At 43.7% G+C, this 110,802-nt stretch overlaps 3 protein-coding genes across 4 annotated transcripts; 2 read left to right on the top strand and 1 right to left on the bottom strand.

Annotated features, from left to right (window-relative positions):
• Positions 1 to 3,458: 3,458 nt before the first annotated feature.
• CCDC77 (coiled-coil domain containing 77) lies at positions 3,459 to 18,100 on the bottom strand. The gene is made up of 11 exons (XM_035551048.2): positions 17,922 to 18,100; positions 16,371 to 16,587; positions 14,933 to 15,075; positions 13,873 to 13,969; positions 12,482 to 12,548; positions 11,614 to 11,708; positions 10,171 to 10,319; positions 9,585 to 9,825; positions 8,577 to 8,702; positions 8,341 to 8,493; positions 3,459 to 6,540 (listed from the first exon to the last, which is right to left on the bottom strand). Exons 1-11 carry the CDS (start codon positions 17,966 to 17,968, stop codon positions 6,394 to 6,396), a joined length of 1,482 nt encoding a protein of 493 aa, XP_035406941.1. The 5' UTR covers positions 17,969 to 18,100; the 3' UTR covers positions 3,459 to 6,393.
• Positions 18,101 to 20,855: 2,755 nt separating this feature from the next.
• KDM5A (lysine demethylase 5A) lies at positions 20,856 to 72,947 on the top strand. Its single transcript, XM_035550871.2, has 28 exons — positions 20,856 to 21,265; positions 23,068 to 23,145; positions 24,197 to 24,319; positions 25,183 to 25,353; positions 26,202 to 26,336; positions 31,767 to 31,872; positions 32,410 to 32,498; positions 35,481 to 35,639; positions 37,204 to 37,323; positions 38,453 to 38,611; positions 40,139 to 40,320; positions 41,940 to 42,102; positions 42,898 to 43,017; positions 44,203 to 44,397; positions 44,514 to 44,695; positions 44,962 to 45,086; positions 45,338 to 45,488; positions 49,574 to 49,691; positions 52,953 to 53,308; positions 53,824 to 53,962; positions 54,912 to 55,091; positions 55,373 to 55,534; positions 56,751 to 57,302; positions 58,092 to 58,235; positions 61,527 to 61,686; positions 61,990 to 62,210; positions 64,280 to 64,690; positions 66,779 to 72,947. The coding sequence occupies exons 1-28, from the start codon at positions 21,098 to 21,100 to the stop codon at positions 66,989 to 66,991; spliced, it is 5,082 nt and encodes a 1,693-aa protein (XP_035406764.1). The 5' UTR covers positions 20,856 to 21,097; the 3' UTR covers positions 66,992 to 72,947.
• An 8,597-nt stretch (positions 72,948 to 81,544) lies between these two features.
• LOC118250103 (sodium- and chloride-dependent GABA transporter 2) lies at positions 81,545 to 107,370 on the top strand. Of its 2 annotated transcripts, XM_035550800.2 has the most exons (14): positions 81,545 to 81,755; positions 84,749 to 84,883; positions 85,967 to 86,107; positions 86,572 to 86,656; positions 89,360 to 89,492; positions 92,775 to 92,909; positions 100,744 to 100,847; positions 102,978 to 103,102; positions 103,564 to 103,676; positions 103,798 to 103,935; positions 104,940 to 105,042; positions 105,702 to 105,802; positions 106,211 to 106,381; positions 106,878 to 107,370. In XM_035550800.2, exons 1-14 carry the CDS (start codon positions 81,545 to 81,547, stop codon positions 106,995 to 106,997), a joined length of 1,815 nt encoding a protein of 604 aa, XP_035406693.1. In that variant the 3' UTR covers positions 106,998 to 107,370. The 2 variants fall into 2 exon arrangements, with proteins under 2 accessions (XP_035406693.1, XP_035406694.1); XM_035550801.2 differs by lacking the exons at positions 84,749 to 84,883; positions 85,967 to 86,107.
• Positions 107,371 to 110,802: the final 3,432 nt, after the last annotated feature.

The following is a 110,802-nucleotide window of genomic DNA, read 5'->3' as shown; positions in this document are numbered from 1 at the left end:
AGGGAAACAAAGGTGGTGTTAGTGTCTGTCACAACAATACTGAGGAACTGAATGAATCTGGATGTAATATAATGAGGAATCTGAATAGCCTTACACTGTACTTAAATTATTTTGGACTACTTATTCATTACAGAAAGCACTGATACCCAGTGGGTAAGATCACCACTTTCAGCAATGTTTTAAAAATACCTCACTTAAGTGTTTTTATCCTCAGTCTGCTCGAGTGTCCCAACGCACACAGACTGTGTCTGCAAACCTCCACGTCTCTCATCCGAGTGACCATCCCTAAACATCAGACAGATTGCTGCCTGCTGCGGGATGTAGCTACTCTACCCTACCCTGAGTGCCCTCTTCAAAGAGGGTATTCAAGCTGATGATTTGCCAGATGAGCCAACTGGAGCACTTTTTTGCTTTGTTTGGGGTTTTGTTTGTTTTCTATTTTGGTTAAGTTTCCTCATGATAAAAGCAGCCTTTGATATGAGTGCTGCACTTAACGACGGCATCTTCTGTTCCTCTCTGGCTACATCTCTGTGCATCCCTGCCTCTTTCTGTTATGCTTGTGCTTCTAGTTATCTAACAACTGTTTCTCTGTTCTGTAAATTACTTTTAGCTTTGTGCCAACATCCTTCCTCTGTAGACTCCCCAAAGGTTCAATTATCTGCCTCTTGCTTCTTCCCTTTTCTTCTTCTTGTGTAATTTTCATCTTAACACTAATTACCAGCCCCACACCAAATACACCCAACTGTCCCTAGCTGCCACTAACCCTGGCGACTCCATAGCCTTCTTCCTGACCTTAACCATGCTCTCAAGCACAAGCAACGACTTCATCTCAACATTAATTGAAATGCCTTAAAGGCAGAAGTGCTTCTAACAGGAAAAGGCAGTCTCCAAAAATACCGTTGCCCATTCTTTCCCTTTTTGGCTCCTCAGGACTGGATTCTAAAAAGCGTTTATGTTGGAGCTATCCCCGTACCAATCCAGTTATGCTTCCAACACTCGTATGACCGACCTGAGCCTGCCATACAGGTGGCCACCCAGTTGATGGCTCCCTCAGTTCAGACTGACAGCAGCATCATTGTCTTGCTACAACTTGGGTTGAAAATCTCATTCACGCTCCCATCTTTTCACAGCATAACTCTTTTTTCATAGGTCTCGAGCCCTAGCTGTCCAGACAAAATTACACTGCAATGACCTGTCCTTCCTTCTCAGCTGTAAAGAGATCACATTTTCCCATGAACTTCACCTGATACCTCTAGGAGCGCCTCCTTACTGCAGGTCCCGCCCTGGGAACGGGCAGGAATTGCTTTCTGCACTTCCAAACTCCCTCTCAATATTCACAGCACATTTACACTTCCAGAAAAAAAAAAAAAAAAAAGAAAAAGTTTTTAACTAGTTCAAGATGAGAGCTTTCAAAACACCTTTCAGGATATAGTTGTTTACCACAAGGAAAGATATATCTAAATCTTTGATCTTTTTCAAAATCCATCTCTTTTTGAATCTGACTAAAATCTTGCCTGAACTTCCCCCTTCCCCTTCCTAAAAGCAGCAGTACTTGCTTTATATTTGAAGTGATTGTGTTCATCATGCTTACGTTTCAAGTAATTTTATTAGGGATACCACTGAACACAAAGCTGAACAGCTTTGCCTGTGATGACACTGACCAGACTTTTATCCACCCAAGCTCGCATTGAAGGAAAAAATGTTTAACTGGGCAGTGTAGGAGTGACTCTCTACTGAGATAAATGTTTACAGTGAAAGTAAATCAATTTGATCCCTAAATCAATACAGGTGAATTCAGCACATCCTGGATATGTTTCACCAGGGTAGATCCAGGTTTTTTATTAATTCATATTGAACCCATTTCAACAATGAAACCCTTCATGCCTGCATAGTTTAGCATTTTCTTGCTTTGATATTGAAACACTACTACTACGTAGAAAGCGTCTCTGGACTTTCTGAATAGAAACAGGTAACGCATTTTTTCACAGTTGTAATTTGTCCACAATCCAAAAGCACTGCAATTTGTAAAGCATGCAATTTGGTCAGTATAAGTGAATACTCAATCCCATTGAGGGCTCTGTTTATAAAGTTGTGTATGGAGCTTGAAAGGCAGCCACGCTGACTCATATTCAAAGACACCCATTCTCCAAACAGTTCATTTAGAGCTGCATGGGCAGTATCAGAAGTCCACCCCACCATTCTCAAATACTACGACATGCCAGAAGTGCTTCCCTCCAGCAAGTTAAATTCCAGTTACTTCTGATGGCACGTTTCAAAGAAAAAACCCTAAACAATCGATGATGCAACTTAAGAACTGAAACAAAGTCCATTCTTTACACTGTGCCTAAATCCTATGAATACAGCAGTCCAAAGGAATCACTGCACTTTCACCTCTCACGCCTTCTGAATCTGAATATGTTTTGGTATGCAATTCCAGTCCACATGCTAAAGATTTACTGCTAAAGCTAGACTTACAAGTTTAGGAATAGCTTTTTAGGGGGGTTAAAGGGGATATGTCTTACAACTCAAAGCAATTTAGGAATATAAAAGCGAAATGTTGCAAAAAAGTAAGGAAATCTTAAAATGTCCCTTGTATACAAACAAGCTATTATACCACTTTGAATGGGGACAAAGTGACATCTTTATTAGGCTTTTGAGCAGGCATGAATACATTCCGGTGTAACGGAATTAGATGCATTTGTGAGCTGTAATTAAAAGTCTGAAAGACATAGCTTTCCATGAATATGTATAGATCTAACAAAGTACACAGGGATGTTGCCTCTAGCTAGTCTCAAAAAAATGTGTCTCATTATTTATCAAAGAATTACTTCCTGGCCTACATACACAGTTTACGCTGTCCAGAGAGTCCATCCACACTGGCAAAATGTGTGCATTTCTGAACAGACACTTTTGCAAGCAATTTAAGTACAGCTACTGCATACAAGCATCTGTTCCTATTAGTTAGATCCATTCTAATAGCTGTCAGAACTGTTGTTACAGTTAATTTGCCTAAGCACGGTCACAGCTTCAATTCATTTTGGAATTGTTGCAAGTCGTGGTATAGGGAAAACATGAGGTTTTGTGGTGTGTTTCCCCCTCTTGTGTAACCTTGCTGTGTAGTTTGAGCTGACACAGTATACATTCCTCCTTCTATTAAGCAGCTGCACGAGTGCCAGAAATCTCCTACCAATATTGCCTATGAAAAAAATCATAGGTTTAAAGGTAAAAGGGACCATTAAATAACTTCCTGTCATTTCATGTCATATTTTATTAAGTTCTAACGTGTCGAGCCTAGTAACTTATTAAAACAAGCTATCTTTTCCAGAGGTGCAATCATTTTTTTTTGATTTTAAGATAAAGTAGGAAATGTTCTCTCTGCTAACAGTTTGTTATAATGAGGGAAAAAAAACTATTTCTGATTAAAAACGTATGCTTTTTTTGTTGTGTTTTTTTTTTTTAGGCTCCAGGTTTGGGCTACTGGTTTTTGCTCGGCCTCTTTTTGTTTGTGTTGTCACAATACATGTATATTAATAATACATGTGTGTTAATCAGTTCTAATGTAATACACCATGAGCTCTTGCACAACCTTTTCTCCTCTGCTGAATCATCTGTAGTTCTGCGCCTTGCCCAATATTTCAACACCCTTTCTGAAATGCATGCATTCCTTCCTTGCCTAAATAATGCTATACAATTAGTTTTCCCTTTCTCCTCACATTTCCCCTACACAAGAAACCATTTACCATCCTGTTGCACAATAAGAACGTTTATCCAATTCCAACCTTTAATCCTTGCCAGTCTCTGTATTCCAAGAATCAGCCATTTTAGAGATGTCACCAATTCCTCGTACCTACGTATATAACATGGCATTTAGTTGTGTTGAAATGACACAAGTCACAAATTATTAACTTCAGTTAGCAAAAAAGAATCTCAGTCTTTAAAATGAATGACTTTTTTGTTTGTTTTCTTGACAATTGTGGAAGAAAATTGACTAATATGGGTCTTGGAACCCTTTTCAGGAAACCTTTAGGAAATGCCAATAGTGCCTTACTGACATCTTAAGGGCAGTTGTCAGTGGCAGAAAGCAGTTGACTTTTTAAAGCAATTCTTGGCTCGAAGGTCCCCGTTTGTTTTGGCAACATGAAAGCAGCATTTCACATGATCACGTGATATCACAGAAAAAGCACGTACAATACCTTGCACTTCCTGCCCTCGGACATATATTCAACCTTCCAAATAAAATGGATTTACAGATCAGCACTACCATAATTTCCTCCCCTCCTCTAATAGAAAGAGTTCATAACCTAATGACAAATGAAGAATAAAGTTCAAGATGCACTTTGATGTGGAAGCACCAGCAGATATATTGGGAATGTCACCATTTTATTCTGTTCAGTCTTGCAAGTTACAAGAAACAACAGTAAAGAAGACAGGAAATTAAACATTTACATCCTTCTTCCCCCAATACTTCCTCCCAGTCTTACAAATGTGAATGTCCAAGCCTACAGCCTTTGTCCAGACACACTTTGTGGCTTTCAGCTGAGGAAAATCAAATTTCAACAGCAACTTCTAGCTTGGAAAAGTTGAAAATAAACAGAAGCCCATTTATTTCTACCAGTTCAAGAGACTTTTTTGCTAGCTTCCCATCAGCTGAATTTAAGGAGTGAGACTAAACGATGGATTGCACAGTTTGATAATTTTCCTCTGCTGTCCACATAGCATCAGCACCTAAGCTGTTCATCAATCCATCTCTGAACCATTTAGCATTTTCAGCTAAACTTGTCAGTGACAACACTTTCAAACAGCCTCTTGTAGTAGCAGTTGAATATCTAGGTACAGATTGTCAGCTACCCACACTGAAATCTGTGATGAATCTGACTTCAAGAATACATGTGCACAATGAAAGCCAAAGAACAGGACCATAAGGGACAGCAAGCTTTTCACAGAGAGGTTACACGACTGAAACAAGCCCTGACTTTTCAAAGAAATTTCCCCACTGCATTGTTTTAGCTCGTATTATAAAAACAGTTTTTCCCCAAATCTTCACAGCACAAGAACTGCTGTATATAAACCTCTCCCAAACACTGCATCAGGATCTCCATTGCCTCTACAACATCCAAAAGAAACTGCTTGTTATTGCACACCAAGTACTTCTCAAATGGGAAGGAACTGCTGGTACCCTATAGGTATATACTTCAGAAAATTTTTCTGCTTCCATCACACTTAACAAGTTAGGAAATGTACATTAGGAAATGAAGGCACTGAAATCACTTTTCCAACACAGATGTGCTCTCCAAGGTGGGTAAGATTTGCTGATGCTACAGTAAAAATATGAATACCCCACGTTTATAAAACTGGACTGAAGCCCCATTGCAGCCCTTTTCACAATTTCATCTGTTTTCAAGAACAGCATTGTCCTGATGTCTAATATGAAGATAATCACTACATAGCTAGAGTTATATTTATCATGTAGCAACTAGGCACTGGCTCTTCCACCCCGGTTTCAGTTACAGTTCAGTGACAGCTGTAGCAAAAGCTGACCATGACCTGTTGGTACACAGCCATGGTATAATTTAAAGCTACAAAGGTAGATAATACCATGGTTAAGGAAGATACGAGATGCCTTTTATTATGAGCTTCCTCTGTGTGTTAAGATAAACTGGGAGAAAGGGGACAGGAAGATGACATTTGATAGTGTAGTATTTCCCTCCCCTCCAGACATTCAAAGCAAGAGTAGAGGTTGCTTGTTCTTGCAGATGAGTTCTAAAAACGGTTACTTTTTCCCAACATATTAAAATCAGTCAGGTTTGTCCCAGCTAGGCTAGAAATGAACAAAGGGAAGACATTTTAAAATAGTTGTGATGTCAAGGGTAGAGTCAAATGTAATGCACTTTAGCACGTACTTTCTACACAAGGTCTTTTTCGAGGAAAATTTCCAGTCACATGCTGAATTGCCTAGGCACCATAACAGTCACCATTTAAACCATTTAAAAGTTCCTTCTCACACAGGGTAAGGTGAACCAAGCAAATTGGATTTTGAACTAGATCCTTCAATGATCATTAATAATACATCTGGTTTGTCATCTGCTCCAAATAAAGTTTAAGACCAGTATACATAGCTCCCTACACTACAGATACAAAGGCAAGAAGTCATAAGCATATTCCTAAAATACCAGTCATCTGGTACTTTCTGTATCAGTCTTATCAGGTGCCATCTCAACTGAAAGAGCAACCTAATTTGGCTCACGTACCACTGGAGCAACCTAATTTGGCTCACGTACCACTGATGGATGTTACGACACTAACTGCAGATTTCCTCAAGCCTTCTGTCACTGGATGCCATTAAACAGGCAATGTCCCCTTTCTCAAACTGTGATGGCAGCTAAAACCTCAGCTTCAGCAGACCCGCAGTTCATTCTCTAAGCCATAGATTTTTGCTTTTAAGTTTTTTAGTTCTCCTTGAATTTTACGGGTTAGCCTGTTTCCTTGACGGACCTCACGTAGAACTGCAAGATCCTGGTCTGGCCCAATACTCAGAGTCACCTGAAAAGGAACAGAGAAACAGATTAATACAAACAACATTGTACAGAGTACAGTTTAGAGAGTACAGTGAGTCTACCAGAAAGAGAACTCTAAAGGAGATGCTTTGTAGCTAGCAAAGACGATGCTTAAGCTAACATCACTGGGCTAGTGCATATCACCAACAGAAAAGTATTCCAGAACCAAAAAAAAATAACAGATAAAGCTTTCATACATTAGGGTGTTATAGTATTGGTGAGAAAGAAATCTAACAGAATATTATCAAGTTTACCCATAACCTTTTGGGTTATTTTTACTTCCTGTATTATCTGGAGAGCCACAAAAAGAGGCGAGTTAAAATACTTATCAACTTTTACATGGCTCTAAGTTTCTGTTCTGATAGGAAGACAGTTTATCATCTTTTGCGGTTAGAACTAGAAGTGGTCTATCTTCTGTGGCCAACCCACTGCCTTCTGAACCACATACGATCCAAGAGCACTTCAAGTACAATTCCTAATCTCAGGCCAGGTCATATAGTTGATACTGAGCTGACCAGAGGCTGCCAGGTAATCATAGTTCCTGATAGCAAACTAGCAAGGGCTGCCATTTCCTGTCACCCTGAAATTGGATAGTGTGCTAGCCCAGTCACATTCAACATTCACAGCAGCACAGACTTGGAAGCTGCTCTCAAAGCCCTTTTCTCTTGATCCCTTAGGGTGTCTCATTGTCATTATGTAGCTCTTGGTCAGAGTTTAATATACCATTCAAGAAATGTAGTCATCTATAGTTATTCTGACTTAAGTAGTAAGAAGGATTTAAGTATCACAGAGGAGACTTCTAACAAGCATTTTATTCTTCTGCCCTCTTGTGGCTGGAAACATAAAAAAATTAAGAATACGATTAAGAACGCACCCACAGTAACAAAATATACAGCTCTGCAGTAAAGATATCATAGGCAATTCTTCTCCCATCCACATATGGTTGAAGTTTAGTCCTTAAAGAACAAAGTTAAACCCAGAGCCAAACAACAAAAAAAATCCAAGCCTTTAGAGAAGACAAATGTATTAATCTAAATGAACTGAGCTGTGTGCCAAAAACACAGAAAACAAGCAAATCTGTGGCACTGCCAAATAGATGACTGAAAGAGTCAGTTGCACAAAAGCAATGCCTAGTGATCCTCTCAAGCATATATTAGATAAATATCACATTGTAAACTCCAGAAAACATCAAGGCTGTGGCTTAAGGCCCATCTAAGCTGTTCTGATGTTCACCTGCACATCTAGAATATGCATCTTATTTCAAAGTTACACAGCTTCAGCTTCAAGCCATTGTTTCTGCTGTGATTTTTGCAGCTACAAATGAGACATTTAAAAAGGAGTAACAGAATATTCACAATACTTAAGTCAGCATTCTACCTCTTACTGGAACAAAACCTAACGCAATGGCCCCCAGGGAAAAAAAAAATCAACATATTCTTTGCAGAATATTCTTCTACAACAGACTACTGTCCTGCCTTGGAATTTTGAGACAGCTAAGTCAACTAGAGGTATCAGATAACTTTCAGAGCTGTAGTAAAAAGATATCGCTAATGTATAAACAGGACAGTCCCCAGACAAACTTGATGCTTGACTGATTAACAATGACAAACCGTTTTTGCTGAATAAAATATATAAGAGGGCAAACTTTATCAAGCATTAGTATCTAAATGACCGTTTAGGAAAGTAATTATTTTCCGTAACTCTAGGGAAATTTTGCATTTAAATACTGAGACTACACCTCTATTGGGTAAGCCCATAATGATCTGCTTCAGCAACGAGTTGTTACCTTAAAAAGCTGCTTCTCTACATCTTTCAGCTTCTGCCGAAGCTGTTTAATGTCATTCTTAAAGCCTTCCACTTCCATGTTACGACGTTTTTCCAAAGCCTCATATCGCTGAGTCACCAGCTTCAGGCGCTTCCCCATCTTTTCTGAGCGTTCCTATGGAGATGAAAACTCAGTGGGGTAGTAGAATAGAGGCTGAAAGATCATCACATAACTAGCTGATGATTACAACTAATTACCTTAAAGAGTTCTCTGCCAACATCTCCCTCCTCACGAATCCTAGCCAGCTCACTTTCCAGGGTGATACACTGCTCTCTGTACATGTTTGAGAGCCGCTGCTCCTGCATCAGTTGCTCTTGCATTGACTAAGATGCAGAAGGAACAGAAAGAATTAACTCTAAAGCCAGTGCTCATGACATTTCCCCTGCTCTGGAAAAACAAGTGTGACAGATGGACAGTAAGATAAGCAAATAACAATAACTGGAGCCAAAGTTAATGAAATAACTAGGTAAGGACCCCTCCCGCAATATTCTAGAGCCCCTTCCATCACCAACACATCTTAATTAGGTGATCAGTTCTGCATGACAGTTCAAAGAACTCTCTCCTCTTCCCCTTAAAAATAATATCCAGCAATAGCACTGTAGTTCCTGTTTTCTCAGCTGCTTGCCCAGTACTGCACTCCGGAACAATCTGCATTCAGTGGTAGATGAAAACAATTCCCTATTGTCTGTTTACTTTCTAAGTCCTTATTGCTTATTTACCTGCTTCAGATCTTCTCACTGAAAGTGTATTAGAAGTGGAAGAAATCCTGACTACTGCAGAAGAGCTACGGGACACCAATTGAAAGGAGTTTATTCTCCCCTGACAACAGGGAGGAACAGACACTACATTCTAAGTCCATTAACTGGAAGCTTTTATACTTAAACAAGGGCACGTGCAACAAGCAGGTTAAGAACTGTTGGCCCATATATCATGTGATTTGCACTGGGCATAAGAGAAACCAATAGTGAAACACTACCATAAATATTAGCTATACCTTTTACCTGAAATTTAAAAACAACACTGCAGCAGGAGAGTTGTGTTGTTGTTGTTTTTAAAAAAACACATTAGTGCCAGCAACAATGCAACTGACAGTAAACGTGTACAACTTGGCAACAACAACTAGCTACTGCCTATCTTGTCAAGATCCAGATGCTTGCAGTTTTCCAAAGACTGTTAGAGAGCCTCTCCCTAGGACAAAAAATTACCTTTATTTCTCTACTGTGGAGTTTCCAAGCTTCATGAACTGTTTGAGGCATCTTCTTGGTATCTCTCTGCTTCTTCTCTCTTTCTGGCTCCCTGCTGATAAGCTGACCTGGATCTTTGTCAAGTTTCCTCAACAGACTGTCTTTCTCTGCCATCCATGCTTTCTCATTGGCTCGGGCATCAAACTTGAGCTGGAGAAAGTCACGGGTACTCTCATGTAAGAGATTTTGAGTCTTATGGAGTCTGTAAAAAGGGATCCCAGTGGAGTTAATTCACTTCTTTCCTAGTTCCTACCCTAATTTCCTCAGTCTTCATTGCAAGTTGGAAGAAACATAAAACTTTGGTATAGGTATTTTCCTAATACATTTAGTTCATCTAATGGAAGGAGTGATGTTCTTTCTATGTGAAACAGTATTTTTGATATGCTGACTACCCTATCTCCTTCCACATACTGTCAAGCAGATGGCTGCATAATTTGCTTTTCTGCCTGCTGCACCAAGCAACATACTGAAAGCCAACATATTTTTGTTGTTCCTCCTCTTCTCATCTCATGACTACGTTACATCATGGTTATTCTCTCACACTCACTTATCTGTTAAAGTTTTAATCTTGTCCTGGTCCCTCTGATGCTGGACCTGGGCTTCCTCCATATGAATCCGCCTGTCCTCTAGTAACGCCTCAAGCTGTTCCTTGGATAATCGCGTCTGTTCTTCTAGCTGAGCTTGCAGGGCCTCCACCTGAATAGGCATGCAGAGACATTACTGAGTAAGTTCTCACAGCAGGCCTGCTCCTGTCCTTGCAAGTCCCTTTTAAATCCCAGAATTCATGTCAAAGACTCTACCCAACAATAATTTCTAGAGTTCTAAATTCTCAATTATTGTTTTCATTTTATCATCGATTTACTCAAATAACTAAAACATTTAAAAAAATATTCATGCCACAAACAAGACAGGTATAATATACAGCAGAAAAAGATAGAAACAACAGACAACAGAAGCAACAGATAGAAGATTATGGAAAGATTTAAACTGCACACAGGATGTGACAAATCCTGTGGAATATGCAAGCAGACTTTTCTCCCTCTGCTATCAACTTCCAATGGAATGGTGATAATTAAACACGAATTCCAGGAAGGCAGCAACTCCATGTATCTTGAAGAAAAGGAATTGCTCAGCTAGAATGAAGCATTAAATGTACATGAGATGAGTGAAGGAGACAGAAGCAGTCTTGACCTGGGTCAGGGAGACAAATTGGAACAAGTACTTAAAAAATGTACATATGCTCTGTTGTAAGGCACTATTTGAAAAAAAAAAAAAGACATGAATTTAGATTGCTTATTTTATGACAATTTTCTATGATGTTTTTACTCCAGAATAAATGTTATTATGACAGCCAACTGCCCACTAGGTCAGTCACCACTGTTCTTGAATTAAAATCTTAATCTGCTCTACAAGTTTGCTATTTGCTTTTCTTGACTCATCCTTCCTCATGCTTTACATGTATCTTCTGCTATCTTCCCCAGTTCATGATTCTGTACATTTTATCCTTCATTCTGTCATGCTGTCTATACTATCTTTCACTGAAGTCTAGCACAGGGAACTTTTTTCGCTGTACTAGTGCATTTTATTGTGGATAACTAATTCCATCTCAGACCCATTCCTTTTGTCATACTTCCATGAAATACCCAAACCTGCAGATTTTCTGTGGACTTAATGTAAATTGATAGCCTATCAAGGAAATTATGAGAGTTAACATCAATTACAAACTCTGTACTTAAAGGCACCATATTCAAGTGGGCTTTACTGGAATATATTCTTACGTAAAGCTTCCAGAATCAGACCCAAGTTCTTAAACCTAAGCCATTCACCACAAAGAAACAGCTATGTAAACTGATATAAAGTGGGAATCATTACTAAGATGTGGGACTAATAAACTGGTAGAATCTGTATCTTATGTAGGCAGACAGCAGATTTGTCTAACAATTTGCTCGATAGACAGAAAATATATCCTTCAGTTTGCGAAAGATTTTACCTGAAGTAGGAGTGTTTGGTTGTCCCTCTGATACCTCTCAGGACTTTCTGGTTTCTCTCCTTTTGCTGCTCGTTTTGAAGTGCTCCTCTTGATGCCTATTTGCAGAAATCAATGAGAAGTGGAAAAGTGTACTCCAGTCTAAGTGCAGTACCTTTCCAAACACGGCGTACTGTATGCACTGGATGGCCTACAAGAACGGGAAAAAAATAGCAACTGCGACAGTTGCAAAGACTTCCAGAGGGCTACCTGGATGAAAAAAGTTTCAGAGCTTATGGTTCATATACCTTTATCCCACCCTATCACACCTCAATATTTAGGCAACCTACCTACTGATTTTCTTGGCATATTTAGAAAGTGAACTTAACACATTTTCTCAAGTAAAGGATGAATAGGCAGATAACACAGCTGCACAAGCATCAAATCTGAAGTGAGTTTTGAGCTTGTTAGCTAATCTCAGTCAATTTGGAAAAGCTAGTTCTTTCAAAAGAGAAAATCCCTATGTAGACATACAGACCCAAACTACTGTCTATACTAAAGGCAGGCAGAACAACACATCTTGGAATGGCTTTGGCTAAGACTGCCCATCTAGTTCATACCTTCATAGGTCCAGAACAGCCATTCCACAGTCATACCAGCTGCTTCTTTAGCTGAGCAGATCAAGGACATGAGACTCAGTTCAGGTTATTTTAAAAGATTTTGAAGGGAAGCCTAGAGTACTGAATGCATAAGGATGCATTACTGAATGCATGGATATGTTTAGGGAACTTAATGGAAGCATACCAAAGTACTCAAATAATTATTTTGATAAACTGGACAAACACTCAAGTATCAAGAGCTGAGCTTCTGTTAGACCCTCTTGGTACGGTACCTGTTCTAGAAGCATCATATCCTTCATGTGGATCTCTGGATTTACCTGGCCTTTGCAGAACAGTAACCTATAGAAACAAGGTTAGATACCTCAACGTCTGACTTCTCTAAAGTTGCAATAATCAAGAACAAATCTTAAAGATGAAAACCGGGTATCCAAGAGAACAGCATTACCTTACTTCTGTCACAAGAAAAGGAAGATATTCACAAGTTTAATGTACATATTGAAAAAAGTTGCCTTTGTAATGGCTAAGTTTTGCCATTTCTGCCTCTTTTTTCCCCCCAAAAAACAACTGGAAAGTAATCCTGCCGTTGATGGCTTCATTAAGATGAAAAACAGCACCCTCAACAGGAGAAAGAGCATTTGGGGACAGATGAGAAGAGAGAAGGTGAAGATGAAAACTGTTATTTCCTTCTTTCATATTCTTTCTCTTAGCAGCCCAAAGAAACATGAACCTTGATTTATCAGCACATTCACTGAAGCTACTAAACAAGCCTGGGATAAATACTAATACACCTACTGAAACAAACTAACTGTTGAACTGAAATCCACTTAAAAACAGAAGGCCATGAAGGAGCAGGTTATAACCCCAATGCTTATATCATGGCAGATACTATAATAATATGCCTAATTTTAGCGCTACTCTGTATTACGGAATTTTAAAGCTTCTGCAAGATTTTTGCACTGCTTGAGCAGTGCAGAGCAACTAGAGGATGCAGAGTCCAGCCTTTTTCCTACACCTCACTCCATGAGAAATCCTTATATTCCATCATACTCTCTGTATATTTGAATCATGTGACTTTCTTGACAAGTAGGTTCAGATACACTGTTCTTCATACGAACTGCCATTTAATCAGTTTGACATTATTTCTTTATTTCTGAAATATGCAACACAATATTGACTAGAGGGGATGGCTCTTCTGCAGTCTCCTGTACAGGAATTTGCAACAGCCATCTCAACATTGCTTTACCCTTTACTGAGATCCTAACTGCTACCTTACAGTGGTGCTCTGAGATAGCTGATCTTCACACTGCATACCAGGTGATTTTCTGCACTTCCTTTTTTTCTTTTGTCTTTGTAGTCCTCTCTCCAGCTTCTCAATGACCATTAGCCACCTGGCTTCAGACTCCTGACATTTAGGAGGCTGGTCTGTGGGTGTTCAGAAGGGAGCTGATGCTAACAAGACCTACCTTCAGTATGCTTGTTCCCATTTAATATCTCAGCAGCTATACTAAATCCTGGTGTTGTTATAGAGATACAGATCTCTCCCACTTCGGGCTTATTTAGCAACTTTTGACCTGTGGGACAGATCTGGTCTGTGGTCAGCCTCTCATGTACAGATCTTCATATTGCAATTAAAAGCACAGTTCTGTAGAAAAAATGAACTTGCCTTATGTGGCGGCTCCTTGTGAAAATATGTAACTTCTCCTTTGTCTGTTCCCACTAAAGCCAGGAGGTGCTGAATTTTTTTCCTATCCTCCAGTTCCCTAGAATTCAAAGAAAGGTATCAGTGCATTACTATTTTTAAATACATCAAGACGTTGTGACACAGTCTTTCTAGTTTATTCATTAATGTCTCCAAGTTTTCCAAACTGTTCAGCTCTTGAGAACACTTCTTTAAAAAGGAACTCCCAAAGACATTACTGATGTGGCATATCTACAAAGGAAAATACCAATTCTGTTGGCATTGGGAAGCGTTCTTCTTTCCAAACATAGCAATACTAGGCTGATAACACATGGTAGTAAAGAATTTGCATTCCGGAGTTATGAACTACCTACAAACCTTGCAGATACTTCATTCAACAGATTGTAAGCACATCGTTTTTTAAAGCAAACTAGATTAAGTGCTGTATCACACTTCTGTCACACTCTTGAGAAGTGCCACAGCACATCAACACATTTTTTGACTTAAGTTCTTAAAACTTTAACAGAAAACGTGGTATCATCTACACAAGTTCTTAAGAAGCTTGGAAACTCCTTTGCCACTGGCAGCCAGTCCAGTACAGCAGCATATACTTCAGTTCAACAGCTACATGGCATTAGAACGGAGTGGCTGCCAACGTGATCCCAGCAAGTAAGGAATACTATTCGTTTTCATCTGTGTTTTCTACTTGAGTTTACATGTTTTTAGCACTGAGGGAAGACATTGTGCCAGGCAGGTGCAAGGTCTACTTAAATCAAAACCTCCACTGGCAACTTGATTCAAACATGTTCATACGTTCAACTTCTACTCTTTTTTTCCCTGCTACTGAAAGAGGAGTTGTAAGTGGAAACATATTTAGTAGCCTGACAGATTGTATTCCACCTTCAAGACTGGTATGATTTCATAGAAGCCCTCCTTGCGAAGCGTGGCCTAACTGCTTCTCTGAAGACTCCGGATCTGGGTGAAAACTAGAACATAATGCATGCACACGCTACTGCCAGTGACCCAGTCCGCAATCCAGACACACCTGATTTTCAGCCGGTCGTTCTCCGAGTAAAGGCGGAGGACATGTTCCCTCTCCTGGAAGAGGTAGACTTGCATGTCACTCAAAGCCTTTTGCAACTCTGCAATTTCCTCTTCTCGCTGACGTACTTCCCACTGCAGTTTGTGCTACGTAAAGAGAATGAGGTACTTGAAATGATGCAGTGCACTGGGTAACCCTTAGAAAGTACAAACTGCTTGTGCCAGACCCTGAGCCTGTAACTGGAAGGTAACAACTGTCAGTTTGAGTGACTCATTGATCTCCTACAAAATTTGACCAGATGAGGGCAGTATCCGAAAATTTTTAAATAGGTTTCAATAGGGAGCTAACAGTCCCTGTTATCATCGTCAGTATCCAACACCAGTAAAAAGGCTCATGCTAAGCGCCTCCAATTTCCAATGGTTGCACTTCTGCACTGGCAGCCAGAGTGGTGCAGGTAAGAGGAGTCTGACTTCAACAAAAACCTAACAAAACCTATAAAATAGTACTTATTCTTAAAAGCAGTTACTGAAGAATAAACACTGATTTGTATGGCTTAGCAGTAGGAAATTTGTGTAGTTACTGTGTTTCATTAATGTTTGTCTACCTGGTGTGGAAAGCTAACAAGCCCTACAGAAGACTGTTCCCGTAGGACAGAAGGCACTATTTTGGAACTTCGGACCTCTTTTTCCTATATGTTGAATTAAAGAAGTTTGGATGTCTGAAGGCTTTCAGGCTGCTTCAAGCATGGCCAGTAGGTGAGGAAGCACCTCAGTGGTCATTCTGCTCCCAAAAGGTCATTCAAAATTACAAAGATGCCAGCTAGAGAGATGTATGCTGTTAAGGAATAGTAGAACACAAATTAAAGATAGCCTTTAAGATTTTTTTTCCCTCTTTAAATAGAAACATTTTTAAGTTTTTGAATTTCTTTTAAATTTCCACTTATTCACTGTGTAGTGTGTAGTACTACTGCTACGTATAGCCTATGGCCAAGCTCATGAATTCTGTTGCAATAAATACTAATTGTATCTGTATATCAAAGCTCATTAAATTTGCACAAAAGTGCACTCGTTCCTCACATTTAAGAAGCAAGGAAATTAAACAGGATGTCATCTGAACTGAATATCTAAACTCAGGCTTCAATTTAAAAATAAAAAGAACAGGAACAACCAGTATGAAGATACAAGCAAGCTATAATAAATTAAGAATAGAAGAATATCATACAAGCATGTTTCCCTTTGCTTTGACAGAGGGCAGACAGCTAGATTTTGAAATCAAAGCCTGATTTCTACTTATTTCTTTCTAGCTCAGTCCTACCCTATTACTGGTAAACCTTAAGACCAGGTGTGCTGAGCTCAGAAATGAAGAAAAATATTAACTCTTTGCTAGTCAAGGAGGTTTGTGTAACAATACACAGCCTATCAAAAAAAGATCTTTTCCTAACCTGCTCATCGTATGTTTCTTTGTATCTCTCCAGCCTTTTTACCAAATCCTCATGCTCCTCGTCAAAGTCGGCAATCTTCTTGCGGTAGTATTCCAGCAGCTCCCGGGAAGGGCGGAGGAAGGCCAGGCGCTCGTTGATGGATGGGAGAGGAGTAGAGTCCTCCTGGCTCTGAGGCTGAGAACTCGCATGTCTGGATGAGACATGGGGGGTTGCCAGCCTGGACAGAAACATTTTCTAATGACATGTAAGCTTCAGATAATAAAATAAACCATTTAAAAAAAAAAAGTTAAAACGTGAGATTTTTGCTTTTAACACAGACTCAGTTTTAAACATTAGCTTGTCTGTGCTCCAGGCATTAACGGGAAATCACTGCATTTCGGAGGACCAAAATCTTCAACATATAACAGTTGGCAGGCTTACTATGCTGCGGAGATGGGGAACCTTACGGAAAAGGGAGAAGGACAAAAACATTAGGGCAAGAAAGTCTGATGGGTTATTTGGGGAGGGTAAACTTGAAAGGCAGAAGAGGCAAGAAAAAGAGGAGGGAGAGGAGAGAGCAAAGATCGCAAAGTCTTTTGCTTTGGCATTAGAAGCAGCAGGCACTATAGGATAAAGAGAAAGACGATCTGTAATAGTTTCTCTGATAACCAGAGAGAAAAACACTTTCTAAAGAAACACTTCTGATTAAAGAGAACAATTTAAGGTTAGCTGATGCACAAGCCCTCATAACTGAAGACGTAGGTCTAGGAGTCTACATGCTTTCCTTTTTGGTGTTATCCACAGTTTGTCCACCCTAGACAGTGAAATGGAAAATCCCAAATTACTGATACTGAGGTAGTAGCAAGAGACTGTGTTGCTATTACATAAATCACATTAAGAATATGTATGTGTAACTACATATTTTAAGCAACATTGACTGCATTCAGACATTTAACATGCTCAAATAAGCACCACATTTGCATATCTAGAGCTGCACGAGTCAAAATTCTCTTGAGAAGCATTTAGTTATGTTGATCTGACACATATTGTTTTACGATACCATCAGTAACAGAATTAAAGCTAAATAGCCTCTTTAGAAAAGATATATTTAATGTCGTAAGAGCTCTCTCCAGAACCTGAATCTGGAGCCTGAACTTTGATCAGAGGGATCTGGCGGGTGACAGAGGCAGTGGTGACCCTTACCTACTGCTCATCAGGGCTTACAGCAGAGCCCAGAAATCCATGAAAACTTTACACGTGCCAAGCTCCTTAATTCCTGTCATTGTAAGGAAGTGATAATTAAAAGCATTTATCTTATGTAGGAACTTCCCCAACAGCTGTGTGGAAAAAAGAAGACGGACAACAGACAGGCTTGAAAAACAACAGCAACAAGGGAAAACAGGTGAATACTTTATTACTGGAGCAAAGGACAGCAGAAGTAGGCAGGCACAAGAATAAAAAAGCACAGCAGCGCAGGAACGGACAAAGCAGCGCCTCGCTTAAGGTAAAGCCCGGCTACGCGACACGAAGGGAAAAGGCGGGCGGCAGGGCCCGAGGTAGCGGCCCCTCTACCTTGCGGAGCGCGGGGACGTGCCGGCGGAGCGGTCCGCGGCGCTCATGGCGGCCCCGAGGCAGGGCACGCTGAGGGGACTCTGAGGGGACCGGCCGAGAGCCGCTACCGCCACCCCCACGCGGCCTCAACGGCCGCCTAACCGCCGCCAACCTCCCTCCGCCGCTTGAACGGCCAGCCACGCGCCGCCCCCTCCAATCACGGGCAGCCTTCCACGCGGCGCCGGCCCCCTCCACCAATCAGCGCTCGCGACACGGACGGCCCGCGCCGGGGCCTCTGGGAGTTGTAGTGCGGCGGGGCGAGGCGGGGCAACCCGCGTCGTGACGCGTGCCTGAGGGGAAGGGCAGCGGGCACGGAGGAGTCGCAGGGGTCGCTGGTTCAGCCGGGCTCTCAATTCGGACCTGTGGTTTTTTAGATCATCCAGGTGCTTTTTAGCCCCATCCTTCCCCTGTGTATCTCGCCATAGCCAGCAGTGCTTCTTACAGTTTATGCAACGCAGCGTTTCCTAAGCTAGGTACCACGTCTGCTAGGGAAAACCATGCACATTAATAAGATGGCATTTATTTATTTATTTATTTATAGGCTTACAAAGCTATGAAGTTCTATTTCAAGTTTTCACAGCTATTTCCAGGAAGCTACATTTTGCAGGTGAGAAGAATCCTTATGTTTCAGTGAACACGCAATACACACAGGTGATGGTTGGTAATTTTCTGGGCGAAGTCCAGAACACAGTCTGTTATTATCCTTGGTTAGACGAGCTGCTTTCTCCACTTCATATAAAGCAGTTGGAAATACACTACAAGAGGTTTAAGTCTCCTCCCAGCAGGGGAGTGCTAAACAGTTCCAGATGACCAAGAAGAACAAAGATTGACTTGGGGTTCGCAATGTCCAATGTTTCAGAGGCTAACAATACCCAAACTGGAGAAAGTAACCGAGAAAACATAATATTTGATCTCAAAAAGGAAATTTGCAGAACTGATAAAATTAAAAAAAAAGAAAAAAGAAAAAGCGTCCCTTACATGTTATTTAGAACTTTTAATCTTTTTAGTCTCAGGGAAACCTGGGAAACCTGCACTCTTGCCTGCGGTGCCTTCCAAAACTCTCCGCTAACCAAAACACATAAATGAAACAGCCTTGAACAGCCGAGAAGGAAATCAACACGGGACTGGTTCTCAAAACAAAAGTTTTGCATGGATTAAGTACCTTCTAGCATGGAGTTTTCCCCCCATACTATTCCTGGCTAAATCGTTGCTTATCTCAGAAATCAGGTATGCTAGTGATTCAGCTCTTGGGAATAGTGACTATACACATACATTCCCTCAGGAGAATCTGGTACAGCTCATCAGAAAAACAGATACTACCAAAAAATAAAAAATAAAAAAATTGGCAGGAGTATGTAGAAATACAGTTTCTAGATACTGGTGAGGCAACATCTGCACTCCACATGCTTTTGGAGTCATAAAAATACCGGGCATCCATGTCAAGAACCCCTTGCAAAAATATGTAAGGCTTTGCAACAACACAATACCCACTGGTAAACTCACTCAATGTTTTATAATATCAGTTTGCTGTTACCTATAACTTTTGTCAAAACTAACCATTTGCATTCAAGCCATTTGTTTCCCATATGCAAAATGTGGGCAACAGCTCTTCAATCTAGCAGGGAAATGATGGAGATAAATGTATTTGTCTGTGTGAAGCACATATTGTGAGCCTCACGGTAACAGGGGGAGGAAATTGCATGTTCTGAGACTGAAACGGTATGCCAGGATCAAGGCTGTGACAAAGCAATAAACAATCAGTTGAGATGTGAGGTATGGTGAATGCTGAGATCAGGGTTCTGGTTAAAAAAAAAAAGAGAACAAACACTATGCAATTCTTTTTTCTTTTAAGACTATGTGATAATAGGTAAGTAAAAGTATGCAAGTCCTAAGTTGTGAGTGCTTTACTTTGGAAGGAAAACGTTCTGCATGGGGTGAGAGTGCAGAGTGCCTGCACGTAACATGGAGGTTGGGGGTTGGTTGGGGACTCCTTCACGCAGCCTTGCCATTTAGAATCATAAAATCATTAACGTCGGAAAAGCCCTCCAAGATCATCTGGCCCAACCGCCCCCCAGCACCAATGTCACCCACTAACCCATGTCCCCAAGCACCACGTCCAACCTTCCCTTGAACACCCCCAGGGACGGTGACTCCGCCACCTCCCTGGGCAACCCGTTCCAATGCCTGGCTGCTCTTTCTGAGAAGAAATGTCTCCTCATTTCCAACCTAAATTTATCACCGACCAGGCTTGCGGGATCTTAATTAAGAAGCACCAAGAGATGCTGTGGGCTGGTAGAGCTGCCAACGGACACGTGTGTGTTATAGATATGGACACACGTATGTGTTATGCATGTGGACATACATACATGTGTTATGCATACGGACGTACATATGTGTTAGCACTGGGAAATTTAAGTTCGGGGCTGCCCAAAGCAGGGGCAGCCAGGAGCCCCCTCAGGCCCCAACATGGCGGCGGCTCCCTCCCGCCTCAGGGCGCCCCCCTCCCCCACGCGCCCCCTCCCCCACCGGTCGCCTCGGGGGCGTGGCCTGCGGGCGGGGGGCGTGGCCTGCGGGCGGGGGGCGTGTCCCGGGCCGTTCCCTGACGTCGTGCTCAGACAATGGGCCGAGCCGGCCCCTCGGCACCGGAAGCGGATGGCCCCGCTCCCCTCACGCATTCCTCCGCGGCGGAAGCGGCGGCGGCCCGCTCCCTCCTTCCCCCTCCCCCCGCTCCGCTCCCCGCAGCCGGCGGCGGGCCGGGCGCTCCCCTCCCCCTCTCTCCCCGTCCGGGAGGCGGCCGAGCCCCGGGCGCTGAGGGGCGGGCGCGGCGGAGGGACTACTTTTCCGCTCGGAAGCCAACGCTCCCCCTCCTTCCGGGGGGGAGAGCCGATGCCCAACGCGTAACTTCCGGCGGGCTGGAAGGCGACCGAGAGGGGCTGCGGCGGGGGGAGGCGGCCCCGGGGGACGGGGCCACGACGCCGTCGCCGCCGCGCGGCAGGAGCCGCCCCCCCGCCCCGCCTCTCCTGCCCCGCAGCCCGGGGATGCGCCCCGGCCCGCTGCCCAGCCCCTGAGGGCCGCCCCCCGCCGGCCCCATCCCCAGTCAGCGGCGCCTTCCTCTGCCCCCCCAGCCCTCAGCGGCCATGTCGGGGCTCGGCGGCGGGTCGCGCTACGCCGCCGAGTTCGTGCCCCCCCCCGAGTGCCCCGTGTTCGAGCCCAGCTGGGAGGAGTTCAGCGACCCCCTCGGCTTCATCGGCCGCATCCGCGGCCTGGCCGAGAAAACCGGCATCTGCAAGATCCGGCCCCCCAAGGTACCGCCCGCAGGGCGCGGGGCAGGGCGGGGGGCGCCTCGGCCGCAGCCCGGGGCCGCTTGTGGGCCCCTCGGGCCGCTCCCCCTCGCGGGGCTTCGTGCGTCGCCTTCCGCAGGCCTCGGTGTCCCTGCCAAGGAGCCTGTGCGGTGCTTGGCCGCCCAGCTGCGTCTGTAGGTTGCTTTGGAGCAGGTAGGACTGGAGGGCATGGCGGTGCCCGGGGCTCGATGCTCCGCTCCCTTTAAAAGACAAAAAAGGCTGCAGCGGTGCTGGGGGAGAAATGAGGCGTTTGCTCTGGGAGGAGCAGGAGGGTATTTCATGTAAATGGGTCGTTGTTTATAAACACAGGCTTCAAGCTGTTAATGGAAGTGCGGCCAGCCCGATTATGCGCAGGATTTGCATGTCTCTGCTCGGTAGCGTAGAAGGTAGAAGTTTGATATCTCCACTGCGTCGATGCACAAACCATTATTTTATGGTGACTTGCCCTGCAAGCCAGTAAAGTGTTTAGACAAGACCATCAGGCAATGCGGGAGAAGGCGGTCAGAGCGCTTCATAATTGAAGTACGAATAACCCTTAAATATAGCTATAAAGTAGGAGATTGAGAACAGCAAAAGAGAGAGAAAAAGAATGCTGGAAGAAAGAGCCAAGAACAGCTGAGATATGGGAGCTGCTGATTAAATTTCATGATCCTTCCTCTCCTGCCTTCTCCATGTTGCTGGAACCTGTTTAGTTGGTTTGATGACATGGTGAAAACTTGACCTCCAAGTCAAGTTTAGAAAGGGGCTGCCCCTTCTAAAATAAGCAGAATGGCTTAGGTTGAGAGGCCAAAAGAAACTGAGCCAGATGCTGTTCATTGAGAATAACTGGAACTTTCCTAGCTGCTGAACGCAGTCGTGCTTCTTCCCCGTGATTGCCTAGCCGTTTGCACTGCAGCGTTTTGCTGGATGCGTGCGTCGGGTTGATTTGCGACCTGCAATAAGGACTACATCAGGCACTGTTTACCATCCTCGCTGATTTGTTATTCTTTTCCATTATTTGAAGCTGTAAATGTTTTACAGTTGTACTTGCGGCCTTTATATTCCGCAGTAGCACAAATAATACATACTTAGCGTGGCTTGTCCATCTGGATTGTCGTGTCCTTCCTCTTGTTGTATTTACTGCCCGGTGGGCTATCACTATATTTTAAGCTTTCTTAAAAGGTACTAAAGAGCTGAATTATACTTGTTCTGATGTCATAGCACAGTTTTGAGAGATGGGGCTGGGAGGCACATGCGATTGAACCAACGACTGACAGTTCCGAAAGGCATTATTTAAGATAGCATTTCTGTTAAAGCGTTGGACTCCTGGCTGGTAGTTATTATCTGTATTGAAACATGACCGGAGACAAACAGGAAAAAAGTTAGATGCCTAATAACGTGCTTTATTTGGTGTTTGCTGCTGTTGGCAGTGAGAATTTTGCATTGTGCAGGAAATATAGAACTTTATTTCTTTTAAGTAAATAAACGCCAATGAGCAACAGGATCTCTCTCGTGTGAGCTCAGTATGAGGTGGGACATACTGACATGCTTTAAGTCTTATTTTCTTTTTTAACTTTGTGAGGATCTCTTCCCACAGTATTTTTGTTAGATGAAAGAACAATATTTTAAAGGCATGATAATGGCATAAAAGTAGAAAACAATATTACAAATTGTAGTGAAACTCATTTACTAGTAGGAGCTTGTTTATTCAAGTTATTACTAGGGCTGATGTGCATTTTTTGGCGAAGTTTCTTGAAGCATTGAAACGTCCTTCTGTCTCTCTTCAGGACTGGCAGCCTCCATTTGCCTGTGAAGTACAAAGTTTTCGTTTCACTCCACGAATTCAGCGCCTGAATGAACTGGAGGTGAGCTTTTCCACTGTTGATACAATTTTGTGTTTGCACTGAAAGCTGTAGGTCTCTTTGCTTGAGATTTGCGTCTTGGCAGGTTTCTGGATGGAGAGACTTTAGAAACCCATAGACCACATCAATGTTTATACTTGGCAGTGGCAGACTTCATATAAAATAACTCTCCATGGCTTTGAGAAATGTCTGGTTTTTATTTTATTACCCAAAATAACCACAAGAGTCTTTCACATTCAACTGCAAATGTCTCGAATGTCAATTACCATTTTGTGTAGTAAGAGCAGCCAGTGTCTCGCCTTCAGTGCTCCACAGGCAATGTTTTATTTATTTTTCTTAAAATATTTACTGCTGTTCTGAAGCCTCTGGTATATATTCAACCTTATATTCAACTATCGTGATAATGCCTCTTAAGCATTAAAATTAACTGCTTTGTTTTTATAGGTCTAGTTATGCTTGGTTAATTTTACGTTTCAGAAATGTACGGGAGCTTTTTTGAAAACAGTGTGAGTCCCGTTCTGTCCTGGTTTTCCTTTTCCCTACAGCATTTCTCAAAGCCTTGCTCTGTTCATACACCAAAACGTCACGTATCATTTGGCTTGTAAATGGGTCTCCTTATGGAAAGTGATTTGAGTACTCCAAAAATACTCAAGGGAGGAGGTCCTTCTGCATGGTGAAGGCATACAGAAAAGCTGTTTCTAACCCCCCTTACCCTCATAGGTTTTATTAATTGCTCTTATGTTGCTCCCTGGAATGCCGATCTTTTTTTTTTTTTTTTTGGTTTCAGAATGAGAAATTGTTAGGTAGGAATTTGGCTTATAGGATCTTAAATGCAGAGAGCAAGAATATATGTAAACATTTTATGTTTATAAAGGTCTTTCATCTTACTAATATTTTTATTTCTACCTTTTTTACCTATGAAATACTTGACTTGCCAAGTTGTACTTTGAAAATGAAAACACTATAAAAACTTACCATGTGTTTTCCCAGGACTGTAAGGTATCGTCATGCTTGTTTTGGGACATATGCATTTGTCTTCTGTTATTGATTGCAGGCAATGACAAGAGTGAAGCTGGACTTCTTGGATCAGTTAGCAAAATTTTGGGAACTTCAAGGGTCCAATTTAAAAATCCCTGTGGTGGAGAGAAAAATACTGGATCTCTATGGTCTGAGCAAGGTGAGCAAGCAATTGCTGGATGTGGTCAGACAGACTTTGTTTTTCATTCTAGCTTGAGAAGCCAAGTAACAGGGAGGGCTTGTTTTACAGCATTAATCTCAATATGGAGATTAAATCTCATTGCGGGGCGGGGGGAACATAGTGAAAGAAACTTCATAAATCGCAAGGTTGTGGCAGATGTGTCAAGCATATTTACATCAGCTGTCGTCAGTTGGATTGTATACAGCACGTATCTGCCTTGAACTGTAGTGCTTGAGCATCCTGGTGTATGTCTGCCCTTTGCCTTTGTCCTCTTTTATGTATGGCGGAGCTGCAGGAGTTTGGGGTGGTCTCTGAGCTGGTAGTGGTGTACTTGCATACAGTTCAGCTCCTGACTTAGCAATTCTGCAATGAATTATAGTTGGTCCCTCCTGTCACCCAGTAGAGATTTTCCATGTGACGTAAATGTGCATCTTAGAGAGTTTATACTGTTAACTTCTGGAACAGTTGTTTTAATCTGTTTTTCTAGTACAGTCTATGCTTAAGGCTGGCTAAAAAAATTTATATTGCTATAGTTATGTCTGATATGTTGTTTCTCCAGATTTGCACACAAATAAAAAGCCTTTGCTGGAGGCGGCCATTGCCCTGGCAAAATATATGTACTGTTATAAACTTGCCTGCTAAAGAAGGACCGTTAATATAAATAGGCAGATTTCTTTAGCAACGTGAGGAATTAAAATGTGGAAGTTCTAGCATTTCTATGCTAAAGCATCAGTTTCCATTCCCCTGTCAAGACTTCTTCCTCTTTGGTAAGTAGAAATGTAAAGATCCAAATAGGTGTTTAGAGCAGCTCAAAGCCCTTAACGTTTTTTTTTGTGTTTCAGATTGTTGCCAGCAAAGGAGGCTTTGAAGTAGTCACTAAAGAGAAGAAATGGTCTAAAGTGGCAAGTCGGCTTGGCTACCTGCCAGGAAAAGGCACTGGGTCGTTACTAAAGTCTCATTATGAACGGATCCTGTACCCCTATGAGCTCTTCCAGTCTGGCGTCAGCCTTATGGTGAGACACTTCTTTTCCAGAATGTAAAGATGGGATCCAAACTGCCCCTAGAATGCTGCTTGTTACTGCACACGGAAGTAGAACGTGGTCTACGTTTTTAGAAGCTGCAGCTAGGTAGACAGACATGTAGCCGCCCTCATGCTTACTTGTGACAGAATAGTGCTAGAAGTTGTAACGTGACCTTGTGTGGTTATTTGCTGGTTGCAATTTCTTTTTAAGACTGAAGCCAGTCCCACTGAGAAGGAAAATAGGGCGGAAGATGATGACTGATTGGAAAGCTGTCTTTACCTCTCTTGATAAGCTGGTGGCTGAGATTCAAAAAATCATAGAATGGTTTGGGTTGGAAGGGACTTAAAGACCGTCCAGTCACACCCCCTCCACCGTGGGGCACTTCACACTAGACCAGGTTGCCCAAAGCTGTGTCCAGCCTGGCCTTGAACACTTCCAGGGATGAGGCAGCCACAGCTTCTCTGGGCAGCCTGTCCCAGTGCCTCACCACCTTTTCTATAAAGAATTTCTTCCTTCTCTTCTAAATCTCCCCTGTTTTAGTTTAAAATCATTACACCTTGTCCTTAGTACTACACTCCCCGATAGTCTCACTATCTTTCTTGTAGGCCCCTTTAAGTACTGGAAGTCCATCTCCCTGGAGCCTAGTCTTCCCTGGGCTAAGCAAACAGCAACTTTTTCAGCCTTTCTTCATAAAAGAAGGGTGTCTGGACTAATTGCCCCTTGTGTGATGTGATTTCACAGATTGGCCTGTTTCTTGGCAAAGAGAACTGGTTCACAGTGGAATGATCAGCACTGACTGCTCAATCAACCTGGTGTCCTTTTGTGCTCTGATCCTCTAGGGCATCCAAAAGCCAAACTTGGACCTTAAGGAAAAAGTCGAGGCTGAGGACCTCAGCTCAGATGCCCAGGCTTCCCCAAAGCAAGGCTCAAGAATGAACGTCGTGCTGAAGAGAACCAGGCGTGTCAAGTCCCAGGTACCCATGTTGCTTGGCTCTTACAGACAGAATGCTTATTCCTTGCACCAGCGAAGCAGCACTGGAAGTGCATCAACAGGTTGTCTGCCTGTGGGAGCCTGCCCAAAAGTGCCGTGAGGAAGCAGTCTTCACTTAATAAAAATCCAGCGGAAGATGTGTCTCTGAGGCTTGGTTTACTTATGGTGGTAGATGCGGTGTTTATGGAAAAACATCTAAAAGATGCTTTTTGCTTAGTTACAAGTAGCCTATGTACCTTGGTAGTGTGCATGCAAATGAAGCAGATAAAAAGCTATTTATGAAATGGTGTTGAAGCTTATGCTTGCGCAAAGTTTGACACTTTTTTATTGTTTTCTTAATATGTCCTTTAGCTACCTGACTGTAATTGTGTGTACGTAAGTCTTTGTTAATTGTGGAAATTAACGATGTGATACTTGGGACTAACCATTTTTGTGAAGAAATGAAACGGGTGGGAGGGTGGATGTTCAGTGATGGCATGCAAATTCCACAGGCTTTCTACTGAGAGTTGGTTTCTCTTCATCTGCATTACCAGTATTACAGGAACATCTGTTAATCCACTAGGTGATAATGAATCCTGGGAATACCCCCCTATGTCTCAATTCTGATGGAATGACTGCCGCTTTAAATGCCACATCTCTGGAAGCAGTCTTGGAGGCTTATCCTGACAGCTCCATTCCTTCTATTGCACTATTTAAAGCAGGCCTTCACCTTTTCACAAAGACTGCTGGTGCAGGCAGCATCCTAAGCTTTTTCAGATCAGCTCTAGTGGCTCCCTGCTGGCCAGCTGGTGGAACATGGGTGAAAGGTAGATTTATATGTAACATTCTTAGTACTTGCTTCATGCTGTTCTAGACTTGGTTTAAACACCATGATGTTTTGTCAAATGCTGTTTTTACAAATTTATTTTTTCTTCTTACTGAGATTTTTGAGTGTCCTTTATAAACTTTCATGTTTTTCTCTGACATCATGACTGACTCAGCCTAAATTGTCCCTTTTAGCCTGTTCCCTCTACTAACCGACACTGACTCAACATTATTTATTGCAAACATAAAACAGTGCATCACACAAGCAGTCCCAGGCTGTGATCTTACCAGATCTCTCCAATCATGTATTGTTAGCGAGCTGTCCAGAAAAACAGAATGGTGCAGGAGCTGCAGCAGCCATTCATTAGGTGGAATTTGGCTTTGGATTTGACCCAGTCTTCTAGCATAATACCACTGGCATAAAAGCGTTACGATGTTATTAATGTCCCGTGGGATCTTTTCTCCTGCTGATTTTAGTATAATAATGATACCTCTCATTTCTCATTGGAAAAATCATTCTGGGGTGATCCTGGTCCAGCATAGCTACTTCATTTCACGTAAAGGTGCTGCATTTCAGAAGTGAGAGAGGATTTTTACTTGGATGATCTCCAAAAAGTCAGCGTGTGTATGTATATATATATATATATATATATATATAATATTTAATATTTAAATGCCTTTTAAAAGGCCATCAGCCACATTATCATTTAAGCATTACAGTTACTAAAATAGGTAGAATGAGTTCTTAAGTACAGGAAAAACTCAACCTACTCATGTAGCTTCCAACACAATCAAGAAATACTTCTTTGGCTATGTACAAATATGTAAAATCAACTCTGGAACTGTATTTAGAAATAGAAATTTGTCCTCAGTAGCCCCAAATAGTAGAGGCGTAGATATCTGGGGAACGCTTAGAAACTATTCGAGATTTCAGTGTAACTCACTGTAGACAGTGCTCTGTATGTTGTTTGAAGTGCATACCTGGAATTTTACCAGAGATTATTTGAATATTCTTCAGGGCATAGACTAAAAACAATGTTTAAAAAAAAAAAACCAACCACAAAACGAAACAACGACCTGCTAAATAAATGCCATTTTATTCTAGCTCAGGAATCTTAGCGATTGTGTAATATGCGGGGTAGTCCAATGCCTGGCTGGGTAGTGGTCATGGCTGCCTACACTGAACACTGCATCTCAGAAGACTTTCCAAGATCTGACAGTATTTTCCAAAGATGCTCTGCATCTTTTTGCACATGAAATGGAAACGAGTAAGAAAGCATAATCATAGAATTATGGAATATCCCAAGTTGGAAGGGACCCGTAAGGATCATCGAGTCCAACTCCTGGCATCACACAGGTCTACCCAAAAGTTTAGACCATGTGACTAAGTGCACAGTCCAATCTCTTAAATTCAGACAGGCTTGGTGCAGTGACTACTTCACTGGGGAACCTGGTCCAGTGAGTGACCACCCTCTCAGTGAAGAACCTCTTCCTGCTGTCTAGCCTAAATCTCCTCTGCCTCAGCTTGACACCATTCCCATGGGTCCTATCGCTATATAAATATCACTTTAATAATAATCACTTTAATAATAATATCACTTTATATTACTATAAAGGTAGTAATTGGAGATTACTGAAATAAACAGAGATCTTCAGTAGTAGAAGGAGATGGCAGATTTTAGAAAACCACATTTTTTATCTTTTTTAAGTAAAAAATGAAAGAAAATAGGGAATGACAATTCTCCTTTGTGAAAGAAGGAGTTTTATTTCCGAAAAGAAAGAGGACAATTTAGTTATGAGACATTCTGTTCAAAAATAAATGGAACACTTCATTCTCTTTCTTCTGAAGAAAGCTATTAAATAAAATGTGGAGAAGGGCAACTGAAATACTTACGAAAGGCTTGTAAAGATACAAACAGCAAAAACAAGAAGGATGATTCAGATTGGGAAAGTGGAGTATCCTTAAAGATAAATTAAATTTAAGGGAATCTTATGGGGAAAAAATCTGCAGAAGTTATCTTTTAGGATGTATTTTAACTGACAAGGGATTTGTCTAATGAGATTACATCATGATGAGTTCTGGTAAGGAAATGCTGTGCTGGAAGAAAAAGATAATTAAGTGCTGTCTGGTCAAAGATGATCAGTTTTGATAAATAATAAGGATATTAATATCCAAGCAAGTTTGGGAAAAACTAAAAACAATTGTGGATGGTTTTAGAATAACAAATAATAAAGTGAAATTTCATTTTTTTTAATTAGAGATTTATCTGATGGCAATAATTTAGTAAAACAAAAGAACTCTGGGAGATGCTGACAAATGGGGAAAGCACACACACATTTGAATTCTTGTTTGCAACTATTCTCATCATGTTACATGATTTGCCCTTATACAAGAAAAGCCTTTGGGTAGTGTTTCTGTTGAGAAAGTAAAAGAAAGATATCTTCATCAAGCATCCTTCAGGAAAAAGAATTTAAATTTAATCAAGTTAATTTTGCTTTTTGTTGTACAAAAAAACTAATGCAAGAACATGAAGTTTTGTACTATTAATAGTGAAAAGATGGCAAGGAATGCAGGATATCTCTTTTCATGTATTCACAGTTTTGAGTTGGGTGTTTCTATACTATCATGAAGGATACCACAGAAAGACTCCTCACTAAGCCTTGTGAATGCTTTTGGTTTTCACAACTTACACTATCAATAGCCTTGCAGTATTTGTAAGGTTATACAGGAATCTGTTTTTTTTTAAATCTGCTTACATTTTAATATATAATCTTTTTTTTTTAACAGTATAGCTTTTTTTGGCCTGAGCATGGAAAACTAAGTGGATTATATCCACTTAGTTTTAGTGGAATTGAAATGCAATGGTGTTATGAAAATATTATTTAGGCAACACGGTTTTAATCGAAGCTATAAAACTAAAGAGGATGGTTGTACATTAGTGATTTACTTTTAGTAAATATGATAGTCGAATTATTTTTTGGGCGTCATTGAGAAACTTACCTTAGGTCACAATAGCAGGAGGGAAATTTTGGAGATTATTAGTAAATGTTGCTGAAGTGATGGAAAATCATACTGTGATGAGATGTGTGATGTGGGTTGATTCAGTCAAGTTCTATTCATTGAGAAAACGGACAAAATATGAACAAATTTCAAATGGGAGCTGTGAAGTCTCTAGGTTGTAGGCTTTTCCATACAGCAAAAATAAGTCTGTGTTTACTCATGACTTGTTAGCCAAATATTGAAGAGTTTATGAGGTAAAATTTGCTAGTTGGGGTGCAATCTCAGAGTGGACTTAACAAACAAATAATAAAAAAATAATATATATCTAAATGGAAATTAATAGCAATGTTGAATTCATAAATATTCAAAAGTAGAACATTAGCGATAATCACTTAGGAAAGATTGAATACGCAATTCAGTGGGAACAGGGCCTCTAAATATCACTAAAATTCCCCTGGGTAATAACGACTAGGAGAAGAGATTTCTTTCAGTGTGTTCTGGCAACAGAAAAAAGCAACTGATTAAATGGAAATGGATCTACGTCCAGCTTTGCTAAAAGTACATTCGAATTTCTTATTTTAAGCACTTTCTGGGAGAGGTCTTTTTGGTTGTTTTGATTGAAAACTGTGAATGTTTGTCTCCCCAAGGGAGCTTATTTCATATGGGACAAATCAGGTCTTAATTCTGTGGAGAATAACAGACAAAATAACATGAGTAAGTTATGTGAAGGTAGCCACTTTAGAATTAGACACCGGTCTTCTAAATTGGTGGACTTGCTGAGATCTTTTAGGATCAGTTAATTTCAGGAGGAAGATTGTGAATGGTGACAATTTAGTGGCCTTTATCAGTGTTAGAAAGGGTTTTCAACATGCAAGGCGACAACATAAATGCAAATACCAAGGTGATTGCCTTGTAGATAAAACCAGAAAATTGAGGTTCTTTGTGCTGCTAGGTTAGCAGATGTGATGTGGGAGAATGAGATTGATTGTTAATGGGGGACAGGAATAAGTTCGCTTGAACGGAATGCTTCAGGAAGCAATGAGACTGCAGGTCTGCGGAGGTGTGTCATCTAACTTAATAGGTCTTTTCATCTCTGATTTTGAGGTTGCAAAGGTACAACGAGTAGCTGTGATCTCAGTTATAGCTTGCCATCATGAGTAAACCCAGGAAATAGATTGGAACTCAGTGCCGTTTGTCTATTCAAGGAAGTATATAAAAGCTCTTGTTGAAACATGATTTGTGTTCCCTTCAAAGCAGTTCATGGTATCATGGTAGTTTTGGAAAATAATGCTGTGGCATTCTTAATTATTTTTTTGATAAATGTCAAACGTAGTTCTTTTGTTTGCTGTATAGATGACTTTCTGTGGTTAGCCTGATGCTAAGTGGGAAATTATTTGGAAAGTAGGGATAAAAATGCTGTCTTTTACTCCATTTGCATTCACTCGTTGGCTTTAGGAAAAGAAAATCATGTCTTTTCATGCCTCTGTTGCCTTTTGTTTGAAGAGCTGATGTTGGGTATTATGAGATTGAAAAATAAGCAAATGACGAGGAGAGCTGGAGGAGAAGTATTGTTAGTTTGTGCTGATGTGGTCTTATTTTTATTTTTAGGCGGAGGCAGGAGAGATGAGTAGAAATACTGAACTCAAGAAGCTGCAGATCTTTGGAGCTGGACCCAAGATGATGGGACTGGCGTTGGGAGCAAAGGATAAAGAGGGTAATTAAATATTGGGCTCATTGCTTTGTAAAGTAGTAAGGCTATTAAATCTTTCTGCATGTCTCCAGAGACAACATTAAGAGGTAAGCAAATCATTGTAACTGGAAAAAAAAGCCAAGTATTTTAGAGTTTAATTCATGAGAAAGATTTACAGGGTGCTTCATGTAACTTGGCAAAGTTTCATCTCTTTATGTACTACATAGTAACCATAACAATTAAGCAGCTGTTGCATGAACTGAATGAAAGGGAAAACAGGATTTGATGATTCTGAAACTGATCCCACCAGCTAAATGCACAAATTATGAGTGTAATTCACTCTGTTTTGTGAGGCAATTGGGATGAACCGTGAGGGTAAGCAAAATACATTTTCCTAATCCCTGTTTATGTGGTTAGGTTACAGCAAGGCATTTTGTCTTTCTGTGGACCATCAGGTAGTTTCTGATATGAAAGGCAGGGCACCCAACTGGACACCTGTGGGGTTTTTTTGCAAGTTGTGTCATGTGATATTAATAACATTTAACTTTATTTTACATAAAGATGAGGTGACACGAAGACGCAAGGGAACCAGATCAGAAGCATTTGGAATGCAGATGAGGCAACGCAAAGGAACTCTTTCTGTCAACTTTGTAAGTTTGATTCTATTACTGTGGTTTCAGATAATAAAAAATTCCATGATTTACTGTTTTTTTTCCCCTGAAAATCCCTCACATACAAATAAGTGGATGGACACTGCCACAGGTGATACTGCTAGCGTGAGAAAAATGAACAATATTTTGGAAGATAATTTATGTGTAGGTTTTAATCTTCCAGACAGGAAGGGTGTTACAACATGAAGGTACTTGCTGATTACAGGTTTGAGGACTTCCTTTGCCGTGCACTTCTTGCATGTCTTCAGCAGCTCGATTTCAAATTGAGCTCCCCTTTGTGGAGCAATAATACAACTTATCTTCCATTAAATGTGTGTGATGCACTCCAGTATTTCAGTATTTTGATATTAGCATTTTTAGCTGTTTTTATCTTGTCTTTGCTGTTTTGAGTTTAAACTAGTCATTATATAAGTTGGTGCAGGAAGAAATTAGGAGAGAACCCAAGGGGAAAAATGAAATGTTAAGCTCTCTGATGTTTGACCACGGAAAAGTAGTTTATTGCTGTTCTTAATATTTTTAGTAGCACATTACTTTTCAATTTTAGTGTAATAATTTAGCATGTGCACACAACAGTGAATGAAGACGTGCTTTTAATGTCTTAAGAAATAGACTCATTCACTAAGAATTTAGCTGTTTTTTTTCTCAGCCCAAGAACCCTTACAAAAGTTTATTTTAAGTTAGACCATGGAAGGCCAAGGCAGCCAAAAGCCTCCAGTAATCATATTTTTATATGTGAAAATGCCTCCTGGGGAAGAAAATGTGGGAGAAGTTGGACACTTAAAGAGATCATTGTGCCATTGTAGCTAAGTTAGAGTTTGTGACTTGAATTTTCTTTTAAATTGTGTTACTACTGAGTAGATGGTATTCCTAGGCAGTGTAAGTATTGCAACCATTTTGTTAAAGTATGCTTTCATTTAAAAATACTTTGTCCGGCATCTTCTTCTGTATAGAAGACTATATTTGTATACTTTCTGTTTATTCCTGTCTAAAAGAGAAAATGAAAATACTGTAGCAACAGAACTGCTATTTTGGAACTGAATTCCTCTAACTAGAGTCTTCTGAAATACTGTGACTTAGTCCCATTTGGTTCCATGCCTTTTTTTTTTTTTAATGCTATGAGGGATCTTCAAGGAAAGCAGTTTTGAAGTGCAAAGGTGATATGTTAGCCTTATATAACTTGTCTGAAAAATACTGTGCTGCAGTTTTGTTTATACTTCTCTCTCATTCATTTATGCTTTTGTGAGAGGCAATGAAATAATATATACCTTTTTTCTTTTTATCCTCCCCTCTCCCCTTCTGAAATCTATAATCATATATCATTATAGTCTTACTGTTTTTTAATTACATGGCTAGGAGGCTTACTTGTGGTTACTGTGTAACCACAGATCTGCGTTTTGTGAATACGTATTTCAAGGCAGTCTTTGTGTTTGACAAATCATCACTTGGGTTGACAAGAAATTAGGTAAGTTCATATGAATTTTGAGGGAAGAAGGTATTATCAGCAACAGGTAACTAGTAAGTATCATAGAATAGACTCCTATTATAACTGCCATTTTAATGCATTTTTAGTTTTGGGATGAGAACCTGGAAGCGTTTGATAGGTTGCTAAGGTACCCTTTTTCCCTTTTATATACTTGCAAGAAAAGTAACTAGTTATTTGTTAACTCGTTTAAGATAGATACGATCTTCCATATTTAAGTGGTCTTTTTCGGTCTTAAAAAGGGGAAAATGCTGGGTTTCTTGATAGACCTGCATTATTTTCTAAAATTGTTTCTTAAGATAGTTATTAAGCAATCTTCTCCTAGAGAAGTTTATTATTGCATAGCTAGGAAGTTGCGTACTTAACTAGGCTGGCATAACTCAGATGGGGTTGATTTCATGTGTTTGACGTAACTGTGTGAGTTTAATGAACTGAAAAGCACACGTTTTTATGACAGCCTGACCAGAAAGAAAAAACAACAAATCCCTCCTAGCCCCCCCCAAACTAAACCCACCACTTCTGGAGGATTTTTAGCTGTGTGAGGAAAATATATAGAACCTGAGTTGCTCAGTGACTGTGAGTGTAGTAGTAGCAGAATTTGGAACAAGTGTTATTTGTAAAGTTCATATTGTTATTAAATGTTTATATGGAAGATATTTTTTTAGTTGTATAATACACAATTTCTTCATTTAGATTACATCACAGATTTTTGGTTCTGTATTAAATGTTTAAATTAAAAGTCCTTTGGACAGTACATGAAGCAGTAGCAGAGAAAATTTGAAACCTGATGATGTCCCTGAGACACATCTCCCAGTCAGTGTTGTTCTTGTTGAGAGGTGGTCTTGGACAGACCCGTGCAATTTTTTTTTTCTCTGTTGTGTTAGGTTTAACACTTCTGTCATTTGGAATTTATATACTCTATTTTGGGAAAAAAGAAAGGATTTTGTACCTTTACATCAGTTTCCTCCCCTTTCCCTTGGAATTTAATTTAAATTTGTAGGTCAGTTTTTTTGTCATCATTTCTTGTCCATTGTGAACATAATCACTGCTCTGTTGCAATTGATGGTGTGTATGTTTCTGAAATAGCATGTGATTGAAGAATATCTCCAAAAATTATCTGTAGTGATTTCCCTTTGAATTGTTTTCAGTGCTTGAAGCTCAAAGAGAGGGAGAGCATAGAGTTCTAAAAACTGTAGCCTACTGTTTTGCCTTGGAATAACAAATGAGATGCTACTCTGAGTTACCTAGAAAATAATTACCCAACTGAACTGAATAGTTATTTCCAGCAGTTATTTCCAGTTATTCCCCTCCACCCTGACCGAAGCACAGTCAATCGTTATTGGTGCTTCTCAACAACCAGAGAAGGTTGCGTTGATGTTTATATTGAACTTCAGGATTACATCCTTTCTTTGCTTGGAAAAGGAAGGCAGGTTCTGGGTGAAGAAACTTTTATAACAACTTTTTTTTTTTTCTCTACGCAGGTTGACTTGTATGTTTGCTTGTTCTGTGGCAGAGGAAATAATGAAGACAAACTGCTACTATGCGATGGATGTGATGACAGCTATCACACTTTTTGCTTGATTCCTCCTTTACCTGATGTACCGAAAGGTGATTGGAGGTGTCCAAAGTGTGTTGCAGAGGTATGGTTGAAGAACTACTTGAGCTTTTTATGTATGGTTGTGGTCCAGAAAAGATCAGAAGAGCTGCAGTTCAGCTCTCATTATTGTTCCATCTGAGTAGGAGCTGTGGTTTTGTTTGGAACTTTGTCAAGATACGAACTGTGAATCTCCAGCTGTTCTTGGCTGATGAGCTTTAAGGAGAGAGAAATATTCCTTCCAGAGCCTGGGTATAACTTTTGTTTATGACACTGCCATGTGAAAGCTAAAACTCTAGCCTTTATATTTTAAGAGTTGAAACTCAATTTGATGAGCTGGTAGCAGGGAATTAAGTGAGAATTAGGGTTGTGATAGGTGTTTAAGCACAGTGATGAAAGGTTTTCTAAGCAACAAAGTAATCAAAGCATGTGATTTGGGCATAGCAGGGAGCTTTGATTATTGAGAAGTCATTATCACATTGTTCAGAATAGCTTGTTGCAGAAAGTGAAAGAACTAATTTAAAAACTAGCTATTTTAGATTTGGTTTAGACTCAGAAAGCAGCTGTTAAGGCTCCAAAAGTGGAAGCTAGTTTGAATTTCATCGCTCAAAAAATACCACGTTCAAAGTGATGATCGATCACCAGCCTAAAGGCAGCAAACATCAGTTTATTGGCTTGATATTTGCCATAAGAAAACAAATTTTGCAAGATCAGGATATAGGTAGGTGTAGAATTCAGATGAAAAAAGCTTGCTATTTCTAAAGCTGTAATTTTGTCACTGGCTTTAACTTTTTTAAAAAAGACCATGTTTCTAGACCATGTTTTTTCCAGAAAGGGGCAGTAACTCATGCTCACTTATTTATATACTCATTTCCCCAAAGAAAAAGAAACTACTGATCTTGAATTCCTCTTCAGTCTGGTTTCATTATGACTAAAGACTATTAAGTCACTAAGTTTTGTGTCATGTTTGTGCTCAAATATGTCTTGTATATATAAACATTGTGTGAAAAAGGCATTGTAGAAATGGATGGGAACAGTAGCAGAAACGTAAGTTGGTCTTTTTGGACTCTTGGCATGATTATAGGACAGTGGAAGATTTGAAGATTTTGTCAGATGGACTTTGTGTTATTAGATGTTACTAGTCAACTGCTTTGGTACGTGTTGCATTGTTTTGATCTTCTTCTTCCTCCTTCATACTTCCGTTGTGCTGAATCAGTTGATGTTACGCTGTGTTAAGACTGAAACACTGGCAGGATGACTTCCTGTGCAGCTATTCTGCAGGTACTTGAATCCAGTGTAAATTCAGTAAATTCTTCTTGTGCACTGTCATGCTCTGCTGCTAACAGAACAGATGATGACACGTAGCTTGGACAGGCAAGCAGAAGTGTATAGTGTTGGGGTTTACCATGTTACATTAGCTTCCATACAATTAATTCTGCTCCGTTTCCATTGAGGTAGGACTTCCTCAGCTAAGAAAAGCATTCAAAACTGATAGCTTATTGTGTTTGGTAAGGACTCAGATGGATACTAGTGTGTTTTAGAGAAAAACAAAAAGTGTGACTGTGTATCATAATCTGCAGGGAACAATATTTTCATGTTCTATTTCTTAGGAATGCAACAAACCCCGTGAGGCCTTTGGATTTGAACAAGCTGTCAGGGAGTATACTCTCCAGAGCTTTGGTGAAATGGCTGATAACTTCAAGTCTGATTATTTCAACATGCCAGTCCACGTGAGTTTCAACTTTTGTTGTCATTCGTTCTAGGGTAAAAAGAAAAGATGTTTCAGCTGATCCTGAATTTCTGCTGAGGCATCTTAGGTTTGTATAAAGAGGCAAAATAAGCTTCAAACATGTAAACAAATGATTTAACTTTCTGGCATCTGGTCTTGCTTCAACTTCATTTCACCCTTCTCCTGTGATGGATATATAGCTTTATTGCTTGTAGGGCTGTACTCCATTTAAGTTTTTTCCGTTTTTGATTATTTAAACCAAGTATAGGACTGCTCTAGTTTGTCATAGGGGTCTTTCTCCCACCCTTTCTATGGCTTTTGTCTTGGTTTGGTTTATTCAGAGGATTGTTTTTCTCCCTGTTACAGTCTTTCCTTGCAAACAAGTCAATAAATAGACTGAGTCTGTCAATCTTTTGTGGGTTGTGGTTTGTGTGTTGTTCTGCACCTCAGCAGCATTTCCAAAACTGGCACGTCTGTTTTGGCACACCTTCGTTATTCCACTGTCATACATACTGCATGAAACACCAAGCTACTTCTTCTTGGCGTTCTTTGGTAATTTATGGGCAGTGTTGTCAAAGCTTCCAGCTTTTAAGGACTTTGATTTATTGTATGGCTTTGGGACACTGTAAAATAAGCTTTGTTCCTTATTTTGTTCTAACAAGCTTCATAACTAAATGCTTATAAATAGGGGTTGTAATGAGATATATGAAGACTGCACTCTTGAACACCTTTATCTGAATTTTCTTGCTGTTATTCAGAGGTTTTGGTTGTTATCCTCTGAAACAGTTTGGAATGCGCACGCTATTTATTGTTTGCTGCTTGGCTTCTGCTGGTTGTCTCCTCCCTTTTTGTCCATCAAGAATTAACCTTTTTTTAGCTGCACTTCTGGTAACATCATCTTTTTTGTTCATTCCATCCCTCATGATGTGGCATTCTCTTTCTATTTCATTGCAGCTGCTACTAAGGAATACAAACCAAACTGTATGACACTGAAGAGTGGAGGGGTGAGGGGGAGTGTCCTTGGTATTTGGAGATACGTGGGGGATTCATAACAGCGTATTGCTTAGATGATAGCCTTTAGGTTGGATCTTGTCTGCACATACCCTAACTTTTTTTTTTTTTTCATTCAGATGGTTCCCACTGAGCTTGTGGAAAAGGAATTCTGGAGATTGGTGAGCAGCATAGAAGAAGATGTCATTGTAGAATATGGAGCTGATATATCATCCAAGGACTTTGGAAGTGGCTTTCCAGTGAAGGATGGCCGACGAAAGTTGATGCCAGAGGAAGAGGTGAGAAACAGGAGATGGAAACCAACCCCATTTCTTGCCCTGCATAAGATTTCACAATAAGAATACAAGTCTGGAATCAATGTGGTTTTTATCATGAAAATAAATAAACTCTTGCTTACGCTTAACATTCTTTTTGAGCAGGGTATTAATCTGACAGTTTAGGTTCTTTTCCAGATCAGGTTGCTGATAGCTAGGCTGTTTGTCATGATTGAAGTCACACCTGTTTTATATCATTTAACAACTTGCGTATCTTTGCCTGTATTATGGTATATCCAAGTGTAAGGAAACTGATAAGATTTTCCTTTCTTGTTCTGAAGAGTTATCTACTGAAACATAATTCTAACCTCCTTAGGAGGTTCATAATAAATAAAACAGGCTAATCAGATTTAGCTTGTTTTTCTGGCTGTGCATAATGTAAGAACGAAAAAAATGTAGTTGTAGCATCCTATTATGGAAAATAAGATAAAGAACATCTGGTAAGTATATTACCTACTTTTCATGAGACCTTACTGTAGCATATCAATTTTATGGCTGCTTATATGTTTGAATTCTTACAAAATGAGATTAAGGGTGTGTTTTCATGATTACACAGCACCCAAATCAATTCATTCCAATCCCTGGAAAAGGTAATCCTGCTCACTGTTGTCTTCCACCCATGTCTGCACCTTCCTACCTGCACCTTTGGCGGTGCAGTGATTTTGTAACTGCTTGGTGAGTCAGAAATGCTTGTTGATCTATTTGTATGAACGTAGTAATTAAAAAAAACTTTCTAGCCAGATCATTGGACTCACTGCTTTATCTTTAGTGTCAGTGCGAAGGAAACAACAGTAACATCTGGCTGAGGTGAGGGTGGGACCATTCCTTTCAGCAACTATAGGATATGCATAAGCTGACTGAACATGTGCTAACAGCTTTTGGTAAGGTTGAAAGAAGAATGGTAGCGGCAGTCTGAATTTTCATTTTTTTTGTACAGACTTGAGCACATTTTGAAGTAAAGGTGGAATTGCTTAACTGGTGGTGCTGATTTCTGTGAAAGAAGTGTACGAATTTCTTCTCTTGAGAACTTGCTGAAATAATTTATGAAGATCAAGATAAACTGCAGCATAGTAAAGCAGGTCTCTCAAAAGCTGAAATAATACCATGAGTTTCATTGTGGTATTTACAATTATAAGTTATCCTGTTTTATTGAAGACTTCTATCTTTTGCTTTTCTGGTAGTGTTGTTGGTATTTTTTTTCCTTCAGAAATGCATGAAACTTGGGGGGAGGGATCAAAGTTTAAGTAGATGAGCATTGATTCAAAGAATAAGGCCAGTCCTAGTATTTCAACATACATAGCCCATAGTCTGATTAAATGCCGACTAAAGAGTTTAGGGAAGTATTTCCTAGTTCAGGTGCTTCATTGTTGGAGAATACTGTGCAGTGTCTGCTATAGAAATGGATAAGCTGATCTTTCTTAGTAGTTCTCTTTTCTAGAGTTGTTATGGACATCTGATTTCTTGAGAATTTTCTCCTTTTCTTTCTTGCAGGATTATGCACTTTCTGGTTGGAACTTGAATAACATGCCAATTCTGGAACAATCAGTCCTTGCTCATATCAATGCCGACATCTCTGGCATGAAGGTACCTTGGCTGTATGTAGGGATGTGCTTCTCCTCATTTTGCTGGCATATTGAAGACCACTGGAGCTATTCCATCAACTACCTGCATTGGTATGGGTCCTCCTTTGCACATCTATCTTGCACTTCCTTGTTTGCTTTTAGTGAATTTGTTTTTTTAGTTGAAAATACCTATGCTTCCTGATGACTTTTAAACCAAAAGCTATACACAATGAGCAGTCCATATTCTTAAACGAAAAGGAGAACACACATACTGTTTTAAGCACTTTGATAGTTTTCTTGATCTGATTAAGTATTCTTTTGTTGCTAACAATCTAGTATCACTGCAAAATCATGGTTTAGAGGCTAACATCTTTTCTAAGAAAGCTTTTGGTTTTGAACTGATGTGGAGTTCACTGGTGTGGAATATAGTGTGGAATTTCGACAGATTAACTCCTTGCATTGCAGTCTTCCCAGTTTATCAGGGGAGTAGGACGAGGGGAGGCTGTAGGAAGCACCCCTTCAGAAAGGAAGGTTTGTTGTACATCTGGTAAGGATAAGTTGATAGCCTTTAGACTGTGACTGCACGTTTCTGGAGAACTGTTTGCTAGTAAGATCTGATCCACAGGTTGAGGAAGAGGATTCGGTTTGTTTAGAGTTCAGTTATTGTCCTCATAGCATGCTGTTAACTGGATCAGTATGTGAGGAGTTTGTGTCAGCTGGTGAGTTCCAGCAGCCCAGCCAGATACAGAGCAGTACATACTTACGGGGGCTTGCTAGCTATGTCCGACCAGCAGATGTCACTGAAGCCTGTAGGAACCGAAGAAAATGCTACACCATTTCTTGTCTAACTTTTTGGAGGGTTGGTGATAATAAGGTTATTAATATAGTTAGATAGCAAATACTGTGTAAATTGATTCAGATATTTCAGCAGATATTACTTGTACTTCTTAACAAAACAAAATTAATAAAACCCCAAAATTTCGATACTTTAGATTCTAGATCATTACAGCTTATTTCGCTTAACGCAGGACTGGAAAGACTAGAATGATATGTTCTCAAGTAATTCTGTTTAGTTTTGGCCCTGTGTGTCCTTTCTTCTCTCATACTTAAGTAACCCATTTTATTAAGTATCTTCTGTCTTAAGGGTCCAGTGAACCACTGTTTTTTTAGTAACTGGGTATGTATATTAGAGGGATTGATTATACTTCATCACACTGGTATTTTGTTCATTCCACTTTGTATATGTGGTATACTTTGCCATTGGTTTCAGACTTAAGACTTCTTCAAAACTAATTGAGAGAATGAAGTAATACAATGATCTTTTTTTTCCTATTAAACAGTGGCTGTAATGGCCAAGATTTTGCTTGATGAATTTTCTTTCTGCTTCCTAAAGGAAAAGGATTGCCCATTTTATCCCTTTAGAGCATGGTAAATGGCAATATCTTCCTTCTTAGGTTTGTCATGGCAAATCTGCTGTCAGGCATGTTGAGAATTGTGTTGTAGAGTAATTGTTTTTTCAGGTGAAAATGATACACAATGAAGGTTGTGTTTGATTAAAGATGATTTTGTGCCTATATGTAAAGTATTTGGTTTTGATTAAAGATGATTTTGTGCCTACATGTAAAATATTTGGTTTGTGTGCGCAGTGGTGTTAAAAGTACACTTTGCAATTGGGTGGCATCATTGCTTTTCTGTAAGTAACATGTTGATTATTGTGGTTATTTTATTAGGGGAGAGCCAAAGACATGGTATGGTGTGCCCTCTCATGCAGCAGAGCAACTGGAGGATGTGATGAAGGAGTTAGCTCCTGAGCTATTTGAATCCCAGCCTGATCTCCTGCATCAGCTGGTCACTATCATGAACCCCAACGTACTGATGGAACATGGTGTACCAGTGAGTAGAACACAAGCATTTTATCCACTCACTTTGTCATTCTGTGCCAAATTTCTGTAACAATTGTTTGACGTAACTCTGAAGAATTTTTGTAGTGGATGTTTACATCTCCAATTCATTAGTTATGGAGTGGTTTTAAACTACATTTTCTAGAATCCTCCTCTATCATCCCCATGAAATTTTAAACATCTCACATGAGAAGAGCGTGCCAAACTTCTTACAGAAAATATCTTATAGAACAAGAGTACATTGTGTTGCATGTCATTTTTATTGAAAATAACTCCTGCTATAGCAGCACATTTGTCTGTGAATTGGTTTTAATATTTTTTTGACAGTGAAATATTTATGTTTTATAAAAATCTCAGCTTTACAAACTGTTTTGACCAAACATTATTGACAGCAGACCTTTAAGCAGCAGTCACTATCATTTGCTTTTTTGTTAAGATAAATTTCTTCTCTGGCAAATACTGTAGAAAAGCAAACCATAAACTCTTTCCAAAAGCTTTTGCACTTTGTGGTCTGATGGATTAAATAATGATAGAGAAACATCCCTTTTGGGATTCATAAAGAGAGTTTTAAACTGTTGACTTAGATATCTAGCTTTCTTTTAGTAAGGCTATGAACTGAGGATTCACATCAAGAAGACAGAACCAACCCTTAACGCTTAAGAGGTAGCTATTTTGCCTGTGGTGGTTCATAGGTAAAGAAAGTGTTGTTCAAGCACCGCATAATAATGTCTTAACCTCTGTTACAAGTTTCTTTTTATTTTTTCCCTTTTATCCTCGCTTGTATTAGGTATACAGGACCAATCAGTGCGCTGGCGAGTTTGTTGTGACCTTTCCTCGTGCCTATCACTCTGGGTTTAACCAGGGATACAACTTTGCTGAAGCTGTGAACTTCTGCACTGCTGACTGGGTCTGTTCTTTTGTATTTGTTTCATATGACTCTGCTAGGTGACCTTTTGCAAAAAGAGTGTTAGTAGCTTTTATGCTACACAGTATGTTTTATGTTTATAGTTCCTGGTACAACAGTGGGACTGATGTTAATTTACATTACAGAAAATGATTTTGAGCACATAATTTTAAACAGTTTCAAACTGAAGCTTCTGGATTTGGTCTTCCTTTTCAACTATTGATTTCGCAGTACCTTTGTACCTTTAGTTAGTATTTCTGTAATGCATCTTTCTGGATTTCATATAGATTAATGTACTGTATGAGTATCTGTTGTCATTTGCATGTTGGAGGTAGCTATGTAACTGTCTTTTGTTCTCCTTTTGAGCCAGCTCATTGCATCTTTTAATTATATTAGTCCATGTTCTGATAGCCATGGCACAGCAGAGCATAGCTTATGTGGATTCTTTTTCAGTAAGGTGTCAGTAGTGTGTCCTATCACTATCCAGGGTTTACAGTTGGAAGATAAGATCACATCTGTAGTTTATTTATCTCCAACTTCTGTTTTAATACATTTAAATAGGACTCCTAGTTGTTAACCAGACATGTTTATTCATTCATCAGAGAAATCGTCTGCAGGATTGTCAGTGGTCCCTTTTTCTATGCTCATGATGTGGTCCGTGTATAGCCCCTAGGAAAACTTAAAAACTGACACGAGGCATGTGGAATTTCTTTTGTGTATGCAAAATGTAACCCAGAAATCTGTAGCAAATTCATCTAGTATTTAGGTAATTTTTTTGCTTTAAAGTCCACAAAAGGAGTGATACCAGTTTCGGTTAACTTTTAGTCCAAGCATAGTAATTTCCAGAGGGCAGTGTATTTCACCTTAGCAGAGACTGGTGACTTCTTTATGGTTCCAGTTTCTGTCCACTGAAAGTAAAAAGAGCTTAGGACAGCTCTTAAATATGTGTCTGTAAGTTAGGTAATGGCAGATGCCTGCCTGCCCCCTAACATGCCAATGGATATCTTCTTTATCCTCATCTGTGATAGGATTTAATGCTTTTGTAGTTGTCTCTGTCACAAAAGGTACAATGGTATTTCTGAGTCTCAGTCTTTCCCAGGTTTTGTGAAAGGAAAGAAAGTAAGGGGTAAGAGATGGTCTTGAAATGTCTTTTCCCAAAATGAGAGGCATGGTTTCTGTTTTTTGTAGCTTCCAATTGGACGTCAGTGTGTGAGTCATTACCGAAGGCTAGGACGTCATTGTGTTTTCTCCCATGAAGAGCTGATCTTCAAGATGGCTGCAGATCCAGAGTGCTTGGATGTTGGGCTGGCTGCCATGGTCTGCAAGGAGATGACATTAATGATAGAGGAAGAAACACGCTTAAGGGAGTCTGTTGTACAGATGGTGAGTAATAAAAGGCAACTCTTTCACTTTGCTTGCAAAAGGAATTTTGCTCCCCCCTTCCCTTCCTGTCTTGCCTGGATTAGAGTTTGTAGCAAGTGTCTTATTTTTTTTGTTAGGGAGTGTTGATGTCTGAAGAAGAGGTGTTTGAACTTGTTCCAGATGATGAGCGTCAGTGCACAGCTTGCAGAACCACGTGCTTCTTGTCAGCTCTTACGTGTTCTTGTAATCCTGAGCGTCTGGTGTGCCTATACCATCCATCTGATTTATGTCCATGTCCCATGCAGAAGAAGTGTTTAAGGTATTCAAGCGTGTTTTTTTTTTAAAACTTTTCTTCCAGATCCAGTAGTGTGCTGGAGTCCAGTGACCAAATATAACATTTGGCGATGCTTTTCTTCCTTTAATTGGAGAGTTTTTTATCCTCTTTGCTTGATTCTTGCATTCAAGGCAGAGGGTAATTTACATTTGTGTTTCTGGCCTTGTAGCTGGGAGAACTCAATATAAGCAATATCATGGGTTTTGTATGATCACTAATACTCTTGTTTGATTTTCTTTCTTCATCTCCAGGTACCGGTACCCACTGGAAGACCTTCCTTCTTTGCTGTATGGAGTGAAAGTTAGAGCACAGTCTTATGACACTTGGGTCAGTAGAGTTACAGAAGCTCTGTCTGCCAACCTCAACCACAAGAAAGGTCAGACTTCTGTTGTTCATTGCAGGAGTTTCAGGACATCCCACTTTCTTTTCCCCTGTGTTCTCATTTTAATGAGAGAAAACACTGTGTATTGTTTAGTAGAAAAAAAAATGAGCTAAACTGAGAGTGTAATACCACTCATCAGTGTGTATTTCAAATTGAACTAGCCTGTTGGAACGTTGATTGAAGGCTTTGGAAGCGATCTAAAATGTCTTTTGTTTCTGCATACAAACTATACGCTATTATTACAGATGTAATTGAGTTGAGAGTGATGTTGGAAGATGCTGAAGACAGAAAATACCCAGAAAACGATCTTTTCCGCAAGCTGAGAGATGCAGTGAAAGAAGCAGAGACCTGTGCTTCAGTAGCACAGCTGCTTCTGAGCAAAAAGCAAAAACACAGGTAGGACAGGCTTTTCCTTAAAGTTTCTAAAGTTGTTATTTGGTTGGACTTGAAAATGTAAGAGCCCTGAATTTCTCACTTCCTACCAACTTCTTTTGGTGTTTGCCCGTAGTGCTCATTGACAGGTTGGGGAGACAGATATAGTGACACAAAGGGCCAAAAAGCTCTTGGAGTATGTCAAACATACTGTTTTCACCTGACCTATGTACTGAAATGTGAAATCCTTCGGAAACATTGTTTGATCACTGATAAGGTATTTTTCTGAATGTGTGGGGACCTGAAGGGAAAGACAAACGGAGGAAGGAAGTATGAAAAGTAAGTCTTGACGTCAATGTTTAAATTTTTGGCAGTGTGACAAAGTATGTAGCTTAAATGAAGAATGGGTTTATAAAACTGCTTTAGGAAAGAAAATCTGTTAAAACATTGGATTGCAAAGCCAAGTACATGAAAACTGGGAAATAATTGTGGTTGGTGAGGTAAGCTTCTGGTGTAGCATTTGTCAAATATTTATAATTTTGCCAGCTGTTCACAAGTAAATTGTAGAATGCTTTGTGCTGCTGGTAGAACTACTGGGAGATGAAGAGGACACATCTTGCCGTCGTTGACTGGGAGAATGAGGTCTTGGGGAGCAGAGAAATGCAGAGAGCAAAAACAGAGTCTGTAGATTGAACCAGTTTCTAGTTGGCAAGGACCATGGGGGGCACTGATGTGTGGCTGAAAAATAGCAGCTTGCCTTGGTGACTTCTGGCAGCTTAGTTCTTTGTATTGCCTGCCTTGCTATGGCCTATTGAGTGTTACTCTGTTCCCTGACGCTACCTCAGCAATCTGCTGGATGTGTCCTCTTGTTCTGCTGTCAGTAAGCCTTCATCAGTGTGTTCTTCCTTCTCTTGTATACTTTCTGTGCATGGAGTAAAAGTCCCGTAGTAAGGAATTCAGTCAGGTAACCACCTTTCTTGTGCCAACAGTTGTATGATAAACTTTTCTTAACTTGGATTTCCTATGTTGAATATAAGAGTTGACTCTGTATTTTTGCATGCATAGTTTTTGGTGTAAAACTTAAGGTTTATTTAAGGGAGGGAGGTGAAAAGTAAGTACCTTGCTAATTATAATAGCCAGCTTTGCTACACAGGACCTAATGCATCATCATTGCTTCAATTCGAAAACTGAAATCTTAGAGTTATGCCACAGGCCCAATTATATCAGGTATTATACCTTGAAAACTCTTCTTTGGAATAGAGAAACATTTTTGCTGAATCTGAGCAGGGAAGAGAAAGCCCGTGTTTGTTTTTTATTGCTCGTAGGATCCTGCTAGCACAAAGGTATGGTCACTTAGAACTCTGGTCTGGGTGGAGGAAGCAGTGCTACAGCTGTTGTATTGCCCTGTTCCTAGTAAACTTCAATTATTTTGGTAGTTCCAAGATGTTTCTGATCTATTGCTGCTGCTTCCTCGTCCAGCTGTTGGAGTATGTCAGCCTTCTCTCCACAGACGTGCCTCCAGTTAATTGGTGAATTTCCAGGGCTTTTGCAACAAGTAGATACGTTAGAAAGAACCAACGTTTTTCAGTGGTGTATCTGAACTAAAATGAATCCCAAGGGTCAAGAGAAGACTTTTATAGCCTAAGGGTGGTTGTATGCTAAATTGCAATATGATACAAAACTGAGGTTTGAGAATTTTTCCGAAGCAAAGATTTTGAATCCTCCTTAAACAGTGTTGGGAAGTTTAAATACAGAGGTTGCCTTCAGCTCGTTCTTTAACATTTATGTTCATATTTAATACACTGAGATGGGTCACATTTACACAAAGGATAAGGTTATAAACAAATTAAAAATGAGTGTTGAAACTGAACTACTTGGCAGGGAATAAAGCAGCAATAAAGTCATGATCCAGATGTAGCTAACAATGTAGCATCTGATGGTATAAAAAACAGAAAAATAGGTGACAGAGAACAGTGGCGATGGGTTCTATACCCCCATACTTTTTCTCTCCCCTAATGCTGAAAGTTGTGAGTTTTCACAGGCAGGGGTAGTTGTATCTTTTTGTGCAGCGTGCAGTGCTGTGGCAGTCCATGCCTGGACTAGGGACAGAGCACCAGGGTGCTGTGGAAGGAGAGCAAGCCCTACTGCAGGGGTGTCTCTTGGAGCTCTGCACTCCATTCACTGTCACACAAGAGTACTGGTGGCACAGCAGGTCCAGTGCAGCTCCCCCTCCTTCTCACTGTCTGTCAGAGCAAGTCAAAGCCTGCAGTACTTTTTTCCTCTCTGAGACTTAGATAGCATAATTATATGTGATGATTCATCTAAATTTTATATTTAAGTCCACGGGTTGAAAGACTGAATGTTATTTTTCTTTAATGTAATAAAATGTAGATTGCTTAGCAGGGAACAGCTCTTCAGTGTTTAAAATCTGTCCTGCTAGCGAGACTGTTGTGCCTGCCAGTGATAATTTATACCAAGCGTTTAATTTGTGCAGTGTCACAACTCTGCTGCATTCATTTGGTTTGTGATATTTGCTTCAAGTGATACTTGATGGAAGTGTCTTTGCAGGACATGTTCTACTCCATAGCAGTCTTTTCCTGTTGCAAGGCCAGTTTCATCAGTTCTCTGGCAACAAGTGAGACAGCTTTAGAAAATAAGACTTCTTTTCAGAGCTTATTGCTGTTACATACCCGAGAATTCTTGTCAGTGCCTGTCATGGCAGTCAACTGCTTGAGCAAGTACATACCCCACATGGATCTTTGAAATAGCTCTGGCCCTCAAGCTGACTACAAGGGAGGATCATTACTGAAATTAGTTCCTTGGAAATGTCTTGCTGCTATCAACTTAGAGACAGGGAATCAGTGTTACTTCTTTTTCCCTTATTTTTTGGCCCATACGGTTGCCTACATACCATTGTCAGCATTTTTGCATGTCTCTTGCTCAAAATCTGAACTGATGAGAAAGATTCTGCAGAAGTTGTGGCACCATCACCACTGATGATATTTAACTCCATGCCTTTCACTTCCAGAATTTTTTTTTTTACAGTTCCCAGATTTCTTAACCATAACCTCAACCAGTATCCTTATGGGTAGATACATCCCTTGCTAGAGGTGCCCAGGACTTGAATTCTGAAGGTGTTCCATTTCATGTATCAAGTGTTCTGAGACTTCTTCCATTTCAGTTTTTTTTGGAACAGGTTTCTATGCTTGAGTGGTGGGTTTCTTTAGGTTTTGTTTTTTACTATATTCTCTCCTATGTGACACAGAGACCATTATGAAAAAAAAAAAAACCCTTTGCTTTCATCTGGAGGGGTTTTGAATGTGCCTTCCAGTGCCTTGAAGATGTGTAGGTCTTGTGCTTCAGAGCAGTCTTGTTCTTCATTTCTGTTTTCATCAATTCCTGACTTTGTCCTTACTATCTGCATCTGACCAACCTTAGTAATTTTTGGAGGGGTTCCTCCTTTTCTTTCCCTTTCTGTTTCCTCACATTTGAGGCATCTCGAATTACTTTATATTTGAAGCACTTGGGACTTTATATAGTTCATGTGGCTGCATAATAGGTTTGTGTAGTTTGTTTAGTGTTTTTTCCCTTACTTATTTAAACCAGTGGTATTTTGTGTGTAATTCATTGGCTTACAGGAGGAGAGAAAGCAATTCTACCTGCCATTTACTGCCCTGGTTATCATATGAAGCTGTGACCAGTATTTTACCAAAAACAGTTTGGGATTTTTGTTCTAATCAGAGTTAAGTAGTTCTGAGGAAAACAAACAAAACCAAAAAACAAACACAAACCACCCACCCAAATTCTATTCATGCTGCTTTTTGGGGCTATGTTCTTTTACTTATTTGGAACAAACCCAATTTGAAAGTCATCTAGACACTCCTACTTCAAAGAATAGGGTAAACTCTCTTGAAGATGGTTAGAGGAATTACATTAAATCTAGTTTTTAAGATATTGGAATTCTTGGGAAGGCTTTTTTTGAGTTTTAAAGTGATGATTTTTTTTGTAATTTCTCAGTAATCTTGATAGATTTCTGTCAATGGGAGTAAATCCAGGGATCATTGTCCTGTCTCTTATGTAATACTGTTTAAATTTGTCCATTCACACAGCAGACAAAGCCAAGACAGTGGAAGGACACGGACCAAGCTGACGATGGAGGAGCTGAAGGCATTTGTGCAGCAATTGTTTAGCTTACCCTGTGTTATCAGCCAGGCCCGACAAGTAAAGGTAAGTTTGCATTTCTTCCGTGGTTATACTGTAAGTGTGATCTGCCTTTTGCTTTGTTCAGTTTTTTGTTGGTGGTGGTGGTGGTTTTTTTTTTTTAACAGATAACATTGCCTGGTGTAAAGGACAAAAGCCTTTTCTTTAAGGATTAGTCCTGCACTGACAGAGATGGATTGAATGGGGTGTTTCATAGCAAGTAGCTGCTTTGTAGTGATATCTGTGAAAAAGTAAAATACTCTGGATACATTTAGCCTGCCTTATTGGGTAGTCTTAGCATTGTCATTGAAGTTGTGCTGATGACATGTTGCCATCTGTCCATGATGGAATGGCAATGTGTATCTCCTGCTCATCTGCAAGCCTATCTCTAAGTGGGCACCAGTGGTGTTTGTACTATGCTAGCACGCTCGTGTAGTCCTAACAGCGTAGTATGTAGGGTTCGGTTTGGTTGCCTAAGCCTGGATATCTAGTGCCCTGTGAGTGGCTCTAAGCTATTTCATCTGGCCTCCATTGCCATTCTGGAAGAATACCATAGATCTTGTGTGGCAATCTCAAACAGGGGTATCGCATGGTGGCCAGCACTTAGGCAACTGAAACAAAGCATTTTCTGTGAACATACACTTTCAAGGTGCCTGTTGCAGTGGACACAGTCAGATTTGATGGTCTTAGAGGTAAACCAAGATAAAAATCCAACAAAAAAACAAGATCCCTTCCACCTGTCACTGTCCAAGCAGCCCAATTTTATCTCAGTCAGCCAGTATCTTTAATGCTGTCTATAGTAGCGGAATTTCCTATTAAATCATATCCTTCATATGTTCTGAAGGTTATCCTGGTGTGCTCCTTTATGGGAGCAGGGAGGCAGTAGTACATTGGCAATTCTTCACATCAAATCCTTCTCAGCCTTTACTTTTCAGGTTATAGCCCACTTAATCTGTATGCATGGCCTGCGTTTCTTGTCCTTCGTATATATCTGTGCACCTGTCGTTGAGTGAATCTAGACTAATAAGTGATCCAGATCATACTGATACCCCTGGCTGCCATTATCATTTACCACTCTGGCAGTTTTTATCACAGCAAGTGTTTTCAGCAGCAGTCTTAATTTGTTTCTATATCACCGATGAAATGTTAAATACTGTTTGGCCTACTAACCAACCTCTAGAAAAAACCCTTCAAGAAACATCCTTAAATAGTTTTTTCATCTTGATAAACAGTTCTTGATGCATGTCAACCATTTATTAACTCACATGATCTCTGTTGATACAGTTTTAAGAAGAATGTTTTAAAGTGCTAAATTTAGGCCCTAAAATTCTAAATGTTACCATTTCTGCAGCTACTTCTACATAACCAAGTATCTAGTTTAAAAGATAATTGAGTTAGTCTTGTTTGAAAATATTTGTTTTTCTGTGGAAGTGCTTACTAGTGTTGGTTAAGACCTTCTTCATCCACGATTCTTTGATATTGATATAATGGAGAGACTTAGTATTGGACTTTTCTTGTCTTGATGATATTGGTGGTGGTGTTGCTGAAAACAGGTACCATCAGTAAGCTCTGGAGGACTGCAGGATTCTGATTATCCAGGCCTTTTGACTCTAATCTTTGTCCTTCAAAGACGTTTCTGAATGTTTCCCAGCAGTTAATTGAGTGGAAGGTATATGATAGGAGGATCTTAGGCATTTCTTTCCAAATACAAAGCAAAATACAAAAAATGCATTTTCTTGTCTGCCTTGTGAAATTTTATAATCTCTTAATGGACCTGTAAGATTGTTAAGAGGCATTTGATTCTAATGTATTTAAAACCCGCTTCTAATTAAGACATAATCCATAGATGACAGAGTTGAGGGCATCTTTATACTCTTTGCCAGTTTTCTGATTGTCACTTATTATATAGCAGTTTCATGCTGTTGCATCCTTTTTCTGGGTGGCTTATTAAGGCTTTTTATCCAGTTGTTAAACTCTTTAACAGTTTTAAATTTATAGCTTTGTCTAAATATTTTGTCCCAGCTGGTTTCTCTATAGAGCTGTTGGGTTTTTTTGAGTGTTATGGAACTAGTTTTGTTGAAGTACTTTGTGCATGTGCATGTCCTTGAAGCTTCAACAGTCACTAGCTAGTAAAATAGATAAATATTATCATTTTGCTGGTTAAAAATCATAGTCTTAGTTTTTGAATGAAGTCAGATAATGATCATTTATGCCTAAGCACTTGCTAACTTTGAGCATGGCATTTGAATGCAATTATCCATCATAATGAATTGCAAAATAATTATCATGTTGGATGATGAGTATTTTCTAACACAAAAGCCATTATAATTATTAGACTGTAATAATTTACTGTTGTCACTATGGAACATTCAGCATATGTTCCCTACATCAAAATCCTTATGATGTGGGTCTTGTTCTTTTTTTCTAAATGTCTTCTGGTTTCCAGACAGTCGTGAAAAGCAGCATCAGACAAAAAGGGCAATAAGCTAAGGGGTAGGAAATGCAGGTTTTGCTCTTCATTCTGCTGCTGAACTGCCATCAGTAATATCTTTCCCTAAGATTCTCAGAAGTGAATCAATTGAGTGTACTGGTTGAATGTCCTTGAATAACTCTCCCACAGAGATACTTTCCTGTCAGTTTGCTTTCTTTGATTTTTTCATTGAAGTTCCAAAACATGAGGATGTGGACAACTGCAGCAGTGCAGTTGGATTTCTGTGAAGTTCTCCTTTCATTTTGCATTTTCATATCTTTCCTTTATAAGCTAAAACCCTGATGTGTTTATGTGGTGGGCATACTTTTAAAACCCGACCATTGTTCTTTTAATGATATTTTGGTTTTTATGTCCTTGTATGACTCCAGCTTGTTCTTTTTCCTCATCGTGTTGTGTTTTGTTGTGTGTTACCGTCATTAGTGTAATGCCTCCAACACTAAATTGAAAGGATGAAACGTTTGCAGAAGTCCCTCCTCAACCCACTATTTTAAAATTAACATTGACTGGGCAGTCCATAATATTCTGTTTTGTTGGGATCCGTAGTTAGTTGCAGCCATACTATTTTAGGTGCAGAGTTTGATGTAACCAATATGCATAGTGTATGAAATGTTAGGCCAAATGTGTTTAGATGGTCTCTGACTTATGTCAGACTTGGTGGCTGTTCACTTTGTTTGTAGAAGCTTTGACTGATTATATAATGATCCCATACAAATTCACAGCTGACCGATCCTGCAGTCAACTCTCTGTTCTGATTCTGTTTTTTTTTCCTAATCGCTCTTTATTGTATGTTACTCCAGAATCTGCTTGATGATGTGGAAGAATTTCATGAGCGTGCCCAAGAAGCTATGATGGATGAGATCCCAGACTCTTCCAAGCTGCAAGAGTTGATAGACATGGGCTCTGGCCTGTATGTAGAACTTCCTGAACTGCCAAGACTGAAGCAGGAACTGCAGCAGGCACGGTGGCTGGATGAGGTGAGGTCCACCCTCTTGGATCCCCAGAGGGTCACCCTAGATGTGATGAAGAAGCTGATTGACTCAGGTGTGGGCTTGGCACCACACCATGCTGTAGAGAAAGCCATGGCTGAGCTGCAGGAGCTGCTTACAGTCTCAGAGAGGTGGGAGGAGAAGGCCAAGGTCTGCCTGCAGGCCAGGTGAGTGTTCCTTTGCAAACTGTTCTTACAGTTCACACACCGCAGGGATTCTCAGCCTCTTTTGAGGAGTGTGGTGAAAAGTAGGGGCTTTGAAGCTGCAGTATATTACTTTGATTGCTCAAAAGTTGGAATTCAGGTTGTTAATGAGTTGCAGAAGAGTTGACTCCCTGTTGTATTGTACAGTGGCCGGAGGGTGTGAGTGTTGCTGCTGTTTTTGCTCTTTACCCCTCTACCCCCAAATGAAAAAGAAAACCACACCACTGAGTATGCTACACAACAGTTTCCTCAATGTTAAGGAGTTCTGATGCTGTGCCCTTTTGAACTTGATTGTGCGAAGTCCATCAGCTTTCTGACCTGTGCTGTTACTTGGCAGCCAGTAGCACCCTCCCAGAATAGAGCCATGGTATCCTACACTGCAGTGTAGTGATGAAATTGCATCGCCAGCCTGTCAAATTTATGGCTTTAGTTGACTGGCATTTTGAGAGAAGGCTGGAATCGGGTTTTTCTTACTCTAGACCACGCCAAAGTATGATGGCTCTGGAGGGGATCGTGAATGAAGCAAAGAACATCCCTGCTTACCTGCCCAATGTGCTGGCACTGAAAGAAGCCCTGCAGCGGGCTAGAGACTGGACAGCCAAAGTGGAGGCCATTCAGGTAGGGGTTACAGCAGGGACTGGAATCTTCTGCTTGCATCCTTTTATTTAGACACGCTCTTTATTCCTAGCCCCTTTACCCACAAACGTGACCTGAAGGGAAACCTTGCTATAGCTGTTAAATGTGCTTACCATAGATGGTGTGCTTGAATTTTTCTTCTTTTTGTGCTGCTGTTTCCCCATTGGCTATCCAATTTCTATTTCCTTTTCTTTTGTGTGTTTCATGGGGGATGTAAAAGCTGACAATTTTGTTATGATACAAATGTAACTCTAGAGGGGCCTTATTTATTATTGAAACTGTTCTACACGCTGTCACTGGAAATACTCAGCTGCAGTGGAGGATATTCTGCTTAAAGGTTTTCGGTTTTGGAGTTGGCTATGGAAATGTTTTTATTCTTCTCCCCTAAATGTGTTTAATAAATTTTTGTGGTGTAAGATTTAATGGCACCGATGGCAATTTTCTGTCTTGAAATAGGTGAAGTTATGGCATCATTAGTTCAGCAGAACACTCCACTTTTCTGTTGTCCTACCCAGATAACTTGGTCCAAAAGAGACACGGTTTCTGTGATATTCCTATATATTAATCTCTGGACTGCAACTGTTATTCTTGTATCAGGTGTTCATTGGGAGCTGAAGCAAGAATCCCAACTGACTTCACGTCAGCCCCTCAGATATTTAATTTATCTTGCTGTGGAGCAGATAGGATTTAAGACTGCCATCTAGAAATGAAATGTCTTACTCCCTAAGCCAGCTGGCCATGTCAGAACGGATGTTAAAATAGAAACTGTGTGAGATGGAGTTTTTAAAGTAACAGTAAGATTGAAACCCCACTCTCCTTTCCATTCTGTTCTTATTTTCGTCAGTGACTAAAATAGCGTATGGCTTGAAATTAAACCGGCCACTGATAAAATGGTAGAATCCTTGGCTTAGGGAATTTTCTTTTACCCCAGAATGGGAGCAACTATGCCTACCTGGAGCAACTAGAGAACTTGTCTGCCAAAGGCCGCCCGATACCAGTGCGTCTGGATGCCTTGCCACAGCTGGAGTCACAGGTAGCTGCTGCACGGGCTTGGAGGGAGCGCACAGGAAGGACCTTCCTGAAGAAGAACTCAAGCTACAGTCTGTTACAGGTAAGCAACAGACAGCTCAGTGTCGGACTTCAGAAATGGATCTTGATGGTCCCCTGCAGTCTGAAGGGTTCAATTACAGTAGATTCCATCTCCTTTTGCTAATAGAGTATAATAATAAGCTTCAGCTGTACTCAGGTGAAAATGGAAAAGGTAAGAAGTCTGTGTTTGGTTGGTCTTGTTTTATGTGTAGACAACCTCAAATGTTATGTTCCTTTTGAAGGAGCGCATTAAAACTGTTTCTTGGGACTAACTGACGGCGTAAGTTTTCTTGGTGGTTACAGGTTCTGAGCCCTCGGACTGATATTGGCGTTTATGGGAGCAGTAAGAATAGGCGGAAGAGGGCAAAGGAGTTGATGGAGAAGGAAAAGGAGAAAGATCTTGACCTGGAATCCCTAAGTGAACTGGAGGATGGGCTGGAGGAGGCCAGGGACACTGCAGCTGTGGTAAGGAGCAATGAAAGGTAGCGTCTCCAGATACCTGGGTTTAACTTGTCTCTAATCTGTGTAGAAATCTTATGGAAAAACTGATAAATGAACCTTGCTGAAACAAACATCTCATAGTATGTATGGCACAATAATATAGTTCAGCTTTAATTGCAGCGAAAGTAGAGGGAAGCATAGTTCAGAGTGTAAGTGCAGGTGTGTAATATGAATCTGGCTACGTGGATGGCTTACATGCTCTTGGTTTAAAATGTGTGGCTGTTCATCAAATATTACTAATATTATTTTGACAGGATTTCAATGCATACAGAATGAGCTGTATCTCTACCTTAAGCAATATCAACACTTATTTGGTTAGTTTTACGCAGTATGCCAAATCGAAGTAAATTCCATTTCAGGTTGTTTTGGCAGTCGTCTCTTTGATTATTAAGATTGACATTAGTGGTTTACTGACATGAGTTAAAAAATTAAAAAGTCAATTCTAAATTTGCTGACCACAGACAGTACGCGCCTTACTGTAGAAAGTCTTTTTACTTCAACATTGTCCTTCCCTATTCCTGTGTAAAAAATGTCAAGCAGTTTGTAAGCACTTGGTTCTAGAAACTGCGTGGAGAAGAATGTTACATTTAATTCCTCCTTGTTGGGAGGATATTGATGCCCCTTATCACAAGATTTTGCTGTCATCTGTCTGCCCTTCCTCCATGAACAAAGAAAACGCGTACAAGCTCATTAATGTGGCTTATGCACAGTCAATTTTACCTTAGTATTCTTCATTATAGTTACTTAAATGGAGATGCTGAGGAAATGCAAGTTACTTCATGAAGATCTGTGGTCACTCAGAAGCTCCTACTGCTGCCAGCGTTAAAACTGTTCTCAGCTGCATAGTCTTCACAGGCAAATAAATGGAACAGATTTCTTGTAGTCAGAATCTGTTCTTCTGGTGTTCTTATGACAGATTTAATTATGAACTTCAGAAACTTTCTGGATACAGCGAATGTTATCTAATGTTTATGTAGTATCTGTCAGAAGGATTCACGGGCGTAGTGGGTAATGGAGGAGGTATTTTAACAAGAGTTTTAACTAGATCACAAAATTCCAAAATTTTGGGCTAGTTTAACTAAGAAGATCTCTTGGTATGGCTTTTTTATTTTTTCTGTGTTGCTAATAAAACGTGATCTCCTAGCTGTGAAGGTCATGACCTGCTTTTGTCTTTGGACAGGTGGCTGTATTCAAGGAGCGGGAACAGAAGGAGATTGAAGCCATGCATGCTCTCAGGGCAGCTAACCTGGCCAAGATGACTATGGTGGATCGTATCGAAGAAGTCAAATTCTGTATCTGTCGCAAAACAGCTAGTGGATTCATGCTGCAGTGTGAGCTATGCAAAGACTGGTTTCATAGTGGCTGTGTGCCCCTTCCCAAAACAAGTTCTCAGAAGAAGGGCTCTAGTTGGCAGGCCAAAGAAGTGAAGTTTTTGTGTCCACTTTGTATGCGTTCTCGAAGGCCGCGACTTGAGACAATACTGTCTCTGCTGGTGTCCCTGCAGAAGCTGCCTGTACGGCTGCCAGAAGGGGAGGCACTGCAGTGCTTGACAGAACGTGCCATGAGTTGGCAGGACCGAGCACGACAGGCTTTGGCCACTGATGAGTTGTCGTCTGCCTTGGCTAAGCTTTCTGTGCTCAGCCAGCGAATGGTGGAGCAGGCAGCACGGGAGAAAACAGAGAAAATAATCAGTGCAGAGCTACAGAAAGCAGCAGCCAACCCAGACCTGCAGGTAGGGATGTGAATATCTTGCTGTTTACCATGCTAGTCCTTCTTCAGTGTGTTAAAATCCTTTATCCTTCTTAGAGAAGCTTGGAGGAGAGGAGAGAGCAGTTAGTCTGAGAATTAGACATACTCTAGTTCAGTACTTGGGTTGTGGTTAGCTTGTTAGCAGTCTGTTACAGGCTTTGCCACCAGCAGGTCTGCTACTTTGAACTCATTGTCACAGGCAATTGTTGAAGGTGTTTGCAAGGAACAGCGGTTCATATGTAACACCCAGCTTGTGGCCTGAAGATCGGTAAAGTAGTGGCTACTTCGGTTTCCAAAATTCCATTTTCTTCTGACAGAATCAAAGGTGTCCATAATTATAATTTCTAATGGATTCCATTCTTGGAATTTTGTTACCTTGTTTGGAAGTTTCAGTGAGTACTATAGGGAATCACCGGTGAGTTTTACAGTTGGCTTATTCATCTTTGAGACCAGTAATCAGTTGTACAAAATAAATTTGTACAACTACAGGGTGGTATAATGTGGTGGCACTGAACAACAGTAGCTAGATCTTTGTCTTCAGTATTACTCTAAAACACGGAAATAAAGTCTGAAAGAATCGATTTGCTTGGATATTTCCCAATCTTTCTCCACATCTTGCTGTGAGTGGGCTTTTCTTTCACTGTTCAGGCAGTTGTCCTCAGGCCAAAAGAACCGCTGTTTTCTTAGTGACTATGATTTCAACTTCTTTTTTTTTTTACAGATTTTTCTGGAAGCTTTATTGTTTCATTCTCATATTCCATTTTTCACTTAGGGACACTTAACTAGTTTCCAGCAGTCAGCCTTTAACAGAGTGATAGGGAGTGTGTCCTCATCCCCACGGCAGACTTTGGATTATGATGATGAAGAGACAGACTCCGATGAAGACATCAGGGAGACATATGGCTATGACATAAAGGTAAGTAATCCAGTGTGGCTTGTCTGCATGGAGTTAGCTCAGAGCACCTGTTTTCTATGAATTGAATTTGTACCAGAACATCTTAAGCTATTCTTAAGTACATTCTGCCCTGGCTTCTGTTGCAGAAGAGGTACTTCTTGGTTTTATCTGGATGTCTTAGTTCTGGCATATTGGGAAAGTTTTGTAGTGTTTTCTTTCAGAATTCCCAAATGTCTTGTGATTAAGTTTCAAAAGGTTCTTCTTAGTGCTAAGGAAAAAAACTATGCTTCTCAAGGGATTTGTTTTTATAATACCGTTGAGGTTGAACATTGTCTTTATGCCTTTTTCAGAGACATTATGAATCATAAATATGAATAAGTGTCTATAGGGAGAGCTTTATCAGTTTTCACTATAGCAAAAAAATAGTCTTTGAAAACTTCATGCTGTGTAAGAAGTTTCCTGATGTCAGAGCTTCTTTTCACATTTTCATACCTTTCTTTTCATTCAACTCACATAGAAAAGGAGATATACCTATTCCGTTTCATATGTGTGGGAATATTCAGGACTTGATCTGCATCATATTGTAAAACTAGTTTAGTTCAGAAATCGTAGCAGTAGTTAGATTTTTAAAGTATTTAGCTAGAGAAGAACAGTCATAAGAAAAGGCAGTTGTGGAGATGGCCAAGTGTTTTCAGTGTGATGTATTTCATTTCAGAACTTCTGAAATGTCCTTTTGTTATGTGTAGAGACAAAAGCAACGCCACTGTTTCTTTCTGTGCAGTGATTTCTTCTTAGTGATAGTGTCATTTCTAATTTAAAAGATGCTAGCTTAATAGTCAGTGTGGTCATGGAAGTACTTCTAAGGCAGATTTTTCAGCTTTCTAGAGTGACAGCAAATTTTTCAGCTATGATCTGCCTCAGTGTCCTGTTTTTAGTATTTTGTCTCTAAGTAGCTTGATGCAATTACATGCATTTGTCTTCTTGGCATTTCACAGTGGACAGTAAGAGTGCACTGTAACTGGGTGCTACAACTTTTAATTAGATTAGTTCTTTTTTAATAAAACTGCTAAGGGTTCCTTGCATTGGAAGTAATAATAAGGTATTTCTGAAAGATGTGGCACATTCTGAGGCTGTGATAAAAGAAAGCCTATGTCAAGAAAGATGGCATATGCTTGTTAGGATCTGAAGGTTTTGCAGCAGTGTAATTTAATTTCTGTTCAGTGTATTCTGTTATGACTCCAAAATCCATTACTTATCCTTTGGGTTTGGATGTCCATCACTATATATAACTGTAAAAACCTGAAGTAAAAGTATAGCGAAACAAAGCAGGAAGGGACCAGAAATGTCTTTTGTTAGGTCAAGTAATGTGATTGGAAGAGAAGACAACCACAGGCAATCACATTCTTCATTTCTAAACAAGATGCAGCAGAGTTCAAAGGAAATAGCAAAGTTGCTCAGAATTTAATTGTCTTTATACTGTTGACTTTCAAAATTTTTTTTTCCAGTTTATGGTCTCTAAATGTTTTCCACTGGAGTGATGTGTTTAAAAAATAATGTTTATAGATTATGATGCATTGTGTGTGAATATGTTGTTAATTTACTGTGGACCCCATAGAAGTAATCCTTGGTTTCCTAAGGGTCCATGGACTATAGTTCTACACCTCGGTCTCTGGCATCTCAGGTACAACAGTGGTTACAAAAACAAGCATGAAAAGGCCTATTTGGTTATATTGTGTTTCTTCTAATTAAAACATGATTCTAGCCAACGAGTACTTTGTTATGAGTGCAATAGCTAGACTTGTTTTAAAATTTATTCCAAATAGACTGATTCAGTGGTCAAATTGACTGTAACTTTCCCTCACCTTTAATTGCCTTCATTTTTGTGTTGCCTATAGCCACCAAATATTTATTTATTTATTTATTTATTTCCCTGTTGACTCTGCACTTTCTTTAACCTGTTATAATATAACGAGAAGAAGATCCAGGCGGGGACATGACCTTTACTATGTAGGGAGAAGCATCTTTTGTTCATTCTGAATATATATATATAAATATATAAATATAATATAAATATAAATCTGAATATAAATATAAATCTGAATTTCCCACTTCCAGTTCTGAAATCAGTAGTGTGTACGTCACTTCCTTTTAAACATGTGACTGAAACCCAGAGAGAGATTACCATTCTTAAACTCCCTTTTTATGTCATGAAATGACAGGGTCTGTGTGCAATTTCCTGAGTTGTCCATTTTGGACTCACATAGCTAATCTTCACATAGATGGTGTCAATAACTCCTCTACAGCCTTTTGATTCTTTTAAGTCAGCTCCTTGGTTTTTGTTGTTTTCTGAAAGATTTGAGTACTACACGGCACGCTGAATATGTTTAACCTGTTGGCCGGTTTTATCACAGATGTAGTAGGGTAGGTAAGTTCTGGAAAGTGCTGTGAAGATAGATAGCTCGTTGAGGAGATTATCCTTATTAATCTCACCTCCAGGGGTGAGGAAGAATTGAATACTAGTAGACATCAGGGTATCTACTCAAATGGACTTTTCTTCTCTGGATTGTCTGTCTAATATAATACAAAGCCAAAACAAAGCTTTTTCCATTTTTAAGACTTTCCTAATCTCTCTTCTGTTCATGGATCCACCTGCTGCATGTAAGGCATTTGTTATATTTGTCTGTGTAATGCATTTAAGAAGTCAAGCAGCCGTCCTATACAGTGCATTGAGCACAAGCCAATGCCATCATTATTCTGTTCCTGAAAATATTCACAACAGTCTTAAGTATTACAGCCCTCTTCCTTTAGGCGTTTGTATCTTAAAATAGTTCAAAATAGCCTAAAAATTCTGATTCCAAGGCAACATTTTATTTTATTGTCATTTTGTGGCCATCTGTCTGTTGATGCTGAGTTCCTGTGCTGGACCACACTCTGTTTTTAATTCACCTGTAGGATCTTCAATCATTTCTTTCTACAGCAGTCATTATTTACTCTGCATACCTGTGCCTGTCATTATGCTGACTTCTGAAGACCTTACGTGAGGGACTGCTTAGTGAGGAAATTTGGCCAGTGTTGCTCACACACTGGCTATAAATCTGAATTCACCTGTCTCCACAGTTGCTACATTCTTCCACTGTTCAAGTAGGGGTGTAACTTTTACCTTTTTCTGATGGTCTTGGTGTCTGTCTATGGTGGAGGTGCTTCCAAGAAGGGGTTTGGGAACAGCAGGACTGGTTGGTCTTAGTAGAATTTACTTGGAAATAAGTATTTGCTAGATCCAGATATGTCATGTTTTCTGTGGGTCTTTTTCAGGACAATGCCAGTGTAAAATCTTCTAGCAGCTTGGAGCCCAATTTGTTTTGTGATGAGGAAATCCCTATTAAATCAGAGGAAGTGGTGACACACATGTGGACTGCACCTTCGTTTTGTGCCGAACATGCATATTCATCTGCTTCTAAAAGCTGCTCTCAAGGTATTTGCTTTTCTATTCGTTGATATAAAATGGAACAGACAGCTGGGATGAGCAGTCAGTGAAGAGGGGAACTGCTCTGTTACCTCTGCTAGTTGAGGAGGATATGCTGCCTGTAAGAATGATACAGTAGAGGAACATTGCAGTTCTGTTTCCTGATGTCTGATATACAGAGCTATGTCAACATATTTTTTTTTCTTCTGGAATTGTCTCCCTTCTTAATAACTTGTTGTATGAAGTGTATTGTTTCCTTTTTGTTTTCATCTCTTCCTTTTATCCTCATGCAACTTGCCTCCTATCTGAAAGGTTCTAGCACTCCAAGAAAGCAGCCTCGGAAGAGTCCACTGGTACCTCGCAGTCTGGAGCCCCCTGTGTTGGAGCTGTCACCTGGAGCAAAGGCTCAGCTGGAAGATCTAATGATGGTAGGAGATCTACTAGAGGTATCACTGGATGAGACTCAGCACATCTGGCGAATTTTACAGGCTACTCATCCACCCTCTGAGGACAGGTTCCTTCATGTAATGGAGGTACGAACTTGGAGGAATATCTTGGCATAGGGGGAAAAAAAGCAAAACACTTTTGGATATAATCTTGGATGTTTGAGTGCTTATCTACTTGACACGTTTGGGTTATAGCCAGGGAGTAGGAGATTCCAGAAAATAACAGAATAACAGACCTAGAAATTGAGTCCTTGATCACTCGTGCTGTGTAGCACTGTCCTCCACAATTAACAATATTTAGAACACTTTTTTTCAGACAGGCAATTCCAAATGCAAACTTTATTCTAGAAAAGCTGATGAAATGCTGCTCTTGATAATGCTTGGAGTCAGAAATGATCTGCCAAAGAGCTGCAAGAAATACTTAAAGATAGACAGCTTATATAATATTTGTGTGTTGCCAAGCTTTTGTTGTTACTGAGCAAAGAACGTTGTTTTTAATAAAACATGGTTTGGTAATATAAGTAAAAAGATTCTGGTTCTCCCCAGAATAGCACAGACACTGCATTTTTTTCTTAATATTCTGTGAAGATGTGCTGACCTCTTTGCTCTGCTGACAGCGAACGAGGCAGGTATATGTGCTGATTCTAAGGTCTAGTCCAAATTACTTATGCTTCGTTCATGCAGTGGCTGAATGCTTTGTGGAAATGAGGGATGTGTGTTAGAAGAGAAAGTAAAATCTTGCCTTGAAGCTATATTGGAATCCATCCTTCATCATCTGTCAGCTGAAGATAGGGGTCAGTTTGACCGTGTGTAGTTATGGAGTGTGTGATTGCTTTTTGAGTTACTAAACAGCGCAGGAAATACACTGCTTGACCTTCTGGTAGTGTACAGTAACATCAGATGGAAGGTTACATTCTGTGAACACTGAGGTTACGCTGGGATTCTGATCAGCTGTCTCTTTTTTTCTGTGCCATCCAACACAGTGGGTAAGTCAAGATGTTGCCAAGCTGCCACAAGATAGGCCAGTAGTACAAAGCAGAGCCTGCCTCCAAAGAAGTACCGCATTGCCCTGTTTTGACCTAAGTACTTCACTTCATAAGCTCAATGCTCCTTTAATGTAATGGTTTTGGCATGGGATTTTTTTTGAAGAACAATTTGAATGCCAGCAAGTAGCACTTTATGAATAGCATACCGCAGTGTTGTATTAATAGTTAAGAACAGCTTTATGGCAGGGGATAGGGTTCAACATTTTCTGGTTAACCCCTGTGAATACCCGTTTGGCCAGAACAACTCGTACTGAATTGAATACCTTTTACATCTATTCATATGTGAGATAGGTAGAGTTCTGCAAAATAACCTTCAGAGGATTTGGTTTAGGGTGGTGTATTTTAAGTAATGTACAGTAAACAGATCCTGTCTTTACTGGTTTATAGTATGTCCTTAATCTATGAATATTATTACAGTTAATGTAAATAGCTGGATTAACTAAAATCAAGTGAGGCTTGTTTGTACAAAGGAGCTATACATGCAAATCTTGCTGATATAAATAGGACTTGTCACTGTGGATGCAGTGACAGTTTGCCAATTTTAAATGCTATTTCTGATCAGAATCTGCTACTTAAGAGCTGTTAATGGCACCAGGATTTTTATAGTGTGTATCAGTTTGGGAGCTATTCAAATAATGGATCTGTTACATTCTTCTCTTGCTTGAGTTGATAATACATTTTAAGAATTCAGCAATTGTTCCTTCTTAATCTCCAGAATAGCAATTGCTTTCTCTCAAAAATAATAAACAAGACAGACCTAGGATGAAAAATAGGCAAGAACATCTAACAAATGGTTAATCTTCTCAACTTTTATTGAAAATCAATATGAGAAGGGAGTTGTGGTTACTGCCTATTTTGTCTCCTTACTCTTGCTGATATTTTACTTTTTCCACTGGAGGTTTTAAATTCATTATACTTTGACCACTGAGGGTTTCCTAGTACGGTGAAAATAAAGTTGAGCCGTTTTTGTTTAGAATTTGTAACAGTATGTTGTTGAGTAAGTTTCTTCCACCATATCAAGGTAATAGTGGAATAAGCACATCTCAAACAAAGTTTATGGAAATTTGTGTTTGGAAAAAAATAAATCTCTTCTCACCCTTTTCTCTGAAGGATGACAGCATGGATGAGAAACCGCTGAAGATGAGAGGGAGAGACTCTTCTGAGAGGAAGCGGAAACGAAAGCTGGAGAGAGCAGAACAGTTTTTTGGAGATATGAAGCAAAAATCTAAAGAGCTGAAAAAACTAGAAAAACCCAAGAAAAAGAAGCTAAAACTGACCATGGATAAGACAAAGGAGCTGAACAAGCTGGCAAAGAAACTAGCTAAGGAAGAAGAGCGAAAGAAGAAACGAGAGAAGGCAGTTGTGGCAAAGGTGGAACTAACAAAGGAGAGCACAGAGAAGAAAAGAGAGAAGAAGGTTCTAGATATTCCTTCTAAGTATGACTGGTCAGGAGCTGAGGAGTCGGATGATGAGAACGCTGTATGTGCTGCACAAAACTGCCAGAGGCCCTGCAAGGACAAAGTGAGTTTTTTGCTTAGTTCTGTCCCAGGCAATTTCATGCAAAGACAAAAACCTCAGTGCATTTTAATAATTAGGCTGAACAGCATGAGCAACAAAAACAGTGTTACCTGAAATGTGAGAGTATTGAGTAGCATTTGGGTAGGTACATAAATGTAAATAAAACTTTGCAAACCGATCTCATTCTCTTTAGCTACTTTAAAACATTTGATGATGAAAAATTAGCATCTGGGAAGAAGCGCTCTGTCTTGGTTTGGAAGTTTAACCTCTGCAAACTGGGCTCTGTATTGTTATTTGCTGGTAATGTGAAACATGCGTTGTCTGATTCAAAGAATTCGTTCTGTGCCTCAGCAAGAAATGAGCAGTACGGTAGTTGAAGTACATTTCCTGTATTTCTTGCATACTGACTGTGAACAGTAGTGCTGCAGGATGAGGGATCTACAAACTGCTGTGCTTCAGTTTTCTTGGGAGATGAATTATCAGTGATTTTAGACCTGATCGGATTATGACAAAAAAAAAACAAAACACCTTGATCTGCCTCTCTATAGCAGTGCCTGTCCTGATTGTCAGCTTTTAACATGCACTAATTGATGATCAAACTTCACAAAATATTTTTATTTTTTCTTTTCTCTAAAAACGATCGAAAACCCTACTCCCAATAACTGTGGGATTTACCTTAAACAGCACTGGCTTGCACAGGAGAGTAGGATCAAATATAAATATCAAAAACTTCGTCTTTTTTGCAGAGTTGAAATGTGGAATTCAAGTGTTCAGATAAGTGTTAGAAGACCATTTCTGAAGTCTTTATCTTAAGCCAAAGTTAGAAATTAGACTGGAAGATAAATTGCTCATAAGATGATAAAATCTTTATACAACTGTTCTCTTTACAGATAATTTGGGTTATGGTACCACATTTTAAAAAGAATCGAGATTACAAGAGGCAGGAGAGTTCCTTTCAGTTCACCTTATAAAGAGGGTCATACTAGATTCATCAAATTTCCATAAATGAAACTGGATAATATCCTTAGTTATATAATCAAAGCTTTTCTTTGAACGCCCATCTTTCCATAAAGTTGGACGTGTTTTTGCACATTCAGTAAGTGAATGCAGTACAAGTGCAAAATGGTAGATAGGGAAATGTAATGACTGAAGCTGCAGCTGCTGTTCTCTGTTCCTAGTCACTTTAAAAACATGTTCAGGAATAGTTTTCCTACAAACTAAATTTTAGATATGTTGCCAGTACTGTTGTTTTTCTAATATATTTTCATTTTCACTTTGCCCTGTAAGGCAAAAGCAGAACTATAGCAGTAACAATCTTTGTAGCTGTAACAGTACATTAAAGAATCTGTATTTGTTATCCTGCAGGTCTCAGTTTCTGGTCCCTGATTCAAATTAACATGCACTTTTTTACTTGGACAATTACAGAAATTTAGAAATGCATCTTAATTTTTTTCCTTCTTAAAGGTTAATTTACTTTTTATGCCTTTTCCTGATTGTTCTACAGAAAATTCAACCCAGATTGAAATATTTTAGCTTAAATTTTCTGTGGCTTTAGAGTTACAGTTATGTATTTTAGGCATTCAGAGGCTTGCTGTATGCCCATAGTGTGCAGCTAGTGGAATGATAATAAAGTTGCTAAAGTCAAGTGGCTTTTTTGTAGCCAACAGCAGTAATCAAGTCCCTTTGTTTTCTGTAATTGTGAAGTTGCAAAAGCCACCACTTGACAGTGCAGTCTAAGGGAATATATGCAAGTTAGCGTGCGTATTTGTAGGATTTCACTTACACTGAACTCCTTGAGCATGCTCCTACCTAAATGTGTTCTGGTGGACCTGTCTTTCATTTTAGGGCAGCTGGGTGTCCTCTCCCTCATTAGTAGGAGTCTTGTAGCTGTGGTGGACTAAGGATGCAATAGGGACAAGGTTTGTTGGAAGAGTATTGCTTCCTAACCTGAAGCAGCTTGTTAAAACAAACTCTGTAGGACATCAATTTGTGCCAAACTCCATTTGTGTTCTGAGTATATCAGGTGGGTTTAATAGAAGGTATTTTCTTCATAGAGCCCGTGCCTAATGTTGCTGCTACAATCTCTTGCAGGTGGACTGGGTGCAGTGTGATGGTGGCTGCGATGAGTGGTTTCATCAAGTTTGCGTTGGTGTCTCTCCAGAAATGGCTGAGAACGAGGATTACATCTGTATAAACTGTGCAAAGAAACCGATGCAGGGACCAAGTAGCCCTGCTCATGCACCACCTCCTCCTTTCTTATTGAGCTACAAACTACCAATGGAAGATCTTAAGGAGACAAGTTAGCAACTACTCGATGGCTGGAACTTGCTGGGAAATGGACCACTGAAACCCCTACAGAAAGAGAGGGTTTGAAGCTAATGTAGCCACTGAGCTTCTCTTCCAAGGATGTACAGACCTGCAGCAGAGTTGGTCCCTTCCTTACAGCTGGCTTCCTTCATTCAGTGGGGACGTCAAGGCACAGTGGTACCGACTCATCTATGCAGACACCGCCTCATTAGGAGCTCCAGCCAGTGTTTTGACTTGAGTATTTCCATCTTTGAGAGTGGCTGCTGCTTTTAAAGACTGAGCAAACCCGAGGCTGTTAGATTAGACGCTTCAGGGTGTTAGAAGTACATGTTGGCAGCGGAGCTGGCCTGGAATTGGTGGGCTCAGGCTGGAGCTTTTAGCCCAACCAGGTTGCCCAAAGGAGGTGACTTTGGAAGTTATCTTTTGCCTCCCCATGCCAACCCAGTGAGAAGGGCAATGTCTTAGGAGAGTTAAGGTGCCTCCGTATCCAGGCGGCTAACACTACACTATAAGGATGGGAGCAAGTGGATGAATTACTTTTAATTTCTGTTTAGTAGCTAAAGGGCAGAGGAGCTCACGATCTCAGAAATCAGCAAAGGTTCTGTTTACCAAAAAGAAACCCAACTCTACTCCACTAGCAAATGTTTTTCCTTAGTGGGGAACAGCTGATCTTCCTGTCCTGTGGAGGGCCAGAAAAAAAAATGATGAAGATGTCTAGCTAGACCAGAGCTTGCGAAAAGCAGAGCGCTTCCCTTTCCCCAGGGGTGCCCTCTCCTGTTCTAGGCTTTGCTTAGAGTTCTGCACTCCTGCGCGTTAACGTTGCCTCACGCAGGATGGAGCTGGCAAGGAGGTACAGCACCCAGGGCACCAGCTTCTGTGATCTGTACCAGGGACGGGAAGGAAAGAAGACAGCCCACTTACCTCAGAGGTTACACTGACATGTGCTTCTGTGAAAAGTTTCACTCACAACTATTTCCAGTATCACCAGGCTACGGGCATGGCCTCAAGCGATACCAGCAAGCGGTCTGCAGATACTGTTCGCAGTGCAAATCCCCCTCCCTGCTGGCTTTGCTGGATGTGTACCAGTGTACAATCAGCAGCAGTTCTTGTCTGAAGTTTCCCCTGGCTTTGCCAGAGGACCAGAGGGCTTGGGGTCATCCTGGGTGACAGTTGTTTTAGTAAATCCATTTTTAAAGAAGGACTTGTTTTTACTTTTTTCTAAATGTCTCAGACTACTGACTTGTTCTATAAATAGATTATTTTTCTTTGATTTTTTTATACTTACCACTGTTAACCAGCAGCACAGACAGAGGTTCACAAAGCAAAAACCTGCCCGTGGGCTTGGGTTTTTTTACTCCATTCCTTCCTTGTAGTACAAGGAATTAGCAGTTACCTTCCCCATTCTAGCCTGACCAGCTGCCTGTGTTTAAATAGGTAAATACATTTCATGTGCTACCTTTGTGTTTGGGTTTGTTCCTATTAGTGGGGCATCTGGGCCTTAATGACTCCAGTCAGTGCTGGCTTTGTGTATGTGAATGTCTGAAGCCAGCCACTGGGCTGTCTTGTCCCCCCCTCCACTCGCTCCCTATTGTGTTTCCATTCTTCTGCAGTTCTAGGAGTGTTGTAAGTAGTGTCCAGTCTTACTAGGAGCTGGATTGGGATTTAAAAAAAAAACATTGACAAAAACAAAAGTGTTCTGTCTTGACTGTTCTGTGTCCCTTCTCTTGTTCTCTGATATTTGGAAGTTTATTTATCTGGCAGAATTGTCCACCCCTCCAGAAAAATTCAGCTCAGGTAGATGAACTTTATTGGTTTGTTTTATTTGTGCCTGCTACCTGGGAAGAGGAAGTTGTACAAGAGAAAAGAACTAGGACGAAGGGCAGAAGATGCAGGATCTTGGGAGATTTTTGAGTGCAAATTGGGCACAGACTTCTAATTCCTGTTCCTTAAAGACTAAAACGGTATTAAAAGCAAGCTGTGGTTAAGCATGTGGCTGAGCAGGCACCGTAGAAGACTTAAGAGTATTATTTGTTTACTTATTTATGAAGGAGTATATGCCATAGCTAGACTTACCCTCTTTTTTGCCTCCAGTTATGTTTTTTCTTCTCATTGTACGTTTAGTTTTGGTAACCAGGTTGAAACAGATGTTATTTTCCTTCAGGCTTTAAGTGGTGGTACTACATAAATGTTTCCCTATATGGAGTGGATAGACTCTCTGTCACAGATGTTTAATCGTTCCAGAAGTAGACTAGCACAAGATTTCATAAAGAATCCCAGTGTTCTGTATTCTTTCATGACTCCTAGAATTCGTGACACAACAGGGAAAATACCGTCAGCATATCCTGTTAACCGTTGAACATATCCTCTTAACCATTATTACGTTCTCTGTCGTGATAAAAGTCCTTGTTATATGTAATTTACCATCAACTGGAAAGAGATCTTTTAGTAAATACGAATTGAATATTCCTGTTTCTCTGAGTAGAAGGTGCGGTCACAACCAGAAGGAAACAAACAGCTATACGATGCAGTGGTCAATCATTCTGCTTGTAGCGGGCACAGAAAACAGTAAACAGGAGAAATGTGCAAGTAATGTGCAAATAGTCACATTCTTAGTAGCTGTTTTTCATGTAATCGTATTAGGAGGCTCTTTTTGTCTTTTTCTTAAACTTTCAAAAGGAGGTTGCCACACTTTCTCAGTTAGAGATCTCCCATCTGCTTTCGGGTAAGGTGTTCATAAACTGAAGACCATTTATTAGCTTTACATCTTACTGTTTAAATGTTTATTTTTAAAAGCATAATTCCATTCGAAGGATTGCTGATAGTATAAACTTTTGAATAAATGTTGACTTTTGGAAAAATCTGTAGAAATGTAGTTAGTGGTTTAAAAAAACTTGAAGTTTCAGCTGTGATGTTGTCTCTAGACCTTAGGGTTTTGAATTTTTGTAAAAACATGCAAAGAAGCAAACCAAAGTTAAGCTAAGGAAATTATTTTCTTAAATGTTTGCTACAGCTGTAGGAAAAAAATCTTTCATGCTTTGGAGATGAAATTTCAGTATATACAAAATCTTAGCTCTCGTGTATCTAGAACAGTACATGACTTAATACTATATTCTACAAAGGATATTAACCACTGTTCATGTTGTTTCTCTTGTGTCTGACACAAAAGGTCAAAGAAATGACTGGAGGTGTTGTGAGGAAGAAAAAATGGACTTGAGTTGTGTATCTTATCCAAACCATGTGGTTTGTATCTTTTCAGGAAGAAGCGCCTGGACTGGGGTGGCTTTACTTGCATAGAGATAAACGTCACTCCTGAGCTTCAGTACCATTACTTTTAGGATTTATGCTTTTTACAGAGTTTCTGTACCTGAATATGTATGTAGCCTGGACTACTTGATAATGAGAGCTTAAGGTAAAATTGATGATGCTATGAAAACTAACTTGAGTTATTAGAATACCGTGTCTCACACAGCACAAGATAGCAGAAACAGATGTCTGTGTCTTCTGTTAGCCACACTGTGAAGTTTGCATTCATATTTTCTGTTTTTAGAATCACTGAATAGTTTAGGCTGGGGAGACTTCAGAAGGTCATCTGGGTGTACCTCCTGATCAGAGCAGGGCTGATTTTCACAGCAGGTTGCATTTTTCAAGGCTGTGTCCAATTAAGTTTTATGCATTTCAAGGGATGGACATTTGACAGTCTCTGACTTCCTGATCCAATTTTGCAGCATCTTTGATGTCAATTTTTTTTCTAATGTTCAATCACATTCACTTGCTGTAGCTTTCCTATTGCTTCTTCTAATTCTTCTTTTGAGAAAAATCTGCCTCTTTTCAATAACTATCCAGTACGTATTTGAAGACTAAAGATCTTGCAGCCTTGATCTCCAGGATGAAGAAACCCAGCTCAGCCTCCCTTGAGCCATGTCACATGTTAGTTTTCTAACAATTTTGTTGGTCCTTTGCTGCACTCAGGTTTGCTATCACCTGTTTTTGTACTGAGGAGACCAAAACTGGACACAGTACTCCAGATCTAGTTTACAAGTGTTGAATACGGGAGGAAAAATCACTTCCTTTAACCTGCTGGCTGTGCTCTTCCTGTGAAGCGTGGCATGGGATTGGTCTTCGTGGCTGCAAGGGTGCACACTGCTGACTCCTATTCAGTGTGTCCACCGTTACCCCCAGGTCCTTTGGTTTATTGTTTCTCAGGTACAGACCTGATGAACTTATTTTTTTTCTGTCAGCCTGTCACTCCAGCCAGTTGAGATCCAACTGAATGGACTTTCCTCCCATGTTTCAGATTTTCTTGCTCCCTTCCTCCCCTCATCATTCAATTTGGTGTCATCTGTACTCTATCCCGTCACTCAGGTGAGTAAGACAAAACAGTATTGCTTCCACTACCAACCCCCAGGTATTCCACTTCGGTTTGCCGCCGTCTAGATACCGAACCGTTGGCTGCTAGTCACAGCAGAGCACCCATTTTTTCACCCACCTTGTAGATTCTTCATCCATAAGCGTTTGCTTCCATTGTAAGACAGGGTAAACAAACACTGCTCTCCCATTTTCCCCAGGGCCCTTCAGAGAAGGAAAACAGATTGGGCTAATAGTATACTGGTCACCTTATCCTTCGTGGGCGTGGATGTGACTTTAAGGAGGATTTGCTCCATAATCTTCCCAGGAACTGGAGCAAAGCTAGCTGCCCTGCATCCTCCTCACGTTCCTTCCTCTTCATTGAATACGGGCATGATGTGCAGAAGGGTTTGTCAAAATCCATCAGAAAAATGATCCTCTGTACAGACATTTCCTGGGCTCTTCATTCATCATCGTGGCATGTAAGATGAGAAGGAAATGAACATACTGGAGTTGCAGTTTGTAAGATGCACAGAAACCTTTAAATGGCAGAGCTGAGTTGCTGCATCAAGTGCTGCTCATACCTAAACTGTGTGGGCTGGTAAGCAGTTATGTCAGCCCCACATATCCAGACACAGTTCCAAGCTGGTTTGGTTGAGGTCAATGTTACTGATGCATAGCCCTTTACTACACAGCTCTTTACACTATGAGAAAGGCATAACATGAATGAGAATGAATGAGGACAACTAATCTTTGCTCTAGGAGAAAAGATGAAACCTACTGCTTTGTTCATTCAGCAGTAGGCTGTTAACTAGGCAGCTGCCCAAGGATAGCTATCACCTTTATTTTGTGTTGTCCTAATAACAGTTATTAGCAGATTTGTAGCAAAGTAAAGCCAAAACAATGTGGATATTCAGCAGTTGCTTACCAGACATGCCTTGCTGTCATTGTAGGTCCATTGCATGCCTTTGGAAAAATGGTGACTGGCTGAGAACACCCTAGGCACCAATGGTCGTTTCGTACTCTGGAAATGAAAGATTTTTAAAAGGTGGAAGAAGTTTCTTAAAATCATTCCCTCTGAAATCATTTCTTGCCTCTGTAAGAAGTTGAGAACTATGGGCTTGCTAAGAGCAGGATTTGAGGCTTTGTCCCATTAGATGCAAATGAGAAGCAGGGAACTCCAGCTGCAATCACTAAGAATGTGTTTGGTCAGCCTGCCTGAACCAAACAGGAACTGTGCTTGGAGCGCCAATAGTCATCAGGGAGATGCAATAAATTCAGCCCTTATCGAAATTCTAGCCATGCTGGCTTTGGAGGGGTGATAAATGCGTAGGACAGCTGGAAAGTGCACAGCAAGAGATTTAGAGCATTGAGCCTTAGGTAATGAGATGTCTTGGTACAAATGAATGCTAAGTTGCAAGGTAAAGGCATTGAAAGTCGCAAGGCTTTGTAAAAAAGCAGAAATATTTGTAAGGAGACATGCTCTGAATGCATTCAAAACAAAAGCCTTGCTGCTGTGAATAGTTTTAATCCTAGATGGGGCATAATGTCTAAATCGGAGCTTTTTCAGAAGCCGATTTTTGGCAGTTAGTATATCCCCCCCTTACACCTCCACAAAAAAAAAAAAAAAAAAGGAAAAATCCATTAAAGCCAAGTGCCTGAGTAACTGCTGTGGGTATTAGGATCTGAGGAGAGCAGCCGTCCCTGAGACAGCCGATCATGTTAGCCAGCCCAGCATCAGCTTTTAATGGGTTGGTGACATGCCAGCAGATCAAGCCGCTGTGTCGGTTCACCAAGTTGCTGCAGACCCTGCTCAGTCCTGGAGCAGCTCGGTTGCCTGCCAGGCACCGGGTGCAGTGCTCTCCTCCCTGGAGGAGGTGGGCATTTGCTGCTGCTGTTGCACGGTAATAGCAACGGAGCCTCCGCAAATCCAAATGATGAATTTGAGAAACAGCCCAGATTTTGGGGAGACGTGAAGCAAGTACCACAATATTTACTTCTGTCAACTGACAGTTCAGCTTTTCCCTTTATACAGCTGGAAATTTAGTTAGCTGACTCTTAACATGTGTCCCTGCAATGGCATTATCAGAGCAAAACACTGTAGAGATCGATATCTAGGTGTTATCAGTGTATTGATAGCATTGCATCCCATTATTTCTGTGCCAACTTTCCTGATAGTCTCTTGCGCAGGGAAGAGGCAGGAGATAGATGCTGTAACTTTGTCTAGAAGCATTATTGGGAGAGAAAATGGATGTGCACCAGTGCCTGAGAATCACTAGCACCACGTAGCAGCACCCCTGCCTCTTGCTGATGAACCCTACGGGTGAGCACGTGGTACTTCGGCTCTTCACCTCTTGCTAGAAGGTTGCAAAACATTATCCGTGTTCCTATCCTGACTGGTAGGGTTTAAAGACAGCTGGGATGCTTGTTTCCTGGGCATTACCTCACACCACAGTCTTTTCTGTAGTTTTTAGCCAAGGATAGCAGATAGCCCTGGCCAGCCTTTTTCGCAATTACTGCTGTAGGAAAGGAGACCACAGAGTAGCTTGTCAGAGGGAAAAGAGTCTTTGCCACAAGGGGCAGATTCTGGTCTCGGGACAGACTTCCCCAGAAATGGGAATGACTGGGGACAGACTTCCCTGGTAATGAACACGCACAGAGAGCCTACTGATGGCAAAGGAGGGAAGAACCTAAACAAAATCTGGCACTGATGCCCTGATCCCAGGGAACGTAGGTGCAGAAGAAAGGGGATTGTGGTTTTCAGAAGAAATTAAGGGATTTAGGAGAGTTCTCCCTATGTTTATTGTGCTTTAAGTAGTAAACATGCAATCAAGTGCTTTAAAAGGATCCTGCACGGTTTCTGGACATGCATGTGTGCACAGGGAATCAGAGACAGGAGCACCGATTTCCCCTGGCTTCTGGTAGGAACACGCTTGGAATGGTCTGCTTAGACCTTGCACCCCAGGATTTAGGCGTGTTAGTCAACTAGAAAATACATAAATAAATAATGAAGAGACTACTTGGCAGCAGAAAAGTTCCTAACTTGGAGCATTTTTTTTTCTCTTACTGAGTAAAAGGCAATTTCAGGAAGCCAGCAGGTCAGATTCCCATTTGGAAGCAATTCCTTCACATGCTTTCTGCTTTCTTCCCTCAGGCCTTTCCATTACGCCCCGAGAAATCCCAAGGGAGGTGAGGCCAAAGGAAATAGGGCTGGATTCCCTTTGCAGGCGAGCTGTGCTCCTCCCCAACTGCTTTCCCTCCCTGGTGGGGAAGAGCTAACCCCTAGCCGCTGGTTAGGGTGTAAATCCACAGCTCCTGCTCTAGCAGTAGGGTGTGTGCTGACACTGCTACGCAGCTTGAGCTTTGCTTTAGGAAGCTTGCAGGGAAAATAGTATCAAAAAACAGCCTTTCTTTTCCCCGTGGATCCCAATTACAGTAAATACCAAGATTCAAGGTTTGGTTGGCTCCAAATTTTTAATTATTTCCCCCATCTGGGCATATCACCATGGATGCTTGCATCTTTTTCTCTGATGGCCGTGCAAACTGCATGTCTGGCCTGGGCCTGACCTAACGAAACCTGTTTCCTGCACTCATCAGACGAGCGATGAGCAGTACCTGGACAAACGCCCTGCATGCAGGGGCCAGGAAATGTCTGCCATCAGGAGTGCAGCGGTGCTTGGAGCATGCCTGGCTGAAGGAGTTATAACCTGTGATGGGAAAACCTGTCATAAGTGTGGATTTCTCTCTGTGTCCTCTTCGTGCAGCCCCTGCAGGTTTTGTTTCGTATGGGCTTCAGTATTTGAATTCATGCTGGCAATAGAGTAATGTGACTTGGAGTCTTATTGAGGAGGGAGAAGCAGTGAAGCAAGGGAGCAACAGCACCCCTTTTGTAGGTTTTGAAGAAGGCTGCTCCCAAGAAGCTGCCCGCTCCATGCAGCACGTGGCTTTGCTAAAAGCTCATCTCTGTGCCTTGTGCCTGGGTACCAGCCCTCTGCTCCACTGCTCTTCCTCCGCCTGGCTGAAGGATTACCTTTCACAGAACCATAAAATGGCTCGGGCTGGAAGGGACCTTAAAATCATCTGGTTCCAACCCCTGCCATGGGCAGGGATGCCACCTGCTAGATTCAGGCATCAGCTGGGTCTCACCTGGAGCTCAGATTTTTCATATCTGGCGCTCATCAATTGAGGAACAAGGCTGTCTTAAACGATCAAAACTTGAAAATGACTTTTCACTTAAATTTTTGAGGAAGAAATGCTAAAGTCTGGAGGAAAAAAACAAGAGACTTGGTGCTTTGATATGTCACAACTGGCCACCAGAGCAGTAATGACTTGTGGACAAGAGGTCCTAATGCAAAGCTTGCTTCAGGCAGACTCTATCCCTCTGCCAAGATGTCTAAAAGTGCTGGATTTTTCTCATATATGCCTCAAAGCCTCACCAAATACTGAACTAGCTCAGTAGATGAGTGACAGGAAGCACATTTGCAATAGGTGAGCTCCGATTTTCTGTCTGCAGCGGTACTCGGTGCTCCATGCCTCCACGTACTGCAATGCAGAGGCCTCAGCAGGTTAGAGGAGACAGAGGCCCTTTGGGCTGGCAGCACCTGCAGGAGCAGGCAAGAGGCTCAAGCCCCTTCTGAGGGGCAGCAGCACCCTGTGGGAACGCTCTGCACAGCCTTGCAGGGCTGCCCTGCCCAGGAGGCGCTTTGGGACTGGGCTCTGGGCGCCCAGCATGGTGCTGCTCCGCGCACAGCCCTCCTGTGCTGGCCTGGGAGCTCGGCCTGGCTCTCCTCCTGCTGAGGTCGAGGCTGCTCAGGGTGTTTTGAAGAGGTAATGCCTCCTGGCAGCACGGAGACCTTCATAAAATTGACTGTCTTTGATTTTTGGAGGCTGGGAAAGCTGGATGAGAGCTTTATTTCCTACTGCCCTCTTTGCAATGCCAAGTTTTTCGCTTTGTCATCTCTTGCTTAGAAAACTGACTTCTGAGAATCTTTTTAAAACCTAGTCTCTTGTGGACAAAATGAGACAGGCCATTGGATTTTCTCCCAGAATGGAAACTTTGCATTCTGAGTAGTTACTGGCCCTGTACATCTCTTGAATTAAAAAATATACATATTTTTAAAAGTCTATAAGTAAGTGTGGAGAGATGATGTGTGAACATTGCTCAAGCCTTGCCTATTTAAAACCAGGTTATAGGTTTTCTGTGAAAGAATCAGTTAAGCAGGTATGACCATGTCTCACCTCTGATAAAAGCTTTCCCTTTTCCCCTCAGAGCATCCATCTTCCAGGCAGACAGAGAGCAGGGGCATCTAAAAATCCCAGCCCTGTCAATGGCTTTGATTTCATTCTTACTGCAGTCTGTCAGATTGAGAACCTTCACCTCAGAGGAGTAAGGCACGCAGAGGAGAGTCCATCGTCCCCAGACCAACACCCAGCTTCTCTACACCCTGAACCATGCTGTCCATAATCTGCTGGTCTTCCATCTCACTTCTGGGCCACTTGCACAATACAGCTATCATTCGGCTGAAATTATGATTTCCTTTGGCGTATGGTTCTTGATGTGACAATGCCCTCTAATTAGCTCTCTGGCTGCAACAGCCAACCGCTGAGTTTTATTTTCCCATGCAAGCTACCCATTTCCACACCGGGAGGTAGATGACTGGTCTTCAGGAGGGCCGTGGTTCCTACCACCTCCCTGATCCGAGCTCAGGCTCTGCTCCTGCAGCCGCTCTGTGGGTGTCTGCTCAGGCTGCCCGGCCTCTGGCAAGCTGCAAGAGACGAGCCCCGCGGAGCTGTTGGTAGCTGCTGGAGGTGGCAGCAAGGTAGAAAATGCCAGAACGAACGAAGACTCCAGCCTCTGAAGTCTTTGCTTGCTACTCAGCTGTTGCTTATATTACATGTTATATTACAAGCATATATACAGTGCTGTTCTGCCCTCGGGCTGCTCCCTGGGCTCTGCCCCTTTATCTCCTGTCCGCAGAGCCACCTATCTCACACCGTCAACAACCTGGGCATGGAGCCTCCGCCGCCCCGCAGGCGCCCGGCATGGACACAGGGTTTCTTGCCTCAGGACCATGATCGTGTGGGTTGTTATTTGAAAGCAAGTATCCTCTGGGGAGGCTGCGTTTGTCTGGGGCTGGCCAAATGGCTGCGGTAATGTTTTCCCTCACCAAGGGACCCACAGGCTCTTTGTGATGACTTTTGGCTTCTGCCATGGCTATTCCAAACTACACGTGCCTTTCTTTGAAGCCAGCTGAAGCAGGAATCAATCCTTTGTGCTTATTTCGGCTTCTTTCTCCGCAGTATCAGCCTCTACTTATCCCCGTCCTGCACGTAATTGTGAGAGCTGGGCTTTCTATACGGCCATTTCCACTTAAGCCTAATAACGTTTTCAGGCTGAAGAGGCCGGTGGCCCAGTGGTTATCAGATAGAGGAAAGGCATCATATTTGCTCTGGCCTTTGGTTCCCAGATAACACAACGGCAAATCGTGTTCCTGGAAGCAGGGGGGTGGCTCACGAGATTACGGGGCCCGGGGCCGCTTTGCCCCGCATGGAGGGAAAGCAGAGGGGGAGGTGGGGCTGGGGGCCCCCGCTTTGGGAGCTCGGCTCGTGCATGGAGCCAGCAGCTCCTGTACCTCGCGGATGCCTGGGAGCAGTGGGGGCTCCCCTGATGGTCCTTTGGTGGGCTAGGGGCTGGGAGCCATTTCCCTCTCCTCTTGTCCCCTCATCAGTGCCCGGAGCTCTGCCGGCTGCAGAAATGCATGCACCTCAGCTAGGCTGGTCCCCTCCTCAAAGGTTCACTTCATTCCCTATCTCTTATTTGTTTCTAGCAAATCTATTTCCTAAGCTTTTAATGCTGCTTGTCCTAGTTCTTCCACTTTTGGCTTAGATATCTGTATGGGTGCAGAATCTCAGACAGCTAGATTGATTTCATCCTTTGCATTTTTCCCTTTGGATTTTCATCGCCTCTGACAGGCTGATTAAAGTCCCTCCCAGTTTCTCTGCCTTCTGCAATTTTAAAAATGTGTATTGAACTCATCTTTTTCTGTAGTCTTAAATGATCCTTTGTGATATGTGTTGGTCCTCTTCTCATCTTTGGTAAAAAGATAAAATTATTTTGTAAGCTCTCAGCTCTCTCAAGTAACATCTCCCACAACCATATAGACTTTTTCTTGTTTCTCTGCAGAAAACTTGTAAAGGGATATTTTACTTAAATTCAGTTTATTCAGGATATTCTGGCTTTCTTTTACACTTGTAGATTTAACAGTTCTCCTGGCTGCTTATGTTTCTGCTGAATACTTGTTTTCATTTTAAACTTATTGTTGCCTTCAGCACAGTCCTATCTGACCAGGCAGAAGTTAAATAGTTTCTTACTGATTACACCATTTCCTATCATAGTCCATTAGTGCCTGCTAATTAGTTCGTTTTCTATTTAAATTGTTGATAAGAATATTGTCAGTGGTGCACTGTAGTTATCACTATTATCCAGGGATATTTGTGCAGTGATGCTGATGCCTACAAGAGTTTTGAGAAATGTTTCCTTATTCACTTTCCTCTCTTTTTATGCAAATCTGTTGCACAAGGCAAGGCATTATTTGGCCTTGCTTTCATTTGTAAATCCACGTAGCCTTACCCTTGCTGTTTAACAACTATGCTATTGACTGGCAGATGGCTTCCCTCCATGGATGTTCTCCCATCCTCTCCCTCCAGCATTAACTCCCTACTGCAGTGTTTTCCCCATTTTCCAGCAACCTCTGGGTTGAGGACGAGAGCTGGTTTTTATTTGGACCATCTGCTTAAATCGCTGCAGCAGCAGAGTCCTGTGTGAATTTGCCTGGTCGCTTTCTGAGTGCTGGCCTGTGGCAATGGCCATGGGTACTGCATTTAATCCATTATGCAGTGTGCGTGTGTGCTTGTGTGGAGAGGTATTTGCTTTCATTTTAAATCTGAATTTCATCTGATGCTGTACGTTGCTGCACTATGAGATGTAGTGAATGTATTCATCTTCTCTGCCATTTCCTTGTTTCCTAGACCCCCGTTGCCTCCCTCTATATCTCATCCTTCTATCCCCACGATGAGGAGTAGTAGTGACGTGATCACCCCTTGGCTGAATCCAGTCCTGTTCCTTGTTCCCTTTCCCTGTTTCTTCCCGTGGGAAGTCCATCACGGTATGGATGTGGGCCCACCATAGATTAACATGGGTGGTGTGGCTGCACTATTTTCTTCCTCTCCTTGCCCTAATAACTCTACACGCTGCCTACAGCTCAGGCTCTGCTGCTGCTTTGCAGGCCTGACTCTGAGCCCAAAAACATGATTTTTTTTTTTCCTCTCTTGCCCCAGAGATATTCAGCAGCAGATGTAATAAAAATATTTTAAAGCCTTGTCTCACTTACATCCTTGGACCATCACAGCTGTAACATGCCTTCTGTGAACAAAATCCAGCTCTGTTTGCCTTATTTATGGCCCCCAAGCACGGCCGGCCGTAATGCCTTCAGATAACGACCGGCAGCGGTACCAAGACCTCCTTCCTGCTGATGTTGCAGCCCTGTGCGCCACCGGGGCTGGTTTTTATCCTTCTGCGTGGTTTTCCAGCTGCTGCTTGACTGTGGCTGCTGGGGTGATGAGCGGTGTGGACGCTGCCCTTTGCCCACATCCCCTTCTCTCTGGAGAGACCCTGCAGTGGGATGACCCCGTTAAATGGGGTTTCAGCTCTTACCTCAGCCATGCCCCTGGTTTTGGCTCCCTTGGGTGCTCCCGCACTTCCGTGGCCAGCGATGGGGAGCGGCACGGCCACGTGCGACCATGCAGGAGCCAAAAAGCCACCGGCCGGCAGGGAGGGCGAGGGACGGGCGGCCCCAGCAAGAGCTGCTCGCATGCAGGGGGAAAGAGCCCCTTCGCACTGGCCATGAAATCAGTCATGTGTAGGTTTTTGTCCGGCCCTGGGGGGTGGGGGAAGGAATGTGGGTTGGGCAAAGTCTAGGATTACACCACGGCTGAATTTTTTCCCTTTCCACGCTTTATATCGCCAGCACCTTTCGGTCCTGCCTTCGCCTCTCCCGCCAGCTCGCGCCCCGCCAGCCCCGTCCGCCAGGTAACCGCGCGCTCCCACCCGCCCCCCGCACCCACCCGTGGGCCCGCGCTGGATGAGAGGTCACCGCGCGCTTTCTGCTCGTTTAATCATTTTCCAGCACCGACGGTTCCTCCCGATCCTTCCAAGCGGCTGCTGTCAAACTCCTGCCAGTGCTTCTTGCTCCTCTCCACCTCCCCAAGGGCTTTACAGGGGGCTATGCAGGGGCAGGGAGGGGGGGGGAGAGGCTCAAAGTGCTGCTTTGCCTGTTTTTCTTTTTTTTTTCCCCTCCCCGGATGGGGAAAGAGTGTCATTTGCTGCCGGTGCCTTTTCCTGCTCTCCTGGCGACAGCGTGAATGAATGGTCAAAGTTTCCCACGTTAGGCTGAGCTTGATGGGCTGCCCTGGCAAGCACCACGCAGAGGAAGGTTCCCTCCGTGGCGTGAGGGTCTTCAGCAGTCCCAGCTTTGGGATGGGGCTTTGCTGGGAACCACAGCTCTTGCCCTTTGCCCCCGGGGCTCTGAAGGCAAGAGGGCATCCTGCCCACGAAGAACAGGCCCAAACACCCCCAGCCTCCTAAATGGCAGCCACAGAGACGGGAAGGTTGCTACTAACAGCTGCCACCACTGAAAGCAAAAGCTTCTTTCCCTCCTACTTCAGTTTGTCCACTTTCCATATCTAAGACTTTTGTGTCTTTTCTGGCTTTCACTATACAGTCTGTAAAACCATACCTTAGTAAACAGCAACAGGTGAGAGAACTCCTCATAAAACCTCTCTTTATGTATTTAATCCCTCTCTCACCCCACTCCAGCCCCAACTCTCTTTTCTAGTGTGTGCTGCAGTGGGAGCTTCTGTAGAAGGATGTGCTTCCAGAAGCAGGAGTGTTTTGAGATGGGTCAATTTAAAATAATGAAACTGGGAATGGCTTTTAAGGACTGGCTTTGAACTGCACAGTCAAAGCTCACACGTGCCCTTGGTGCCTTTCCTCCAGCAGGAATCATTACAAGCAACAAGCCAGTAAGGGTTTGGCACGTGGGTGTCTGTGCGTGTCCTCTCCCCTCTCTTGCCTTCCATAGCTCGGGTTTTAGCCTTGTTGCATGGCTTGTTGTGAACATAACAAAGGAAACTCCTCCTGAAGGTGGAATGGATTACAGAGTCCCTGGCACCGTTAGCAATGGCGAAACGGTGCCCGCGCAGCCTGGTGTGGAAAAGGAGAAGGAAGAGGAGGAGAACCAGACCCTGGAGCGAGGGCAGTGGAACAACAAGCTGGAGTACGTCCTGTCGGTGGCTGGGGAGATCATTGGCCTGGGAAACGTCTGGCGCTTCCCCTACCTCTGCTACAAGAACGGCGGAGGTGAGTGCAGCCCTGGTGCCACCAGCATCCCTCCTGTGACATCCCTGCCCAGCCCCAGTGCCCGAGTCATAAGACTCACCCCAGGCACATTTTCCCAGAGGAGCAGCACTGGGATCCCCAGCAGGGAGATGAGGCACATGGATGGATGTGCTGGAGGCAGAGTAGGAGCAGGGCATTGATGTTACTTGTGCGTGGTGCACGGATGCTGCTCAGGCTCCCTGCTCAGCAGTGATCCCTGACCGATGTCACCCAGGCTGCCCATGGCTTTTACAGGGCGTTGTGCCTGCTTTTAGCTAAAGGCAGCCTTTTAGGAGAGAAAAATGAAAGCCCAAAGTTTTTCTCAAGCTTGGTTTGGCGGCAGGTGGGGAGGGAGCTGCTCTCCCCGTTTGGTGATTAATTGCTAATTGGGCTCTCTGGAAGGGCAGGGCTGGGGGAAGCGGCACTTGGCTGGGAGCTGGTGGGCACTGGGGACCAGGGCTGAAATCCCCTGGCGTTAGCTGGGGGCAGTCTCATGGGCCTCACTAAACTGCTTTCATCCCAGTGGCATAAAAGAGGATTAGCCGCTGTTTAGCTACTTTCACGCTGTGTTTTGCCTGGTGCTTGTTTCGTTTCACCAGGTGCTTGGGAATTTCATTCCCTTTCGAAAGGCAGGGCTTTTCTTGCTCCCCTTCCCACGGGGAAGGTTTCTTGTCTGCATGTGAGCAGTGCCTGTTCCCCACTGCAGTGCTCCTGTGTGCTGTCCCCCGTCAGGCAGCACATCCTGGGACCCTGCCCTGGCCCCCCCTGCCCGCAGAGCCCCTCTGGTGGCTGGGGGAGAGCTTAGGGAGTGTTTGGGATGGCTTGGACAGAAAAGTGGTTTCTCAGCCTTTTTTTCCCCCCTCAAAATGGGCCTGAAGCAAAGCCCCATGAAGTGGCAGAGGCAACGAGGAGTTTGAAGTCTCGGGCAAAGTTTTCATCCCGTGAGGCAGGGGAAGGAGGATGCACAAGGCTCGGGCGCAGAGGGCAGCGGCTCTTGGGGCAGGGCGGTGAAGCGAGGCCAGGCAGCAGCAGGGGCTCTCCCCTGCCTCCAGAGCCCAGCCCCGTCCTGGCTGCTTCTGGCACCAAATCCCTCCTAGCGCATCGAGATTGATTTTAAAAGTCGCCAGGTTTTTAAAACCTGGTTTTGTTCTGTACTCCTTGGGGAAGGCTGGTCTAGCCGCTTGCTTCTCTGGTGCTTAAATAAAAGTGAGGGGCCTTTATTTAATTTCCAGTTTCAGGTCAGCTGTGGCCAGTCTGTCACCATTTGCTCCTGTGCCGGTGTTACAGTGCAGCTCCCATTGACTTTTGCTGAAGTGTTTGCAGGCAGTGGTGATAACTCCCCTCAGCTTGTGCTTTGCTTGGCTAAATGAGGCAGGCTCTCCACAAAAAAGAGAACTGCAAAATCTGAGTTACGTAAATAGGGGCAGCCTGTCACTTTGTCTTTTTTGAGGGATATTTCCATATAGCAAAGAAATAGTCTTACATATTTAGTACTCAGTGTGCAATACCGAGGTCCTGTATAGTGCTGGGAAAAAAAAAAAAAAAAAGCAAACAGCTAAAAAATGTTCTTTTCACTCTCATTTGCTCTTGCTTTCGCCTCCCATGACAGGGTCAGGTCTTCCCTGGGCAGGCTGGCCCGGCCGATTGGGAAATACTGGGGAAGCCTGTCTGGTGGTGCGGCTGCTGGCGCCGCAGGGGAAGTGGAAGGGGCTGGGGTGACATGCAGCACACCTCCGACGGACATTGGGGTCCCTGCCACAATGTCCCACCACATCCCTCTGGGAAAAGGGCACCGCTTTTATGGTCACACAGCGACACGCAGGATGGGAGCTGAGGGAATTGTGTCAATACAGCCGCTCCCCCTGTCCTCGGCCTCAGCTAATTTCTATTTACTGGCCGGGATGTGGGCAGGCGCTTGCTATTTCCCCATGGCTGCCAGGTGTCAGCATCCTGCCCTTCGGCCACTCTGCCCAGAGGCAGCTGCCACGAAGCGCTCCCTGTGCATGTTTTTGGTCACTTTTTTTGCAGAAGGGGAGGGCTGTCGCCCTGTTTCCCGCTGGGATGAGCATGGGGTGGGACTTCTGCCTGGCCCCAAGGAGCTTTCTCCCCACTCATCCATACCAGCCAAGCTTTGTACTGAAATCTCTTGTTTTTGAGTTTACTTCTGCCCCAGAATTGTTATTCCTCCTGCACCCCCACCAACCTGACCCAAGAGCAAGTTAACATCTCATTGGCATTGGAAAAGTATGGGAGGGAAAGGCAGGGCTTGAGCAACTTCAATGGGGTGTTAATGAAGCTGGGAGCATCAAGCAGCTTGTGGGGATGTCCCTCAGGCTGTAGGGTGAAAGCTGTTACTGCATTGAACGCTAGTCCTGGAGTAACCAAACGTCTGATGCATTTTTTCCCTCCCTGCCTGGTTTCATGACAGGTCTTGACCAGGAACGCAGCCCCAGTTGCTGGTACAAGGGAAATACATTTCTGCAATACTTCATTTTCCTTTGTATGTTTGCTGCTTTTTGGCGAGCCATCCCAGGGCGGGTGAAAATATTACTCTACACATATCCTCAGTGCTTCGGTGTTGTCATGCATAGACGCTCAGAATAATCAATGTGAAAGGAATTGCCAACTTGTTTAAAAGTCATAATGGTTTTACATCAGAGTATTCTCCTTTATTTGTGTACAGCTACTGAGAACTTGTTTTACTCTTTCTGTACAAAAAAAACAGGCCTAGAAGATTTCCTTTCGCACCTTCTTTCCCAAATACAGCATTTCTCAGGCAATCGCATCATTCTGGGAGATGAAACTTGAGGAAAATCCTTTTTTCCATGCCCTTCCCACCCTCTGCAGACCACGTCCCTCCTGTGCCACCCCCATGGAGTCCCCCAGAGGAACCCACTCAGGGCCATACTGGATATGTCCTGAACCCAGCCACCTGACAGGCCTTATTTCTCTTGTATTCTGCTTGAATCTGCCAGGTGCCTTCTTCATCCCCTACCTCATCTTCCTCTTCACCTGCGGGATCCCTGTCTTCTTCCTGGAGACGGCGCTGGGGCAGTACACCAGCCAGGGAGGGGTGACGGCCTGGCGCAGGATTTGTCCCCTCTTTGAAGGTGAGTGGGGTGAGACTGGGGGGACCCTGGGGACCTGTGGGGGCTCTGTGCTCATCCTCTGCCCATCCCTGTGAATCCCAGCCCTTCCCAAAATTAAGCTGGAAAAGTTGATCCCAGCTTCCTTCTTCACATTGGGCTCTGGCTGAGAGCTTTGCACCTAATAAAAATTCCTCTAAGATCTAATGATGAAAATGCTTCTGGCAGTTATGCAGAACCTAAAATATACTGTTATCTTTCTAAGTTGATGCTATGTCATTTTCCTGAGTTTGTGGAGGGCTTAAAACCTTAGTGGTGAAAGGTGTTAGCTGTCATTAACTGTCAGATCCACTTCTACCACTATTTCAGCACAATCATCCACTCTCTTTCCATGTCAGGAAATGATTTCCAGGACTGAAAAGTCCCAGTTGCCTCCGTCCCCTGTACCAAAACCTTTAGATACTCCTCTGGCACCTTTCAGAGAGGGTGCACAAACGGCAAAAAGGGAAGAGGAATAACGAACAAAAGAAAAACTGAATGTTGGTAGAAGAGGTGCTATTCAGCAGGTGGAGCACTGTCATATGCTTCTGCCACTTTGGGTGGCTTTCCAACCACAAGCTGCCTTTCCCCTGTCCAGACTCCCTCCTTTTCCTGTCCTTTCACCACTTGGTCTTCCCGAGTGCTTCAGACAGACTGCCCAAGGCCTGGAGATGCCGGGCGGGTTCAGTTCCCTACATGGCTGGCCAGGCGACACTTCCCTCAGTTCCCTGTGGGGCTGCACGTCTTGTAGGTTAAGGCCCCAGGAGCTGCCCACCAGCCAGTGTTTTCAGGTATTCATCCCACCTCAGCTGCTCTCCAAGCTCATCTGCTGGTGCAGGTTGGGTTAAAGTGCCTGCATGGACGGTGGGATCTGGGGAGGGACTGACACCTCAGGTGGCTGACGTGCTCGTGTTCCTCCAGCAGCACAGTCACCATGCAGAGCAGAGATGAAGCTCTGAGTGGGCGCAGTGGGGGACAGGCCAGGGGGCCAGGTGCTGACCCCTTGGTGAAGCCCTGTCCCATCCCTCAACATGTGGTTCACCTGCCTTTGGGGCCTCCTTTCCGCAGGAATTGGCTACGCCTCGCAGGTCATCGTTGTGCTTCTGAACTTCTACTACATCGTTGTGCTGGCCTGGGCCCTGTTCTATCTCTTCAGCTCGTTCACCATCGACCTCCCCTGGGGCAGCTGCAACCACGAGTGGAACACAGGTGGGTGTGGAGGTCCTGCTGCTCTCCTGGGTCCAGGCAAAGGGACTGCTGAACCCATGAAACCCCAGCTTGGGTCACACCACTGCCTGTAGGGGTGGGGAACCCCCAGTGACCACAGTCCTGCTGGTGCTTTTGGGGAAGAGGCTGCAGCCACCGAGGGTGTCTTCCTCCTTGGCAGTGATGAAAAGTCCCATCACCCTGTGCTGTGCGTTAGCTATAAACCCAGGGATGGCTTACCATGCCTGCTGGAAGGAAAAATTAAATGTCATCTTCTTAATTGTCCTAGGTTTCTTGCCAGCCTTGCCCTGGAGGGGACTCCTTTGGTGCATCTTTGGGACTGTACAAAATTTGTCTCTGAGTCAATGTCAATGGGTGTTGACACTGTGGATGGAAAGCGAGCGGTTTTCTCCGGTTCTCCAGTCACTGCTACTCACGCCCCCTCTCTCCCCGGGCCTCTCCCGCAGGGAACTGCATGGAGCTCCAGAGGGCGAACTCGACCCTCAACATGACCACCGAAAACGCCACCTCGCCGGTCATCGAGTTCTGGGAGTAAGTAAAGGACAGCCTGTATCCCTGTTTCCTCCGAGACATGCCTTCTCTGGGCAATGAACCAACCATGGTGGTGGTTCCTGTTAATACATGCTGGTCAGAAGAGGCCGCAAGAGAGCACGCTGGGCAGGTCAGGGCAAAAGCTCTCAGGGGAGCTCCGTCAGTCAAGGGTGACACCGCTGGGCTTGTGGTGGTTGTCTGGGGCTGTGCTGGCATGCCTCAGCCAGCTGACTTGTCCTTCCCTTATGCCTTATTGCTATCCCCTGGACTTTTTGGGCTTCTCATTCTCACAGGCCTTGGTGATGGCCAGCTGACTCTGTACAAAACCTTGCTTCACTGTTGCTTTACTTCCTCTGGTCCTTGAAATTTCTTCTTCTCCCTTATTCCTCCTCTGTTTGTGCTGCTTCTCTCTCTGCTTCTTCCCATGTTCCTCAATTCCACACGTGAACTCCCTTGTACAGTTGTTTCCCCCTGCAGTGTAGGTGAATTGGCTGTATGTTCCTCATCCCCAAACCGTGGATCAGACTTACCCAGGGTGCAAACCTCATTAGAATTAGTCCCTCCCTCAGAATATGGTGACCTTTGCCCTATGGCTTGGGTATGGTTTATGTATCTGCTGGATTATCCACTGCTCTCGTTCTGTCTAGAGCACTCTGTGTATGCAGCCCTTGACCTGCCTGGTGGCTACGTCCAGTGTAACCATGCTCAGGACACAAGAACATTTCTGTGAGTGTGGTGCGATCTGTGGTGATCCACCACGCAGCAGCTCTCTGTTGGGTCTTTGTCTGTATGCTTTGGAAGCTTTAGAGTGTTCACCTGTTGAAGAGGAAGCCTTAAAGCCCTGTGAAGTATTGCAGGAACCCATGCTGGTGATGCAGCAGGTGATCTCTTTCCTTTGAATCTGCGCTCCTGTGTGGTACCAGCATGTTCCCAGGAGGCTGTGTCATCAAGGATGGTGACTTTTGTATGCAGACTAGACTTCATATTAAAAATAGAAAAAGAGGTGATGTTTTTACTTCACTGACTAATATGATAGCTATACTGAGGGGAGAAGCTCACCAAAATCAAACTTGAGTGCTGGGTTCAGCTCACATCATGGTGATATTTGCTCCCTCCTTTTCATTGTCTTCTTCCTTTGTGCATTGGTTAGCCCAAAGTACAGAATAGCTTGATTTCTGGCACAAAGGCGTAGGCCTGCAGGCTTGCGATCTCTGATGATGCTCAGCATCTCCTGGGAGAATGGGCACAGCCCAGCTCTGAGTCCTGGCTGACAGACCAAGAAGGCAGCCTCTGCTGCCACCACAAATTTCCCTTGTGAGCTGAGGCTGGCAGAGGGCTCTGCACACCGTGGCACCCCTGGGGCAGCACAGGGCAAAGCTCTGTTCTTGCATCTGCCTGTGAGCAGTGATCATTAAAGGCTGGAAGGCGCTGGGTACATACACTGCTCCTAATGAGCTTATGGTAATTCCTTCCATAGATGGGATTTTTCTTTTCTCCTACAGTGCACTTTTATTTTTTCTTCTAACCTGCTCGCATGCAGTTAGATGCTGGCCTGCCTCAGACTGCTCCTCCTGAGGCTGGCAGCTAGAAAAGTCGGTGTTCAGTGAACATTCCTGTGTTACTGGAGAACCAGCACACAGGACTGGAAATTTCCACTGCCTGTCCCTTTTGATGCAGTGTCTGTTCCTGCCCTCCCTGGGCAGGGGCGGAGGAGGCAAGAGTTTCCCTGAGAAGCACTGCCCTGCCACTGGGGTGATGGCATGCTTCTGGCTGCGGTACAGTGCCCGGTTAGTTATGGTCTGTTAGCATCCTTCCCCCAACGGTTACATAGTCCACGTGCTTAGAAGCAGGGAAAGAGCAAGATAACAACAAAATACTCAGAGGAACAACATGATTTCTTGTGATCCCCTTCTTACCCTCTCAATCCATCTTAGACTGTGGTTCTCCAGAAATGTAGCCTTTATTTTGGGATAATTGCAGTCTTTTGCAGCAGAGCGGGCTTGTGAGTATGCTCCACGCAGTGCTGCTGGGGCTCCAGGGCAGTGCATGTCCCTCTCTGGCTGTCTCAGGATCAGGGCTCGGGACTGCACCGTGGTATCACTCTCAGATAAATCAGTGGTCTCTTCTGACTGTGCATGCTGATTGTTGTGGTCCTGGCTGGGTCTTTGTCATGGCATGGGATGCTCTGCTGCTGTGGGGCTTGAGGTGATACATGTAGTCGCTCCTAAAGACAGCAGAAGGGTGCTATGGAGAAGGGGTTAGAGAGCTTTTCTTCTTGGGTGGTCCTGATCAATTCTGCATGGTAAGCGCAATGCATCATCCACCCTGAGAGCACGTCAGAAAGTCAGGTGGACACAAAAGGAGGCCCAGGTGGAGCTTGTGAATGCAAGAGGGACAAGACAGACCAAGGGGTGTAGGGGGAAGGCAGAAGAAATGTCTAGCCCAACAGGCCAGTGTGACAAAAGTGCAGAAGCAGGTTTCCATCCATGACCCAGCAGGCTGGTGGTACTGCTGTAGCAGTCTACGTGTGGGGTGCTGTTTGACACCTCTGCGGCTTGCAGCTAAGAGATGGGTCTTGCGTGTAAAACATCCCTTCTCCCCTGAGGTGTCAGGTGCTCTGGTGGTGTGATGAGACGTGGTGTTGGGAACACTGGTGGCCATCTCCAGTGACACTTGGGTGCTGTTTTCCTTCCCTCTGTGCAGGAGGAGAGTGCTGAAGATTTCTGATGGCATCCAGCACCTGGGCAACCTGCGCTGGGAGCTGGCTCTGTGTCTGCTGCTGGCGTGGGTCGTCTGCTACTTCTGCATCTGGAAAGGGGTCAAGTCCACAGGCAAGGTGAGTGCTTGGCTCACATCGAGCCTCTTCCCTTGATCACAGCTGGAGTGTTTGATCCACCTGCCTCTTGTGTGTTCAGGCAGGCCCTGGAAATCCCTTTCTGAGACAGCAGGACCCTGCAGTGCTCACCTTGTAGCACCAGGCTCTGTGCTAGAAAGGATAGGAGTGCTAGACAGAGGCGGGAAGCTTCTCAGAGCATTACCTTCCAAGATTACCTTCCACCTGGTCCCTCTCCATCTAAGGCCCAGGAGGCCTTGCTGTCTTTCTGCATAGCGGGTGGCTGGGTGGCTGCATGTTCTCTTCCCTCCTGCCACAGCATGAACAAGCAGTGTGGTTTCTGCCTCTGCTGGCAGGTTCAGCTGGAAAATCTTTAAATTCATTAGATAGTTACGAAGGTAACACTGGTGATCTCAAAGCCCTTTCTGCCTCAGCATCATGGGGATCTTCTTTTTGTCTTTTTGTTGGTCCCAACTCTTGCTATACTTGCTCATATTCCCCAGCAAAAGAGTCTCCTTTTTTTACTCACACTGGTCACCACAGAGATATTTCTCCAAATTCTCCTAGGAAGGGTTGGTGTGACGATAGAGCTCCATCTAAAGCTGCCCCATCTGTCTCCTCCCTCTGTTGCAGTGCGGGCCACTGTCATTTGCACTGACACCATTACTTAGTTTCTACTACTGCCTCCTGACCCATTCCCAGCCAGCAAGAACAGATGGAAGTGAAAAGGTTTAGTATGTTATCTAAATGGTGTCTTCTCAGTGTGCTTCAAACAACATGGCTTGTGTGATGGGATCTAAATTGTTGCTGCATCCATTTCCATCAAGTTGATGGCATGGATGTTAGCAGTTTCTCCTACTTCCAGAATGGTCTGGAATTATGAAACATGAAGGGGAAATCAAGCAGCTTGCAGAGATGATGTTTTCTGGTTTCCATGGAGTAAAATTAGAAGAAAAGAGCAACTGCTTGCTGTGGTGGCCTAGTAAAAGAAAGCAGAGGCAGTATAATAACAGCAAATATGATACTAAGATACAGCAAACATAGTGTGGGAAGTGCTGAGAACAAATTCAATTTATTTTAGATACAAGTTCTCTGTAAAATGCAAACGCTTCTTAGCAAAAAGGACTAACGATGATGAGATTTTACCACCTGGAAAACAGAACCCTTCTTCCAGTGGAGAAACACTGCGCATTGGTGCATCAGCCCCTGAACTGAAATCGCCCTGGACAGAGCAGTTCTGCAGCGGTTTGCATCCTTGGATGCAGGGACTGCCTGTCCCCAGGGAGCACTCGCAGATGCAGGAGGTTGTCACAGATGGAATCACTTTGCCGAGGCATGTGGATCAGGTTCAAATAAAACCCTGGATGTTGTTGACCAGCATGTGACAGAATGATCACACTGATCTCGGCAAGGTTCCTAGTGATGTAGTTAGTGCTAACAATGCCCGAGAAATAAAAAGATTGGGTCTGAGCCAAGCATTGAGTAATGTCTCATTGGATCCAGATGTTTGTGTTGTTAGATAGAAGTTTGGCACTCTCCATCCAAGAAAACCTTCTCCAAATTCAGGCTGCTGGTCTCAGTTCAGATGTGAGTGGCTGTTGAGAGAAAAGCTTAACACGCGAGTTCTTGCAGGCACACAGGGCATTACCAAGATCTGAACCGTGTGCCAGAGAACAACCAGGTTGTGTACAGAGCCCCTAAAACTGTTGTGTTTTAGAGATCCATCTGAGAATGTGCAACCTGCCATCCTGGAGGAATATGCACTAAGTTTCAAAGTCAATGGGTTGTCTTTAAGGTTTTTGTTTTTAATCTTGCTTTCACAAGCTGAGAAAGTTTAGACTTTCATCCTGCCATACCCCAAAGCAATAATTTGGTTTTGTGGCAAGTACAGGGATGACTGTTAAACTCTCAGGACCTGTAGATTTGATTAACTGTCACTGAGAAGCTCTAAATCAGAGTCTTCTTGAAACTTTGAGACTGAAATGAATAATGGCATTTGCTGGTGTTGAAGGATGATGTCCCTGGGCTCCTTCAATGTCCAGGATGCAGATTCAGAGGGACAGGGATGGAGCTGCTAACACAGATGCCTCAGACAGTCATGAGCTCCAGCAAGGAGGTGTTTTTCACTTCTATCTGTGGCATTCCCCAAGACTGCTGTGATATATGGAGCAAGACACATGAAATGCACGGAGATACTGGGACTGTCAGCTGAGGTGATAACCTAGTAGTTTGTTTTTTCAAGGGTGGGATCTCTCAAATCCTTCTGTCCTTCCACGTCGCAAAACTGAATCACAGTCTGTATCTCAGCTTAGACCCATTGCAATGTCAGGTGCTTTGGATGCTTTACTCAGATGGAGTATATCAGGGTGGGTCTAGAAGAAATCTCTTTTTGATTCACTACTTGGATCCATAAGGATTATCCAGGGAAGAGAAGAAGTGGTCGTGTTGTCCGGGCAAATCATCCTCCCATTGCTGGCAGTACCTCTTCTGCTGCAGAAACTGCTGTAGCAGTGACAGAGGCTGCCACCACCACTAAGGGATGGTGGGCTTTAGGTGGATTTGGAAACAGCTTGTTCTAGATGGATGGGCAGGCATGAGAAACAGATCATTTCACAGCATCACATATTGCAGCTCCTCTAGAGATGTGCTTTAGCTCTTTGGTGCGTAACTGCCAAAGCTGAGAAAAGAGCTGTTGGGTAGCATTAAGGCGAAGGCAAAACCTTGCTCTGCACAACCACACAGGAAAAACCTGAAGGAGCAGCGTTTCTTTACTGTCCCAGTGTGATACAACGAACTGAACAAGTGTTTGCACGGTGGTCAATAAGTCTTGAAGGTGTGGTGGCCATGCAGAGGCATTAAAAACACTACCCAAATTGCTGGTGAGGCTACATCAGCCCTCAGCTTTGGTGTTAACTGTGTGGGAAACAGACCACAATGTGGTGCCTGAGTAGTCCTGAAAACACCTCAGTTGTACCCAAATGGGAGGTTACGTTTATGTTCTGTGCGTGTGACTCAGCCCTGTACTTGGGGTGGGGATGTGCAGGTCCTTTGCTGATGCACACAGGTATTGCTGCTGCCTTCAGTGGGGCTGCTCTGATGACAGGCTGCTGATAGCCTAGCTCATGCTCTGTATCTCTCCTAGGACTAGAAAGGTTTTCTCTGGCTCCAGACACACCATGCCATGACCCAGGTTTCCTGGACACACATAAAAATACATTTCTTCCCACTGCAGGCTAAAGCAAGGTGCTTGGTGCGCTCATACCTGTCCTCTCGTCCTCCTCCCAGGTGGTGTATTTCACGGCCACATTCCCATACCTCATGTTGGTGGTTCTGCTGATCCGGGGAGTCACCCTGCCTGGGGCATCCCAGGGAATCCTCTTTTACCTTTATCCAGACCTCAGTCGCCTCGGGGACCCCCAGGTAAGGACAGTGGGGAGCCAAATGGCTGAGCTGTGCTTGCATGGATGCCTGTGGCTGTCCTCTTCACCTCTTTTTCCTTTTCATAGAATCATAGAATCAATCATTAAGGTTGGAAAAGACCTCCAAGATCATCAGGTCCAACCACCAATGTCACCCATTAACCCATGTCCCCAAGCACCACGTCCAACCTTTCCTTGAACACTCCCAGTGATGGTGACTCCACCACTTCCCTGGGCAACCTGTTCCGACGCCTAACCAATGCCTTCCCACTCTCTTTCTTCCAGTTTATTCTGTCTGTCTCCTCTTTCACCCTCCTGGGCATAAGGCAGAGCTGTGATATGGGTAGATACTGGGGAGTCCCCATGCTCTCTCACCCTCAGCTTTCACCTCTCCCCTTCCTGTATTTTCTAGCCTGAGCTGGGTCTGAACTACCCAGGAGCATGGGCAGAGGTGGCAGATTAACCCCTCCGTGAGAGCAGTTCCAGCTGAACCCCCCATTTCTTGAGGAGACCCCTGTGCTACTGCAGCACTGCAGCACGTGGGGAGGAGGAGGAAGAGGAGGAGGATGGCTCTGTGCACCCCTGGGACCTGGCTGCCCTCCTTGCCTCCCCGTCCCCATCGAGAAATTCCTGCCTGCAGAAACAGAGGGTCGGCACCCGACCGCTGCTGTTAATCTCTTTGGGACAAGTTCTTCCACGTTAAATCCTGGATCCAGCTGAGCTGCTGTACCAGCCTTTGTGCGAAGGTGTTTCCAAAGGAGATTAAAGGGTGCCTGCCTGGAAAATAGGCCAGCAAAACCCCTCGTAACCCTGTTAACCCTTCCTGCTCTAGCCCCGCTGCTGCCTTTGGTGTTAATTTTGCAAGCAGGGGCGGCTCCAGCTGATGAGAGGAGCGAGGGTCCCTGGGGTGGGGGTGATGGTGTGCCAGGGCTGCTGGGGACCCCTGGCCTTGCTGGTGCCACTGGTGCGGTGTGGCTCCGGGTGATCCGGTTTGACTTAGGGCTTCCCATCTGGGGAGCTAAGCGCGAGTTTCCGGTTTGCAGCTGAAGGTGGTCTGGTTTGTGTCATTTGTGCAGCGCTCAGAGTTCCTGCTCAGCTTTCTGGAAGTTGCTCTATGGTCAGCTGTGTGCCTAAGCACTGGCTGAAAAGCTTAATTTTGCAGTGTTGGCTTCTCTCGTGCTGTCTCCCCTTGCCTGTGGGGAGGAGGTGGGTAGGATAGTTCTCCCTCCCTGGGAAGGTGCAGCATGGTTGGAAGGGGCTTTTCCAAAACACCCAGGAGCACGAGGACAGGCCTGTGGTAGCACTGTGTGTGGCTCCCTTTGTGTTGTTGCAGTGTGAGGGCCTTCTGCACCGAGATGCCATTTTCGAATGGCGCTCCCCAGCTTATGCAAAGCCCTGTGGTCTTTGTGCCTGCATCCCCAAGGGGACAGCACCGAACCCCTCCAGGCAGGGCATGGTCTGCTGCTGCTCGCTGAGTCCCGTGAGCTCTGTCCCAATTACAGCCTGACCTTTGGAAGCACGGCTTCCTTCCAGCCTGGAAAACGCCACTGCACGGGTGGATGTGCTTTGACCCTTCTGCGCACGAGCTCCGCTCCCCCCTCCCCGACACACCACAGATGCCATCATTCTCTGACAAATGCTTTGCTTTTGGGGAAGAAAAGGTGTAATCAGTAGCATTGGTTGCCTTCCTACAGTGTGCTTTAGCTATCTTACCAAGCCAGGTAGCACAGCTTGCGGTTTCTCCTTTGTTCTCCCATTGGAGAGGGAAGGTAAGGGTTAGTGCCCCGTGTGTGCACGGCCGTGCCCCTGCCTGCCGTGCAAGGACAGCACGAGCCCTGCCAGCCGGCTGGGCCAAGTCGATTATAATTGATTTGCGCTCACAAGGCAGCAGGCTGTGATTGTTTACCCGCAGTCCGGCGCTGCCTGGAAAAATGCAAGGTTCTGCAGTTCCTGGGAAGGGATGCTGGAGATTTGAAATAAAAATAAAAATAATCAAAATAACCTCTTCCATTTGAGCCTTGTGACAAGGAGTCTTAAGGGGAGCTTTACATGAAGGGCAAACGATACACAAGGGGACAAAAGGGTAACTGCTTAAAAGTATATGAAAACATACGTCAAAAGAGGGGATGAATTATTTAGCAGATTCTACTAGGGGAGAAGCAGCTGAGATGTGATTAAGTGTCCGTGTGTGGAAATCATTGCTTATCACCTGCCCAATGACCTTGGACCAAAGTGTGAAATCCTGTGCATGAGACCTGGTTGATAATGGTCTCTTCTGGCCATAAAGTCCGTAATTCCCTAAATCTTCCCGCACCTTCATCTTCCCAATTTATAAAATGTTTATAATTAAAACATCAGATGCAAAATATTTGATGTATAGGAAGACCAGACTATACAGAGAACCTGCTAACCAGAAGTTTTGCATAATAGAATCCAATTCTGCTCAAATACAAGCAGATAACAGCAAAACCACCAGAGAGAAAATTGATTTTGAACTGTATGCCCCAAAATTAAAATTCCCCCCCCCCAAAATAAAGCAACCTCATATATATATATATAAAAGTTGCATAATATTTAGTATTTTTATATTAGTATGCTAGCCAATTACTAAGCCCAAATCTTTTTCCCCCTCCTTGACTGCATTTTTGGAGCTCCAGAAGCTTCCTACGTTTTTCATAGTTCAGGCTGTGGTTTAACAGAAAGGGGGTCTTGAGGTTTTTCACCACTTCCACATTTGCTCACTCTGCCCTTCACAATGATCTTTGTGGCAATTTTATCAATTGTTTATTTCAGTAAGATAACACTGGGGATTTCCTGATGTGATTATGGAGGGAGATGCACAGTGTGATCCACTAGCAGGAGGCTGAAATGAGAGGAATTCAGACTAAAAATAAGCGTTAAGTGTGAGAAACTTGTCATTGGAGCAGCTTTTCTCCAGTGCTGGCAGGCTGTCCATCACTCGATGCTTTTGTACCATGACCAGACACTGTTGTAATGGACAAGCTTGAGGAGAGAGCTGATGGGCTTGGTGCAGAAAGTGCCAGCAGTGTGCTTGGGTTTGCTTGAAAGAGAAGAAACATAATGGTCTCTCTTCGCTCTGGTATCAGTCATTTTTAACTAAATTTCATTAGTTTTGGTGAGTGAGAATGAAGGGGTAAAACTCAGCAGCCTCTGAGCATCTCCCTCTCTGCACAAACAGCAAGTGCTTCTCAGAACATGCCCAGGACCTCCCACTCTTGTTTTCTCCTGAAACTTCCAGAAAACACGCTGTCTTGCTGTGTGTGCTTGTGCTTTACCCTGTGAGCTTCAGAAAGCCTTTGTGTAATGGCGGAGCTCTCTATAAAGAGACACTTCTCCTGTGGCCCCTGGGGCCGGGAGGCAGCGGCAGGGCCAAGGACTGCTTGATCATGGGCCCCCAGCCAAGGGAAGGGGTCAGAGCCCCCAAACCCCTTCCAATTCAGGCCCCTCCTGCTGTCGCTCCACTGCCAGCGAGAGCCGCTGCTTCCCAGCAAGAGAGAAAGGCGACTGTGGGCCTGCTAAATATTATTTGTTCCCCTTATTTGTTTCTTTTCCCAGCAAGCCTTTAACTCAGTTCTGCTCACCCGTGCCGTGCTGCTGCTGGCCCCCCGCGTCCCCTTTCTGAAGGCAACGTGTTTGTCTTTGGGCAGAACCATAAAGCCTGGGGGCCAGGAGCATCCCTCGCCCCTTTGCACACCCCCGGGGTGGGCAGCTGTGCTTTTGGGGATGAACCAGAACCTGTTTGTTTTCTTGCAGTGTTTAAAGGAAGCCCAGCAGTGGGGGAGCTCACCTGGGTGTAAAATGTCAGTCGTCAGGGGGGTGCAGGAGGTCGGTGTGGGCTGGTGGGGTGTCATGGGGACCCTGAGTGCACACGTGCCAGTCCTGAATGAAGGAGGAAGGCAATAATCTGGGAATTGTGACCTGGGCATCCTGAAGTGAAACCCTGGGAATTGTACAGCAGTGGGGAACTGAGCTGGAGGAGGGGATCCTATTTCTGTATGCAGCAAGAGCCCATGGAGGGTTTTGCTGAGATGAAGGCTGGACACATCTTGCAATTTCAGCAGGGGATTGAGGGGGCAGCTCCACAAACCTTCCTCTTTGCTACAGCTCTGGCCTCTGTGTCCTTGCCATGCCTGCCACCCTTGCACAGTCCCCTCTGCTGCCTGTGTAGGCAGGGAATGGCCTACTTCAGAAATAACCAGGGATCTGGGTTTTTCTTCCTCACCTGGTTGCTGTGCCTAAGGAGGGATGGGAGAGGTGAAGGAGGTGGCCAGTTAACCCCCCACAGCCCTCAAACGAAGTGCTCACTGTGCTGCAGGTGAAGGCTTGTCTGGCTTTTGCCCTGTGTGTGCTCCGTGCTGAGTCCTCTCTGCTGGCCGGTGGGGGCAGCTTGGCACTTCTCAGCACAGCACCTGCGCTTGATGTATGACATAGGCACACTGGGGTTCAGCAGTATTTTGTTCTGAAATGGTCTGTGTTATTATCTGTAAGTGCTTTGAGGTCTTCCCAAGGAAGGATCTGTTTCAGTACAGGGGGCTATTAAATTCTAGCACATATAATAAAGCGAATATTGCTGAGAAAATTAAGGGAGGAAGGAAAATGTCCTCTGATAGGCCATAACTATCTTGGATAACTGCAGCTCAGGTGTGAAGACTTTGGTTAAAAACAGAGAGTAGGAGGTTATTACAGACTGGAGTAAACAACATGTTCAAGGAAATTGAATTATGAATTAAATAAACTGGATGGCTTAGAAAACTGCAGACAGCAATCACATCAAAATACCCAGGCCGCCAATGTGCTGGTGAAATCTGAACAACAGGGTGAACTTCACCAGTTTCTTTGGGAGCGGCGGTCAGAGAACAGCAGCAAGGTTTTCTGCAGGGGAAAGGGAGAGCCCTCTGTGACCCCATCAAACCCCTTTAGTCAGAGTGGAAATATTGAAATAATGAGAGGCTGTTGATCATCAGTGTGGGAGGAAGAGGGGGGGGTCTTGGAAGGACTGAAAAGAACATTTCTCTGAGTCACAGCAGGGAGGGGAATGAGCACAGGCAGCAGCTTGGGGAGGGCAGATTTGAGCTGTAGTTTCCAGGGGTGGCTGCTGTGTATAGCCCCCGTGAGACTGCAGGGCTGGGGGGAGAGCTGTGCTTCTCACGAGGGGCTTGAGGAGGAGGCTGGACGAGAGGTGGGCTGGGGACTCTTCCGACCCCAGGTCCTGGGTTGTGCTGCTCGGCTCCATCACAGGTGGGTCAGGAGCACCCATGGCATCAGTCCTGGTGGAGTATGTCAGCCCTCAAGTAATTTAGGAACTGCCAAGGGACTGGAAAAGAGGGAAAGGTGGCTGGTCTTTGGCCCAAGAACCTCAGTAGCCTCTTAAAATAGGAAATAAAACTGCATACAGCCTAAGCTGGTGTTCACGGTTATGCTGAGTAGGACCATAAGTTCCACAAGCCACATTTAGCTTTATTTACACTGGTTCACATGCTGCCTTGCTTCAGATGGGAACATGTGCTGAGGCAGGTCCTGCAATCCCCACAGATATCCCTTTGGATATGCACCCCGGGGGTGTTGTGTTGGAAAGATCAGGCAGCGGAGCAGGAGCCTGCAGACTCCATGCTGGTCTCTGCTGCACATCAGGGGCATTGATGGATGTAGAAACAAGCCACTTTGTGAGCCACAGAGCTAATGAAGCTTGGTGTCTTGGTATTTGACTTCTACCATGTCTGGTAAAGCACTATTTCTTTTCCTGCCCTTGGGATGTTTCTCATGTCTCTTGCTTGTGTGATTTGTCTGATATGTAACACTGTCTGACTGTTCCTCCCTGTAGATTCCCTCTCAGAGGGGACACTGAGTCTTTCTTGTTCCCTGGTTGTTGTTAAATTCATAGGTAGTTGGTATCTTTGAGGTTTCTGTCCACTGGTAAATCTGTTTGAAACTGGGCAACTGGGTCCAATGTTATAGCAAGCGTGCCATTTGATGGCAAAAGTCTTGTTACCTCAACAAATGGAACTAAAAGGGCTTCAAAAAAACACAAGAGAGGGGGATTCAAGTTAGAATTTGATGAAAAAAAACCACAGAGCTCTAGCAAGGAACAGCAAAATAAATTAAAAAAAAAAAAAAACACCAAAAAAACAAGCCTAATAAAACTTTCCACCCTGTCCTGTGAAAAGATGCTTAAACTATTGATGCAAAGCTGTCAGCTGGGCCAGCCCACATCAGTGTCTTGCTGTGCCCCAAAAGCAGCAGAAAAGCAAAGGCCATGCCCCGGCTGCCCACAAGCACAATGATTCTTTAGGAATTATTTGTAAAAACAAAACAGAACAAAAAGGCCCTGTTTTTTCCAATGTTTCTGCAATGCAATAATGAGCTATCACTTCGGTCTCTAAACCTGCCTCCCTATTCCATCCCTCTAAAACAAGTAAAATTCATTGAGGTCAACGACTTTTTCGAAATCCTCGTGCCCAGAACTAGCTGTTCCCATCCAACCTCATCGTCTGTCTCTTCCCATTCTACAAATCAAAGACGTGATCTGACTCCCTGTGACTGACGAGAAGAAGGTAGGGCTGAATGTTAGCCAAGCTGCTTGCAGGACAGCCGGGGAAAGCGGCCTCACCAGCGTGCCCTAGCTGGTGGTGTTGCTGGCTCATGCAGCACTGGGCTGACCATTGCCCCTCAGGACAGGAAGCCGTTGTTGGCAAGGTACAGGTGTTACTCTGAGTCACCGAAACCATTGCAGTGCTTTCTGTTGGTTTCTGTTCTCCTCAGAAGACATCTTGGGTCAGGGCCCTGAGCAGGGCGGGTGTTTGTCTGAGGACTCACCAGCACTGTTCCACTTGGAGACTCTTCGCATTAAACTTGTCCCATTAACAACTTCCTTCTGCTTTCCTTTCCTGACTACCTTCCCTTTTGTCTCTAGAAGGTGGCTGCACTTCAGCATTGATTGAATGATTGCTTTATCTCTATTTTATAAACCCTCTAGGAAGAAAGATGTTAGACAGTAGAGGGGTTAATTAATAATCTTTGTCATCGCTTCATTCCTCACTGTTGGCTCCTGCTTTTGCTGTTCTCTGCAGAAGACATTGGCTGTGGCTGCAGCAGTGACTGCACACAGCTAGGCTTTCAAATCAAATTTGGCATTGACAAATGTTAGCCTCTGAGCACCGGGACATGCTCTTGACAGAGAGATCGAAGTGGAGTTCAGAGGGGCTTCATGGCACTAACATCATTCTTGTATTTTCTTTTAGGAGCTGTCCTGGGCAAACAACTCTGTTTATTTCTTATACTCCCCTCCTCTTTGATTAATTCGCTTTAATATTTTGGAGCCTTTAATGTTAGGTCTTGGAGCAAAGGGCCACCATCAGCATGTACCTGTGCCACCCATTGGAGACCTTGCCTGCCCAAATCACGTCCCCTTTCTCTGCTGGCAGAAAGGGCTCCTTCAGCTCTCCTGGATAGCATTCACCCAGTCTCTTGCTGCCAGGAGACTCTGGAGAATCACAGTTTTCTGCAGATTTGTCTGAGGAAGACAGAGATGACAATGAAGAGCTGTATGTGCCGTGGGTTTGCAAGGCTCTGGCTGCATCCCTTCCCCTTGGCACACTTATCACCCCCAGGGTGCTTCATGGAGCACGGTAACTCTTGGCACTGTGTAGCCTGTTCCTAGCAAAGGCTTGTCCAAATGCTGGGTATTGCTGACTACCCGAGCGCTGATCTTTCTGCTGCTTATGGTTGCCCCTGGGGCTCTGCCTCCTCCCATCGGTGCAGCGTCTGTGCTCTGTGCTGGCCTTGTCTTCTTACCTGTGTTTGCATCTCCCTTGCAGGTCTGGATGGATGCAGGTACTCAAATCTTCTTTTCGTATGCAATTTGTCTGGGATGCCTGACAGCTCTGGGCAGCTATAACAAATACCATAACAACTGCTACAGGTAACTGGAGCACGGCTCTGCTGCCTTGAGCCTTCCCTTCCCTCAACATCAGTGCAAATAGGCCGGTGAGCTGCTGGAGGCTACTGGCCTTTTGAAGTGTCATGCTTTCCATTTCTACTCAAGGCATAAGGAAACTCTTTCCATGTGTTTTTTCCTCAAATCCAGTTCTCTGTGCTTTGTACCCAAGGGGAATGTCAAGAACTTTCTGTCTGTGTCACAGATGACAAATTCCGTCTTCCACACCATATAAAAACCATCAAAGCCAGATCCTCCTCACTGGCTTTGTGACCCCACACCTCGATGTCCCCTATTTACATGGGTGCTGAAGGGGAAGCAGAGCTGTCAGATCAAATGGCTCTAGACTGGAGTCCTTTCACCTTGCAATTTATCCTCCCGAGGTTCATTTGGACCTAGTGTCTTGTACAGTTATCAGTGCTCTGGGTGCCTACATGCTATCTGTGGTCTGTAAATAAACCTGCAGGTGTGACTCCTATTTCTCATGTGCTCTGCCCATGCTGAATCAGACTTTCAAGTTGAAGTGGTCAGGTGAAAATAAGCTCATTTTGCTCAGATGTATCCAGCAACTGGAGCCACATCTCCAGAGGCAAAAAGCTAGTGTGAGGGGAAGAGCCCAGAAAACCTACCTGCCTCCCTTCTCACCCTTTCTCATGCTGACCATGTTGCTCTTGGTACTGGGTTCTCCCCACACCTTTTAAATTCAAATTTGTTGTCATTGCTGTGGAAGGTCCTGGCAAACCACCATGTGGTCCTAGCTTGGCATCTTTCTCTTCACCTTAGAAGTTAACACCTGCTGTAGGGAGGTGTTAACCCACCCTCTCCAGCAGCTGGGCTGGGACCTCTCTTCCTTTTCGTGTCCCTTCTATCAGGTGCAGTTCTCAGAGAGAAAGCTGTGGGAAGAGAAAAGAGAACAGATTGACTCTGGCCTGCTGCATGTCCTTGGTCATTATCTGTGTGCATCTCCAGTCTGGTTATGTGACATGGAGGGGCTGCTGAGCAGTAAAGTTGTAAGGAGTTTTACAAAGAGGTCATCTCCAAGATGGCACCAAAAAGCATGGGCTGTTTCTCATTCTCTGGGATGATAAGGGACACCATCAGATCTCCCCAGCTTCCTTTAGGGTGAAAATCTGGGGGACTCCTTTTCACTCTGGCCATTTCCCACGTCTCACTCCCCAGCATGATGCCCCTTCCCACCTGCCAGGTGACTGGAGAACATCTTCCATCCCATGCTTTTCCAAGCAGGCAATGACCTCATACATACATCTGGGAAAAAGAGGGAAGGAACACTAGGAAGGAAGGAAAAACATTTGAAATAAATGCAAGTTAGTGTAAAATGGTGTTAGGTGATGGGCAGTCCTTGACCATGCAAAGTGCTGTGGTTTGGGAGGAATAATCTGAGCTACATGTGTGGTGTGGGGGTTCTGTGTGAACTCTGCTTTATCTCCAGAAATGTTTGCAGACCGTGACTAGCTCTAGTTCATGTGCAGGGAGGAGCGTGAAGCCCCCCAAATGCTAAAGATCTAAAGACTGGTAGAGAAAATTACACTGGATTTGCAGAGTAGCATTTAACAGTCAGAGTAGGCCATGAAATGCCAGAAGGGTGCGTTCAGTTTAGTTCAGACTATTTTGGAAAGACGCTGCAAATGTTAGCGTTGTCCCCAGGGCTGCCGCCACAGGAGGCCTGGGGAGACTGGAGCATAAAAAAGAATTGGATAGATAAGCAATGTTTAGTTTAACAAGTAGATGGATGGGAATGAGATGAAACAGAGACAAAAGGGAATAGATCAGAGAACATAAATTGGATGGCTCTGTTCATCTTTTTCTCATAATGCGAGGACCAGGAGATATCTAGTAGTGCTGAGAGCCCAGGACATTGTAACTGGTCTGAGAAATCTATTAAGAAAAAATAAATGCCCCCCTCTCAGACAGAAATAATCTCTGGCACTCTCCCCCACAGGAGGGATCAGAAGAGAGAGAGGGAAAAAAAAATTAGGCGTTTAGATGTGTAGCAAGTCTATCTTATGGGTCAGTGGCCAGGGTGGGACAGCGGGGGCTGCCGTGGGGTGTGGGTCACACCTGGACCTCTGGCTGATGCTGTACCCCCTCCTCCAGGGACTGTGTGGCCCTCTGCTTCCTCAACAGCGGCACCAGCTTCGTGGCCGGCTTTGCCATCTTCTCCATCCTGGGCTTCATGGCGGGGGAGCAGGGTGTGCCCATCGCCGAGGTGGCCGAGTCAGGTGAGTGCGGGCCGTGGTGGGGTGTTGGGGTCACAGGGGGGCTGCTGGTTGTCCCCTGGGCCAGGTACTCTCCCCAGTCTGAGCGGTGTTGCACTGCAAGTCCCCATCTTAGTGGGCAGCTCTGCTCTGTGCCTCCAAAAGCCACGGAGAAACAGATGCCCACTCATGAGACATTACGATGCAATGGCCTTTTCTTGAGGTCAGTGTCTCTCCCGTAGGACTGAGGTGCCTGCATGGCTTGTGCTGGGCTCAGAGGCCTGCATGGCTCCCAGCCCTCACAGCAGTGATGTGGTCGTGGCTTGCTGTGCCTCCATTCCCTCCCTCCTCTCAGGACCTCCTCTGCTCCATGAGGAGCCTGGGTTTCCCGCATGGCTCTTGGCCGTGTGGGCCTGCACCAGCCGTGCTGTGTCGTGCCGTGCCGTGCCGTGCTGCTGCCTGCTCTGAAGCCCTTCTCCCCGCAGGGCCTGGCCTGGCATTCATCGCCTACCCTCGGGCTGTGGTCATGCTGCCCTTCTCCCCGCTCTGGGCCTGCTTCTTCTTCCTGATGGTTGTTTTGCTGGGACTGGACAGCCAGGTAAAGGTGCAGGGCCACTGTCCCTTCAAGATGGGATTGAACTTGGCCAGTGGAAGTGCAGGGGGTGCTGGGGAGGAGGTTTGGGATGGGCTGACAGAGGTGGGATCTCTGCTCTTTGCAGTTCGTCTGTGTGGAGAGCCTCGTCACAGCTCTTGTCGACATGTATCCTACCATCTTCCGCAAGAAGAACCGCCGGGAGACCCTCATCCTGCTGGTCTCCGTCCTCTCCTACCTGGTCGGGCTGGTGATGCTCACTGAGGTATTTTGGGCTCAGACCACCCACATGGTGCTCACTGGGTCTGAGGGGGCCTGCAGGGTGGTGGGGTCCATGCTGGGGCCACGTGCTCACTGGTGAGCCCCATCCTGCTGCCCAGTGCCTGGGGGAGGCTGCCCTGCCCCGCCCTGCCCTTCCCCACGGCGTTCGCATTTTTGCTTCCAGCCCTCAGCCCTTGTGCCACTCACAGCCCTGACAGCTCTCCTGCCAGGACTGATAATTGGAGCTCTGGACAGCCAATATTTTGGTTACATATTTATCTCTACATGGGCCAAACCTTTACCGCTCTAGCCTGTTGCATGGTTCTGGGAGAGCTTTTGTCCTTCTCTTTCCTCCTGTACAGACCTAGGTGGAAAATGGATGGAAAATCTAGTGAGACTGAGCATGTCTCATATCTATTACACTGTTTTTCTGTATATTCATTCCCCTTGTGATTATTTGCCTCTGAGTTAAAACTGTTCTGCTCTAAAACCTTTGAGTCCTCCTGGCAGTCTGTGTGTCTTGGGGTTGGTGCTGCCACGATGCCCTTTACAATTCGCATCTTTTGTGTTCGAAGGACAGCTTTTTCAAAATTACACTAAAATAATGTTTCACCTGCAGCTTTGTGCCTGGACAAACCTGCAGGCCCAATTTGTAGACTGGTTTGTGGCACTGGGTGGTGAAACACCTGTCTTGTCCTAAAATACCCCCATCGTCTCTGACAGTCACTTCCCCTCTCTTCTCCTGCCCTGCTCTGGGCTGAAGGGTTGCAGAGGCTCCTGGCAGCAGGGGGCCTCCGAGGGCTGCCACGTCTCCATAAGGCCTTGAGTAGAAGGGATGTGGCCTTTGCTGTTGGCTCAAACCGTGCCCCAGTTAGTGGGAGGTGCCCGCAGCTCTGGGGAAGATGCTGAGTTCGTTTCCTGCTCTGGCTGGAGCTCTTGGCCTGTGCCTGACTCCTTTCCCCTTTCTCCCTCCCCACCTCGCCTCGCTGCCTGCTTGGCCCTTCCCAGGGTGGGATGTATGTCTTCCAGCTCTTTGATTACTATGCTGCCAGTGGCATGTGCCTGCTCTTTGTGGCCATCTTCGAGACTCTCTGCATCGCCTGGGTCTATGGTGAGTATGAACCAGGAGGGTCCCCAGATCTGCTCTCTCAATCTGCTTTCCCCATCCTCAACGTGCCGGTCCATAACTCCTCTTGGCAAGTGCTTCGCAGTGCAAGGCAGCCCTCTAAACAAGTGCTTTGGTGCCCATGGACTCAGCTGGTGGGGGCTTCCTCACAGCAAAGCCCTGGGGGATCTGCTTGGCAGATATCCCCAGCGTGTTCCTACGTGCCCCTGCTTTTGAGGCCCTCCTTCTTTGGGGATGTGGGGCTGGTTGTGAAGTGATTTCCCAGCCTGTGCATACAGGCATCTGAGATCCCCCAGCATTTTTGAGAGACCTCTCTCAGCCTTGATATTCACAAGAGATGGATAAAACCTGGGTTCAGGTCATAGCCTGGGATCATGTCCTTGCACGGGAGATGCCAGCTGAGGGGCTGGCCCTGGTGACCCATCGATTTGATCTGGGGTCCAGGACATGGACTGAAGTTGGCCACACTCCTCGTAGAGCTCCCCAGCAGGGTTTTTGGCTATGCTGAGGTTACTGCCTCATCTTCTGGGGAGCTCCCAAATGGTGGTGAAGCAGGGCCCCCACTCGCCATCTTCCCTGGGACACACAGACTCTGCTGTCCTTGTTCCCTGGTAGCAGTGAGGCATCCTTCCCTTCTTCTACAGGTGCTGAGCGTTTCTACGATAACATTGAAGACATGATCGGCTACCGGCCATGGCCCATCATCAAATACTGCTGGCTTTTCATCACTCCAGCAGTTTGCATGGTGAGAGCCCACGGGAAGAAGAGGTGTGGGGAGGGAGGTGGGCAGAGCTGGGTGTCTCTGAGATATACATCCGTATATATGGAAGGGTGTGCATGTGTGTAGAGGGTTATGTAGCCTGTTGTTCTGCACGTGTTTGTGACATTTGGGGTCAGGTGTGGGCCTAAGCAATGGGGAGAAGGGCCCAGCTGAACAGTGACACAGGTGTCTACTGCTGGGGTGAGCTCCTTGGTGCTGTGCATGGGGACTGCCGTAGCAAAGCTGTTTTGACTGATGTCTCCTCTGTTTCTGTCCCAGAGAGCTCTTTGTTACCATAAAACTCTGTGCAGGTGTGGAGTCACCAGGAAGACATATTTTCACTAACAGTTGATTTTCTTGCACTTTTTCTCTTGGTTTCTTCCACCCTGCCAGGCAACCTTCTTGTTTTCTCTGATCAAGTACACCCCTCTGACCTACAACAAGAAGTACGTGTACCCGTGGTGGGGGGACACCCTAGGCTGGCTGTTGGCCCTATCCTCCATGGTGTGCATCCCTCTCTGGATCGTCTACAAGCTCTCCACCATCAAAGGCTCCTTCAGAGAGGTGAGGCTGATGCTCTGGGATCAGGGCTGTGCTGCTGTCTTGAAGTCCAGCCTTGCAAAGGAGTTTTTTGTGTGCTGCCGGTTAATTAGTAAGGAGCCTAGAATAAATCAATTGAATGAGTTCATTGCTACAGTGAAACTGTTGGTTTTATTGAGTTCTGCCTGGCTGCAGGGCTGCTCCAAGCTGGCTGTTGCCTCTTGGTGTCCTTAGTTTATTGCTTTTGTCTCTCTGCAAGCACCATTAGGAATAAACTCATTAGGTGGTGAGGACAAAGATGGTCTCCAATGCCTCAACTCAATTTGGAGGCTGCCATTGACTGCAACCAGGAGTCTTGCTCCAAGAAAACTCCCAACCCTGCCTGTTCTCTGCCTCCCACAAGTGCTCGGGAATGGGTTGTGATAGCCGGCTGAATGAATGATACCCATGACTGGAAGGGGAGGGCCCAGGTCACCTTTTGCCCTTGTGGCCTTACTCAATGCCTGCCTTTGCCTTCCAGAGGCTCCGCCAGCTCACCTGCCCACTTGAGGACTTGCCTTCCAGGCCGACCACGGGACTGCCCCTTCCCTCCACCAGATCTGGCCTCCTGACGCTGACAGAGCTGGAATCTCACTGCTAGGACCTGTGCAGCTCTCCCTCCCTCCCCCCAGGACGGTTTCTATGCAGCCTTAACTACCTGTTGGAAAACACAAGGATTCTTCACTCACCGAGGAGAGAGGGATTTCTGGGTTGTGCTCCCTTCCCTGGAAGATTTGAAGGGCTGAGGGAGAGGCCACCATGGAGATGGTCTGTGTGGAGTTAGCAATGCACCTTAATCCTCTCCCTAGAGAGGGCTCTGAAGGGGCAGATCAAGCACCGGTGTTCCTGAGCATCCCCAGCCTTCTGGTGGGCAGAAAGGAAGGACTGATCATGGGGTGGAGAGTGCCAGAGAGTCTCAAAGCTGTGGCTCTGGTCTGGACTTTGGGAGCTTCTCCATTAATTCCATTAAATCCTTGTCTTTCCCCTCTAGATACACTCTGTCTCAGTTTTGTCTGGCCTGCATCCATTGCTGCAGCATGTCTGGTGGGGTATTAGTGCAGCTGTGCTGGCGTCCTGGTCTGCATCTCTGTTGCACTGGCACGTTTGTACAGCAGCATGGCCAGAGAAGAGGAAGCTTGGTTAGGGTAGGAGGGAAAATGGGGAACATTGATTAGGAGTCCTCCGTAAGCAGGATGTTTGGGGTTCTTAGGTGAAGAGTGTGATGCCACCTTCTGCTGAAGCCTCTGCCAGCTCCCAGCCAAAAGAGTCATCTGGCTGGTGAGTCACTGGGCTATTCCTGGGGTCTGAGAGAGGTGTGTGGGCTGGCATTTCTTCATGCAAGTGAAGGATCACGGGAAACTGTCCCTGGTATCTGCAGGTCTAAGCAATTTTTGTGCTGACTGGCTTTGGGGTGCTCTACAGCCAGTTATTTTGTTTTTCCTACGTATGGAAAAAGGGCTGCATGGCTGAGACAGGATCTGTATGTTATGTCAACCCTGCCACTAACAGGGCCCCTCATTTCCACACTATTTATGTTTTTAAAAAAACCAAACAAACAAACCCACAATGCATCAAAGAGCTCTTGTTTTAAATGGTGTAGCCTCAGCATCTGAGGAGGGCAGCCAGAGGACACATAGCCCTGGGAAGCTGGATAACTCTCGGGTAACCCTGAGGAAGCCGGAGCCTAGGAAGAGCTGGGTGAGTGATCAGAGCCCGTCTTTCCAAAGGATCCATGGACACTGGTGGGCACCACAGTATGGCCCAGTCTTCTGGAGCTGCGTGGAGCACCCAGCACGGGGGAGATGAATTAAAACAGTCCACGCAATTAGCCACCAGGTGGCCCCAGGACTTCACCTACTGCTGGCAGCGGAGCAGAGAGGTGCCAGGCTCGGGTCCCTCCTCGGGCTGGCTGGTGGCAGCGGGCGAGGTGGCCGGGTCTCCACACCACCCACTCCTTGCTGCAAGGAGCTGCAGAGGAGGAGACGCTCCAGCTCCCTGACTGATGGGGCTGGGGCCATGGGGCACTTGGGCAAGCGCGAGGTGTAGGTGATGTATGGGTTTCTGCAGGAAAGGGTGCAGGAAGGGTTGGAGAAGACCCTTTCCTTTGGCACAGTGTCAGCTCTTGCCTTCCACACACAGCCAACACATAGTTGTATGTGGGAAGTAGCGCTGATTCCTGTGCTCCACGGGGTTTCTTCCCTGCCCTTCTGCAAAGATGACAATTGACCACAGCCCAGAATTGGCAAAAACCCCAAATCTGTCTGAGAGACCAGTCTCTAAAGCAGATCAGGACATCCTCTGAGCTGGGTGGCTCTTGGGCTCCTCTTGCTTGGTTGGTGGCAGGCAGTTAACCAGCTGTAGGACCAAGGAGGGATTTTCCCTGGGCCATGATGATGGGGACACTTGGGTCCCTGCTGCCTGTTGACATTTTCCAAGCTGATGCTCTGCAGTCAGCTCCCTCCCACAGGGACCACACTCCTCCCGGTTGTGGCACAGACAGCTTTAGCCTCCTGAGGACCTACAGGTTGGCGTTCATCTGTGAGCTGAGGGTAGGAGATAGTTTAGAAACCCAGGAAAAGGCCCTTTTGGAAGAGACCTGCAGTGTGATAGGGGATGGAGCCACTCCACTTGCATACAGTACTGACTGGTAGAAATTACTTGTAGAAATGAATGAATGGAGTTTAATGCAGAAGATATTTTTTTCTGTTGGCTTTCTGTGTGAATCATATTAGAAGCTCCAGCAACAGATATTTTTATACGTGTCATTCTAATTTCAAACAAAATTATGCTTTCATTTCCCAGTAACATCCATAAGAGGTTTGTCCCACTGGGAAAGTAAATTAAACCTAACATAAAATTGTCCGCAGCTCTCTCCAGAATATGGCTGAGGTAGAAAGCCTGCTCATCTGCTTTTAGGCAGAGTGGGAGTCTGCTGAAAGGCTTGTGACTTGCTTTGTTTCAAAATAATTTGGTGTCCAATGAATTGGGCATGTGGTTTATTGATCTGGTTATGTATGAGCCAGGAAACCTCCGAAGCCTGTGTTCCTAAATGACCTAATTGCTGTAAAGCTTTGGATGAGCTAGGCAGGTCAGATAAGCAAGAAAACCAAAGGTTTTGTTGGATATTCTTATTTGTGATAGGACTTTAGGATGAAATATTGGAACCTGTGATGCCTGGCTTGAAATACGACTCAGTATATTCTACATTACTCATTGAGCAGACTGATGGATTAAATCTGAAATGAGTACACTTGAAACCTCCAGATATGGTATTTTTCACAGCACTTTTTTTAAAGACTCCGTGGTTAGATCACAGCAGTACCTACCATTCACCAATCTATGGTGCCTGGAATTTTGGTGAAACTTGGAATATGGTGATTTTAGAATATAGTGATTTTTTTTTTTTGTGATTTGGAATATAGTGAAATAAGTTTATATTGCATTCAAGATCAGCTCAGTACTCATCCACTTGCAGTCTGTGGCATGTGCCCTTGCTCAGCATCTCCCCAGATGGAAAAGGTATGATGTCTCTTAAGACAGGAGACGTAAATCTTTGAAATTTCCCCCCAGCCTTCAGAATCCAAAATCTGCATCGTAGCCTGAAAAGTCAATCCATAAGTTTCAGGAATATAGGGATGAGCTTAAAGACCTATTTTATTTTTCATGGTGTTTTTTCTTCTTCTTCTCTCTCTCTCTCTCTCTTTTTTTTTTTCCTTTTAGTTTCAAATGAGAAAATACACTGAAATAAAGGAGTCCCTGAGATTCTGCCTGGGGTCATTAGTGCTTGGAAAGACTGCCAGGGTCCATCTGGCCATGCTTTTCCCACTGTGGTGCTTGTATCAGTGGTGCCTGGGGGAGAGTTTCAGCCCCCTGATCAAGTTAAGAGGTAGTGGTGATGCTGCTGTCCTCCATGGACCACGATGCATCTGATCCTGTGGGAAGCAGCCTGAACCTTAGGTCTCCCCACGTGTTCAAATGGATGCCCTGCGGGATCCTTATCCATTAGCCATTGGCACTATATATGGCAGTTTTTCTGTGGCTACTGAAGAATCATGCAGTGTGAATCATATTGCATGTTCAGGTGACAAGGAAGGTGGATGTGTGGGGTGAAGACAGGGTATGGTATGCACACGGAGAGAGCAGAGTAAGATTAACATCTTAATACGGGAAATACTTAATCCTGTGAAGTAGACATCCCCAGATAATCTGCTAAATGTGGCCTACAGACCAGTGCAAATGAGCCTATCCCCTGGAGCAGGGTGCTTGGCTGAGCCCTTGTCTGTTAATGTGGTTAGCAGCCTGCCGTGTGGGGATCGGCACGGCGCAGATAAGGCAAGTGCATGGCAGGAGCACGAAGGAGCACTAGGGAAGCTGTTGCCTCTGAGATATTAGCAGCGACTCGGTTG

This window comes from Cygnus atratus, chromosome 1, assembly GCF_013377495.2.
Source record: "Cygnus atratus isolate AKBS03 ecotype Queensland, Australia chromosome 1, CAtr_DNAZoo_HiC_assembly, whole genome shotgun sequence".
NCBI classification, from domain to species: domain Eukaryota; kingdom Metazoa; phylum Chordata; class Aves; order Anseriformes; family Anatidae; genus Cygnus; species Cygnus atratus.
This window is presented reverse-complemented; position numbering and strand designations above follow the sequence as displayed.

Bases quoted from the DNA above. Each gene is read 5' to 3' on its own strand.
- CCDC77 (XM_035551048.2), bottom strand. From the start codon at position 17,968: ATGAGCGCCGCGGACCGCTCCGCCGGCACGTCCCCGCGCTCCGCAAG. The intron at 15,076-16,370 runs GTTAGGAAAAGA...CTCTTTACGTAG, and splicing joins AAGAAACATACGATGAGCAG to CACAAACTGCAGTGGGAAGT. The intron at 9,826-10,170 runs GTGAGTGTGAGA...CCCTTTTTACAG, and splicing joins ATTAAAACTTTAACAGATAA to ACTCCATAAGACTCAAAATC.
- KDM5A (XM_035550871.2), top strand. From the start codon at position 21,098: ATGTCGGGGCTCGGCGGCGGGTCGCGCTACGCCGCCGAGTTCGTGCCC. The intron at 26,337-31,766 runs GTACCCATGTTG...TTTTATTTTTAG, and splicing joins CCAGGCGTGTCAAGTCCCAG to GCGGAGGCAGGAGAGATGAG. The intron at 44,398-44,513 runs GTGAGTAATAAA...TTTTTTTGTTAG, and splicing joins GGGAGTCTGTTGTACAGATG to GGAGTGTTGATGTCTGAAGA.
- LOC118250103 (XM_035550800.2), top strand. From the start codon at position 81,545: ATGGATTACAGAGTCCCTGGCACCGTTAGCAATGGCGAAACGGTGCCC. The intron at 81,756-84,748 runs GTGAGTGCAGCC...TGAATCTGCCAG, and splicing joins CTGCTACAAGAACGGCGGAG to GTGCCTTCTTCATCCCCTAC. The intron at 103,103-103,563 runs GTGAGTGCGGGC...TTCTCCCCGCAG, and splicing joins CGCCGAGGTGGCCGAGTCAG to GGCCTGGCCTGGCATTCATC.